A 139551-nucleotide genomic window follows, 5' to 3' on the forward strand; every position below is an offset into this window, starting at 1 on the left:
GTTAGCTCTGTAGCAGTACAGTGTGTATGTGCTAACAGGCTAACAGTTAGCTCTGTAGCAGTACAGTGTGTATGTGCTAACAGGCTAACAGTTAGCTCTGTAGCAGTACAGTGTGTATGTGCTAACAGGCTAACAGTTAGCTCTGTAGCAGTACAGTGTGTATGTGCTAACAGGCTAACAGTTAGCTCTGTAGCAGTACAGTGTGTATGTGCTAACAGGCTAACAGTTAGCTCTGTAGCAGTACAGTGTGTATGTGCTAACAGGCTAACAGTTAGCTCTGTAGCAGTACAGTGTGTATGTGCTAACAGGCTAACGGTTAGCTCTGTAGCAGTACAGTGTGTATGTGCTAACAGGCTAACAGTTAGCTCTGTAGCAGTACAGTGTGTATGTGCTAACAGGCTAACAGTTAGCTCTGTAGCAGTACAGTGTGTATGTGCTAACAGGCTAACAGTTAGCTCTGTAGCAGTACAGTGTGTATGTGCTAACAGGCTAACGGTTAGCTCTGTAACAGTACAGTGTGTATGTGCTAACAGGCTAACAGTTAGCTCTGTAGCAGTACAGTGTGTATGTGCTAACAGGCTAACAGTTAGCTCTGTAGCAGTACAGTGTGTATGTACTAACAGGCTAACAGTTAGCTCTGTAGCAGTACAGTGTGTATGTGCTAACAGGCTAACAGTTAGCTCTGTAGCAGTACAGTGTGTATGTGCTAACAGGCTAACAGTTAGCTCTGTAGCAGTACAGTGTGTATGTGCTAACAGGCTAACAGTTAGCTCTGTAGCAGTACAGTGTGTATGTGCTAACAGGCTAACAGTTTGCTCTGTATCAGTACAGTGTGTATGTGCTAACAGGCTAACAGTTTGCTCTGTAGCAGTACAGTGTGTATGTGCTAACAGGCTAACAGTTAGCTCTGTAGCAGGACAGTGTGTATGTGCTAACAGGCTAACAGTTTGCTCTGTAGCAGTACAGTGTGTATGTGCTAACAGGCTAACAGTTAGCTCTGTAGCAGTACAGTGTGTATGTGCTAACAGGCTAACAGTTAGCTCTGTAGCAATACAGTGTGTCTGTGCTAACAGGCTAACAGTTAGCTCTGTAGCAGTACAGTGTGTATGTGCTAACAGGGTAACGGTTAGCTCTGTAGCAGTACAGTGTGTATGTGCTAACAGGCTAACAGTTAGCTCTGTAGCAGTATAGTGTGTATGTGCTAACAGTTAGCTCTGTAGCAGTACAGTGTGTATGTGCTAACAGGCTAACAGTTAGCTCTGTAGCAGTACAGTGTCTATGTGCTAAGAGTTAGCTCTGTAGCAGTACAGTGTGTATGTGCTAACAGGCTAACAGTTAGCTCTGTAGCAGTACAGTGTGTATGGAGGTGTTCACTTGGTATGGCCCTTTAAATAGCTAAAAACTGGCTGTTACAGAACACCTGCAGCAGGGAGGACGAAAGGTTTAACAGCAGACATTCCAGATTCTCTCTCTCTCACACACACACACACACACACACACACACACACACACACTGCTGCCTTACTGTTAAACTCAAAGAATGTCTCTCTCTCCTCACACACCTGCCTCACATTCCACACATGCAGCCGGTTCAGACGGGGTTAGAGGGAGGTGGGGGGGTCTCAGGTCTGCAGGTCTTAGGTCTCAGGTCTCAGGTCTGCAGGTCTTAGGTCTCAGGTCTCAGGTCTGCAGGTCTCAGGTCTGCAGGTCTGCAGGTCTCAGGTCTCAGGTCTGCAGGTCTCAGGTCTGAGGTCTCAGGTCTGAGGTCTGAGCAGGAGGAGGATCATGGGGAGGACTCCCTCCTCTGAGCCTCTGAACACGTTACACAAGCAGCCAAAACAACAAGCCGTCACTCTGATTTACTGCTGCTGAGCTCAGACTTTATCATGATGTTTTCAACTTTCTGTGCTGAACTCAGAGTCAGAGACGGAGAGATGAACAGATGTTTAATAAACAGATGTTTAACTAAACTGAGGATGAGGTTCCAGGTTTATTTTCAGCGTTTGTGATCAGACGACCTGAGAACGAGTGAAGATCTGAACCAGGTCACAGAGGACCAGAGAGTCTGGGTCAGAGGAGGAATCAGACCAGTTTAATGCTCCGACACACAGAGTTAACCTCAGAGATAGAAGATGTTAGAAGGTTGTGACTGTGCTCAGAGTTACAGTCAGAGAAGAAGAAGAAGAAGAAGAAGAAGAAGAAGGGGAGTCAGCTGACGGTAACTGACAGGTAACTGAATATATTTTTAATGTTGAAGTCCCATGTATTACAGAAAATAAATACTCTGTGCAACTGTAAGTATTTATAAAATTAGCACAAAAAACTGCTAATTTTAATGAATTATTATTATTATTATATGTTAATTCAATATAAACATGTGAATCACAAGCTGAAGACAGCCAATAATTGGTGGGTAGGAATCATTTAATGAATATATTACATATAAATTGGAGAAGAAGAAGAAGAAGAAGAAGAAGGGGAGTCTTCTGACGGTAACTGACAGCCTGTAATCATCCTGATCACACCTTCCCTCAAGCCTTCCCTCCTCCATATCTCCTCCTCCTCCTCCTCCTCCTCCTCCTCCTCTGTTTAGTCAGCTGTCTGAGGATCAGCTGTCAGAGCGTCTTCCCTCAGCTGAACCTCCTCCACTCACACACATCTACACTTCATTAATAAACTAGACAACATCACATTATTATCTGCAGACAGAAAACAGTTAACAACCTAAAACTGAGCCGACCAACGAGAACATGAGTCAACGAAGCAGACAGAAAGCAGAAACACCAGCTGGCAGATTAACGTTTAATAAATCCAACACGTTGATAACCAAGTCGCCAAACTTACAAACCACAGATAACGTTAATGTTCTAATGTTTTAACCAAAAATAAGATGAATTTGCACATTTGGATGTCTCTGAAACCACGCTGCAAACAAGTCAACACTCTGGTTTGGTGAAGGTTTGGTACAATAACAGGCTGAGACTTAAATAAATGTTTATTCTACACAAAACCTCCAACAACAGGACAGAAAACCACAACGGGACAACCAACGGAGGACTCACCAGGAGGACGGTTCATGTCTCAGGTGGAAACTAAAGAATAAAATAAGGTTTCTGTCCTAAACCTAGCTCAGTGGTAGTGGACATGCACCTGATGCATGCTGGGAAACCTTCACTATGTTGCTGTTGTCACAATAGCCGTGGACTTAACTGCCGCAGGGGGCCACAAATTTTCATGGACATTATACACAGGACCACATATAGGAGAAATATGATGAAACTGCTATTTTAAATATGTTTACAGTGCAGTAACTTAACATATTTCATGCTCAAATGCATGTTTAACAGTATAAATAGGAATACAAAAGGTTTGAAGCAAATAAAAAATAACCACTTACTGTGATTTCTTTTTTTTTTTAGTATAAGAACAGCAGACCAACATTAATTACAAGAAGTAATTTTGTGCATTTTTACACTGCACTTTTAAGATTTCATGCTCAGATGCATGTAGTTGTACTGAGGGCCACTTCAAGTGAGGGTGAGGGCCGTATGTGGCCCCCGGGCCTCCAGTTGCCCATCCCTGGTCTAGCACGTTATGCTGGCGTCAATAAACCTTGAATATTACATCATGGTCCGAGAAATCATTGTTATATTTAGTAACACAACGGTGAAAGTCACGTGACTTTCAAGGTCCCAGCGGTCAGAACAAAAAACATGGCGGACAGTTCTCTCATTTTTAGTGAAAAAAATCAATATTTTGACTTAGTTTCTGCATAAAAATGGATTTTGATCACATTTCTAGTGAGAAATATATGTTTTATTTTCTAAATATTCACTCAGTGAATGTACATAATCACTTTGTATGTTGGAATAGCCACGGGATATGACTGTCATTAACTTACATTGTAGCCAAATCCGTGTAAGTTTCACGGAAATTTGAGTGATTCCGTGGCTATTCCACGGATTCCTGTGAGACCAGGTTGCAATATACATATACATTTATAGATCTCATAAGACTAAACAAACTTACCCTAATTAATTCTCTAATTCCCTAATTACTCAGTAGCTTTGATTATATATCAGGTGACACCGAGAGCTAATTTGCTAAGACATTTTCTTTCAATTTGCTATTTTCTTGAATGTTTTGTCCTGGCAGAGCATTCCAGATCACCATAGCTCTAAACATTACTGTACTTTTCATCTGATTTGTCTTTGCTTTGAGTAGACTAAATCGAATAATGCTAATTATTACCAACCCAGTTCAGTGCTCCGTTAACACCAGAGGAGAACAGATGAGTCTCATGTTTTTCAGTCCAGATTTATTTTATCACACTGCAAAAAAGCCAACTTGTATTTTTTGGCCTAAAACAGTGATTTAAGTTGGTAAAACTTGGAAATATACATTATTGACATTTAGGGCAATAATGTAAGTTAGCACAACAAAGGAAGCCAGTTGTCTGCTCAAAAACAAGTTGGTGAGTTGTTGTTACTTATATCTTTAAGTTGGGGTTCACAACAAGGGACAATAGTTCTGATAACTCTTATTTCTTTGTTGGGAAATGCGGGAAAGCGGTGAAATTCGGTCATTAGCGAAAGCTAGCGGCTAACTGATGCTAGCGGCTAACTGATGCTAGCGGCTAACTGAAGCTAGCGGCTAATTGATGCTAGCAGCGCTGCTTGTTACAGCTACAAGAGTAGCCATTAGCGTATCAATGCTAACTCAAAATTGTGGTCGCAACATTAGCTGACATTTCATAGCGGCGTTACAATCGTGCCAATTCAGCACATTGCAGAAGTTAGCAGAAGTAAGGATTAAAAGTTATTACAATGTAAAATTATAAGTTAGTACAACTTACAGTTGAGTTGACAAAAATCTGAATTCAGAGTTGAACAAATTCAAAAACAAAACTTTTAAATATTTAGTTTAATTGTCCAACTTAAAATATTATCGAAGTTTGTTGCCCTTGAAATTTTGAGTTCACCCAACTTTTCTTTTTTTGCAGTGTGTGCATTATTGTACTTTTCATCTGATTTGTCTTCGCTTTGAGTAGACTAAATCAAATAATGCTAATTATTACCAACCCAGTTCAGTGCTCCGTTAACACCAGAGGAGAACAGATGAGTCTCATGTTTTTGAGTCCAGATTTACTTGATCAGTTTCATATTTCAGCCAGAAGTTTTGACCAGAATCTGAACTCTTCTGTTCTTCAGGCTGATCCAGACAGGTGAGACACAGTTTACATCCTCCTGCCTGGTTCTTTATGTTATTAATATGATATCTGGAGCTATTTCCACCATCTGCAGAGCCTCAGAACCCCGTCAGCTGTCAGTGAGAGCAGCCAGCAAACGTCTATAATCTCACACAAACGTGATGATTTCAGTGTAAAAGTTAAAACATCCCAACAGAAACACATGATGATGTCACTGCCTGCACATGTTCCCAATAGTCGACTGTCAAACATGTTTATTATTAATAAGCTTCATGCTAACGACCTCATATTACTGAACAGCACTTTACACATAATCAATAACTCAGTGTGATGTTCTGGCTCAGATATTAACAGGAAAAAAAGCAGAAATATAACTTCAGCTGCAGCTCCAGACTCATTATTATTATTATGTGAGTTATCTGATTATTAGAGAGCATAACTTCTCACAGATTTAACTACTAACAGGCTGCTTAAAGTGATGACAAAACTGGAGTTTCTTCAAGCAGAATTTGCTCAAATTTCCCTGCAACAAACCTGTCAAATGGTCAAAAATAACTTTATTTATATATCATATGTAGACAAGTTGAGAAAGCTAGTTAAAAGTACAATCATAGGAGCTTTTACACAGTGGGACATTTATGTTTCTAGACCATTTTTAAAATTAGAATTTTCCTTTCTACAATGAAAAACTATTTTTTTATGTTACACGCAAAAATAATGTTTTATAGTTTTATTATTTGTTATTTTTTACGCTGTTTTTGTGTTTATAAATAGTAAAACAAATTGGTGCATTTCCATAGAAAACTGTCTTTTGTTTGTATTTTGGGTTCCTGGCAGCTTCATACTTTAATTAAAATAAAATGTAAAATCTGACTGATAGCTAGTTTGTGTGTAGAAAAAAGAGCCATGATGTGATGTAAGGACAGACTGGAAGATGATAAACAGAGACAGACATTAATGCAGAGGAAGTTGACAAATTTGAACCAAAATCTCCTGAACTTGAGAGGTTTAAACAACTAAAAAAATTAAAAAGTTGCATGCATGTTGTGAAATCCTGCACGAGAGTTTAACAGCATTCTGCACCTGATAGATCTACAGATTCAGATTCAGATCTGTGACTCAAACTGGACCGCCCAGACTGGATTTCACTGTTTCATCTAAAGCAGCACATTCACATCAATTAGTCCCGTGCAAAGTTTTAGTGCAGGCTAAATTCAGTCTGCGTTCATTTTTCAGGAAGTTTTCCATCAACACTGAACAGCCAGAACAATAAGAAAACACCTAAATATCTTCTTCTTCTTCTAACAAAATCAAAAAATGTTTCCTGGAAACGTTTCTCCTCCTCCAGCAGCAGAATCCTCCTCTGACTCCTCCTCTCCAAGACAAACAGAGCAGCTGATAAAAGCTGTAAAACACTGAATAAAGACGTTTTAAAGTTTAAATAACCTCTGTGATGTTTGTGCAGGAGCTGCTGCTGACGTTTACTCTGTCTGATAACTTCACATCCAGACGTCCAGGGACTCAAATACAGAGCCAAGATGTAAAAAGAGCAATGTGAAAATATATAAAAAGTCAGTTTATGAAGCTTATAGCAGATAATCACAACACGGACTGATGCCGAATGAAACACACAGTTAATGATTATTAATTACAGATTTCTCTGGTTTAAAAGTCGCAGGAAAGATTTAGGATCATATAAGTATTAAACTCAGCAAAATATAGAACATAGGTTGAGTTGTTCTTAGACATTGTAATACTATATATCTATATATAAACAGGTATATTGGAATATTATTTTGTTGTACTATGTTTCTGTTGTAGTTAGTCATTTCTTGAACCATAAAAAAAAAATCAATAAATTTCAGTTTTGAAAGCCTCAGTGTGGACAGACTGAGTTAGATTCACAGCTGTGCAAAATAATGAACAATAACAGGATTTCCATACAACCAGGTCCTTGTTCTAATACTCTATTAGATTATTAAACCATTAGAATGATGCAGATATGTGGATTTAAAGGAGCAGGTCAGAGTTTTGACTTATTTACTGCTGACCTACTCATCATGGAGGGAAACAGCCTGCATCCATTCACAGATTCACAGAGAAGAAGAGGGACGAGAGCTGATCCATCACAACACACACACACACACACACACACACACACACACACACACACACACACACACACACACACACACACACACACACACACGCACACACACACACAAAGTGGGCCTGCTGCTCAGTAATCAATAAATCCATAGTGAACAGGAAGCAGTTATTGTCTGACAGCTCCATCAGACAGCTGCTGCCAAACCTCTGACCCATTTACAGTTAACACATTTAACAACAACAATAGCAGCTCAGATCCTGCAGAGATCCAGCAGAGATCCAGCAGAGATCCAGCAGGGATCCCACTGACTTCCTGCTGCAGATATAGAGTGTGTGAGCAGCATATTGTCCCTCAGAGCCGTAGAGACGCAGTGATGGTGTGTTACCTCTCAGAGCAGCTCTACAGCTGGCAGCAGCTCTCTCCTCTCATCTCCTCATCATCTCATGGACCGGATCCTCCACGCTGATCCACCGGATCACTGCTCAGCTGTCCTCTGCTGAAGCATGCGGCTCCGCTTAGAGTCCGTTAGAGTCCAGCAGCATCGTGATGAGAGCTGGAGTCAGAGTCAGAGTCAGAGTCGGAGCAGAGATGCTGCTGCTGCTGCTGCTGCTGCTCCCGTTCCAGCTCATTGGTCGGCAGCAGAGAGGGATCCAATAGACGCTGACTGGATTTCACGCATCAGATGTCCCCCCCCCCCCCCCCCCCCCCCTCCCCCCAGCTGTGCGGTGTACCCAAACATCAAAAGCAGCTCCACGTGACGGCGGGGGAGGCCCTGCTCCGGTTTTTGGTGCACAATCATGTGAGACAGAGAGAGACAAGTCAGTCTGAGGAGGAGGAGACGCTGGAGAGGAGGACAGATGGATCTCCTCCTGACCCCCCAGGATCCAGCATCCAGGATCCAGGATCTAGGATCCAGGACCTGTTTCACACCAGGAGGAACTAATCATCATCCACAAATGATCACACTGGATAAAAATATTAATCTGTAAAGGGTTTGTCAGCATTTTTAAAAATGAAAATAATTACATTTGTGTGTTTTTTTCTTGAAAAAACAGTGACATCATGTAATAAATCTGTCATTTAAAGGGTTAAAATCCTCAAAATCTTTGAATGTTTGGTAGTTTTGAGCAGGGTGGAAGTTGTTTAAGAGGTTTATGCAGAAGAAAGTAGGAAAAAATATTAATCTGTAAAGTTTTTCTTTTTTGCATTTTTTATGAAAATAATTACATTTGTGTGTGTTTTTTCTTGAGAAAACAGTGACATCATGAAATTAAACTGTCATTTAAAGGGTTAAAATCCTCAAAATCTTTGAATGTTTGGTAGTTTTGAGCAGGGCGGAAGTTGTTTAAGAGGTTTATGCAGAAAAAAGTAGAAAAAAATATTAATCTGTAAAGTTTTTCTTTTTTGCACTTTTTTCTGCATTTTTTAAATTAAAATAACAACATTTGTGTGTGTTTTTCTCTTGAAAAAACAGTGACATCATGTAATTAAACTGTCATTTAAAGGGTTAAAATCCTCAAAATCTTTAAATGTTTGGTATAAAGTAATATAGTTTTTATTGCGGTTTTCTTTCAGAAGTGAACACTTTTGGCTTTAATGGCCTTGAAGGGTTGTAAATTTGAAATCTGACACTACACAAAAACTAAAAATGCATGTTATACAATTTTCAAAAATAAATCAAGTTATCATGCAGAATTCAGGAACTTCTGGTCCTCTGTAAGTTTATAACAGGCGTCTTTAGTGGTGATGGTTTTAGGGGATAAAAGTTTTGCAAAAATAAATTACATAAAATATCACTGAATTAAATAAATGAGAAATGCTAATATTTCTTTATTGCTGAACATTTCAGCCTTAAATTCTGGATCTGTGCACAAAAATATTGTTTTCTCAAGCAAAACAAAACTAATAAAACTTGTTTGCAAACATTAGAAAATATTAAAATTTTGGAAATGTGCACTTAAAGTTAAACAGAAGAATCAGAGAGATAATAAAATAATAAAATAGAATTAAACCAGTAAAGGTGACAGTTTACGGCTTCTTATCCTACTTTATAATAAAAATAATAATAATAATAACATTACACTGCTTCACAATTCCTAGAAAACCTGCAGAGACTGATTTAATTTCTCATTTTCTGCTTCTGCTCGCTCTGTTTTCTCCTGCCAATATTCATAATAATATAATATTATCTTTCTCTGTATGTTGCCACATGTTTATTCCACATGATTTATTCTATTTCCCTTCATTTTTCTATTTTTTTCCTTTTATATTTGAAGGTTTTATCTCATCACTGGTCAGCAGAAACCTGCCACCAGCTGCTGTTCTGTCCCCTGGTGGACAAAAGAAGAACTGCTCCACCCACTGTCACTGTGTGTGTGTGTGTGTGTGTGTGTGTGTGTGTGTGTGTGTGTGTGTGTGTGTGTGTGTGTGTGTCTGGTCCATGTGTTCTCCGTGTGTTTTCTCTGTCCTCTGATGATGTTGTTAGCTTAGCTTAGCATAATGACTGGAAGTCAATGGAAACAGCTAGCGTGTGCAAAGTTCACAAACACACATACACAACACTAATTAACACACACGTTTATATCTTTGTTTAATCTTTTCATAAACACAAACGTCTAAACAACAACTGGAGAGTTTGTGTGAGTTCATGTTGGAAAGATTTATTTGTTAAACTTAATAAAAACTGAATGCATCAAATTCAAACAAACAAAACTAAAGTTTATCAGTTTCAACATCACATTTAGTGTTTTTATACAGTTTTACACTGAAAATATGTCACAAATTATCTCATTCTGATTCATTCATGCTTTATTTATGTCAGAACTTCTTTGGAAGCAGGTTGTAAATAAACTTTAAATTAATCATGAATCAGATTTTCTGGACTGTCTGGTTGACTGACTGACTGGTTGGTTGACTGGTTGACTGACTGGTTGATGGCGTGTTCACATGTTGAGTGACATTTTACATCTTACTTTGGTCATTTTTGTTTCTTTTTTTAGTAATTTTGTGTCTTTTTTGGTCATTTTGTGTCTTTTTGGGGTAAGTTTGTAGCTTTTTTAGTCATTTTATGTCTTTCTTATTAATTTTGTGTCTTTTTTGGGTAATTTAATGTTTTTTTTAAGTCATTTTACGTCTTCTTTTTATGTCTCCTGGTGAAAGTCCTACTGACTAACTGGTTGACTGACTGGCTGGTTGACTGGCTGGCTGGTTGACTGACTGGCTGGTTGACTGGCTGGTTGACTGACTGGCTGGTTTACTGGCTGGTTGACTGACTGGCTGGTTGACTGGCTGGTTGACTGGCTGGTTGATGGCGTGTTCACATGTTGAGTGACATTTTACATCTTACTTTGGTCATTTTTGTTTCTTTTTTTAGTAATTTTGTGTCTTTTTTTCGTCGTTTTGTGTCTTTCTGGGTTAAGTTTGTAGCTTTTTTTAGTCATTTTATGTCTTTATTATTAATTTTTGGGTAATTTAATGTTTTTTTGAGTAATTTTACGTCTTCTTTTTATCTCTCCTGGTGAAAGTCCTACTGACTAACTGGTTGACTGACTGGTTTACTGGCTGGTTTACTGGTTGACTGACTGGTTGACTGACTGGTTGATGGCGTGTTCACATGTTGAGTGACATTTTACTTCTTACTTTGGTCATTTTTGTGTCTTTTTTTTTTTAATTTTGTGTCTTTTTTGGTCATTTTGTATCTTTTTTTGGTCATTTTGTGTCTTTTTGGGGTAATTTTGTTGCTTTTTATTAGTCATTTTATGTCTTTTTTAGTAATTTTGTGTCTTTTTGGTTATTTTGTGTCTTTTTTGGGTAATTTAATGTTTTTTTAAGTCATTTTACGTCTTCTTTTTATGTCTCCAGGGGAAAGTCCTACTGACTAACTGGTTGACTGACTGGTTGACTGACCGACTGGCTGACTGGTTGTGTGACTGGTTGACTGGCTGTTTTGAGGGCGTGTCCCCGTGTTGATGAGTGACGTTACCTTTATGAATCTCTTCTCTATAGAAACTCTTTCTCTCTCTTCAATTTCCTGCCGTGTTTGTTTGAATTTGTCATAATTGTGCCGACTGCAGTCTGAACCCGTCAGCTGACTGTTAATATGAACTGGTTCCTTCAAACGGAGCTGACGGACAGATCAAACCCCTCATCGGCCCCCGGGCCCGGACCCCCCGGACCCCCCGGGCCCCCCGGGCCCCTCGGCCCCCCAGGCCTGGCCCTGATATCCATCAGGACCTCCACCCTGCAGGTGGTCACACACGTGGCCCTAAACCTTCATTTCTAAATGTGTTGTTGAGTGACTCACCGCTGAATGATGAAGGCTGAACAGAGTCACAGATCCCTTCAAAATAAAATACCACTCAAAACCAGGATTTTCTAACTTTTGGCTCAAAGTATTTCCAAAAAAAATAATAAAATGACTTGAACTTCACCTCAGTTAGAGACCAGAAACAGCTGCTGGCTGCTTGTCTGCAGGTTCTGCAGGATCCCAGTGTTCAGGTGTTTAAACTGAGGGTTTAATGAGGGGATGGGGGACAGGTGAGACTCAATCAGGGACCAGAGGAGATCAGGATCTACAGACAGCAGAGTCACAGCGCCTCTGGTGGAGAAAAGGAGTACTACAGCACAGACCGAGGAGAGGAACCACAGGACCAAACACTTCCTGTTGGGCTCTAAAAGAGTTTAAAGAGGAAATAAATGATGTAAATGGTGAAGTGAAATAGTTGGAGGACGACGTGACTACAGGAAGTGACATCGTTCAGAGATGTTTGAATCACTTGCTGACCTTTGGTCAAACATGGACACCAACACTGATCTGATGGGTCAGTTCATTTTGTGTCTTTTTTGGTTATTTTTAATTCTTTTTTTTTTGTAATTTCATATATTTTTTGGGCAATTTTGTGTCTTTTGTGTTCATATTACATATTTTTTTTTATTTCTTTTTTTTACATTTTGTGTCTTTTGGTAATTTTGTATCTTTTTTGGCAATTTTGTGTCTTTTCTGGTCATTTTGTGTCTTTTTAAAAATCATTGCAGATGTTTGTTTGTTAATTTTGTGTCTTTTTGTGGTAATTTTACGTATTTCTTTGTAATTTTGTGTCTTTTTTGGACAATTTGTGTCTTCTTTTGGTTATTTTTCTGTCTTTTTTTTTGGTAAATGTATGACTTTTATGGTACTTTATGTCTTTTTGTAATTTTATGTCCTTTTTTTCAAAGGTGCGAACAGTCTGAAACTACACCTAAACATACAGAGACAGTCTGTCTGACTGAACTGTGTCTGAGCTTCATTAATAGATAGTTAAAGTTCTTGTTTGTTAGAAATGTTAAAGTTGTCGGTCTGCAGCAAATAATGAAGCTCCTGCAGACTCTATAAACTGGTTCCTGCAGGATCAACATGACCTGCAACAACCGTGACCCGAGACAGATTTCTAAAATAAAGCAGAGGCCTCAGAGTTGTGTTTTCCTCTGGTTCTCCTCCTGGTTCTCCTGGTTCCTGCTGTCTCTGAAGATGGAACATGTGTGTGCAGCCTTTCGGTCCTGATGAGGGGAACATAAAGAAGAAGAAGAGGCTCCTCGGGGGCCACGAGGCGTCGGAGAGGCTTCAGACCCTCGATGAGTCAAAGAAACAAGGAATTCCTCTGGCTGATGCTGCTGATAATCTCAGGTCCTCATGGTTTACCAGGACATTGTTTCAGATCTCTGCTCAGTCAGACTTTCTCTGTCATGTAAACTTGTTCTTTCTTCAGCGGATCAGAGAGGAAAGTGCAGCGTCAGCGTTTCTCTGCTGCTTGGCTGAACTCGAGGCTCCGTTTAGTTTATGGAGCCGTTTGTGTTCTGGATCATCGGAGCTTTCCTGAGATCAGCAGACCACGTGGACAGAATCTGGATCCAGATCAGGATCAGGAGAGTCCCTGTCCTCTCAGACTGGGACCAGTTCACACAGGGAGGACGTGTTACTGGCTCAATTCTTTCTTGGAAATTTCATGTCCTTTTTTGGTAATTTTGTGTCTTTTTTTTATTGGTCTTTCTACATCTTGTTTGAGTATTTTTTTGTGTCTTTTGTGATAATTTTGTGTCATTTTTAGTGATTTGTGTGTCTTTTTTGATAGTTTTACATCTTTTTTGGGTCATTTTATTGAATTTTTGGTAATTTTAAATCTTTTTTTTGGTCTCTTGGTATTTTTTGTCTTTTTTTGTCATTTTACATATTTTTTGTATTTTGTGTCTTTTTCGATCATGTTGTGTCTTTTTGGTCATTTTACATCTTTTTGGTGATTATTGTGTCTTTTTTTGGTAATTTTGTGTCTTCAGTTTGACTTTCTGAGTGCAGATACAGAAGTTTCATTAGAGTCTCAGTGTGTGTGTGTGTGTGTGTGTGATGGTGTGAGGCCATTACTGGTATACTTTGGTAATTTTACGTCCTTTTTTGGTTTTTGGTCTTTTGATTTTTTGTCTCTTTTTGTCCATTTTGTGTTTTTTTTGTCTTTTTACATTTTTTTGGTAACTTTTGTGGTAATTTTGTGTCTCTTTTGGTAATTTTACATCTTTTTTTGGTTATTTTATTTTATATTTGGTCATTTTTTAAATCTTTTTTGGTGCTTTTTGTGCCTTTTTAGATAATATTGTGTCTTTTTGGTCGTTTTACATCTTTTTTTGGTAATTTTTTTGTCTTCACATTTTGACTTTCTGAGTGCAGATACAGAAGTTTCATTAGAATCTCAGTGTGTGTGTGTGTGTGTGTGTGTGAGGCCATTACAGCCAGTATAAAAACAAAGCAGCAGCGCGGCGTCCCAGCCAGCTGTCTGTCTCTCTCTCAGCTCTGTTCCTCACTAATCAGGTATTAGTTTAAACGCCATTGTTAAACGGCGACAATACAAACATTTCCTGTCGGCGTGGAGCCGCCACTTACACTAAATGGATAATTGAGAAAAAAATAAACTGTGGGGTCCACTTGCTGCAGGCCAACTCCATCTCTGTGTGTGTGTGTGTGTGTGAGGGGGAGAGCTCGACCTTTGGTTTGCTCAGTGTGTGTGTGTGTGTGTGTGTGTGTGTGTGTGTGAGCCACTGCAGGAAAATTGAAGGCAGATTTTCCGACGGCAGGCGTTGGCTCCAAAATTGCTCGTTTTGGACGGAGAATTTGCTCTGGCACGAGATGTGACAATGATATTCATTTCAGAGCTCGCCCCCATTTATACACACACACACACACACACACACACACACACACACACACACACACACTGAGGCCCCAGCTGAACCAAAACTATTACAGAAAACTCAAACTGCCTTCAAAGGAGAAAAAGAAACATTCCTTGTAGCCTCAAGTTTAGCGCTGATCAAAAGGCACATAGGCCTCTCTCACACACACACACACACACACACACACACACACACAGAGACACACACACACACACACACACATTGAGCCCGTGTTGGGACGTCCCGGCCTGTAACATGTGCCGGGGTCGGCTGATTCGATCGGAGCTCAGCAGTGTCGTGTTTCTCTAAATAATCATGTGGGTCGGTCGGCATGGAGACATTAGAGAGAACCAGACACACACACACACACACACACACACACACACACACACACACACACATGGAGTCGGTAGTTTGTAGTTTCCTCCTCAGTCAGCAGACGAACATGGAGGAACATGAAGAGATGCAGACACACACACACAGGCAGCATCTCGTCACACAAACACAACAAACAGTGAAGAAGTTGAAGTAGTTACCATGACGACGTGACGACAGGAAGTGACATCGTTCAGTAAAAACCTGATGCAGGAAGTTAAGAGATGTTTGAATCACATGCTGACCTTTGGCCTCACACGGGGCACCAACACTGATCTGATGGGAGACAGTTTACCTTTTTATATATTTTTTTCAGGTAATTTTCTGTCTTTGTTTGGTCTTTTTACATCTTTTTTTGTAATTTTGTGTCTTTCTATGGTCATTTTACTTGTTTGTTTGGTAATTTTTGTGTCTTTTTGGCCATTTTGTGTGGGGTTTTTTTGTCGTTTTTTTTTTTATCTCATTTTGTGGGTCATTTGGTCATTGTGTGTCCTTTTTGATGATTTGTTTCTTTTTTTGTCATTTAACGTCTTTTTTGTGGTAATTTTGAATCTTTTTTTCGGTAATTTTTGTGTTTTTTGCAGATTTTTTTGTCTTTTTGTGTTTTTTTGTAATTTTGTGTCTTTTTTGTAATTTTGTACCTTTTTCCGTAATTTTGTGGCTTTTTTGGTAATTTTTGTCTTTTCAGGTCATTTTAAATCTTTTTTGTTTTTTGTGTTAATTTTATGTATTTTTTTGGAAATTTTCAATCTTTTTTTGGTCATTTTTGTGTTTTTTTGTGTCTCTTTTGGTATTTTCTTGTCTTTTTTGGTCATTTTACATCTTTTCTTTCTTTTTTTTGTCTTTTTTTTTAATTTTGTGTCTTTTTTGGGGTCATTTTGTGTCTTTTTTGGTCATTTTAAGTCTTCTTTTTATGTCTCCTGGTGAAAGTCATGGTTTGTTTTTGACCCGTCCACCCTGTCAGACAAACATGGGAGGAAAATAAAGAGATACAGACACACAGACAGGCAGCATCTCGTCACACAAACACAACAAACACAGTGAAGAAGTTTCTGTCCAGGTTTTATTTCCAGTCAGTCAGGTTTGAACATGAACACAAACCAAAAGATGATATCAGCAGCTGTAATCTGTGACAGTTTGAATTGGCGGTGAATATGGTTTTGGATTAGGACGTCGTGTTTTCACTTCAATTTGTCAGTTTTTCTGCAGGATCACAGAAAAACTGCCGCCCTGATTTTCCTGAGACTCAGTGGAACAGGAGCCGAGGGAGAAAACATTAAAGTCTGGAGCCGATCACGATCATTGATGGATACACAAGTTATTTTAGTTTACTCTGAGAGACAGAGCAGAGAAGTTTAGTGTTCATGTGAGTAACAGACTCTGATGGTTCAGAAAGCACCAACCGTCCAGAGAAATGATCTGTTTCTAACTGGAACCGAGTGCTTTTCAGCCGAAACGTCACCGTTCCCCAACAACAGCATCAACACATCATGAAACATCTTTATTTTGGAAGAAGCACATCTGTAATCTCTGGACTCCAGTGTGTGTTTTTGGATTATTTGGCCCTCTGACCCATATTTATTTATGTTATGGACCAATAGGATCTCTGAAAAACAAGAAGTCTCCACTTAGATCACTATAAATGTGTCGATTTTACTCCTTTTTAATAAAGGGAATAATGTTTTTAGGAAGAGCAGATCAGTTATGTATTTTTTTGTAATTTTAAATAATTTTTTTGTAATTTTGTGTCTTTTTTGTAATTTTGTGTCTTTTTTTGGACGATTTTGTGTCTTATTTTGGTAATTTCGTGTCTTTTTTGGTAATTTTGTTTCTTTTTTGGGCGATTTTGTGTCTCTTGGCATTGTTTTTGTTCATTTTATATCTTTTTGGAATTTTTTTTTTGGTAATTTTACATCTATTTTTGGTAATTTTGTGTCTTTTTTTTGGTAATTTTGTGTCTTTTTTTTGGTAAATTTGTATCTTTATTGGGTGATTTCGTGTCTCTTTTGGTATTTTTTTGTCTTTTTTTGGTCATTTTAAATCTTTTGGGTTTTTTTTGTGGTAATTTTATGTATTTTTTGGTCATTTAAAATCTAAAGTTGTTTTGTTGAGACTGTAGAGCAGCTTCCTGCCTGATACTTTCTCATTTTAAGGTGCATTTTTTTGACTACTCTTAAAGCTGATTTCTGATTAAAACAGGTGAAAATGTGTCTATTTTTGTCCTTTTTCAAAATAAAATAAGGTGTTTAGGAAGCATGTAGAGGCAGATATAACTTGTCAGGATTCGTTTGTTGTAAATCTGCTTATTTAAGGAACATTTGCTGAGTTTTCTGCGTCTCTGGTCCTGGTGGTCAGCAGCGTCTCTGACCTGTGTGGACCGGCGGCGTCCAGCAGAGGGAGTGAGACCGCTGAGAATCAGGACACATGGACACTTCACACCGTGTCCCCATGATCCACAGAGTCCCCGTTAGAGAGTCACAGCAACCAGAAGATCATGTTGGTTTTATTATTTCTTTATCTGAACTGTTTCCTGTTTGAACTTGTTTCCAGTCGGAGCTGCAGCTTCGTCTTCAGAGTCTTCAGACGGAGAGCTGTGGACAATGTTTCACACACTTATCAGCTGCTGACAGCTACACACACACACACACACACACACACACACACAGGCTGATAACGCTGTTTAACCCTCTCAACCCCAACCAGCCGAATCAGGGTTTCCTCTCTGTGTCCTCGTGTTTCTCTGCAATGTATAAAATCTCTATGAATCTATAATTCATAAACAGTTACATGGAATCAGTACAATTATGGCTAGAAGTGGGAACAACTCCAACACGTTTTTGTGCAGAAAAATACAGTAACAATGACAGAAATAAGAAAAAAAGAAGAAACACAAGGTGAATCCCTTTTCCAAGTGTCACAAAATGACCAAAAACTGACCTAAAATTACCAAAAGTGACACACAATGATCGAAAAAATACATTAAATCACAAAAAAGACACAAACTTATCAAAAAAGACACAAAATTACACAAAGTAACCCAAAAATACCCCCAAAATATATTAAATTACAAAAAAGACAAAAGACACATTTAGAACATATTCTCAGTTTCTCCCCTGTCCTCTCCTCTCTGTTCTGTGTAAACAGATTTTCAATTAATATTTGTCACGTGATCGACAAAGTTGCCAATAAACACACTAAATTACCAAAAGATACCAAAAAGACACAAAATTACCCCAAAAATAATTTGTAAAAAAAGAAAAAAAAGACATAAAACATTTTAAGCTTCGGTTTGGTCACTTTTTATAAAGTTTATAAAGTTTGTAGAAGAATGATCTGTTCAAAGACCGTTGAAAAGTTCAAACTCTGATGATAATATCTGCTTTTACAATTTCTTTCTACAATGAACGGAAGATTTTTTGCAATTTTTTAAGGAAAACATACGTGCAGTTCAGAGAGTTCAGAATTTAAAAGTGGTCCCAGAATTGAACCCTGAGGAACTCCAGAATATAACTGATAAAGAGCTTAAGTACCAATAATGACACATGGAGAATAAAGAGATTCTGACACAAATATCAACATTTTAAGCTTCGGTTTGGTCACTTTTTATAAAGTTTGTATAAGAATGTTTTTTATAAAGTTTGTATGAGAATGATATGTTCAAGGACATACGGAAAGTTCAAACTCTGACGATAATATCTGTTTTTACAATTTCTTTCCACAATAAACAGAGGATTTTTTGCGATTTTTTAAAGGAAAACATACGTGTGGTTCAGAGAGTTCAGAATTTAAAAGTGGTCCCAGAATTGAACCCTGAGGAACTCCAGAATATAACTGATAAAGAGCTAAAGTACCAATAATGACACATGGAGAATAAAGATATTCTAACACAAATATCAACATTTTAAGCTTCAATTTGGTCACTTTTTATAACGGAAACATTCATAACAGATGACCCGTTCACGGGCCGTAGGAAAGGTCAAACTCTGCAGAAAACGTATGTTTTTTTCTATGATAATTAGAGGACTTTTGAGGATTATTTATAGCAAAACATACTTTCTAAGTGGCCGGTGGTTCAGAGAGTTGAATCATTTACTGCATGATGTGAAGACAGTTTTAAAAGAAGCCTCAGGGCCCGTAGGAGGGATAATGTAATATTCCCCGTGGTCAGTAAACGTCTCGGGGCTCCTGAGGCGTCTTACATATTTCCCAGGTCACACGTGTTGGGCTGCGAGAGGCCGGACTTCCTGTCAGAGACGGAGAGAGTCCATGAGGGAATATGATTATAAATATAGTGACGAGTTCTCGGAGCTCCGACACGTCACTCACCATAATTGTTGTTTTGGTTGTTGCCCCGCCGGCCCTCCGCTCGGCCCCAAAACAGCTAAAATGCTAATTCATCCAGGACCAGAACCTCCAACAGCCATTTAAGGCGAGCCAGAAGCTTTTATCACACCATAATTAAGTTACTTCCAGGACAAGACAAGAACTATCTTTGTCACTGCGTTACATGCAGCATGGGAAAAAACACAGAACGAGACGTTTAGGTTCCTGCTCACATCCTGTAAAACTCCACATCCACACAGTTCATGAGCAGGGGACACAGTGGAAGAAGTATTCAGATCCTTTACTGCAGTAAAAGTACTAATACACACTGTGAAATGACTCCAATACAGTAAAAGTCCTGCATTCAAAACTTACTGAAGTAAAAGTACAAAAGTATCAGCATCAAAATGTACTTAAAGTATCAAAGTAAAGGGACTCGTTATGCAGAATGGATCCACTCATGACATTTAGAGAGTGAAGGTGTTAAATGTCGCAACTGAACTGAAGTGTTCAGCAGCACCACTGGAGCACAAATTAGTATCAGTTGAGGTATAAGTGAGCCAGAGAGTGCAGCCTCAACATGATAACAATAAGAATATATAGTAATAATAACTAGAAAATTTCCTCTGGGGAAATTCTGAAAGGGTCACGGGGGCTACTGCCGGTGTGTGTACACTATGATGAGATTCATCAGAGATTTATAACTATGCCCTTTAACCTCAAAGTAATCACATTAAAGATCAAAGGCAATCAACAGAATTAACCGAAACCTGTTAATGTCCCGGAACATTGACAGGTGGAATTTCTGGCCTCGAACAGAAAGCATTTTTGGCAAAACCATAATACCTATCATTGATCCGACTTCACTTTGAGCGTCCTGAGTTCTTCCTGAACGTCTACATGTGATTTTTTTTCAAGAAAAATAAAAAAAACAGCTTTGTTAGAGCGATCTAAAGAAAATGTTCCATCTTCTTTTTTGAGAAATCTTCCTGCGTTTTTAATATGGGAGTCAATGAGGCTGTTGGTGGTTTTGGTGGATCATCTGTGCGTCCTACGCCCAAACTATAACTCTGACAGCTTTACCAGAGGATTGTGAGGGAGAAGACTAATTTTCCTACGTTTCTATGTATAAATTATTTCTGTAGAGTGGAATTTGCGGCCTGGAGCGCAGTTTTCAAATTTATTTTTTGACAGTTTTTTCTCTCCCTCTACACTCTGGTGATGATGTCACACACTGTGACACGAACATTCCGTGCAATACACACCCATTATAATCCCAGAATTTCTCCAAAAATGATCATGGTCATTGAACAGGGATTGATAAAAAACTATATGACCTATCGAAACGTGGATTAATACACCGATACACAAGACTTGTGTCTACTGTTTAAAGTTTAAATGGAGTCTCTAGGTGAAATTATGCCGGAGAAGTAGACGTTTAAAAATCTCCAATTATTGTTCTTTTTCGCTCATTTTTTTGTCGGCCGTCCCATTCACTTCAATGCAAAATTTTGGGCAGTTTCTCGTATTCTGTAGAGAAAAGTAATAGCACACCGATCCCGATCAAACCGCACGTTTTGATATATAATTTGTCCTGCAACTCTTCAAGTTGTAGGACTAGTAGCGGGACAGCTATTGCTGTATGGGACCAGTGCTGGTGAGATTGCCCCGAGGCCCTAAAAATAGGGCTAACTGATGATGAAGGAGAGAGATGAGCTGGTTCCACAGACAGATACAGGGCCAGTAAGTTTGGAACATGGAGAGGAAGAAAGAAAGAAAGAAAGAAAGAAAGAAAGAAAGAAAGAAAGAAAGAAAGAAAGAAAGTTACTTGCTGGGCTGATATTATGAATTGTTATCTCTCTCCATTAGCTCTTTTATTCCTAACCTCCAGCCTGGTCTCTCTCCTGATGCTTTATAACGTCTGATACGATGCATAAAGAGTCATTCAGCCTGTCAATGAACTCAAAACCTTGAGATTAACTGACTTAATATAAAAACTAAAAGGATTATTCAGGTCTAACAATCTCTGGACTTTGACCAGTGTGAAACCAAGAGTAGCAGTAGTCTTTGAACCCATTTTTAACCTTATTTAGGTGGGTTTTTTGCCTAAAGTTAACCGTTTCCTGTGATATAGAACCTTATTTTGAAAAGCCACAATGTAAGTAACTAGTAAAAAGGTGACACAGCGTCTCTGACTCGTCCAAAAGTGACGCAAAAGGGCGTCTGGTGTATCTGTAACACACCCTGAAGGCCAGACAGAGTCACAGTCACACAGATTATTATATTCATGTAATGTTTCACTTCAACAGGGACAGAAATATCTGAGGGAAGAATTAAAAATAAGAGCTCGAGAGAAAAGTTCAGACCTTCTCTCACCTCCACAGACCTGAACTGTCAGCAGTGGTGGAAAGTAACTGAGTACATTTACTCAAGTACTGTACTTGAGTACAATATTGAGGTATTTTGAGGAGTTAATTTCTTATTTTAAGTGTTCAACATGCTTATTTCTAGATTTAATAAAAAACAGGAAAATGTAGTAAGAAAAACAAAAAGAAAATGAATCAGAAAAACAGAAAAAATAGTCAGAAAAACAGGAAAAAGTCAGAAAAAAGAAAAAAAATACTTTTGAAAAACAGAAAAATTGTCAGAAAAACAGAAAAATGAGTCAAAAAACAGAAAAAAGTCAGAAAAAAATGAGTCAGAAATAAAAAAAAAATACTCAGAAAAAATGAGTCAGAAATAAAAAAAAATACTCAGAAAAACAGAAAAAAAAACTTTATACTTCTACCTCCCTTCATGTTAGAGGTAAATATTGAACTTTTTACTCCGCTACATTTATCTGACAGCTTTAGTTACTTTTCAGGTCGAGATTTAACATAAATATATGTATGTATATATATATTTAGAATATATAAAACAATCTGGGAGAGTCCATTCTGCATAACGAGTACTTTTACTTTTGATACTTTAAGTACATTTTGATACTGATACTTTTGTACTTTTACTTCAGTAAGTTTTGAATGCAGGACTTTTACTGTAATTTCACAGTGTGTATTAGTACTTTTACTGCAGTAAAGGATCAGAATACTTTTGAATTGTGGAATAAAACCCCAAACATGTGTTTTTCTGAGCAGTTAGAGGACTTTACTTCCCACTATCAGTGGAGGAAAACGTCCAATCTGAACAGAATCAGACAGATTTGCGTCGCGACAGAAATACGTTGAGATAAATTGAGGTTTTTCTTCTTTGCTGACGAGTTCTGGGAGGATTTAATGACGTTTGAGGCCATTAAAGCTCAGCGAGCGTCTGTGTTTTCTGTCAGGAACAGTCAGAGAAGTAACCATCGTTGTTTTATGGGGAAAAAAGCTCGAAAGCTTTTTATTTTTTCCTTCCTGGAGAGAAGAAACGCTCCATCTGGTCATCAGCATTAACCTTGAGATGGCAGCTCGGGCTCATTATGTTTCCTTCAGAGAGAGTCGGAGCTGCATCTGTGTTTATGAAAAGTGTGTAATAATAGTGACTCAATCACACAAACAGTGCAACCTCTCAGTCAACTTGACTTTGCGTGGAAACTCCACATCTCGGGGAAATTCTTTTGGTTGTTCACCCAAAACCACACACTGTTAACAGCTGTGCAGTATTTCACTCAGCCGCCTCTCACATTTTCTCTCTCTCTCTTTTTCTCTTTTTCTTTCTTGTGCTGAGCTCTTTTCCAAAACCACTCATTAATAAAGTATTTGTGATCATGTGGCACTGACAGCAGGACAAAGATCACTGCAGAGAGAGAAAGAATTGTCTGAAAAACAGAAAAAAAGGCAGAAAAAAATAGTCAGAAAAACAGAAAAAAAAGTCAGAGATGCAGGAAAAAAATAGTAAAAAAGAAATAAAAGAAAAATTGTCAGAAAAACAGGGGAAAAAAGTCAGAAAGACAGGAAAAAAGTCATAAAAAAGTCAGCAAAAAAGGAAAAAAATAGTCATAAAAACAGGGGAAAAATGTAAAAAAAAAACTGAAAAATTTGTCATAAAAAAAGAAAAAAGTCATAGAAACAGGAAAAAAATAGTCAGAAAAAAAGGGGAAAAAATTGTCAAAAAACAGGAAAAATTGTCAGAAAAACTGGAAAAAAATGAGTCTGCAAAACAGAACAAAATTAGTCAGAAATAAATAAATAAAACTACTCAGAAAAACAGGAAAAAAAAATAGTCAGAAAAATAGAAAAAAGTCAGAAAAACAGAAAAAAATTGTCAGAAAAACAGGAAAAAAGTCAGAAAAACACAAAAAAAGTCAGAAAAACAGGAAAAAAAATTAGTCAGAAATAAAAAAAAAACTACTCAGAAAAACAGGAAAAAATCACTTCGAAAAACAGGAACAGAAACAGAGAGAAGAAGAAAGAAAACGAAGAGGAGGAGAAAAAAAGGTGGATGTTTTAAGGGAGAAGGGTTAAGAAACGCTCTCTTGCACACACACAAAACACACACTAACACACACTAACACACACACAAAACACACACTAACACACACTCGGTGCAGCAGCAGACTCCCCGCCCCTCCCTCTCTCTCACTGTCTCCTCTGTAATGAGCTCCAGATGTGTTGCTGAGGAGGGGGGGGGGGGTGAGGAAGAGGAGGAGGGGGAGGGGGGAGGAGGAGGGGGAGGAGGGGGCAGCTGCCTTGTATGTCAGGAGGCGAGGAGAGACGCTGTCCGAGGGGACGCTGTCAGCCTGATGGAGTGGCTGGCCGGGGGGGGGGAGGAGGAGGAGGAGGAGGAGGAGGGGGGGGGAGGGGGGTCACAGAGATCTCCACATCTGGAATGAGTTGAGGTCAGGCCGGGCGCTGCACGGCCGTGAAAGGTGAGCCGGGCGCCTGGCGGGGGGGGGGCTGTGACACTGGACATACCAGCAGCAGGAAAACAACCAACAGACTCAGAAAACACTCACATATATATATATATATATATATATATATATATATATATATATATGTTCTTTTCTTTTTTTATATATGTGTCAGGAAAAAAAAGCCTACAGTTACACGAGTGACACGAGCGGTTTATAAGAGTTTTTCTGAGTGAATATGTTAAATGTCTAGATATCAGAGCTTAACTCTATGGAGTCTTGGGCAATTTCCTCCATTTTTTTTTTATATCTGGAATGTCTTTTTGTGTCTTTGTAAGTCATTTTGTGTCTTTTTTTTTTTTTGTCATTTTGTGTCTTCTGTGGGGTTTTTGGGTTATTCTGTCTTCCCATTTTGTGTCTTTTTGCTGCAGACATTAGTCTTGACAATAAGTAATAATGAAGTTGGAGGACTGAAACACTGAAAAAAAACAGCATGAAATTTAAGTTACTGCTGCGAGACAATAACAACCTGAAATAATGTAAAGATAAAACGTTTTTTAAAGTTTTGTTTGGTGTCTGACAAAGAAATAAAACAAATCCCCCCTTGTTCTTTTCTTTTTTTATATATGTGGCAGGGGAAAAAAAGCCAGTCACAGGAGTGAAGCACCTCGTTCTGACCACCAACGAGCCCTGATGTGGCAGTTTATAACAGTTTATAACAGTTTATAACATACTTTTTATGTAAAGTAAAAACGAGTCTTCAAAAGTAAAATAATGTTGATGATGAAATGTTGATGATTAATGCCAGAAGTTTTTTGTACCGAATTGAGCAGAAAACTATAAGAATTTAGGATACGTTGCAGACAAAGTTTCATAATGTTTATAATGTTTGTTGTCATCAAAGCAAAGTTAAACTTTACACTTTTTGAAGGGAGTTTGGTGTCTGACTCAGTGTAAAACTTATCTTGGATATTTCTGACAACAAAGCAGTTTAAAAGAGTTCAAAAAATACTTTTTATGTAAAGTAAATATCACAGTAACAAGTGAATAACTGATGATTAATGTCAGAGATCAGCAGGAAGTTTTTAGAGTTTTAATAACTCTTTCTTCCCTTTTTAAAGACTTGTTATTGTGATTTTTAGACTCAGATCTGACTGTAAACTGGAGCTGAGTCCCACTAACAGTAAAGAAACTGGCTCGTTGTCGTTTGATGAACGTGCAGATTTTTTTGGGCTCAGAATGTTTTTGGCTGCTGATCTTTCATCTGATCCCAACGAGGAAAATCCCCCAAAGAGCTGGAAACTCTGGAGCTCTTCATCATCTCATCGTGACAGTGTGGGAGGTTTCTGCTGCTGCTGTAAGGACTAAAACTCTCTGTTTTTACCTGCAGACCAGCTTTTCTCTGCAGGTTTATCATGATTTTAAGGGATCGTTGAGCTTTAACCCTATAAAGCCAAGTGTATCATATTTGAAACATAAGTTTTTGAGACCTCTACAACATCAGTGTGATATTTTTTTCCTGAAAAACCTGATGAATACATGAATTGATGATTAAAAAAACTGAGCAACAAATTTCACAAAAATACCAGATGTAACAAAAAAGATTTGCTGGTTCCACTGGTGGATCTGTCATTGCTGCGTGAAAACTTCATATCAGCAGATGTATGTATGTTGTTTTATATGGAAAAAAATATTTTGTATGTTTGAGGAAAATGTTAAAAGGAAAGTCAAAGTTTTATTTGGTTAAAAATATTAGGTTTTATGTGATTATGTGAGTTCAAGAAAAGCAAATTGTGAGCAACAAATTGCACAAAAAGACCTGATGTATCAAATATGATCCAAATTAAATTCATATATGAAAATTGATATTGAATTTAAAAAAATGTTAGCCGGTTCAACAAACACTCCAGTTTTGAAAATTTAGAATTTTCTGGCAATTATTTCACGGTTCAGGCTTCATAGGGTTAATCCATAACAACATATGTAAAGTTTGTCATGGTCAGAAAAATTAAACTTTAAACTTTCTCAACACTCTTGTTGGATATTTCTGACAATAAGACAGTTTACAAAAGATTCTTTATGGTTATTTTGTGAGTTTATCACAAGTGGAACATAAAATCAGAATCTGTGAAGTTAAAATGACAATAACAAGTCTTCAGAAAGTTAAATCGTGAAGTTTAAACAGTGAATAAGTGGTGATGGATGAAAGAAAACAGCAGGAAGTTTATGCAGCAGCAGTGAAACAAAAACAGAACGTAAAGAAAAAAAGTTTCCTGAAATAAATGAAATTGACGTGTTCACTTTCATGCTGAATTTATGAGAAAACAATAAGAGTTTAAAATATGTTTGATAACATACGTAAAGTTTGTTAAGACTCTTGTTGGATATTTCTGACAACAAGGTAGTTTCTGAGTTTACAAAATATTATTTATGGTTATTTTGTGAGTTTATAAGGTAGAATCAGAATCTGTGAAGTAAAAATGACAATAACAAGTCTTCAGAAAGTTAAATCGTGAAGTTTAAACAGTGAATAAGTGGTGATGGATGAAAGAAAACAGCAGGAAGTTTATGCAGCAGCAGTGAAACAAAAACAGAACGTAAAGAAAAAAAGTTTCCTGAAATAAATGAAATTGACGTGTTCACTTTCATGCTGAATTTATGAGAAAACAATAAGAGTTTAAAATATGTTTGATAACATACGTAAAGTTTGTTAAGACTCTTGTTGGATATTTCTGACAACAAGGTAGTTTCTGAGTTTACAAAATATTATTTATGGTTATTTTGTGAGTTTATAAGGTAGAATCAGAATCTGTGAAGTAAAAATGACAATAACAAGTCTTCAGAAAGTTAAATAGTGAAGTTTGAGGATGAAACAGTGGATAAGTGGTGATGGATGAAAGAACAGCAGGAAGTTTATGCAGCAGCAGTGAAACAAAAAAAGAACGTAAAGAGAAAAGTTTCCTGAAATTAACTAAATTAACTTGTTCACATTTGTGCCGAATTTAACAGAAAACTATAAGAATTTATAATATGTTGCAGACAAAGTTTCATAATGTTTATAATGTTTGTTGTCGTCAAAGTAAAGTTAAACTTTAAAATTTTTGTAGGGAGTTTGGTGTAAAACTTATCTTGGATATTTCTGACAACAAGGCACTTTCTAAAAGTTTGTAAAATATGTTTTATGTAAAGTAAAAATGACAATAACAAGTCTTCAGAGAGTTAAATAGTGAAGTTTAAACAGTGAATAACTGATGATGGATGAAAGAAAACAGCAGGAAGTTTAAACTACTGCGGTGAGAAAATAACAAACTAAAATGAGGTAAAGAGATAAAAAGTTTCCTGAAATCAACTAAATTAACTTGTTCACATTTGTGCCGAATTTAACAGAAAACTATAAGAATTTAGAATATGTTGTAGACAAAGTTTCATAATGTTTATAATGTTTGTTATTGTCAAAGCAAAGTTAAAATTTACACTTTTTGAAGGGAGTTTGGTGTCTGACTGTTGGATATTTCAACAAGGCAGTTTGTAAAAGTTTATAAAATACTTTACTTTATACTTTATGTAAAGTAAAAATTAGTCTTGAGAATAAGTAATAGTGACGTTAGAGGACTGAAACACTGAAAAAAACAGCAGGAAGTTTAAGGTGGAGAGACAATAACAACCTGAAATTATGTAAAGATAAAATGTTTTTAGTTTTTTTTGTGTCGAACTTAATAGAAAACAATAAGAATTTAGAATAAGTTGCAGACAAAGTTTCATAAAGTAATTAATGTTTGTTATGGTCAAAGCAAAGTTGAACTATAAACTTTCTGAAGGGAGTTCAGTTTCTCTGACCCTCCTCTTTCTGACAACAAGGCAGTTTCTAAGAGTTTATAAAATATTTTTTTATGTAAAATAAAAATGACAAAACAAGTCTAAAATGTAAATACTTAAGAAAGAGGACAGCATGAAGTTTAAGTTACTGCGGCGAGACAATAAAGTGGAAAATGTGAAGATAAAATGTTTTAAAAAGTTGTTTTTGTGCTGAATTTAGCAGAAAACAACAATAAGAATTTAAAATAAGTTGCAGACAAAGTTTCATAATGTTTATAATGTTTGTTGTCGTCAAAGCAAAGTTAAACTTTAAACTTTTTAAAGGGAGTTTGGTGTCTGACAATAAAATATTTCTGACAACAAGCAAGTTTCTGAAACTTTCTAAAATACTTTTTATGTAAAGTAAAAATTAGTCCTAATATAAAAATAAGTAATAGTAAAGTTACAGTTTGTTGTTGTCAAAGCAAAACTTAAACTTTAAACTTTTCGTAGGGAGTTTGGTGTAAAACTTATTTTTGATATTTCTGACAAGGCTGTTTCTAAAATACTTTTTATGTCAAGTAAAAATCACAATGAAAAGTCTAAAATAAGGTAAATAACGAAGTAAGAGGACTAAAACAGAGAGCAGCAGGAAGTTTAAGTTACTGTGCTGAGACAATAACAAACAGAAATCATGTAAAGATAAAACGCTTTTTAAAGTTTTTTTGTGACAAATTTAGCAGAAAACAACAAGACTTTAGAATAAGTTGCAGGCAAAGTTTCATAATTCATAATTTATAATGTTTGTTAAGTGAAACTCTAAACCTTGTGAAGGAGTTGAGTTCCTCCGACCCTCTTTTATATATTTGTGAAACGTAAACAATAACTCTCTCAGAAACTGTTTCCAGAACTGATCCGTCAGCTGAGGTTTGGTCTCTTTACAGCCCGTCAGTCTCCATGACGACCGGCGAGGGCTCGTGTTTGTTGCCGGCCGGCGGAGGTTAAGAGAAGAAACACCTCGTATGACAGCCGCAGGGGCCAACGAGGCCCCGGGGCCCTCAGGATTAAGGAGAGGATTTCCCCCCTCATAAATATCCTGTTTTTAAGATGGAAGTTTCAGGTTTGCGGTAATCAGGAAGAAAAAGAAAAACACACAAAAGCAGAAACAGCTTGAGGTTCCTGAGAGGAGAATCTGTCCTCGCACTATAAATCTCCCTTTATGGGGCCACGAACCCAAAGGGCCCCAGATATCAGGACTCTATTTATTTATTCTACCTTCTGAAGCTGATTTCATCTGTCTGCAAAGAGGGAAAAAGTAGCGCTGGGTGATATGGCCCTAAAAGATAAAATCACAATATTTCAGGGTGTTTTTTCAATAACGATATTCTTGACAATATTACAAAACACTGAAAAAAGTATAGAAAATATTATTTTTTTTAGTAGGGCTGCAAGATTATGGCCAAAATGATTATCACGATTCTTTTGATCAATATTATAATCACGATAATTCATCCTGTATTCATCTAACTGTTAGCCTGTTAGTAATTCACAGACTCGTTTTTACTCTTCTTAACGAGCCGCCGGCCCTTGCGGCTCCTTAAGAAGAAGAACCGCTGCCCCCGCAGTTCGTTAAGAAGAGCCTCCGGCGCCCACGGCTCGTTAAGAAGAGCCTGCGGCCCCCGCAGTTCGTTAAGAAGAGCCTCCGGCGCCCGCGGCTCGTTAAGAAGAGCCTCCGGCCCACGCGGCTCGTTAAGAAGAGCCTCCGGACCCCGCAGCTCATTAAGAAGAGCCTCCGGCCCAACGCGGCTCGTTAAGAAGAGCCTCCGGCCCCCGCGGCTCATTAAGAAGAGTAAGAACGAGTCTCCAAAAGTCTCCAATAACACCAGAAAAAGTCGCTGCATTTTTCTCCAGTTGCTTTTTTGAAAAATAGTCTCTAAGGGGGTCTGAAAAGTCGCTAAATTTTGCAACAAAGTTGCTAAGTTGCCAACACTGCTTCACAGGCTTTTACAAATGTTGCGTGTTGTTGTGGCGTCCAGTACTACGTCACATCCTGCTTAGCGTTCTATCCAATCAGCAACCAGGCTGTTTTCAGGGGAGAAACACGGCCCCGCCCCCTGGTGGTTGGTGGACTACTGGTGTAGAAAGTGTTGATTAGATATACAGGAGAGACGCATTTTAAAATGGAAATATCGCCGACGATCAGGTTAATTTAATCGTCATCACGATTAAAATTTGATTCATTGTGCAGCCCTATTTTTTTTAGTCTGTATAAATAGATAAAAAATCAATCATAAATCTAAAATCTAGTATAAATTGCAAATCTCAACAGTTGCCAAATACATTTTTTTTTACTTTTGTCTCTTGACAAAACCCTTAATCCACTATGGCAACAAGTAGGAATGTTGCCAGTATCATGATATGCATTTTTATTTACCAGTATAATGGTGATCAATACGATATGGCACACCTCTAATAAAAACTGTCTTCCTCTGTGAATCTGTTCAATGGGACACTGTTCCACTGCATTGCTTGAAATGTATTTTTATTAATATACAAGTTTTTTTTAATTCTGTTACAAATAAAAGGATATCATAGGAAATTAAAGAAGATGGTTTTGGATTCAGAAATACATTAGCCTCTCCTTTATATTGGACTATTACATGAAAGTGTTTGCTCATCAGTGGTATAACATGACAGAAAAAACGTGGAAAAAAACAAAAAACAAAACGAAATTGCATAAATGTGAGAGGAAGAGGAAGTCCTTGTCGGTTTGTTGTTGATTTAAAAAAAAAAAGAAAAAGAGGGAAGGGAAGAAAAACAAAACAAAGGGTTGTTCCCAAAACTTTGGTGTCCTTTTTATCCATAAAAGGGGGACACAAAGGGGGTCCACGTAGTCCGGACTCGAGTCTCGCCCTCCACTTCAGTCACAATCACACAGTAAACTAGGCAGATATGCGGCTACAGCATCCAGTCCAGGCGTCTGTTTGTACCAACAAGAGTTCAGTGATGCTCACGAGAATAAAAACAACAAAATAAAAATGGCGGCTAAGGCTTTGGGGGGAATCCTGCCCTCGCTCCGAGTCCAGAGATCTGCAGAAAGGAGGCTCCAGGACCAGACGAAGGCTTCAGGATCCGGTTTATTTGTTAGATGACGGAGTCCGTCTGCAGGAGAGGCCCCTCCCCCTCCTCTGGCCCCTCCCCCTTCCCCCGGCCCCTCCCCCTCCTCTCAGTTGACCGTGGGCACCTGGTTCAGGCTGTACTCTTTGGCTTTGAGCCTCAGGTTGGCGATGCTGTTGGCCATGTTCATGCCCTGGGACGTGTTGGTGTTGGAGCAGGTGGGCGGGTAGGTTGCCATGGCGCTGGAGACAAGAGGAGGGGAAAAGGTTACATCACCTGCAGCTGACGGCGAGCTGAGGCTCAGCGTGAGCCGCAGCTGTGGAAATATGGAAAGGATAAAAAAAAACACAACAACACAGGTATCACTGATCAGGAGAAGAATTCACAGAAAATCTGACAGGAAGGAGTAAAAAAACAGAAGGTTTCTGCACATTTTAACCACCAGAACCAGTGTATTTATTACTATTTATTCATATTTATTAATATTTATTACTCTGAGTCTGCACATATGACACCTTCTGCACAGTGCATCCATATTTTATATGTTTATATTTTTCTTATTAGACTGCCTTATTTCATAATGTTGTATATAATGTCCATATTTGGAGCTGATACCCTTTAATATTTATTTATTATTATATATTTATTCTCCTTATATATACATTTATATTTATTCTCCCTATGTATATATATAAAATCATATTTATTCTCCTTATTTATATATATATTGTCCTTGTTGAAGTATATATATATATATATATTTATATTTATTCTCCTTATTTTTAGTCTTTTTGTTGACAACCAGAGAACCCTGTACAAAAATCCCGCTGTGTTTGGACTGAGGGCTGTTCACAAATGGCAAATAAAAACCTTGAACCTTGAAGAGTTCTTCTCACAGAATTAGAAGTGATGTAATTTTATATTTAAATATGCAGTCTTTTAGGCCAGGTCATAACTGGCAAATGAGTCGGAACAAAAGGTCTCTTTTATTTTGAAATCCACTCTGTAACCTTCACATTTATACACAGATTCCAAAAATGATGTAACACTGTGAAAAAAAGTCATAAAAACAGAATAAAAATTATTCAAAATCCTTTACAACCTACATTCAATTAAATAAAGTTATAATTTAAAAAAAACAGGGACAAAATATCTATTTTTTAGTTCAATTTTTTAATAAAATATGTATAAAAATAAAACCAGTTCTGAATTTGATGCATTCTGTTTTTATCTGAGTTTTACAGCACGTGCCAAATATTTTTTTAATCTTGGTTGTCAGTATCTTGGCCACGCTACATTTTACACGTTATTATTATTATTTGTTTAACCAACACAATGATCTGTCTGTATTCTGATAGAAGACAGGAAGTGGGCGTCTTTCATATCAAAAGTCAGTTTTTTCTAACCTAATATTAATCAGCAATGCTGTTTTTGTGTCTTGAAGGCATCAACATGATTTAATATCGCAATAAAATTAAATAAAAATAATATTTTAACATGCTCATACTGCACTAATTTCACAAAAATAATGGCTGACTTTTTCCAGAATAAGAAGTTAAAATAAAAATAAAAATATCTATTTCTGTCACATAATTTGTGATTTTCTGGCTTACTCATACAGGTTCATCACTACTGTATTTAATAAGCAGCAGATCATCCCCACATGTCTGTTCTTTGGATTAAAACAGTTTTATAAAAAATGTTTTGGCTTTAAACAGAAATATGATGTTTATGGAGGGAAATGTCAAAGTTTTTATTCTTTCTGTTTGTCTCTCTCTCCGTCTCTGTTTCAGTTAACTTCCTTTATTCATAGTTTCTTTAAAAGTTTATTAAGAGTTTTAATATTGAAGCCTGATGTTTAATTAATATAATAAAATAAACATCAGATAGACGAGGACAGACTCTCTAATAAAACAACACAATCATTTCTGATCCTCAAAAGAAGAACAGAAATCTTCTATCTGAAGTTTTCTGGACTTCTTTAACAGACGGACGGCAGAAAGTTTTATTTAGAAACATTTTTTTAGTCTTTTTAGGATCAGAACTATTCTCGTCTAATGTTTATCTATTTATTTTCCTTTCATCTCCTTTTCTTTCTTTCTTTCTTTCTTTCTTTCTTTCTTTCTTTCTTTCTCTGTATCCGTATTGAAGTGCTGTTTGTTGTTCACATTTCTCTTGCTGGCTCTTTTATAAAACTTGTTTTTCTGCTTGTGATTTATTGACTTGTTTGTTTTTTTCAACCCAAACATCATAAACATGTTGAGCTCCTGTCAGAGACTGAAACATGTTTTATTCTGGAGATCTTCTTCTCTCACGTCCTGCTGTTAGTTCTCACTGAAAAAGCTTTTAGACCTGGTCAGTTTGTCTTTATTTATGCTTTACAAACTTAATTATAAACTCTTAATCAGACACAAACATCCTGAAGTTATTTTCAGGAGCTCAGCTTGACTAAATAACTCTCTAATATTTGTTTTAGAAGGAAACTGCATTGTTGTCAACATGAAAATTGGAAAAATTAAGAACAAAATATCAGTGCACTGGTTTGTTTTTTCTCTTTTTAATGAAGATTTTAACTTAAAATAAATTTACAGTCAGCAGCTTTAAACCAACTAACATTTATCTGAGACATTTGTTTCCTTAAATGTATTATTTTCTGCTATTACTTCTTTTTATTTATTTATTTTACTTTATTTAAAACGGTTAGAGTTTGGAGAGAATGAGCTGTGAGTGCAGAGTGATTTATAAAGTCTGCTCCACATTAACACACATGATGATTCTTTATCTGAAGCAGATTTTAAACTAAAAACATGTTTCACTACACTGCAAAAACAAGATAAAAAAGACTAAATCTGAGGGAAAAGGTTCTAAAAACAAGTGAATTCATCTGTCCATGCAGCAAGATGATTTCACTTGACAAGATGTCTTAAATTAAGATTGTTAGAAATGAACTCTTAAAACAAGATAAATGATCTAACACTTCTAAACTAAAGTTGCTGGGGTTTTTTTTAAATCTTGGTAAGAAACAAATCATTTGCAGTGCAGACACAAACACATTCTTAAGTTATTTACAGGAGCTCAGTTTAACTAAATAACTCTAATATTTGTTTTAGAGTAAAAATTAAATTTTGGAAATATTAAGAACAAAATATCAGTGCACTGGTTTGTTTTTAGTCTTTTTTTGAAGATTTAACTTAAAATTAAATTACAGTCAGCAGCTTTAAACCAACTAATATTTATCTGAGACATTTGTTTCCTTAAATGTATTATTTTTATTTTTTTTATTTTTTATTTAAGAGAGAATGAGCTGTGAGTGCAGAGTGATTTATAAAGTCTGCTCCACATTAACACACATGATGATTTTTTATCTGAAGCATATTTCAAACTAAAAGCATGTTTCACTACACTGCAAAAACAAGGTGTTTAGTCTAAAAACAAGATAAAAAAGACTAAATCTGAGGGAAATGCAGCAAGATAATTTCACTTGACAAGATTTATTAAATTAAGATTGTTACAAATTAACTCTTAAAACAAGATAAATTATCCAACACTAAATCTAATGTTTTTTTTTTATCTTGGTAAGAAACAAACAATTTGCAGTGCAGACACAAACATGCTTAAGTTATTTTCAGGAGCTCAGTTTGACTAAATAACTCTCTAATATTTTAAAAAAATTAAGAACAAAATATCAGTGCACTGGTTTGGTTTTTTTTTTGCCTTTTTGTGAAGATTTTTACTTAAAATGAATTTACAGTCAGCAGCTTTAAACAAACCAATATTTATCTGAGACATTTTCCTTAAATGTATTATTTTCCTTTATTGTTTCAGGTAAAAAGAGCACATTAAATTCAGTTTGTTTGATATTTAATTACCAACATGACATGATGCTTCTTTACCTGATATTTCAAAATAAAAGCATGTTTCACTAAGCTAACTTCTGCCAGGAGAAAAGATGATTATATATTTGTATGTGTTGTATGCATTTGTATTCTTTTTCACTTTGTGTTTTTTGTAAAGCGTCTTTGTGTATTTTGAAAAGCGCTATATAAAACTGATGCATTATTATTATTATTATTATTATTATTATTATTATTACGACACTGAAAAAGGGTTAAAATGTGCAGAAACTCTGGTTTGATCCTTTAAAAACAACAACAACAAACATTCAGACAGTCAGATATTTTGTATATAAAGACAAACAGAAACAGGTGATGATTGTAGTTTAAGGAGGAGAGAATAAAAGGTGAGTGTAGTAAAGTGGAGCGTACTTGTTCTCTGAGGGCAGCATTTTCTGTGGCACTCTCACCGGCCCCCCCTCCGCCATGGGATACCAGCTTTAGGATCATATACAGTCAAGTGTTAGCACCACGTTAGCCTCCTCCACATAGCATTATTATGTCATATTCCCCTCGCCGCTCGCTCGCTCTGCGTCCGGCCAACAACAGCTCACAGAGCGACATTTTACTCCCAGTTTCATAAGAACGGAGGATTAGTGTGATCAGGACCAGAGTAACCAGAGTCACAAAAAATGTTGCCCAGTAGAGCTTCTGCCTCTGTTAGCGTCGTTATTATCTGGTGTGGTGTAGCAGAGCGGGGTCAGGGGTCACCGGGGGATTTATACGCTTTGTTTTCACATTATCACCTCGTCAGCAGGGCCTCAGGAGCCGGGCCCCGCCCCGCCCCGTTCATGCTGACAGGAGGGGCCACGGGGCCCACGGCTGGTTTCATTCAACACAATTAGTCTCAAGTTAGAGAGGAAAGTTATTACGGAGAGAAGAGAAACGGGAGGGAACACGAGAAGAGAGAATCCACAGCAGCACTCATCACCTGAACACAGTTTAATAGTTCAGCCCTACAGAGTCTAACTGCAGTAGATAAGTATAGTAGAGACATATATACTCTATATACGGCATGGGCCTCAAACTCATCATCTGTCTTTTTTTGGTAACTTTGTGTCTTTTTTTGTAATTTTGTGTTTTTTTCTAATAATTTTGTGTATTATTTTTTTTTTTATTTTGTGTATTTTTTGGTCATTTTGTGTCTTTTTTTTTAAATTTTGTTTCTTTTTTTTGTTATTTTGTGTCTTTTTTTTTTAGTAATTTTGTGTCTTTTTTGTAGTAATTTTGTGTCTTTTTTTGTAATTTTGTGTTTTTTTCTAATAATTTTGTCTTTTTTTGTAATTTTGTGTCCACTTTTTTTGTAATTTTGTGTCTTTTTTGTAATTTCGCGTCTTTTTTTTGTAATTTTGTGTCTTTTTATGGTCATTTTGTGTCTTTTTTTTGTAATTTTGTGTCTTTTTTTTGTAATTTTGTGTCTTTTTTTAGTCATTTTGTGTCTTTTTATGGTCATTTTGTGTCTTTCTTTATTAATTATGTGTCTTTTTTGGTCATTTTGTGTCTTTTTATGGTCATTTTGTGTCTTTTTTTAGTCATTTTGTGTCTTTTTTTGGTCATTTTGTGTCTTTTTTTAGTAATTATGTGTCTTTTTTTGGTCATTTTGTGTCTTTTTCTAATAATTTTGGGTATTTTTGGGTCATTTTGATACTGCCTCCAGCGGCCCCCAAGTAATTTGAGTTTGAGACCCCTGCTATACAGGATCGTCTCAACACATTAGAATATGATGTAAGTCCATCTCCAGTAGTTCAAGTCAACCAGGTCATTTTTAGTTATAACCATAACTACCAAAACCTATATAGAGGAGAAGATTTCTAAAAATTAAAAAATGACTGTAGCTCAGAGCTCATTAGACGATATTTCATAATCATAACCAGAACGTGTCCTTTAGTCTTTCTAACTCTCCTCAACATAAATTATATATTCCTCATTTTTTTGGGATTAATTCCAGTGCTTGCAATCATTTTTTAAACAGTTATCTCAAGATTACAAGTTATTATTTTGCTATCTTGTGATAACAAGTTAATAAATGTTGATTCTTGAGATAAAAATATAATTTATGATGAGAAAATGACCTTTATTTTCTCTCTAGATCACAGGTTAATTATGGAGACTTCTATAACGAGTGTTGATCTCTCTACAATGTTGCCATTGTACGTTTCCACAAACCAACATTTTTATTTTTGTCTCGTGACAAAGCGTTATTATATAAAAAGCGTTGTTGGAGGTTCAGGAGGTGGAGATGTTTATGGTTTGGTCAGTTAGTTATGTCTGGAATTATTGTTTTTTTATGACTAATCTTGTTCTTTTTTTAAAACCACAACCAAAGTGTTTAAGTGTTTAAAACAGCAACTGTGACAAGTTTGAGAAGCAGCTCAGAAATATTCATATTCAACATACTTGTGGTTCAAAAATGTTGAAATTTCTGTTGGAATCTGTGGTTTCCACAAACGTACAATGGCAACTTTTATTCTGCTCACTTGGTTGAAAAACAAGAAGATGAAAATTATATTAATGTTTCTAACTCTAACAGAAAGACACAATGTCTTTTCTGCCCATGTTAGATATTTAATTACACTGTAAAAAACTTTACTGTAATAAATAAGATAGAACTTTTTTTAATATTAATGGTAAAAAGACATTTTATTCCATTTTTTACCGTAAAATAAAACGTTTTTCCATCAAAAGAAAATATTTATCATTGTTACCAGTGTAGTCTGATGCTTTGATCAATAACGAATAATTGATCTCATATTTTCTGCTTAAATCAGTTGTTTCAGGTGTCAAGAAGACACTCCTGATCTCTGAAAAATATTATAAATAATCAAGGAAATTAACTTTTATTTCATCAAGATAACTGGTTGTGATCTTAACTCTACACTGTAAAAAATGTCTGTAGATTTTAGGGTGAAAAACTGCTAAACAATGACAGTAAAAGATGTAAAATGATAAATGAGTTAATTCAGTTTCAGTAACAATGAAACACTGTAAATGTAGATATCAGACAAAACTGTGTTTTTTTAAACATTTTTTTACTACATTACTCCACTGTAAAATATACTGTAATATATATACAAGCAACACTGTCATTTTTGCATTTATCTTATGCAAAAAATACTTTTTCTCACTGTTAAATGTACTAAACACCATATCTCTAACAAAAATATACTGTAATATTTAATGCTAAAGTCTTTCATTTATGCATTTTCATTTATAAAGTATTTTCTTGTCAATTATATGGCAAAAAAGTGTTTCTTTTGATGGAAAAACTTTTTATTTAGACAGTAAAAAATTTGAATAAAATGAAAATCTTAAATGTGAAATCAACAGTGCTAATATAATTTTACCGTAATATTGAAAAAAGTTGCACCGTATTTATTACGGTAAAGTTCTGACAACCACAGCTGCTGGTTTTTACCGTAAAAACAACAGTTTTGGGGTTAAGATCATAAAGCCTGAACCATGAAATAATTGCCAGAAAATTCAGATTTTTAAAAAAACTTGAGTGTTTATTGAACCTAAAGTCAATAATTTGCATAAATTAATTCTAATGTGAATCATATTTGATACATCAGATCTTTTTATGCAATTTGTTGCTCACAGTTTGTTTTTCTTGAACTAACAAAAACATATAAAACCTAATATTTTTTATGATATTAAGACTTTGACTTTCCTTTTAACATTGTCCTGAAGTTTTCCTGCAGCAGTGACGGATCCACCAGAGGAACCTGCAGATTATTGTTGCTACATCTGGGATTTTTTGTTCAATTTGTTGCTCAGTTTGTTTATCTTCAACACATGTAAACATCATCAGGTTTTTCAGGCAAAAAAAAAAAATCACACTGATGATGTCGAGGACTCAAAAACTTGTGTATTAAATATGATAAACTTGACTTTATAGGGTTAAATCAACATAATTGCAAGCACGGCTGCCTTTTTTTTGTAATTTTGTGTCTTTTTTTTTTAAATTTTGTGTCTTTTTTTGCATCATTTTGTGTCTTTTTTAAGTAATGTAGTGTTTTTTCAGTCATTTTGTGTCTTTTTTGTCATTTTGTGTCTTCTTTTAGTAATTTTGTGTCTTTTTTTGGTTATTATAGTAAAAAACCTTGTTTATTAAATATGATAAACTTGGCTTTATAGGGTTAAGATAACGGCATTAAATCAACATAATTGCAAGCACGGCTGCCTTTTTTTTGTAATTTTGTGTCTTTTTCTAATAATTTTGTGTATTTTTTTTGTCATTTTGTATATTTTTTTTGGTCATTTTGTGTATTTTTTGGTCATTTTGTGTCTTTTTTAAGTAATGTAGTGTTTTTTCAGTCATTTTGTGTCTTTTTTGTCATTTTGTGTCTTCTTTTAGTCTTTTTTTGGTTATTATAGTGAAAAAACTTGTGTATTAAATATGATACACTTGGCTTTATAGGGTTAAGATAACGGCATTAAAACAACATAATTGCAAGCACGCTTCTGTTCATCTCATACAGAAATTACAGTTATTCAACTATAACAAAATAAATGTAATATTGTAAAGGTTTATCCATCATTAATGCATTTTATATTTGGGAAAAAGCTGTTAAACAATCCTCCTCAGGACTGAAAACAGTCCCACACTATTTATTCTTGTTTGTTTGATGTAAGAAGCTGCAGAGAGCAGCTGCTGAAGGAAATTATTGATTATTACTGAGTGTGTTTGTGTTGTTAGAGACTTCAGACAGGAAGTGAGGCGTTCTGACAGCTGCAGGAACAAGATGAGGTTCAGAGAATCAGATTATAAAGATCAGAGTTCAGAGCAACTATGAGGAGAATGTTCAGGTGGAGGAGAGGAAATGAAACAATAACACACAGCCACAGGGTCAGGGTGTGTGTGTGTGTGTGTGTGTGTGTGTGTGTGTGTGTTATTGTGGTTTCAGTTTGTGTTTTTTCATCTGGAGACAAACAGCAGAGAAGGAGAGTCAGAAGAACTGAAGAACTTGTTCACTTTTCTATTTTCTCTCTCTCTTTTCTTTCTTTCTCTCTTACTTTCTTTCTCTTTTGTTTTCTTTGTCTTTCACTTTCTTTCTGTCTTACTTTCTTTCTCTCTCCTTTCTTTTTCTTTCTTTCTTTCTTTTTTCTGTCTTTCTCTTTCTGCCTCTCTCTTTCGTTCTCTTTGTCTTTCACTTTCTTTCTTTCTTTCTGTTTGTCTTTCTCTTTCGTTCCTTTTTTATCTTTCACTTTCTCTCTTTCTGTCTTACTTTCTTTCTCTCTCCTTTCTTTTTCTTTTCTGCCATCTTTCCCTCTTCTTTCTTTCCTTGTTTCCTTTCTCCCTTCATTCTGTGTCTACTTTCTTTTCCCATTTCTTTCCTGCTGTCATTTATTTTCTTCTTTTTTTTTAACCTTCTTCCCTTTCTTCCTTCTTCCACCAGAGTAAAAGCACAAAAATCCAAAATAGTTTCAAAATAAATTAATAAAAATAAATAAAAAAAGCACAAAAATCCAAAATAGTTTCAAAATAAATAAATAAAAATAAATTAAAAAAGCACAAAAATCCAAAAACTGGACTAAAGACGTTTTCAGACAACAGTCAAACTAAACTTCTTAACAATAACTGGACTTTTTATGTTGAAAAAAAATGTTCTACCTTAATAATTAAGGATTTTGTTAAATAATTTAAGCTCTTTAAAAACATCAAAATCTCTTTTTTTGCCCCCAACTTTTCTATTTTTCCTTTTTGACAGCAGGACTGTCCTCACTGAGTCTGTATGAGTTCTTCTTCTGTGGTGCAGATCAGCAGCGTTAGAGCAGACGTTAGTGCACAGGCAGAGCAGTGTGTGTGTGTGTGTGTGTGTGTGTGTGTTCCAGGTGTGTGTGTGGGGTGATAGGTGTGTGTGGGGTGATAGGTGTGTGTGGGGTGTACCTGTAGGGGGCGGCGCTGCCCCAGGACAGGTAGTCGTTGGGGCGTGGCGCTGGGCGCGGTACGATGGGCTGCTCCACCGCCGTCACGTCTCCTGAGTAAGACTTGAGCAGAGAGGCGTTCTTGCTGGCCAGCATGGCGCGCTCGTTTCTACGGAACTTAGCTCTCCGGTTCTGGAACCAAACCTGCAGACAGAGAGGAGAGAACCGGGGAACATCAGACTCACTGAGATCATTCTGGTTCAAGTGTTTATCTTCTGTGGAAGCTACAGTCATTACAAGCTCTTGAAAACAAACATATAAGTTGAACTTTGATATAAAATGATGCACAGGAGGTAGGGCTGGGCGATATGGACCGAAAGTCATACCCTGATATATTTAGGCTGAATATTGATATATATCCTGGTATATTTATATTTATTTTAGTGAGAGCAAATGTTCAGTCAAAGTCTAATCTGACATGTCACAAGTAGTTTTATTGAAACTGTTTATTTAAGTGAACATAAATACTGTATAACAACAGGAGATTTTCTTTTTTTTTTTTAATCAAAGCTCCATAAAGTGCACATTTAAATAAAAAAAATATCTTAAATAAAAAAAGCCTATGAAATAAAATAGGCCAATCTTTTTCTGAAATAAATATATTTATATGAGAGAAGAATAACGAACATTACAAAATAACTAAATATGACAAACCCTAGTAAGGGCAGCATTTATATATTTTTTTAACTATAGCGATATATGCGATATGGTGAAATTCCATATCACATTTAAAAATATATCGATATATCGCCCAGCCCTAACAGGAGATGTAGGATATTTCTATTTGTGTGGAGTTTTGCAGCCAGAATAAAATAACAGTTTCCATGTGATGAATCACTAACAAACATTTTACATCCAGAGTCAAAGCAGGATTTTGTAGTTAAGATTAAATACAAGAGAATCAGAAACAATGTGCCTAAATAAGGCTGCACAACATGAGGAAAATGAGTGTGATAACCTTGTTAATTATAACAATAACAATATAAGTTGCCATGAACAGACGTTAAAGGGGACATAATATGCTCATATTCATATTAATATCAATATCATATCATATTAACTTGTATTCCTGGTTTCTAATAGAACATGTTTACATGCTTTAATGTTCAAAAAACACATTAATATTCTCATACTGTCTGAATAAAGCTGTATTCATCCTTTATCTGGAGGTGCCTGTCTCTTTAAGAGACACCAGCTCCTTTCTGACATTCTCACTTTAGTTTTCACTCATCTTGTCACTTTCTCCTTCAGCAGAACTTCTCTAATGTTCCGTTCTCACATGTGAGCAGATCTGAACCAGTCAGATGTTATTTAATACATTGTCACTATGTTCACGGCCTTTTCCAATGTGTTTATCATTAAAGTTGATAAAAAAACATTACACTGTGCAGCATATCAGCGTAAAAAGCATTAACCCTATAAAGCCAAATGTATCATATTTGATTCACACGTTTTTGAGACCTCTACATCATCAGGTATTAATGATGACTAATTTGAAAATTTGTCAATTTTTGCATTTCATACATTATGCCCTAAATATAGCAACATAAAGTATTTTTCTTATTTAGGTAAACTAAGTAAAGGTTTAACTGACATAATTAGGTTTATTTAGAGTAAAATTGAGAAATCTCTCCAACAATTCAAAGAAATACATCATTTACTTTTTTTGGTGTGTATTTTTAGATGGCAATCTGCTGGTTCCACTGGTGGATCCATCATTGCTGCATGAAAAATTCATATCAGCAGATGTTTGATGTTGTATTATATGAAATACAATTTTTTGGTATGTTTAAGAAAAATGTTAAAATGAAAATCAAAGTTTGAATTGGTTAAAAATATTAGGTTTTATATGTGTTTGTTAGTTCAAGAAAAACAAACTGTGAGAAACAAATTGTACAAAAAGACCTGATGTATCAAATATGATACAAATTAGAATTCATACATGCAAAATCATATATATATATTTTTTTTTTTAATTTGTCAGCAGGTTCAATAAACACCAGTTTAAAAAAAAAACTGAATTTTCTGGCAATTGTTTCATGGTTCAGGCTTTATAGGGTTAACGTTATTAGATCCTTAACAAACCAAAGTGAAATGCACAAAGCAATCTTAATTCAAAGCTCCACCAACAAACTTTTGTGACATATTGTTGCATGGTGGTGTTATTAACTGTGGCGCTCCACTACGGTCACAGTTTAAACACATGGGACTCATGGTTACCAAAGAAAATACAAGAACTGCTGGGTACGCCTGCCACCATAATTACTATATCGACTTATCGTTCCATGTATAAAAGGACACAGTTTTTTTCTGGACTCAATATATTGTTGTTTACGTGACTTTTTGTGCTTTTTTGTGTTTAAAGTAAACATATTAAACATTTTATTAATGCTTTTCCACATTTCCACCCCCCGGCTCGTTAAGAAGAGTTAGAAGGAGTGGCTGGATTTGTCTCCAGTCGCTTTCTTAAAAAATAGTCGCTAAGGGGGTCTGAAAAGTTGCTAAATATAGCAACAAAGTTGCTAAGTTGGCAACACTGCTTCACCTGCTTTTACAAATGATGTTTGTTGTCCTGTAGAGCAGTAGTTCTCAACCTTGGGGTCGGGACCCCAATTGGGGTCGCGAGATGATTTCTGGGGGTCGCCAAATCATTTTGGAAGTCAGCTCTGTCTCCACTGTGTTAAAGTGTTCATGTGTTAATGTGTTTTAGTCTTTTTTTAGTCATTTTGTGTCTTTATTTGACATTTTGTGGTCAATTTGTGTCTTTTTTGGTAATTTTGTGTCTTTTTTTAGTCATTTTGTGGGGTTTTTTTGTTTATTTTGTTTATTTTTGGGGTCATTTTGTGTCTTTTTTTTTGGTCATTTTGTGTCTTTTTTGGTCAATTTGTGTCATTTTTGGTCATTTTGTTTCTTTTCTGGTCATTTTGTGGTCAATTTGTGTCTTTTTTTTGGTCATTTTGTTTCTTTTTTGGGTGATCTGAACTGTGCGTGTGAGATTGTGTTCAGTGAGCGGGGGTCATGGACAACATGCATGTTAAATTGGGGGTCGTGACTTAAAAAGGTTGAGAACTACTGCTGTAGAGTACTACGTCACATCCTGCTTAGCGTTCTATCCAATCAGCAACCAGGCTGTTTTCAGGTGAGAATAAAGACCCTGCTCTACTACAGGGACTAAAAAAAGTCCTGACAAAAGTCCTCTAGGACGGCTCATATTATAATTAGGGGCGTTTCGGCGAGTGAGACCGCCTCATTCTGGGTAATGGGCTGTAGTGGAAACAGCCCTACTGATATACAGTCTATGGCCGTGACAAAGCTGACAAAAAATGTAGTGTGAAGTACAAATCTCAACAGTTACCAAATACAAAAAAAAATACTCTTGAGTATGAGCAAATAATAAAAATAACCATGTAGGGGTTCCGGGGGCATATTTTAATGACATTTTGTAAAGGAGAATAAAGGTTCTTGTATGTTTTATTTAAGGCATCTTATTTTGACAGTCTTCTTGTAAATTCTGTGGTGGATTCTGATAACACACCATGCTCTTATTTTGAAAGCTGCATGTGTTTAGCTACAGGAAGTTAGTCGCTTTTTGTGATTAAAACAACTTTAAAAACTACATCAAGAAGTAGGAACGTTGCCAATATCGTGATATGCATTTTTTTTAACCATAAAAAAAATATACCGATATTATTGTGAAAGATATTACTTTCAACCACGTCTCATTGTCTTCATCAGCGGGTCAAACGTTCCCAGTCCAGAACATGAGACGTTCTGTGTCTCTCTGAACTTTGTGAAGTCAAATAAAGTCATACAAGTCTAAACTCTGCCTCTAAAAACAGACCAAACAAAGCACAAAGACGTTTTTTCTGCATGATTCACTCTTGTTTCGGATAAAAACGGTAATGAATTTATTCCCATATTTTAATGACATTTTGTAAAGGAGAATAAAGGTTCTTGTATGTTTTATTTAAGGCATCTTATTTTGACAGTCTTCTTGTAAATTCTGTGGTGGATTCTGTTAACACTAGGGTTGCAAAATTCCCAGAATTTTCAAAGACGGAAACTTTCCATGGGAATTTAAGGGAATTAATGGGAATTAACGGGAATTTATGGGAATAAACTGGGAATTTTCAAAATTGAAGGTTGGCTCTTCTTAGGGAACTTAACTATAGTTGAGGAGAGTATATTTTAGCATAATCTTGACTAAAACAAACAGATGCCATTCAAATACACTTGAATATCCATGCCATTCCTCAATCACATGCACAGAGCACACTGCTTACTGCATAAAAAAAAAATACCGATATTATTGTGAAAGATATCACTTTCAACCACGTCTCATTGTCTTCATCAGCGGGTCAAAGGTTCCCAGTCTTCAACATGAGACGTTCTGTGTCTCTCTGAACTTTGAGAAGTCAAATAAAGTCATAAAGTCTAAACTCTGCCTCTAAAAACAGACCAAACAAAGCACAAAGACGTTTTTTCTGCATGATTCACTCTTGTTTCGGATAAAAACGGTCATGAATTTATTCCCATAATCTTTGACACACACACTTCCTTCACCACCCCCCCCCACCACCTCCTCCACCCTGTACTGATGGGACTCGGGGGGTGCTAATGTTGTTCCTCGCTGTGAAATCAAATCCATTATTAGATGCTGTGGGCTGTGGGCTGACGCAGCGCTTCAGGAATGAGCCTCCAGTCTCTTTTATCAAAGCTCTCTGCTGCACATTATTCACAGATGTGCTGCGTCTCTAACATCCAACGTTTCCTCTCGCTGCTCACACAACACACCAGCAGCTCACATGTAGACTCACATTCATCTGCAGAAAATGCTCTGCACATTGTGTCATACATGTATAATTCATAGCGTCATTAAACAACGTGCCTGTATGAATTTAAAACAACGGCTGCACGAACTTTTCTTCAGCTGCTGAGAAGTCGAGAAAACTAACTTCTCGTTTCAAAGCTTCGAGTAAAAGCAAAAGAGTCGTTTTATTCTCAGAGTTTCAGCTGCAGTCGATATGTTACTATGGTAATAATCAATTAATCGATATTAATCTATCATGCAAAATGTTTTCAGCCTCTTAAATATGCTGTTTTTCTCTATTTTATATCATATTTTACTGGATATTGTTGGGCTGTTGGTGGACAAATCAAGACATTTAATACATGTTTTATATGCATTTTAAATAAAAATATATCTATATATTCTGACATTTTGTAGACAAAACAATGAATCGATAGATTTATGAAATATTCAGCAGATTAATCCATAATGGACATAATTATTGATCCTCTCTTCAGCTGTTACAATCCAGAAAATCTGATCAGATACATGCAGAAACACAAATTACTTCAAAGTTCTTGCAGGTATTTTTTGGACTTTTTTTTTTCAGGGCTAGAAAAATAAAACCTATACAACTTCTGCATGTTTTTGACAAAAATAAATACATTTCTATTTAGTTTCTGGGGCCATTTTTTTTTACTTTATTCATTCTTTAATTTCTTTCTTGACTAGAAAGTGTCGTGGAGACGATGCAGGTAGAGAGATGAACGTATATGAAAAAATAACTAGTTTATCTTGTTTATTTCTTTTTTGTTTATTATTATGATTTCTTAATCATGTTTATGTTACATGAGCAGCCAGTTAGTGAAGCAGCAACAACACACTCATCCATTTATTTTATTATTTATTTATTTATTTATATTTTTGTGGTTAAAGATGTAAATACATCTGTATCTCAGTCTCGTCATCAGGGGAACTAAAGAATTAATACAGAAACTAGTGCAGCATTAGTTATATTTTTTTGTTGTTTTGTTATTATAGAATGCACCACAATTAGTTACATCATCTTCAACAAATGCTTTCATATTTTTATTTGTTTATGTTAGGTGTTTTTAAAACATAATTTAGTTAAATGGGATGTAAGATACGTAACATAGTACAAAAAATAGTTTTTGTAATTTATTTTAATTTTTTTATAACATGTCCCGTGTAGTAAACATTAGGTCAATCCTTCCTACGATACGCACATTTACATTATATAATTACATTCACTTTTAGGAAATGTAATATTAACAAGTATTGTGCATGCTTTTAACGAGTTCTACATAATGTTTGCATGTTTGAGCACAAAATAAATAATCTTTGACCTCAATAGTTTTCAACAGAAGCTGTACGTCCTCTCAGCTCTGTGTGTCTCCCACAGACGACACAGGCTGAAATATTTATATTTTGAAAGGCTGACAATGAACATATACTTATACAAAACTTACATAAAACTTAATATAATATACAGGTTCATCTCAATAAATTAGAATATGATGTAATAGTCCATTTCCAGTAGTTCAACAGCTCCAACCAAGTATTGAGACATATAGATGACAAACTTTTCAGAGGAAAACACTTACATACATATGAAACAGACTTTTTAAAATTGGTCTTTTGGATTTTTTTTAATTTTTTTTGAGACACTGAATTTTAGGAGTTCATTAAATGTAAGCCATAATCATTATAATTAGAAGAAATTACATAAATTAAGACATGAAATGTATTTTTGAATTGAATTACTGACATAAATAATGATATTATATTCTATGATATATTATATATATCTTATTTATTGAGAAGCAACTCTAGTTAAGAGTTGTAGGATTTATTTTTTTTTTAAAAAGCATTGTTACGAAGAACAGAAACATAATTTTGTTCTAAATTTGACATTATCTCCGTCTTGAAACGTTTTAAAAAGACAGAAGAAGTGTCGTGCTGGTCACATGTTGGCATTTAGTGAAAATGTTTTGCATAATAAATTAATAGCAATTAATTGATTATTAACATAGAAACATATCGACTGCAGCTGAAACTCTGAGAAGAAAACAGTGATGGGATCAGATGGAGACGTGCTTCACAACGAGACTTTTGCTTGAAGCGAGAAGTTAATTTTCTCAACTTAAAAGCAGCTGAAGAAAAGTTCATGTAACTATTGTTTTAAATTCATACAGGCACTTGTTTAATCTTTCAGTGTTGTTGTGATGCTGTATTTGTATTTAATTGTTTATGATCACTGTGTTTAAATGTTGCAACTTGTCTCTTTTTATGCTGTTTTTCTTGGCCAGGTCTTTTTTTTTATCTCAACGAGACTTTCACCTGGTAAAAATAAAGGATTTATATCAAAATAACCATAGAAATCAGCATCAGAACCATTTCCTAAACCCCCTCTAGCTGCATTTAAATATTAAATCCATATTTCTGGTTGTGCTGCTGACACTGGGGAGAACGATCTCACTCATTTGGCCAATTACTGCGTCATATCAGCTCCCGTGCTGCTGCTGCTGCTGCTGCTGCAGCACTCATGTGTTGCACATTTGCCGTTTATCACTGATCTGTAAACCGCCGAGGAAATTAGACATCATTACATCCACTTTCCTGATCACATCCAGTCCCTTTGGGGGAGTTCACAAACTGCTCACAGACCCACTCACATCACGGAGAGAGGCGCAAAGAGCTTTAAAACATGCTGACAACTTCTTATCAGGTCCCTTTAAAGCCCCGGAACGAGAAATCTAAACAGGGTCACAGTGGCTGATAACTACAGGCCACTAAAGAGGATTATTATTATTATTATTATTATTATTATTAGAGGAAGAGATGAGGAGAAGCTCTCTGTTTACCCTTTGATTCACAACATATAAACACCTTCTAATGCACAACATGGATCAAAAGTGGCCCGCATTTTTTATTACAACAGATCATTATAACTATTTTTCCTTTCATAATAAAGGATACACTAAATTAACAGTTTAGGTGTAACCATTTTTGTCTTATTTTGAAGGTTTAACTTTAAAAGAGTTGTTAGAACCACCAGATTACATTAGAAAAATCACATATTTTAACATTTGAGACTTATTAGAGCCACCAAATAATCATTTACATTGGAAAAAAACACCAATTTCACAAAATAGGATAGTTAATATTTGTGTCTTTTTGTCAGGTTTTAAATTGTTGACAACATATAAACACCTTCTAATGCACAATGTGGGTCAAAAGTGGCCTGCATTCATTTTCCATGTTATTTCATGCTGGTTGTGAGTTTGAATATCTTTTTTTTATTATTATTATAACAGATCATTATAATCATTTTTCCTTTCATACTAAAGAGAATTTGAGTTTATGTGTAAGCATTTTTGTCTTATTTTGAAGGTTTAACTTTAAAAGAGTTGTTAGAACCACCAGATTACATTAGAAAAATCACATATTTTAACATTTGAGACTTATTAGAGCCACCAAATAATAATTTCCATTGGAGAAAACATCAATTTAACAAAATAGGATAGTTCATATTGTGTCTTTTTGTCAGGTTTTAAACTGGTGTAACATATAAACACCTTCTAATGCACAACATTAGAAGCATAGTGATAAAAAAGGGGGTTTTATTCAAAAAGTAAGAAATGAAAACAAAAAATTAGGATGTATGATGATCAAAAACAAGTTATTTGTGGAAAATCTGGAATACTGAATGATGGAATTAATTTATTGCAAAGATATAGAATATAAAACTGAGTGGGGTGACTTTAGAGCATGTTGTGCATCAAAGGGTTAAATCAAACGAGCTGTTCATGATCCTGTCCTGAGTCAGGAGGATTCATTAACAGGTCCCTCAGCGCTGCCAGAACCTCCAAACCAGGATCCTGGAGCACTAAGTCCTGCAGCTGACTTCTGTTTATTTCTGTTTCCTGACAGAGAAAGTGGTTTACAGTAAAATAACCGCAGGCCTCGTCCTCCTAATCTCCGCACTGGACGTCTTATTATACTTTAACTAGAGCTTCAACATGAATATTTAATCAGGCTTTTACTTTGTAGCGGAGGAGGATGTGTCACAATAAAAGTCCCTGAATGAAAGACTGAAGGAAAAACAGTAAGTAATTTAGTTTTTTTTCTGTCATTTTGTGTCTTTTTTTTTAAATAATCTTGTGTCTTTTTTGCTAATTCTGCGTATTTTTGGCCATTTTGTGTCTTTTTTGGCATTTTGTGGGTTTTTTTTGTAATTTTGTGCCTTTTTTGGTCATTTTGTGTCTTTATTTGTCATTTTGTGTCTTTTTTTAGTAATTTCGTGTTTTTTTGGTAATTTTTTTGTCTTTTTTTAGTCATTTTGTGTCTTTTTTTGGTCAATTTGTGTCTTTTTTGAAGTAATTTGTTTTTTTCAGTCATTTTGTGTCTTTTTAAAGTAACTTTGGTTTTTTCTGTCATTTTGTGTCTTTTTTTAGTAATGTGTCTTTTTTTGGTAATTTTGTGTCTTTTTTAAAGTAACTTAGGTTTTTTCTGTCATTTTGTGTCTGTTTTTAGTAATGTGTCTTTTTTTGGTAATTTTGTGTCTTTTTTTAGTAATTTTGTGTCTTTTTTTGGTCATTTTGTGTCTTTTTTGTCATTCTGTCTTTTTTTTGTCATTTTGTGTCTTTTTTTTTTATTTTTTATTTTTTTTTCTGTCATTTTGTGTCTTTTTTTAGTAATTTTGTATCTTTTTTTGCTCATTCTGCCTCCAGCGGCCCCCTGCAGCTAATTTGAGTTGGCCCTAAAGTCTCATTTGTAACATATTTGGTGTGATTACTCAAACTAACTACTCTAAATACTTGTGATGACTTTTGGACTACTTCAGCGTGGTGTTTGTGAGCTCATCGGGTGTTTTATTTCCAGGAAGGTTCCTGACGGCGTGCTGGCTGCGTCTGCTCAACCATTATCATGATCACATGGCAGGTGCAGCCAGCACGCACACACTGCTGCACATTGTTCCTCATTATGTTATTAAATCTGAGACTGAGGGAGGAGAGAGTGTGGGAGTTTTCTTTTCTATTCTGTTCTGCAAAAATCTGTTTATTGGAAGTGTGTGCTTCGCATGAATTCTAGAGAAAATAAAACAAGTAGAATGGCACTCTAGAGAGAAAGAGCAGGCTGTAAAACATAACGAGGAGCCGCCCTGTGATCTGGATCTGCTCTGATATTTAAAAGGTTCTTCCCTGAACCCTGCTGCACCCTCCTAAATAATATCATCAAAACTGGGACAGTTTTATAGGTTTTCTGTAATCCTGCTGACAAACACATACTGTAAAAAAGGTGTGTCTAAAAACAGGATAAAAACACTAATTTACCTTGACAAGATTTCTTAAATTAAGATTATTAAATCTAGAAATAAGCATGTTGAACACTTAAAATAAGAAATTAACTCTTAAAACCAGATAAATAAAGCTGCCAGCAGTGATGAACTGGCCCGAGCAGAGTGACCTGATGATTATTTGGTTCTTACCAAGATTAAAAAAAACTTTTTGTGTATTTCTTTGGTCATTTTGTGTCTTTTTTGTGATTTTTACGTCTTTTTGTGTCTCTTTTTGGTCTTTTTTGTGTGTCTTATTTTGGTCATTTTGTGTCTTTTTTTGTCATTTTGTGTCTTTTTGTGTCTCTTTTTGGTCTTTTTGTGTCTTTTTTGTGGATTTTTTGTGTCTTTTTTGTGGGTTTTTTGTGTCTTTTTTGTATTTTTGGTGATGTTACGTCTTTTTGTGTCTTATTTTGGTAATTTTGTCTTTTTTTGTCATTTTGTGTCTTTTTTGGTATTTTGTGTCTTTTTGGTAATTTTATGTCTTTTTTTTGTCATTTTGTGTCTTTTTTGTGTCTTTTTTTGTATTTTTTTTGTATTTTTATGTCTTTTGTTGTGTTTTTTTTTTGTCATTTTGTGTCTTTTTACATCTTCTTTTGGTCACAAAATCACCAAAAAAGACAAAAAATGTACAAAAGAGATAAATAAAGCTGCCAGCAGCGATGAACTGGCCCGAGCAGAGTGACCTGATGATTATTTGGTTCTTACCAAGATAAAAAAAACTTTTGATTTATTAGTGTTAGATCATTTATCTGGTTTTAAGAGTTAATTTCTTATTTTAAGTGTTCAACATGCGTATTTCTAGATTTAATAATCTTAATTTAAAAAATCTTGTCAAGGTAAATTATCTGTCCATGCAGCAAGATCATTTCCCTCAGATTTACTGTTTGATCTGGTTTTTAGACGTTTTTTAGTGTAGTTTTCCTGTAATCCTGCAGACAGACAGACAGACAGACAGATTGAGCCTGTAACAGGTGAATGGTGACCCTGAGCCTGTAACAGGTGAGTGGTGACCCTGAGCCTGTAACAGGTGGTGACCCTGAGCCTGTAACAGGTGAGTGGTGACCCTGAGCCTGTAACAGGTGGTGACCCTGAGCCTGTAACAGGTGAGTGGTGACCCTGAGCCTGTAACAGGTGAGTGGTGACCCTGAGCCTGTAACAGGTGAGTGGTGACCCTGAGCCTGTAACAGGTGAGTGGTGACCCTGAGCCTGTAACAGGTGGTGACCCTGAGCCTGTAACAGGTGGTGACCCTGAGCCTGTAACAGGTGGTGACCCTGAGCCTGTAACAGGTGAGTGGTGACCCTGAGCCTGTAACAGGTGGTGACCCTGAGCCTGTAACAGGTGGTGACCCTGAGCCTGTAACAGGTGAGTGGTGACCCTGAGCCTGTAACAGGTGAGTGGTGACCCTGAGCCTGTAACAGGTGAGTGGTGTCCCTGAGCCTGTAACAGGTGAGTGGTGACCCTGAGCCTGTAACAGGTGAGTGGTGACCCTGAGCCTGTAACAGGTGGTGACCCTGAGCCTGTAACAGGTGAGTGGTGACCCTGAGCCTGTAACAGGTGAGTGGTGACCCTGAGCCTGTAACAGGTGGTGACCCTGAGCCTGTAACAGGTGAATGGTGACCCTGAGCCTGTAACAGGTGAGTGGTGACCCTGAGCCTGTAACAGGTGAGTGGTGACCCTGAGCCTGTAACAGGTGGTGACCCTGAGCCTGTAACAGGTGAGTGGTGACCCTGAGCCTGTAACAGGTGGTGACCCTGAGCCTGTAACAGGTGAGTGGTGACCCTGAGCCTGTAACAGGTGAGTGGTGACCCTGAGCCTGTAACAGGTGGTGACCCTGAGCCTGTAACAGGTGAGTGGTGACCCTGAGCCTGTAACAGGTGAGTGGTGACCCTGAGCCTGTAACAGGTGGTGACCCTGAGCCTGTAACAGGTGAGTGGTGACCCTGAGCCTGTAACAGGTGAGTGGTGACCCTGAGCCTGTAACAGGTGGTGACCCGGTCCTACCTGGACTCTGGCCTCGGTGAGGTTGACGCGGCGGGCCAGGTCCTCCCTGACGAAGGCGTCGGGGTAGTGTGTCCTCTCAAACACTCTCTCCAGAGCCTGCAGCTGGCTGCTGTTGAAGGTGGTCCGGTTCCTGCGCTGCTTCCTCTTCTTCTTCTCCTCCGTGTTCATCTGTTCATCTACAGCGAGAAAGAAGAAGAAGATTTTTTTTTTTTTGAAACAGCACTTTATTTACAGTTGGCACTTATTAAAACAAACAGTTACTTATTCAAAAAATCTGTTTAAAAATTAAGCAAATTCCAGTTCTCTGTAGTCTGTCCCTTCCAGTCAGGTAGATTGACATTTTACCTTCTCCAATTAAAAAGTTTAGCCGTTGACACTTTTATTTTTCTGTCTTTTTTTGTCTAACTCCACAAATAAAACCAGGGATAGTAAAAATGACACCAAATAGGTTAAAAACATGATTTAAAACATTAAAAAGTCCTGTCAATCTCCTGCACGAAGAAGAAGAAGAAGAAGAAGAAGAAGAAGAAGAAGAATGAAACCTTTACTAGCTACAGAGGGTACTGTACAAAAAAAGAATAAAGTCCAGAGTGACTAGTTACACTTTAATAAGAAGTTGAACTATAATGTTTGCATGTTTGTGCAAAACATAAATAATCTTTGACATCAATCATTTCCGTCCTCTCAGCTCTGTGTTTACTGTGTTAGAAGCCCCATCTCCCACTAAGGACACTAAAATATTTATATTTTAAAAGGCTTACAATTAACATTTATTCATAAAAGCTTAATATAATACAGTGAAGAGGTGAAGGAATTTTAAAAAAGCATCGTTATGAAGAACAGAAACATACTTTGTATGTTAAAGCACATTTTACAGTCAACAACATGAAGTAAAATAAGTAATTTTATAGAAAGAAAGAACAAAAATTGAACTATATCGACATATGTGATATGTAGAGCTGCAACAATTATTAGATTAATCTTCATCTATTTTGATAATCGAGCAATTGGTTTGAGCAGTTTTTTTTAAAGACAATAAGTCCAACTTCTCTGATTTCAGCTTCTTCAATGTTAATATTTCTGGTTTCTTTGTTCCTTTATGATAATAAACTGAATATCTCTTTGGTTTGTGGACAAAACAAGAGATTTGAGGACGTCATCTTGTGGTTTGGAAACACTCATTGATATTTTTATACATTTTATTCACCAAACAACTAATTGATTAATTGTTTAAATAATCGACAGATTAATCCATAATGAAAATAATCGATAGTTGCAGCTCTAATTAGAAGCCCTGTCTCCCAAAGAGGACACGGGCTGAAATATTTATATTTTAAAAGGCTTACAATTAACATTTACTTATAAAATAAAATATAATATAGTTAAGCGGTGCAGGAATTTAAAAAAAGCATTGTTATGAAGAACAGAAACAAAATACTTTAATGCTGCTGCTGTTCAGCCTCAAACCTCAGTCACATTAGAGAATAATAACAGAGTTTTGATGCCACATTGACATTAATACAAGCACCAGAGGATCATAATGAACAACTTTAATGTTTGTGGTATAATGTTAATACGGTTCTAAATGTAAAAACATGCAGAACTGGAAAGGAACAACGTAGTCGCTCTTAAGAATGGAGAAATTCAGATATTTAGACAGTTTTGACCAAATACCACAGTATTAATATTACCATAATAATGTAGAAGTTACTTTTTACATAATAAGATTTTAGAATAATCCCCATTAACATGGATAGAATGGCTAATTGGATAAATGCAAATAACAGAAGAGTGAAAACACTCTGGCAAGTTAAGAAAATGTACATATTTTTACTGTAAAGCAGCCGTAAAAACAGAAAATAATCAATCATAACACTGCATTTACTGCAAAAAAGGTGTTTAGTCTAAAACCAGATCAAACAGTAAATCTGAGGGAAATGATCTTGCTGCATGGACAGATAATTTACGGATAATTTAAAGATGGTTAAATCTAGAAAAAAGCATGTTGAACATTTAAAATAATAAATTAACTCTTAAAACCCAACACAAGTTGTTTTTTTTATCTTGGTAAGAAACTAATAATCATTAGGTCTCTCTGCTCGGGCCAGTTCATCACTGCTGGCAGCTTTCATTTATCTCTTTTGTAAATTTTTTTGTCTTTTTTGGTCATTTTGTGACCAAAAGAAGATGTAAAAAGACACAAAATGACAAAAGAGACCAAAAAAAGGCACAAAAAGACAAAAAAGAGACACAAAAAGACATACAATGACCAAAAAAGAAGCAAAAGATGTAAAATCACCAAAAAGACATAAACAGATTTTAAAAAATCACCAAAAACAGACTAAAAAAAAAGACCAAAAAAGACACAAAATGCAAGCAAAAGAAGTAAAATAAGTGAAATAAGCATGTTGAACACTTAAAATAAGGAATTAACTCTTAAAACAAGATGAATTATCTAACACTTCTAAATCTAAAGTTGTTGTTTTTTTATCTTGGTAAGAAACAAATCATTGTCAGTGTGTTTGTCCTGATAAAACTTCTGTTTTTCCCAGAGACGCTGGTTGTGTCAGCAGCTTCAGGCTTCAGATGTGTTTTACAGGAACTTCACACGATAATTATCATCACGCTGCTGCTGCTCCACCTGACACACAGCTGCTGACAGGTGAGCTCAGGAGGAGAAACTCTAAACACAGAACAGCTGCAACTAAACACAGAACAAGACTATACAATCCTCTGAAATAGGAGAAAATATCAATCTGCATAAAAACACACAAAGTGTAGACTGTTGCTGAAGCCGAGCGGCTAAAACTCATGTTTGTTATTTCCACTATTTTGAAGCAGACCTTGCAAAGCTGCATCGCTCTGTTTCCACACTTCCTGTACGCCGCTTTAGCATAAAAAACAACACCAGTTAAAAGAAAATGTCCCTAAAAAGTCACAGAATGACTCAGACTGGTTTTGTTACTTAGAGGGGAGAATTCATATCATAAAATCAACCTTTTCTACGAGGAATATGCCCCAAAACCACTCAAAACTTCAAGAAAAGGTTTAAAAACCAGATCAAACAGTAAATCTGAGGGAAATGATCTTGCTGCATGGACAGATAATTTACCTTGACAAGATTTATTAAATTAAGATTATTAAATCTAGACATAAGCATGTTGAACACTTAAAATAATAAATTAACTCTTAAAACAAGATGATTTAAAGCGATGAACTGGCCCGAGCAGTGACCTGATGATTATTAGTTTCACAAAATACACAAATTAACCAAAAAAAGAGACAAAATGATAAAAAAAAGAGACAAAATTATCAAAATTCTACGTAAAATCGACCACTAAAAATACCGAAATTGACAAAAAAAAGACACAAATTGACAAAAAAAGACACAAAGTTACCAAGAGAAGACACATAATGACCATTAAAAAGACGCAAAATGAACAGAAATAACCAAAAAAGACACAATTGACCAAAAATAGATGTCAAAATTACCACTAAAAAGACACAATGATGAACAAGAACTCTTAAAACCAGATAAAGTAAAGCTGCCAGCAGTGATGAACTGGCCCCAGCAGAGTGTTTTAAGAGTTAATTTCTTATTTTAAGTGTTCGACATGCTTATTTCTAGATTCAATAATCTTAATTTAATAAATCCTGCAGTGTGCAAATGTATCCAGGAAGCTGCTTTCTGAAACAAGTTACTTTCTCAAAGAATATTTAACACTATTATACTATATTCATATGCATTGCACGTATAATATATATATATATAATATATCACATTATAATCTGAATCAGCGTCTGTAGAGAAGCAGCCACACACTTTACTGCTGTTCACTGTCGCTCTTCTATCTGAAACGGGAAACTTTCATTTGTGCAAATCGTTCTGCAGGACAAACTACGTGCTGACGTCTCCATTTATAAATAACCCTGAGCATCATTTTCTGCATTTTAAGAAAAATGTGCATATAATATAGACAGATACGTGTATATACACTACTGGTCAAAAGTTTTAGAACACCCCAATTTTTCCATCTTTTATTGAAATTCAAGCAGTTCAAGTCAAATGAACAGCTTGAAAGGGTCCAAAGGTAAGTGGTGAACTGCCAGAGGTAAATAAAAAAAGGTAAGCTTAACCAAAACTGGAAAATAATGTACATTTCAGAATTATACAAGTAGGCCTTTTTCAGGGAACAAGAAATGGGTTAACAACTTAACTCTATGGAGTCTTGGGCTATTTTGTCCATTTTTGAATTCTTTTCATGTCTTTGTAAGTCATTTTGTGTCTTTTTTTAGTCATTTTGTGTCTTTTTTTGGGTCACTTTGTGTCTTTTTTTGGTCATTTTGTGTCTTTTGGTGTCTTTTTTTGTCATTTTGTGTCTTTTTTTAGTCCTTTAGTTCAACATAAAATGTGATTTTGAATCTTTTTTTTATTTTCAAAACACTATCATGCTCAATAAAGAATTTTAAATGTGCATTAATTTCAGAGTACACTGAGACATTAAACTGCATCATTTTCAATTAAATTCTGGAAAAGTTGGTGTGTTCTAAAACTTTTGACCAGTAGTGTATATATATATATATATATACACACACACACATATATACACACTATTATCCGTAGTCTGTGGCCTAGAGGTTAGGAATCGGGCTTGTAACTGGAGAGTTGCCCGTTCGAATCCCTCTGAAGTGCCATTGAGCAAGTCAATGTGAATTTCCACATTGTGGGATTAATAAAGTAATTCATCTTAAATAACCTTAAATCTTATTCCAACCCATAAAGTTGGAATAATGTAGTTTTCACACACAATCTTCTGTTAATTGTGAAATAATTGTCTTTATGATATGTTTGGAAGAGATTAATTAATAAATATATAAACTTTAACTGTCAATAATTAATCACATTGTCACAATCATTTCATGGAAAGACGTAAAATAATATTTAATTTGAACTTTTTAGGCGACCGTGTATCTAAAAGACTGACATATTGGTCTTGTTCTAATAATGACAAATGTGGAAATAGTGAAAATGTAAAATAATGTCTTCTCTTGCTGAGCTCACCAAAATAAAACAACTCCGCAGTTACTGTCCTGTGCTGGTCCAGGACGTTGTCTTTCAGAAAAGATGATCTTTCTGGTTGTTGTGAGCAACATAAACTATATTTCTCTTTTCTCCGTTATGTTACACGGAGGCAGAAACTAAGCAGAACTATAAACACGCAGCGATAACTCCAACGTTATGGAAGAAACTGTGTTTTATTTTGTAATCTGAGTGAACAAAACTGCAGTAAAACACTAAAACAAGCCACGAGTTTCTGATTCCAGCGTGTAATTAACTAACAAACAGACACAAGCAGCCAAACAAACAAGATAAATATATATAATCCGTCCTGAGCTGCATGTTCACTGTGTGTGTGTGTGTGTGTGTGTGTGTGTGTGTCTGTGGCTCCACAACAACACCACAAAACAACACTTTCACTACGAAAAAACACTGTCATCATCCATGTTTTATACCTAATTACACACACACACACACACACACACACACACGTCCTGTACTTTATCTAACTTCCTTAAACTTTTATTCTAACATTTTGTGACACTTTGTATGAAGCCTGTCTATAATGCATTATAAACATATATACTTATACTTATTATAAAAACCTGTAATCACATTATACGGCACAATAACAGAGATTATAATGCATTGTAAACATATTATAATGTATAAAAACTATGGTAAGTTTAATATGTTATGGTCCTTTTTTTAAAAGCGATGCCTGCAGTTATAAAGTATTATAATATCTGACATTAAATGGTTTATAATGTGTTATGATTGCTGTTATAAAGGTTTATGAATGTAAAAGTGCTTACAACTATAATTATAGAGCGCAATAATCAGATAATAATGGATAATAAGTACGTCTGCATGCAGCGCATTTTATTATAACAGAGTTAGTGGAATGTTTTAATGTTTTAATGAGACTTTTTCTGCATTTCAGAGAGAAAACTCGTGTTTTTCACCGTTTATCTGAGAATCATTCTGCAGATTTAGGTTTCAGTGTCGGGCATCAGATAAAACAAACTTGTATCCACAAAAAATCAAGTGTAGAGCACGAAAAACAGAAAATAATACTGTTGTTAGTTGCCAACAATCCTTTAACTTTAAAATAACCGATTTATTATTATTACATTCTGAAGCATTTGTTTTATTAAATGAAGTTGAACTGTTAAAGGGAGTTATTTGTTACAAACTGGTGAAAATTCAAAGGTTTTCATGTCTGTTATGATCCTTTTCAGATCATTTTTATCTACATTTATATAAATGTTTTTCAGCGTTTACATAGACCAAAAACATGTTTTTTCCTACGATTGGAAATTGTAAGGAAATTATATATATTTATGTAAATATTTTATCAATATGTTGATTAAGATGAATTACTTTATTAATCCTAAACTGGGGAAATTCAACCTCTGTATTTAACTCTTTATCCTTTTTTTTTACACACCAGTGAACACACCGTGCAGCCTGTCAGTACCGACCGGGATTCGAACCGGCGACTCTCCAGTTACAGGCTGATTCCTAACCTCGAAAATAAAATAGAAACAGAGAAAGCAGCGCAGCATTATATTTCACAAGATGCTGAATATTCATGAGAGGAGAATAATTCTTCAGAGAATCGGCCGATTCCTGATTGTATGTTTTACTTCCGTATGTTTTTTAAAGCAGCATTTTTACTGATAAATTATCTTTCCACTGTGATTCTTTTACTTGTAAGAAAAGAAACTCTTTGTTTTGTTCAGAGTCGTTCCAGCCGACTGGAAACTGTAACTAAAAATATTTTCTGAGCTTTCAATTAAACCTCATGGTCTTCTTCAATAGATAGTCGACTCAGAAAATGTTAAATTTAAGAAAAAGTTTTTCTCTCCTTTCTTTTATTGCTGCCTTTTTTTATTTTTTATTTTTTATTTATTTATTTTTTGAAGTGAGCTACTTGAAGTCATTTTGGTTTGGATGGTGGTTTATTTATTTTCCTATCTGTTGCGATATCTTTGTGAATATAGAGAGCTCTTATATGTTGTTTATGTTTTTGTTTTGATAAAAATCTATTCAATCTATTAAAAAACACAGAAAACGTTTAAGATTATTTACACAACCTGTTGGAACGGTGTTTGATCTAAAAGATAAAAAACTGAGCGATACAAGTTTTACATTTTTACAGAACAGTTCTGTTCAATACGGTTTTTTTTTTATAGCTTTTCACAAATTTTAATGCTCTTAAAGTGTGTTAAAATAGAAGTTAGAGGAGATTAAATATGACAAACATCCTCGGCTCGACGCTGTGATTAAAGGATAAAATTCTGGACTATTTTACTATCAGAGTATTACTGCATGTACTTCTTCAAGTAAATTAAACAAAATTACCACAAAACAATATGTAAAATTACCAAAAGAGACACAAAATTACCACAAACGTTACCAAAAAAGTGTAAGAAAGACACAAAATGGCCACAGAAAGACACAAAATTACTAAAAAAAAGATGTAAAATAAAAAAAAGAGACACAAAATGACCACAAATGTTACGAAAAAATGTAAAAAGGCAGAAAAACAAACACAAAATGGCCAAAAAGACACAAAAATGACCACAGAAAGACACAAAATTACTAAAAAAAGGATGTAAAATGACCAAAAAAAGGATGAAAAATGATCAAAGTATACCAGTAATGGCTTCACACACACACACACACACTGAGCAGCAGATGCTGCAGCGTGTCGACACTCAGTCTGTTTGTTTTGTCGTCTAATGAGAGAAAGCTCCCCCCTGCAGGCTCGGCCAATCAGGACGCAGCTGACAGCAAAACAAATGTAAACTCTATCACAACAGAGCGACCCTTCAAAATAAAGCGCGTGACCCCAAATATTAGTTTGTGTTTAAACCGTTTGAAAGGATTTTTGCAGCTCCAACAATCAGTTATTCTGTATTCCACAAGAATAAAAAGCAAAACTCAAAGCAAAAAGCTGGGAGAAATGACATAAGTTTGCAAAAAAATAAAGAAAAAGTGTAATCTTTCTGTAATTGTGTCATTTGTTCACACATCATGATATTTCTCCATTAATTTCACATGAAAATGTTAAATTTTTACAGCAAAACTGTGTGTTTCCTACAGTTTATGACAATAAAAGTTAAAGTTTTATGCTATTCTTTGATTTTTGAGTTTTACTGTAATTTCCACTGTAAATATATATATAAAAACTGTAATTTAGACTAAATATTCCTGTTATTTTTAGGGTAATTGTGGTATTTTTCCATTAATTTGACATGCAATAAAGCGCGTGTGACCCCAAATAGCGACTTTGAGTACCTTTAAAAGCACTATCAAAATTGAATGTATTATTATTATTATTATTATTATTACATATTACTTTGTGTTTAAACCGTTTGAAAGGATTTTTGCAGCTCCAACAATCAGTTATTCTGTATTCCACCAGGATAAAAAGCAAAAATCAAAGCAAAAAACTGGGAGAAATGACATAAGTTTGAAAAACAAAGAGGTAAAATGTGTTTTTTGTTGCTGTAATGATCCTGTGACCTCTCACATGGATCCCAGGAGGCTTTTTTCAGATCCACATCCAGATTTATCCTCCTTCAAACAGCTGATCTCAATCTGAAAGATGCTAATTAACAGCAGACCGAAGGAGTTAAACCATCCAAACCAATTATAAAAAACACTTATTTTACTTCATGTTGTTGACTGTAAAATGTGATTTAACACGCAAAGTAAAAGTGCTGATTCTCATTTAATGAAGTCATGAATATTGTGAGAAGGTTTTTTTTTATCTTTTCGGCCTTTTTAACAGTTATTAAAATAAAACAACAGCAACTCGTCGCTCCGTTTAACTGAGAAGTGATTTTTATTTCATCTGGCTGGTTTTTTCGTGGCTCAAAAACGTTAAACGGCTTCACAGAAAAAAGCAAAATATCACCGTTAAGAACTATTAATAACACAATAACGTTAATTTATCGTAGTGTTTAAGAATCCGCAGTATATCTGATCATATATAGTGTAATGTAACAAACATTTACTCAGTAATAAGTACAATTTGAGATGCTTTTACTTTATTCAAGTGTTTTATTTTTGTATTAATTTAATCTCAAAGGGAATTATTGTATTTTTTTCTTGTCTGACAGCTTTAGTTACTTTGCAAATTTGGATTATTATCTACAATCTACAATGTCATTTAGCAGGATTATTAATGCAATAGACTGTAAAAAAAAAAAAATACCAGCAGCTGTGGTTACCAGAATATCACCGTGAAACTACAGTGAGTGGGTTTTATACTGTAAATTTACATGTAAATATCAGCAAAAACTGTAATTTAGACTGAATATCCGTGTTATTTTTAGGGTAATTGTGTCATTCATTCACACATCATGGTATTTCTCCATTAATTTGACATGAAAATTTTATATTTTTACAGGAAAACTGTGTGTTTTCTACAGTTTATAACAGTAAAAGTTAAAAGTTTTGTGCGATTCTTTGATTTACGGTAACTAAAAGTATCTACTATGGTGATATATAATTTTACACTCTATTTCTGAAGTAATTTGACAGTTTTACTGTAATTTCTACTGTAAATTTAAATGTAAATATCAAAGAAAACTGTAATTTAGACTAAATATTATTATTATATATAGTTATTTTTAGGGTAATTGTGTCATTTTGAGATTTCTCGATTAATTTGACATGAAAATGTTAAATTATTACAGCAAAACTGTGTGTTTCCTACAGTTTATGACAGTAAAAGTTCTGTCTGACTATATGGTGATATACAACTTTTAATTTTACGCCCTATTTCTGATGTAATTTGACAGTTTTACTGTAATTTCTACACACATTTTTTACAGCGTAGTGATAACTCCATATACTTGTTTATGTTATCTGAATTTAAATGACACATTATTACAAAATCACCTCAATTTATCTGATTAAATTCAGTTAGTTCAAGGTTTTTCTGGCAGCACAGAAATCCCTTTTTACTGTTGTTTCTTTAATCATTTGCTTTCTTTTCTCTTTGTTGTTGTTTGTTTGTGGAGAGGTTGTCATGGAGACGGGTGTCTTTTGTGCTTTTTTTGGTTTTGCTCCATTAAAAAGAAATAAAAATATTATTATTATTATTACCACTCCTACTACTACTACTACTACTACTACTTCTACTTCTTTTAAATATATATTTAAATTCAGTCAATTCAAAGTTTTTATGGCAGCAGAGAAAACCTTTTTTACTGTTGTTTTTTTAATTGTTTGCTTCCTTTTGTCTTTGTTTTTGTTTGTTTGTGGAGAGGTTGTCATGGAGACGGGTGTCTTTTGTGCTTTTTTTTTGTTTTGCTTCTTTAAAATAAAAATTTAAATCAAGAAATATCTTCAGAGTTAAAGATTAGAAACATAATAATTAGAAAATTAAACCAGATTTAGTGAAGCTGATTTTTCCTGTTAGTCCTGGTGACCCTGCAGGTTTTTATCTGCCCCCCCTCTGTGGGGGTCTGTGGGGGTCTGTGGGGGTCCGGACCCTCCGGGGTTAAAACCAGCAACACATTAAAACCATCAAAATAAAAAAGTATTTACATTTATTATGTTTTGCATGTAAAATCTAAACATGCAAAGTCAAACTCCAGCTGTTGGATAGATTAAAGTTTAAAAGGTTGCATTTTTTATTTATTTAATCTATTACAATTTATTCTTATGAACATATTACTATATATCATTTTCTTATTTAAAGAAAACTTTTTTTCAAGTTCAAAGGTTCATTTACTGTAAAATACAGGCAGCTGTGGTTCCCAGAACTTCACCGTAAGAAATACAGCGAATGGGTTTTTTATACTGTAAATTCAAATGTAAATATGAGCAAAAACTGTAATTTAGACTGAATATTCCTGATATTTTTATGGTAATTGTGTCATTTTGACATTGTGGTATTTCTCTATTAATTTGACATGAAAATGTTATATTTTTACAGCAAAACTGTGTGTTTCCTACAGTTTATGACAGTAAAAGTTAAAGTTTATGCTATTCTCTGATTTCCAGTAACTAAAAGTGTCTACTACGGTGATATACAATTTGTAATTTTACGCCCTATTTCTGATGTAATTTGACAGTTTAACTGAAATTTCTGCTGCAAATTTAAATGTAAATATCAACAAAAACGAAACAAAAAAGTAATTTAAACTGAATATTCCTGTTATTTTTTGGGTCATTGTGTCCGTTCTCCATTCATTTTAGATGAAAATATTATATTTTTACAGCAAAACTGTGTGTTTCCTACAGTTAATGACAGTAAAAGTTAAAGTTTTGTGCTATTCTTTGATTCACGGTAACTAAAAGTGTCTACTAATTTTTCATTTCAAGCCCTATTTCTGATCTAATTTGACAGTTTTACTGTAATTTCTACTGTACATTTAAATGTAAATATCAGCAAAAACTATAATCTAAACTGAATACTCCTGTTATTTTTAGGGTAATTGTGTCATCCATTCACACATCGTGGTGTGTATCATGGTATTTCTCCATTAATTTGACATGAAAATGTTATATTTTTACAGTAAAACTGTGTGTTTCCTACAGTTTATGACAGTAAAAGTTAAAGTTTTGTGCTATTCTTTGATTTACGGTAACAAAAAGTGTCCATTAATTTTTCATTTCAAGCCCTATTTCTGATCTAATTTGACAGTTTTACTGTAATTTCTACACACATTTTTTACAGCGTAGTGATAACTCCATATACTTGTTAGAGATAAATATCTTCCTGCAGTATTTAATATATTTGTGGTTTAACAGAAATCCTCTGCTGAGCCTTCCATCTTGTTTCCTCTGCAGGCTGCAAACATTTCGGGGTTGAATCAGGCTGCAGAGAGGAGAAGAAGAGGAGAAGAGGAGGAGGAGGAGGAGGAGGAGGAGGAAGAGGAGGACTGTAGGCAGTAAAGTGCGGCAGTAAACGCCGCTGCAGCCGCACATGGCTAACCAGAGACCGCGCATACTTTCCCCCCAAAAACAGCCGATTTACAGGCGCAAAGCCTCAAACCAGAATCATGACGCACTTCATTAGTCCGCCCGCTATAACGCGTTACAACCGGAGAGGAGCGACGACACCAAACTGTCTGACAGCAGCAACAAAAAACACTCAGAAATGATCCAAGGAGCCTGGAAATGTGACAGTAATATAAAGATATTTGGCTCAATTCACTGACTGCTTCTAATATAAACACATACATAAATAAAAATTGTCTACGGGGTTTTTTGTGGCTATTTTTCTATTAAATGTTGATTTTGTCGTGTTTTTTATGGTTTATTTGGGTGACATCATGGCAATTTGTTAAAAAAATAAATAAATAGGTTGTTATTTTATTTATTTGAATGTCAGAAGTACCAAATAAAAAAATGCTGAATATCATCATGATGAGTATTTGACATCAAAATTCATTATTAGAATGAATTCCAGCAGGAATCTTTGTGTAAAATAATATCTATATATAAATGAAGTTCACTTCTTCAAAATAAATTAAATATTTGACTCACATGGTTTAAATATTTCCCATATGGTTTCACATAATATTTCAGTTACATTTACTCTAAGAGTAATAATTTATTTCCTAACACTTTTAGTACCACTAACATTAATTTATGTGGTGATTGAGCCAATAAGTCAATTCATTCAAACGTTGAAAATATGACTTAAATTGACTCATTATTCAGGTTTTGTTGAACCGATTTGAGAGCTTTTATTAAATCATCTCAATATTTTTAAGCGCAAAAATGTTTATTATTATGACATCAAGTCAGTCAGGCTGTTAAATAACATTTAAAGAGTTTATCTTCTTATTTTAGAAGCAATGGAAGGAATAAACGGGTTAAAGATCAAAAGAGAAAAATATATTTTAAAAAATCCTGGATACATTTTTCCTGTATGAATGCAACATTTACTAGAGTTGTTTTAATCATTTTTGACTGACAGCGTCTGCAAAATATACTTCTTTTTTTTAATTAAGGAGGTTAAAACGAGATTATGTCGTTTCCTGCATGTTGGAATTAAGTTCCAAGTGGATAAAAATACAAAAATGTAAAATCCAAATCGGTGTTTGTGTGCACGGAGCTGCGCAGCGGAGCGGCGGGTTTAAATAATCTCTGAGCTTTAAATGAAACCTGCAGGGAGACACTTAAAGCAAATAAAAGTCTCCATTATCACCACCATCCTCATCATCATCATCTTCATCCTGCAGCTGTGAGTGTCAACACGTGTGATTAGCCTGATCTCATTAGCAGCGACCAGTGAAAGTCAATTAGTCCTGACAAAGTTTATTCACGAGCTTCTAATCTCAATAAATAATACATAAAAATAGGCTACGGGGGGTTTTTTGGTGGCTATTTTTCTATTAAATGTTGATTTTGTAGTGTTTTTATGGTTTATTTGGGTGATATCATGGCAATTTGTAAAAAGTACAATTTTAAAAAATCGTTTTTCGGAGTAATTTCAACTGTTGCATTCAGGTTCCTTTCAATAAATCGGTAAAAATCAAATGTGAATTACATACTTTTAGCTCCAACACATCACGTCATTATTTCTGTTTAAATCGTGCGTAAATCTGGTGAGAGCAAGAATCAAACTAGACAGGAGAGCTGACTGATTCATTGTCATAAAAATAATAAAAAATACAAAAAATAGGTTACGTTTAATATGGCAATGGCTATTTTTCTATTAAATGTTGATTTTGTGGTGTTTTTATGGTTTATTTGGGTGACATCATGGCAATTTGTAACAAATAAAAATAAATAAATAAACTTTTTTTATTTATTTGAATGTTAGAAGTAATTTCAACTGTTGCATTCAGGTTCCTTTCAATAAATCGGTAAAATCAAATGAGTTTCATTTTCAAATTTCATGATTTTAGCTCCAACACATCACGTCATTATTTCTGTTTAAATCCTGCGTAAATCTGGTGAGAGCGCTTCAATGGACGAGAAGTTAAATAAAATAAAAATAAAAAAGATAAAAAAATAAACGTTTCTTTCTGCTCATTAAACCAATATTTGTTTTCCAAACGTTGATTTTTAAAATCAATCTCTCAACACCATAAAGTCCGATGAGTTTCTGTCATTTGAGTCCTTAATTGTTGACGCGCGGTAATTATGACAAATGATTAGACTCTGATACTCTGAAAGTGTTTGACAGGCCGAAAATAACCGAGAATTAACGACGTGACCCGACCACTTCCTCCCGCGTATTCCTCACACCATTTTTAGCCTTTAAAAAAATAACAATAACACTCATTAAAGCCTATAACGTTTCTGTCAGATGGCCCTGAGAGGAGAGGAGGAGAGGAGGAGGAGGAGAGCAAGGAGAGTTTATTTACTCTCCACGGTGCGCTGTAGAGCGAGCGGCGACTTTATCCGAGTTTTAGTCAACTTTCATGCACATTTTTATACTAAAAAGTTTGAAATAACAGCTCCGAGTTCCAGGCTGGGGCGTCAGCGGGAGCTCCGCCGAGCAGTGGCCGGGTCAGAGCGCTCCAAACGCGGCCTCACTTTTACGCACGCCCGGGGGAAGGAGTGGTAGTTGGGAAAAAAAAAAAAGAAAATCGGATTTTTTTTAAAATAAATGAATACAAATATTTGTCTTTAAACTACCACACACGTGACCTGGTCATAATGTGGCTACTAAGTATTTTCAGACTAATTATAGGCTTTTGATTTTCACTATTTTTCCTCTCTTAAATAAAAAGATCAAAACGAGCTCGATCAGAAAATGTGGCCTCGTTTAGGTCATGAGACAGAGATTTATTACCCCCGAAGAAGTTTGACTCGCGAGGTTACTTCACTGACCATGTCCACCAACATCACCATACCTCACTGACATCAAAGTGTTAATGGTAAATTAATGGCCGTTTTGAGGGGGAGGCCGTCAGGGATGATGCATTGCCAAAACTCACTAAAGGATTCCTTCCATGCGCGCTGCTTTCTGCAGGGCTCCATTCATGCGCTCTGCAGGCGGACACACGCCAGAAACATAATGAAAACAAATGACTTTAGTTTTCAGCTGCTCATTAGAGATACATCTGGGTGAAATTTGCAGTATTTTCCACAGATCGAGCCTCGTGGTTTTCACTTCTACTCTCAAACACGCGGAATGAGGAGAGGGCTTTTAAGATTTTGGTGTGAGGATTTTTTAAATTTTTGTTTTAAAGTGGTTTTGATGTCTTGTGTTGGGTCCTTCAGTCTTCAGGGTTTCGTGTTCAGGTCTCACTTACTCTCCTGCTGGGTGGTGTCGCTCCCGCTGGTCAGCCCCGGGGACTCCAGCATACTCCTCCCGGCCTCCCCGACGCTCTCGTCCGCCTGGCTGCCCACCATTTCCCCGGCCTCCTCCAGATCCAACAGGTGGCTGACCGAGAAGTTCTTTTTGGCTTGCAGGTTGTCCAGGTTCGACGTGATCGGACTCTCCAGCCGGTTTGATATCGAGGCTTGCCTGTCCATTACATGTGCATAGCTAGAAGTCATGACGCAAGTGGGGGGGACAGCGGGGAAAAAAAACGGAATGAGGAGAAAAAGAAGAATCACAAGCGAGCCAAAATAAAAAAGTTAAAAAAAGATCCGTGCATGCAGCTTCCAGAGAGATATCAGAGACCCGGTGGTTCCGAGCAGATCGCGGGTCTGTTCACATCCAGATCCGCCTCACAGCCTCAAACAAACTTCAGCAAACTTTTCTCTCCTCGCTCTCCTGCTACTTTTCCCGATCAAACCCTCGCGCACAATCCATCCAGCGGCGCGCGTCACGACGGCGAACCAGAAAAGTGTGATTGTGTCCTGCAGCAGAGAGAGAAAAGTCTCTGTTTCACACAAGTCCTCTGAGGAGAAGAAGGAGAAGGAGAAGAAGGAGAAGTTGTCTTCCCACTCTGGTTGAGTCACATCTGAGCAGGAAGAGCTGCTGCCTGCTGCTGCTGCTGATGACGACCAGATGCGCAAAGCTCAGTGTGTGCGCAAAGCTCAGTGTGTGCGCAAAGCTCAGTGTGTGCGCAAAGCTCGCACAGCGGCAGCTAGGCGCGGGAGGCAGGACGTTACTGCCGCACCTCCAGGCTACTACAGCCTGTAGTCTCTCTCTCTCTCTCTCTTTCCCTCCCTCTCTCTCTCTCTCTCTCTGTTAAATGAAAGAGAGCCCCATAATTACGTGGCAATGCCTTTATGTTGTGTCTGACGTTTCACAGGTCCCACCACCAGCCCTCCACCCCCTCCACCCCCCCTCTGTGCAGAAACATCACCATCAGCACCATCAACACCCTGCTCCGGCCTGGTCCTGGCAGCTCTCAGCCTAATGACTGCTGGGAGTGGGAGTGGGAGTGGGAGTGTTATCGCGGCCTGTGTGTTGATAAAGTTGCAGTGATTGTCCTGTGGTCTGCCACCAGTTAAACCCAGCAGACCAGTGGACAGCCGGCCCCAGCCTCCATGGGGCCCGAAGCAAAATTCAATTTTGGGGCCCTCTATTTCTGCCAATAATATTGATTGTTGATCATTCACACACCTACTACAAACTCTGGCAGTGTTGTTTACATCAGCTATTCTCAACCTTGGGGTCGGGACCCCAACTAGGGTCGCGAGATGATTTCTGGGGGTCGCCAAATCATTTTGGAAGTCAGCTCTGTCTCCACTGTGTTAAAGAGTTCATGTGTTAATGTGTTTTAGTCTTTTTGGTCACTTGATGTCTTTTTTTTGGTCATTTTGTGTGTTTTTTGGTCATTTTGTGTCTTTTTTTGATCATTTTCTGGTCAATTTGTGTCTTTTTTGGTAATTTAGTTTCCTTTTTTGGTCATTTTGTGCCTTTTTTGGTCATTTTGTGTCTTTTTTTGGTCATTTTGAGTCTTTTTTGGTAATTTTACTGTTGTAATAAAAAAATAATAATTGGTTGTAGTTTATCAATAAATAAACTATAACCAAAACAAATAAAATAAACTTTCATGCTCTGTTATGAAAAATTGCACTGAGATAAACATTACTGTTGTATGATTACCTTGTTGTGATTAGTGATTTTGAATTTTTTAAAAGTTTTTTTTAAATGTAATTTCTTCTTGTTGTTTTATTTTGTTGTTGTCAGTAAATTGTATTTGATATGTATTATTTCTGTTGTACAGCACCTTGTGACTTGTTTTTATATGATTTATAGTTATCATAAGTTATTATTATTATTTTATTATTAAAATGACGTATAAACAGCTGGAATGGCTGCTTGGGAAATATAGGGTTTTTTTTGGTTAATTCGTGCTGCCTGTCAAACATTTACAGCTTTACTTTAAACACAAAAAAAGCACAAAAAGTCACACATGTAAACGACAATATATTGAGTCCAGAAAAAAACTATCGTGTCCATTTCTATATATCGAACAATAAGTCGATATAGTAATTATCGTGACAGGCTTATGTACAGCTGCTCATTATTCGCATATTTACGTTTGTTAGTGGTGCCCTCTAGTGGCCGCAGTAATTATGACGTGACGTTATGGAGTGTGAAAGCAAAGGGGGAAGCGAGGATTCAGAGAAAGTACTAAAAGGTCCAGTTAGGGCGAGTGGGAGGGTCAAAGGTCGGCGTTTGTGTCCCGCGTGAAAGTAAACAACAATGTAAAAAAATGTCTGTAGATTTTATGGTGAAAAACTACTAAACCATGACAGAAAAAGACGTAAAATGATAAATGGGTTAATTCAGTTTCAGCAACAATGAAACACTGTAAATGTATATATCAGACAGAAAAGTGTTTTTTTTTTAACAAAAATAAACTGTAATATATATTTAACAAGCCATCACTGTATATTTTGCATTTATTTTTTGTAAAAATAACTTTTCTCACTGTGAAATGTACCAAACACCATATCTCTAACAAAAATATACTGGAAATATTTAATGGTAAAATCTTTAATTTATGCAGCATTTATAAAGTATTTTCTTGTCAATTATATGGCAGAACAACGTTTCTTTTGACGGAAAAAACTTTTTATTTTTTTACGGTAAAATATGGAATAAAATGGCAATCTTAAACGTGATATCAACAATGCTAATATAACTAATATTAGAAAAAGTTGCACCATATTTATTACGGTAAAGTTCTGGCAACCACAGCTGCTGGTTTTTTACCATAAAAACAACAGTTTTTTTTTAAAAGTGAATGTTATTTAAAGTAATGTAGCAAAACTTCTGTGCATCTCATTTTAACGGCTCCAAACTTTCTGCTTCATCTCCAGCAGTTACATGCATTCATTTGATTTTACAAGTGTTTACATGTTGCCCAACCATGTACTGTTTGCCCTAACATTAGAGAAGTATTTTTATTGCCTAAACCAGAGAAACTGCAACCACTTCACAACATTATGACGTGTTTAAAGACTGTTATGATTATGGAAGAGGACGTGTTGATGTCAGATTTCAGTGTAGCAACAAACAACAAACACGGTTGATTTTTAACAAAATACTGTTCTCATCTTCTCAAACATGGAGATTCTGTTTTATAACAAATCAAACTGGATATCTTTGGGTTTTAGAATGACAAAATAAGACATTTAAAGACGTCACCTTGGACTTAGAGATGCTGGATTGGACTCTTTTTGTTTGTTTGTTTTACTACTTTCTACCATTTCATAGACCGAACCCGTTAATTGAGAAAATTACCAGCAGTTGAAGCCCAGAAGGGCTCAGGGGAAATTAGAGTATTCCAGCAGAAATAAATTCAGCGTTGTAATTTGGCTCAGAAGAAGTGGGCACCATGCTCAAGGCTCTGGTGTGGAGCCCTGTGCACTAAAACAGCTGGTAAGACATGAAAAGTGGCACAGAACAACAGCTGGAAGCACCTCTGGTACTGTTGCTCAATAGTTCTGGGAGACAATCATACTTGTCACCCATCCAGACACGCCCCTGGCTGCAGGGAACCAGGACAGACCAATCTACTGGTTAACCCATTGACGCCGGGAAAGCATTCCCGCATTTCTACCATTGAAACCTGGAGCGCTGTTGCGTCACTCTACCATTAAGGCCGGGACAGCGGATATGTCATTTTGTAGTATTTGTATTTTTTTCCACCTATTTTCGGTCTCTTGGCCAATGAAATGCATCAGAATCATGATCAGAATACATGCAGGAGTGTCGCAATGCATCATGGGACTTTTCCAGAACTTATAAATCATGGAGGAAGACGACTATAGCGGAGGCATATCTATATATATATCCATATGTATATATATCTATAGTGGAGGAGCTCAGCAGGAAGTGATGGAAGAGATCTGATGAAAACAGCGCCGATCATTTTATTGCTGATCCGACTTTGAACCCTCGGAACCAATCGACCGGCATTTATGGATGAGGAATATGTTTTTAGACGACATATTTTCACCAAAGAACAGACAGATTTGTGGCCATCTGGAGATAATAATAATATTATTAATAATATATTAATATTGATAATAATAGGCTAATTGATTGTGATGATGATATAAGAAATCATGACTGTTTATGTCTTATATTACTTTATGCGTCGTTGAGTACCCTGAAAAGTGCAATATATAAAATGTATTACTATTATTTATTATTATTATTATGATATATATTTTTTTTTTATTACAGTAGGCTAATGAGAACTATGTCTTGTTCTTCCAGTGGTCATATCATGTTTGCATCTTGCTAATGGGCATGTATTAGTATTATGCATAGGATTTTTATTCAGTCAAATGTAACATTTGCTGAGTTTGTTGATTTTTTAAAAAACTTTATTGAAGGTTTGGACAAATAAACTCAACTTCATATGAAAGCCACGGGTATAAGCTCTCAAATACTTTTTGAATTTCATTTTTATCTGCTACAGAGGCTGAAAAATCTATTATTTAGTAGGTGTTGAATTTCCAGAAAAACTTCAGGTTTTAGGGGGTCATTTGAAAATCGGCCAGAGGTTTTCCAGGCATTTTTTTTCCAGGCGCTTTAGGCCTTAATGGGTTAAAGTGCAAAGATAATGAATAAATGTAAGCAAGAAAGCAGCTCGGGGCCACCAGGGGCCCCAAACGTGCAAAGTTAAATTCTTTTTAGAGGTTTAACCCTTAATAGGACTCATTGAAATACTTGCAAATTCCAAATTTCAACCCTAGAGAATATTGGAGGATATTGCATACAGCCAGAATGTGGACAGAATTACGCCCATTTTCTCATGCAATTTAACAGTGTTTTAATATAATTTCTACAAACATTTTTTTACAGAGCAGTGGGATCTCACCATGCAGACAGTTTGTCTTTATGTGTCCAGAATCAGAGATTTCTGCCTCCTCCGCCCTGCACAGAGGACGAGAATACATCATTTAAAGATGACATTTACAGTTTATACCAACAAAGAATAAAAATGACCAGTTCTGGCTGTTACCATCAAACAAACATACAATATGTAATGGGGTTTTTTTTACTGAATATGTAATGATTTCCCCCTGTTTTATGGCTAATTTGTCTTGCTTTTCTGACTATTTTGTTCTGACAATTTTTTTTTTTTAATTTCTGACTATTTTTTTCTGTTTTTCTGACTCATTTTTTTTTCGTTTATTGGGATAGATATTCCTATTTAATGAGTATTTTCCCCCCGTTTTTCTGATTATTTTCTTCCTGTTTTTCTGATTTTTTCCCCTGTTTTTCTGACTAATTTGTATACCTTTTTTTCTGAATATTTTTTTGCTGTTTTTCTGACAATTTTTTTCTGTTTTTCTGACTAATTTTTTTTCCAGTTTTTCTGACTACTTTTTTCCTGTTTTTCTGACTAATTTTTCCTGTTTTTCTGACTAATTTTTGTGTTAACAACTGTGTTTGGTAACTATAGCTACTTTGCAGATTCAAATTCTTCTAAGAAATATGACACATGTATGCACTTATCTCCAATTTATAAAGTCCTTAAAATGAGCTGCACATTTACCAGCTGCACAGTGATGAACACATTAATTATTATAATCTAATACATATTTTTAAATAAGCCATTCTGCAAAATGAGTACTTTTACTTTTGTTAGTTTAAGTATAGTTTGTTGTTTTTATTTCAAAGATTTTGAATGTTCAGCAGCCAAGGAGACACATGCTTCTCTTTTAGGAGTTGGTAGAGATAAGATAAGAGAACATAAGATAAGTTAAGATAAGATAAGATATTACTTTATTTATCCTGCAAGAGGGAGAATATTGGACCTGTGTTTGATGGCTATAGACATAACTGAAAAATTGTACAGATTTACACTTTAATCAGCCAATTAAGTGCTCAAAGGTGTGTTGTTGTCAGGTAGATTACAGAAGCTCAGCCAATCAGAGCTGGAGGAGACAAGAGACCCGCCCACTGCATCAACTGATGAACTGAAGCCGTTATAAACTTACCGGAAGCTCGGTAGCTCCGCCGGTGGCGCTTAACGGCGAACATCTCGCCGTACCGGCAGTTAATCAATCAACACCGAGTAATTAACCCATTATTAGCTTCTATCCGGCTACAGTATAGCGGCACATAGCGGTAAAAAGGCACAAACATGACTTAAATCCGTTTAGTTTTGCCGCAGCGTCTCCGCCCGCCATTTCCACAGGTTTGAAATAACGTCGGTGGCTGCGTCACTTCCGCTCCACCGCAAATACGGCGACCGTTACTCAAAAATTCAAATGTTTTAACCGTTACTCAAATTTTTTTTTTTGTTCTCATGGTGAACTTCATTTTTCATATGAAAAAACATTTCCGTTAACTGAAATAAAAATAAAAACGAGAGTTTTTAAAAAAAAAACTATGAGTAACTGAAACTGTATTTTGTGGTTACAAAACTAACTCAAATTATAGTGAAAATGTCCTTTGTTTTTTTGTCTTTCTCAGCTTTTTTCATACGTAAACCTTTTTGGTTGATATGAAATCTATTTCATCTATTTGGTTTTATGACTTAATAAACTTATTGGGGCTGAGATGGATCAGACGAAGGAAATAAGGGCAACATTTATTATGAACTTATTGAATCTGGCACCCAACAAATACCCCATGACAAAAAAACTAAAACTAACGCTAAAACTAATAAAAACTAAACTAAAACTAAGGATTTTCCAAAAAATAAAAACTAATTAAAACTAGCAAACTCACTCTAAAAACTCATTAAAACTAACTGAATTTGAAAACAAAAATTGACAACGAAATTAAAACTAAAACTAATGAAAAATCCAAAACTATTATAACCTTGCTGTCAGGGCGAACAATTGATTTTTTGTTTTGTTTACTTTTTACTCTTTTATTTCATTTTTGACTCGAACTCTGTTCTTAAATTGAGTTTTTTATTGTCATTTTATGTTTTAGTATTATTTTATTGTTTCATTGTTATTTATTACTATATTTGTGTATGATTTTATTATATTTCAATAACTGTACAGCACTTAGGTCAACTGAGGTTGTTTTTAAATGTGCTCTATAAATAAACTTTGACTTGACTTGACTTAAAACTTTCCTCCAGCAGAGAAACAAGATTTAAAGTTCATGACGTCTTCTCAATATAAAGTCTATGGGCAGAGCATATAGATATCAGTTATTAATACAGGGGCTACACGTAAACCCAGAAGCCAGAAAACTTTTTTGCATATGCGCAAGATGAGTAATTTTCATTGGACTGAATAGGTGCCATCTTTGGGTCCGGTCCTATAATAGCGACATCCATGAGGCTCAACTTTTTGACTGTTATGAATACAACAACAAGTGCCTTCTGGTTTGATCTCAGCAGGTGAGAATATAGCGGTCATGGTCAGTCAGAGTGTGAAAATTAAAATTCTCCCAAATTGGAGACATTGAGTGAAATGAAAGTCTTCCAAACTTGAGACTTTGGGGGATTTTCACCCTTTCAGATCGTGTCCTGATGTTCACTACAAGTCTCACATCCATAAAATTATACTCGGACTCAGAACTGTAACAAAGTACGTCCATTTATTTAGCTTTTTTAACAATATTTTGATAACCATCTACCAACTACAAGTAGTCTTGTTGCCTATGAACCGAGCCAAACTGCGATCACTTCACAACATGAACGCTAATTTCGGAATCGCTCCAACTTAACTGCAAAAAAAAGCTAAAACTGTCAGGAACCAGGGATATCCATCATGCCAGAAATTGTTTGTGACTTAAACTGAATGTGCACAGTAATGAGTAACTTCTCTAGCCGTCAGATAAATGTGAGATAAACATGGTGGAGTATAAAGAGAATGAGTTTCTCTCTGAACTCGAGAGCAGAAAAAATAAGTGTTTCTAAACTTCCCAGCTAATTGGACTGAATCTTTGGGTCCAGCTACATCCATGAGGCTCAACTTTTTGAACGTTATGAATACAACAAAAGGTCTCTTCCCAAATTGGAGACACTGAGTGAAATGAAAGTCTTCCAAACTTGAAGACTTGAAAATCTTTCAAACTTGAAGACTTGAAACTTGAAAGTCTTCCAAACTTGAGACTTTGGAGGAGTTTCACCTTTTCAGAATTCTCACATCCATAAAACTATACTCTGATTCAGCACTGTACCAACGTAACTACCTCACGTCCATTTATTTTACTTTTTTAAGCATCTTTTGATAACCATCTACCAACTACAAGTAGTTTTGTTGCCTATAAACTGAACCAAACTGCGACCTCCTGAAAAAAACTCCAACTTAACTGCAAAAAAAGAAGCAAAAACTGTCAGGAACCAGGGATATCCATCATGCCAGAAATTGTTTGTGACATAAAGTGAATGTGCACAGTAATGAGTGACTTCTCCAGCCGTCAGATAAATGTGGTGGAGTATAAAGAGAACGAGTTTCTCTCTGAACTCGAGAGTAGAAAAAAAAGTGCTTCTAAACTTCCCGGCTCATTGGACTGAATCTTTCTTAATAGCTACATTCATGAGGCTCAACTCTTCTGGTTTGATCTGAGCAGGTGAGAATATGGCGGTCATGGTCAGTCAAAGTGTTGTGAAAATGAAAATTCCCCCAAATTGGAGACATTGAGTGAAATGAAAGTCTTCCAAACTTGAAGACTTGAAACTTGAAAGTCTTCCAAACTTGAGACTTTGGAGGAGTTTTACCTTTTCAGAAATCTCACGTCCGTAAAATCATACTCTGATTCAGCGCTGTACCAAGGTAACTACCTCATGTCCATTTATTTTACTTTTTTAACCATCTTTTGACAACCATCTACCAACTACAAGTAGTTTTGTTGCCTATAAACCGAACCAAACTGCGCCCTCCTGAAAAAAACTCCAACATAACTGCAAAAGAGAAGCAAAAACTGTCAGGAACCAGCGATATCCATCATGCCAGAAATTGTTTGTGACATAAAGTGAATGTGCACAGTAATGAGTAACTTCTCCAGCCGTCAGATAAATGTGGTGGAGTATAAAGAGAACGAGTTTCTCTCTGAACTCGAGAGCAGAAAAAAAAAAAGTGCTTCTAAACTTCCCGGCTCATTGGACTGAATCTTTCTTAATAATTACATTCATGAGGTTCAACTCTTCGGGTTTGATCTGAGCAGGTGAGAATATGGGGGTCATGGTCAGTCAAAGTGTTGTGAAAATGAAAATTCCCCCAAATTGGAGACACTGAGTGAAATGAAAGTCTTCCAAACTTGAAGACTTGAAACTTGAAAGTCTTCCAAACTTAAGACTTTGTAGGAGTTTTACCTTTTCAGAAGTCTCACGTCCGTAAAACTATACTCTGATTCAGCACTGTACCAACGTAACTACCTCATGTCCATTTATTTTACTTTTTTAATCATCTTCTGGCAACCATCTACCAACTACAAGTAGTTTTGTTGCCTATAAACCGAACCAAACTGCGACCTCCTGAAAAAACTTAACTGCAAAAAAGAAGCAAAAACTGTCAGGAACCAGGGATATCCATCATGCCAGAAATTGTTTGTGACATAAAGTGAATGTGCACAGTAATGAGTAACTTCTCCAGCCGTCAGATAAATGTGGTGGAGTATAAAGAGAACGAGTTTCTCTCTGAACTCGAGAGCAGAAAAAAAAGAAAAAGTGCTTCTAAACTTCCCGGCTCAGCGCTGGTACTGAACTGCAGGTCAGCCGGGTTAGAGAGGTGGAGGGGGTGAAGGGATGAAGGAATGGAAGGAGCTGGATGGTGGAGGTGGTGTGTGTGTGTGTGTGTGTGTGTGTAGGGGGGGTTCATGTGTTCAGATGGCAGGAGTCGACTCTGGGCTCCGAGCTGCCATAGACATCCCGTAGCTTCCAGCCCCCTGATCTGGGAAAAGAACACTTGATGCCATCAAAGGGACGCGGATTGAATCCAGATGTGGCTCTCTCGTTCTTTCCATGTATTTAATGAAGGCACAGGGATAGAGTAGACTTTTTCATCATTAGTTTTCCCCCCAGATTCTCTTTTCCTGCCTACAAGTCCATTCCGGTGCCAGCTAGGGCAGAAAAAAGAAAAAAGAGAAGAAAAAAACGGCCTCCCCATGTCTCAGACTCTCAGTCTTCTCCTCCAGGGCCCCTATTCTTTGTTCAGAGCTCGATGTGAAAGTGGCCTGTTTGCTCCGGCTGCTACAGTTTGTCTGTGGCGAATGGAAACGTCCAAACATCTCTGAAAGGAAAAATGCCATCCTGCAGAGCTGACGTTAGCAGGAAGAGAGTGTGAAAAGAAGCTTCACCGCCGAAAAACCTGCATCACGATGAAGAGTTTTTATGTTTGTGTTCATTTAGAAAGAAGTCTGCACGTACTTTAGAGGCGCTTTTTCTACTGGAAGTCCTCCTGTGATGATTTTATTTGACTAAATTAAATCAAAAAGCGGCTTCATAACAAAGAGCTGTTTATTTGCACATTACCACATACATATTTTACACACATCCACATGCAAACTACTGATTTTACTGATTTTCACACCTCATGCTTGTATTTACTTTACTTTATATATATACTTTTGGCAATAAAACACTTAACTTATTGGCATTTTGTGTCTCTTCCCTGTTTTTGTCATGTCCTAGAGCCAGGTTTATGAAACTACAAAAAAATATAGAACATCTAAAAACAAAAAACTTTAAATAAAGTGTCACACACAGAGATTACAACCAGATAATAAAACAACCACAAAGATTAATTATAGTACAAGAATCAATTACGGCCGGGAGGACAGTAAACGCAGCACGCATATAAAAAAAATATATAGTATTTCTGTTATTTTAGGAGCGCCTGAGTCACTGTGAACAACCACTGAAGATTTGAACTTAATTGCAGAGTACATTTTGTTTTTACAGCCTGAAATCACAGATTTGTCTCGGAGGAATTCCCTGAATCTGAAAAAGGAAACACGACGCAGTGGGGCGTCCTGATGCAGCACGCCACATAATCACAACATCCCTTCTTTCAATCTACCACTCCTGTCGTTGTTCTGAACTGAATAAAGAGCCCAAAAACTCTATTTCAACCTGGAATTACTCTGGAATAAACCCTCTGCATCTTTCAGTTAATTTTGTCTGTTAACCCTCCGGAGTCCATGCACCACGGAGCACGACTTCTTCATGATTTTATTTTTTTTTGCAGAGATTTTTCTAATTTTGCAGTGAGCATTCAGCATTTTTAATGCAATCACTGTTTTTTTGTGTGTTTTTTGTAATTTCTTTCTGTGTTTTTGTGTGTTTCTATGTGTTTTTGTGTGTGTTTTCATGTGTTTTTTTGGTGTTTTTTTGTGTTCAAAATGTTGATCCAGTAAGTCAAAATGAAAATAAAATAATCAGGTCATATAGGTGAGGTTGTACTGAAAACAATGATACCAACACATCATGATGAAGATTTTTAAGTGGTTTATATACAGACAGAATGAAAAGGAGTCAAACAGCACAAAATAGCCCCAAACTCCAAAGGGTTAAACTAAATATAACAACATTATATATGATCACTTTATGATAAGTTCTGTTTAGTTCTGTGTAAAAACCTGCAGCATTCTTCACAGCAGGGTGCAAGAAGTATTCAGATGCTTTACTTCACTAAACTGTAAAATAAAGTAAAGTTCTGAATATGAATATAAAGCTAAAGTAAACATTTCCCTGCAGACTGTGGCTGTTATACTGTTTTATGTTATTAACATGATTCAAAGGAAAAGCAGCAAATCTGCAGAAACAAAATGGTTTTGCATGAAAAATATGATTCTCAAAATAGTTCCTGAGTAATTTTAGACTCATAATTACAGCACATTTTATATATTCTGTGCATAAATCTTAATTAGTAAAGTAACTAAAGCTGTCAGATATAATAAGTGCAGTAAAAATGTACTCAGGTGCTTTACTTAAGTACAAATTTAAGGTACTTGGACTTCACTGGATCATCTTATGATGCTTTGTTTTACTATTTCTCCATAAAATTTCATTTTGTTTTCAGATCAAAATTTCACATATGAAAAAGAAAATCAGCTTATAAAATTTGAGTCGTGAAAGATTAAACAACCCAACAGAAAAACTATTCCAATAATTCATAAATATAACACTAATATGATACTTTCTGTGCTTTTGTTTTATGAATGCAGGATTTCAACCTATAACTGAGAACTTCTTAAATTGTGTTATTGCAACTTTAAAATAAGTAAAAAAATCTAAAATGCTTCTTCCACCACTGCTAACACCTCAAAACAGAGATTTTAAACATCATTATATTATACTGTACACACACACACACACACACACTTTACAAAAATAAGAATTAACTTAAATTCTCAGTGTGCACCCAGTGATAGTAACAATAATGTGAGGGATGAAATGAGCTCATTTTAGAGGACAAAAACAGGATTTGTCGTGTGTTTATGTGGAAAAATATCTCAGTTAAATCATTTTTGTGTTATTTGTGAGTTTGTGTGTGTGTGTGTGTGTGTGTGTGTGTGTGTGTGTCGTCTGTAACTCAAAGTATTTCTCTGTTTTTATCCCTGAACGTCTCAGTGGATCAGCAGCTTCTGGCTCACGTTTCACTTTGATGAAGTGTAAAACATAAATCATAAAGTTATTAAAGAGCACACGGCAGTGAAAACTAAACTGGATCACAGCGCCAGGAGAGTCCACATGAGCGCTGAGCAGGGAACGGCAGGGTCTGAACCGGATCGAGGACTCTGTAGGACCTGAACCCTCAGAGACCTGCTGCCCCTCTGAGAGACGTAAACCTGGATGAGGAGCTGAGATCTCACTGATGACATCATGTTTCTGTCTGTTACAGCGTTTTCATCATGAAGGTCTTCACCTGGAGACCTGCAGGACCTTCTGCTGCCTGGAGAACCTGGAGAACCTGGAGAACCTACTGACCTGGTGATGAGGTCTGGGATTACAGATTCTCTTGTTTTACCTTTGATCTCAGTCTGAAACAGACAAATACATTAATTATAATAATAATCTTCAATTATATTTATTATATTATATTAATACAATCTACATTGATAACCTCCTGGTCCCAGACCTCCTGGTCCTAGACCTCCTGGTCCCAGACCTCCTGCACCTAGACCTCCTGGTTCCTGACCTTCTGGTCCCAGACCTCCTGGTCCCAGACCTCCTGCACCCAAACCACCTGCACCAAGACCTCCTGGTCCCAGACCTCCTGCACCTAGACCTCCTGGTTCCTGACCTTCTGGTCCCAGACCTCCTTATCCCAGACCTCCTGGTCCCAGACCTCCTGCACCTAGACCTCCTGGTCCCTGCACCCAGATCTCCTGGTCCCAGACCTCCTGCACCCAAACAACCTGGTCCGAAACCTCCTGCACACCGACCTCCTACACCCTGACCTTCCGCACCAAAACCTCCTGGTCCCAGACCTCCTGCACCCAGACCTCCTGGTCCCATACCTCCTGGTTCCGGACCTCCTGGTCCCAGACCTCCTGGTCCCTGACCTCCTGGTCCCTGACCTCCTGGTTCCTGATCTCCTGGTTCCAGACCTCCTGGTCCCAGACCTCCTGGTCTCCTCTTATTTTCCTGCTGAACTCCAGCAGAAGGAGAAACCTTCAGCTGAGTAAACATGACCTTTAACTCCTTTTAATTTATTTACTTAATGTCCTCGTTTATTATTTTATGTCTTTAAATGTCTTTTGTGTGTTTTGATCGTGTGTTTCTGTTTCTCACTGCTGCAAAACTGATTAAAACTAAAGTTCTACTTGTCATTTAAACTAAGAATAAATCCACAGAGAGAATCTTACAGAACTGAATCACATTTCAGAAGCGTGAGGTGTAATTGACTCATTTTCCTGAAAGATAAAGTTACTCTACAGAAACATTTTAAAGCAGACCAGATGATAAAGAATGCATCGTTTTACACGTACAAATCTGTTTTTCCAAAACCTAAAACGTTGCAGAGAGATTTTAAACCTATAATAGAGCAGAGGAGTGAAATAAGACACTTTACTGCATAAAGAAGTCTTTGAATGCACATTATAAACAGTCATAAAACTACATAGAAGTGACTAAAAATGATGTATATTATTATTATAAACTGTTGGCTGACTGACAGAGTTTATAAAACTTTATGACACGTCACATATTCACATCTCAATTATCAGCCGTAGTCTCAGTTTGCTGTAACGCTCCCTGCAGTAGCAAAACTGTGAAGTAAAGTACAAAATGATGCATCTATAATAATAATAATAATGATAATAATACATCTTTATCATGACGTTTCATTATTTTTCATGCATTTTAAATAATATTTGCTGCCTCACAAGATTATTATGTAAGACACTAAAACGTTAATAAACCCTGCAGAGAATAAAACTTTCCAACTTGATGTTTTTGTCCAAAAGTGAAGGAAAAACTAAATGTATTGTGTCTTTTACATCAGAGAGGTTTTATAAAGTTCCTACAGCAGACACATTTTACTCTTAATTCTCTCTATTTTGACACTTCACTTATTAATATCATTATAAGTCTGATTTAAACTGTTTTATCACTGTTGATATGTTGCATCAGAAACATTATGAGAAGCTTTAAAAATGCATCTTAATTCACTATGAATGCCTCATAATACATTATAGATGTGGGCTTCATAAGTTCATAAGGATTTATGTTTTCTGCACTTTATTATTTATGAAAAAATACTTTGAACTTTTTTTATTTTTAGATTTTTAACCTTTGAAATGGATCAATTTGACCTGCAGCATGACAGGAGGGTTAGAATGCCTAAACAGCACTTTAAAAAGGGAAAATGCTGCTTAAATTACAATAAACTCAGCACCTAAACTAAAGCTTAATGCAGTACTTTTACTAGTAGTACTACTAGTTGTAGTAGTAGTATTATAATAGTATTTGTACACTGAATTAGGATCTCGCTATAACTTTTCCCAGCAGACCTGTCAGTCAAACGAGACGCAGTAAGTAGAGCTCCGTGTTACTGAGCTGGTTCTGGATCAGCTCGGTCCCCCTGCAGTCCCAGTCCTGGTCCCGGTCCCAGTCCCAGTCCTGGTCCCAGCTCCCAGTCTGAGGATGATGATGATGATGATGATGAAGGTGGTGGTGACGCTGTCCAGTGACCCCTGGTGCTGACTGCAGCAGCTCTGTCTGACCTCATTTCCCTGATTGGGAGAAAATGTGAAAATCTGCTTCGTGTTCACATCCTGCAGGAGCTGATTACACACACACACACACACACACACACACACACACACACACACACACACACACACACACACACACACACAGGGCTGATTAGAGATGTCAGAGCCTCAACATCAGCTGACAGGAAGTTCTCACATCCTTTACTTTTATTATTATTTACACATTATTTACACATTATTTACACCTCTCAGGCCTGTGCTCAATATTTATTATACACCATATAAGGTTATAAGTTTATATATATATATATACATATATATATATATATATATATATATATATATATATGTATATATATATATATATATATATACATATATATATATATATATATATATATACATATATATATATATATATATATATATACATATATATATATATATATATATATATATATATATATATATATATATATATATATATATATATATATATATATATATATATGCATGGTGACGGTGAGGTGTTTACAGACTGGACTATTTCTATTTTATTCTACTATAAACTTGTATTTCATCACATTTTATTTGAAGCCATTTTATTCCACGACACTGCAGCTGTTGCTGTTTTTGTAAAAAATTACAAAAAACACACACACAAAAAAATAAAAAAAACACCCATAATAACATGTAAAACACACAAAAAAACACAAAAACACAAAAAACATATTTTTTGTTACAACATATAACATATTTAACATAACATATTTTTTGTTACAAAAAACACATAAAAACACACAAAATAACCACAAAAACACACAAAAACATTATTTCATCTTAATTTTTTTTTACAAAAAACACAAAAATTACAAAAAACACACACAAAAATACAAAAAAACACAGATAATAACACACCAAAAACATTATTTTATTTTTACAAAAAACACACACAAAAACACACTTGAAAACACACACAAAAAGACACAAAAACGCATGAAAACACACAAAAAACACACACAGAAACACACAAAAGCTGCAGCTGTTGTTTTACACACTAAACATATTTTACAGTAATTAGCAGTTTATGAAGTAGCTGAAAAAATATGTAATATTATAACAGTGACAGAGTCAGTTCTGCATTATGAGTATTTTTTTACTTTTAGCTGATTTTCTAACATTAGTTTTAGTGTTTTTAGACTAAAACATGATCTCAGGTTAATGGAAACATCAGATATTTAAACACTGAATTATTTTATTGCTACAATAAGACGAATAAAAGCTACTAAATACAAAACAAATGTAGGTTTTAATACAAAGAAGGATTTTTTGGTATGTTTTGATATGTTCTGCTCATCTTTTTCTTGAATTTATGGTGTTTGTTGCTGCTGTTATGCTAAATATCTCTCCTTTATTAATTAATATGAATTATATTATCATACTTTAATATTTACATTTACTCAGTAATAAGTACAATTTGAGATGATTTTACTTTACTTGTTGTTTTGCCACTTAAAGAATATTTTAATGATTATACTGTTGTACTTCTACTGCAGTTTAATATAAATGCAGCATTTTGAGGCTTTTAGTGTTAATAAAGCTGATTCTGACACAAACTTTTAAATAACAAACAACTTTTTTTTTTTTTAAATAATAACGTTTTAGTACACTGTAAAAAATAATCATCTGTTTAATTTACAGTAAAATACCAGCAGCTGTGGTTACTAGAACTTCACTGTAAAAAATACAGTGAGTGTGTTTTCTACTGTCAATTTAAATGTAAATTTACATTTTTTAAATGTAAAAAAATCAGCAAAAACTGTAATTTAGACTGAATATTCCTGTTATGTTTTAGGATAATTGTGTCATTGATACAATATGGAATTTCTCCATTAATGTGACATGAAAATGTGAGTTTTCTACAGTTTAAAAGCTTTTTTAGGCCTAAAATTCCTTGATTTACAGTAATTAAAAGTGTTTATTATGGTGATATTCAACTTTTCATTTTACAACCTATTATATATTTATATTTCTGATGCAATATTACAGTTTCTAAACATTTTTTTTTACAGTGTGTAAAAATGTTAAATGATTTAATAGACAAATTACTGCTGCGAGTTAATGCATCAATAAAATCCTCAAGTTTACATGAAGTAAAAGAGACAAATAATGAAATTCTGCAGAAATAAAAGACTGGAGGTTTCCCCCAGAGCAGGAAAACCTCTTTTCTTTCTTTCTTTCTTTCTTTCTTTCTTTCTTTCTTTCTTTCTTTCTGTCTTTCTTTCTTTCTGTCTTTCTTTCTTTCTGTCTTTCTGTCTTTCTTTCTCTGTGATAGATCTGGTGCGGTTCTTTTCTGACAGAATAAAAGTGTTTATTATGGTGATATTCAATTTTTCATTTTACAATCTATTTCTGATGCAATTTGACAGAGTTTTATTGTAATTTCTACACTTTTTTTTTTTTACAGTGTATAAAAATGTTAAATGATTTAATAGACAAATTAGTTTAGACTAAAAAGTTTACATGAAGCAAAAGAGCCAAATAATGAAATTGTGCAGAATTAAAAGACTGGAGGTTTCCCCCCAGAGCAGGAAAACCTCTTTTCTTTCTTTCTCTCTCTTTCTTTCTTTCTTTCTGTCTTTCTCTGTGATAGATCTGGTGCGGTTCTGCTCTGACAGAATCAAAGTGTTGGGATGATCTCTGAGATGAACCTGGTCCTCCTGAAGCCGGTTTCAGTCCGGATCACTCTATGATTAGATGTCAGATTGACTCCAGCTGTCCGATAAAAGCGGCGCAGAGCAGAAATGGTGTTTCTGCTGCTGCTGCCAGTAATTGTGTTTAATTGTGAGTAAATGCTCTTGAATGAACTATCTCTTTATGTTTTACGACTCGTTGTGTTTCTGCTCTGACTCTAAACGCTCTGCGGTGCTCCGACATAAAACACAAAGCTGCTGCTGATTAAAACGACACGCAGAGTTTACAGAGAGAAATTAATTCAGCCGCTCGCGCTCATTATTACACTAACCCCAAAACACACACACACACACACACACACACACACACACATAAATCACCTCATTAGTGGCTTTAATTATTGTTTTCAGGTTGACGTGCGGCTCCTTTTATATTTTAAATTATGTGTGAATAATTATCCAAACAGGTCAAAAATCTGTTTAAAATTAGTTTTTTTTCCCATTATGGGCAACATGTAAACTCACTTTAGCATGAACTGATTTTATTTTATTCCGTTAAATAGCGGATGATCAAGACGCCAAATTCGATGAATGTTTCTTTACATTTTTCTTTTTAAACGCTGCTTGCAGGTTTATGCACGATTTATAAAAAAAAACAATCTGTAATTCCATACAGCAATATAACAATATGAGTACTTTGACTTTTTGTGCATGTCTGCTCTTAATTAGACTTTAAATACAATTTTGTTTGGCTTGTTATGGAGCAGATTTCATATTATTGTGTTTTTATTATTAGATACGGTTGGTTTCTATTCGTGCAAACTCATATTTTTAATGAAATATTATGAAGAAAAGCAACAAAACTTTTGATTTAAGAGTTTTTTCCTCCTCTGCATTCTCACATCAATATGTGTGTGTGAGTCTGAGTGTGTTTGTGTGCGTGCGTGTCTATGTGCGTGTGTGTGTGTGCATGTATGTATATACAGATGTGTATGTGGGGGAGGGAGGGGTGGGTTTTGTCATTTTTATTGTCTGTTTTAATTCTTATTTTTGTAAAGCACTTTGTGTTGCATTTATATGTATGAAAAGCGCTTATAAATAAAGTTCGATTTGACATAATTCACCCCACTGCTTCATCTTTAAATGGTATTAATATTAATAATAATATTATTATTATTGTTATTATTATTATTATTCATAATAATAATAATAATGATAACTCCTCAGGGGGTCCCTCTGAAAAATAATCTGGATGATGACAGAGAAAGACGAGAAGATGAAGATTAAAACATGTGAAATAACGTTTCCTGTATATGTGTGTGTGTGTGTGTGTGTGTGTGTGTGTGACTTCAGAGGGAGGTTTATAAAGTAAAGTGTGATTTATGGGGACCTGCGTCCCCCGACAGCTCGACAGAGACCCTGAAACCCGAGAAGTCCGACAGAGAAAAAACAAAACGGCAAAAATCAAGTTCAGCTCCAAAACCTGCAGCCATGTGGCTTCACCTCCTCCACCTCCTCCTCCTATTCCTCCACCTCCTCCTCCTCCTCCTCCTCCTCCTCCTCCTCTCCTCCTCCCTGAACCCTGAACCCGAAAATCCACACAGTCACAGTTGAAATGTTTCATGTAGAAACCCTGCAGGGAGACTTTTCATCATCATTAGAGGCCTAATTTGTTTGTTTTAGTAATTAAATCCCTGTCCGGATAAATTTAGCAGCTGGATAATTAACCAAAAACTAATTCTACTTTTAGTTTAAATCTCATATGTTGCAGCCGATTAATGTTCATTTTCCATACGAACCTCCTGCTGAGACAAAATGCTCTAAATCTGCAACATAAATAGAAAATTAAACTGTTTAATGCATCAACTCTTTTTCAGCAAAGGAAAAAAAAAACATCTTGACCAAGTGTAGTAACATGATTTTACTTTTTTTAACAGAGATTCTTCTAATTTTGCAGTGTGTATTTGTGTGTTTTCATGTGTTTTTTGTAATTCTTTTGTGTTTTTTTTGTATTTTTTGTGTGTTTTGTGTTTGTTTTTTTGTAATTTTGTGTGTGTTTTCATGTGTGTTTTTGTAATTCTTTTGTGTTTTTTGTATTTTGTGTGTTTTGTGTTTTGTTTTTTTGTAATGTTTTGTGTTTTCATGTGTTTTTTTGTGTGTTTTTGTCATTCTTTTGTGTTTTTTTTGTGTGTTTTGTGTTTGTTTTTTGTGTGTTTTTGTAATTTTTTGTGTGTTTTCATGTTTTTTTATGTGTTTTTGTAATTCTTTTGTGCGTTTTTTCTATTAACTGTCTGTGTTTTTGTGTCATGTTTTTTTTGTGCGTGTGTTTTTTTGTGTGTGTTTAAAATGTTGCTCCAGTTAGTCAAAATGTTTAAAAAAAAAAAAAAATCAGGTCATATAGGTGAGGTTGTGCTGAAAACAATGATACCAGCACATCATGGTAAAGGTTTTTAACTGGTTTATACAGTCAAAAACCCACAAAAAAAAACCCAAACTCCAAAGGATTAGAGACTAAAATGATCTGATGTGGATTTATTCCTGCAGATGCTTTGTTATTTTAGAACAGTCTCCAAATAAATGCAGTTGAGGCGAGCAAAGTAGCAAAAAAAAAAGACTTTACTTGAGTAAAGACACTTGAGTGAATGTATCAGGTTACATTGCACCAGTGGATTCTGTGTAAATGACATAATTCAGTTCTTTTCCCTCCTGAAAGTCTTTCTAACGTGCAGAGATGTGAGCGGAGTCACTTCAAACGCTGACCTGGTGGAGCCGCTCGGTGGTCACTCTCTCAGCTTCCACCTCCGACTAATTAAAAAAGCTGCTTTTACAGCCTCTGCTTCAGACGGCCAGATGTGACCGGAGCGCCGTAAAACCTCGCAGCGCTTTACAGAAACACTTACTGAGCTTTAAAAAACACTTGCAAAAGTGATGAGAGTCCCAAAGTGCTCGCCGTGTAAATTCCTCCCAGCAGCTCCGAGCTGCAGATAAACTAACAAACACCAACACAAATATACACAAATAATTAACACAAATATACACAAATAAGGCTCTCAAAGAGTTTATTTACTAAAATATCAGACTGCATGTTTCTAAATATCACCTTTTTAAATATACATGTGTGTGTGTGTGTGTGTCTCTCTGTCTGTGCGTGTGTGTGTGTGTGTGTGTGTGTCTGTCTGTCTGTCTGTCTATGTGTGTGTGTGTGTGTGTGTGACTTAAATAACTTTTGTTCAGAACCACATACAAATCTAGGGCTGGGCGATATATAGTTATAAAGCATATATATCGATAGGAATGAAAAAAATATAAATATATATCAATATATTTTTATATATATATTATATATTTGTAGTTTTTGTGTGTTATGTGTGTTTTCTTTTTAATTTTTTGTGTGTTTTCTTTTTAATTTTTTGTGTGTCAAAATGTTGATCCAGTTAGTCAAAATGAACAAAATAATAGTCAGGTCATATAGGTGAGGTTGTGCTGAAAACAATGATACCAACACGTCATGGTAAAGATTTTTAACTGGTTTATATAGGCAGAATTTTTTTATTCCTCCAAGAATCGCCACCTTACCGCAGTGGAGGGTTTTGTGTGCTCCAGTGATCCTGGGGGCTGTGTTGTCGGGAGCAGTAGCTCCTGGTAGGGTCTCCCAAGGCAAAGTGGTCCCAGGGGAGGGGCCAGACTAAGAGCCATTCAAAGATCTGTATGAAGCGGATTCAAGAACAGTGGTGTACCTCGCCCGGCACGGGTAAACCGAGGCCCCCTCCTGGAGCCAGACCCGGGAGGGGGCCACGCAGGCAAACGTGGACGAAGGCCCGAAAAAGCCACATGGATCCGCCGACCTGTGGCCCACCCCCCACAGAGTAGGACATTGGGGTCGGGTGCATTGTGGGCCGGGCAGCAGGTGAAGGCGGGTACCTGGGCGTGCTGACCCCTGACCCCCGGCTCCAGCGGCTCTGGGGACATGGAACGTCACCTCGCTGGCGGGGAAGGAGCCCGAGCTTGTGCGGGAGGTGGAGCGTTACCAGCTAGAAACAGTTGGGCTCACCTCCACACATAGCCTGGGCTCTGGAACCAAACTCCTGGAGAGAGGCTGGACTCTCTCCTTTTCTGGAGTTGCCCAGAGTGAGAGGAGCCGGACGGGTGTGGGGATAGACGAGAGGGACGTTGGGGACATGGAGTCCAAATGGGCCATGTTCAAAGCCTCAATTGTTGACGTGGCTGGTAGGAGCTGTGGCCTGAAGGCCGTCGGTGTCGTGGCGGCAACCCAAGAACCCGCTGGTGGACACCAGCGGTGATGGAGGCCGTCAAGCTGAAGAAGGAGGTCTTTGGGTCTTGGCTGACTGAGGGGTCTCTGGAAGCAGCGGGCAGTTACCGTTCGGCCAGAAGGGCTGCAGCTGCGGCAGTCGCTGAAGCAAAAACTCGTATGGGAGGAATTCGGGGAGGCCATGGAGGAGGACTTTCGGTCGGCCTCAAAGAGGTTCTGGGAAACCGTCGGGCGTCTCAGGAAGGGAAAGCAGGGCTTGGCCCAAGCTGTGTTCAGCGGGGGAGGAGACCTGCTGACCCGACCTGGGGGTGTCCTTAGACGGTGGAAAGAACACTTTGAGGAACTCCTTAATCCAGCCAACACGTCCTCTGTGGAGGAGGCAGAGTCTGAAGACTCAGGGGAAGACTCATCAATATCCCTGGCGGAGGTCGCCGAGGTAGTCAAAAAGCTACCCGGCGGCAAGGCGCCAGGGTTGGATGAGATTCGCCCTGAGATGCTGAAGGCTCTGGACACTGTTGGGCTGTCGTGGTTGACACGCCTCTTCAGTGTCGCATGGAGGTCTGGGACAGTGCCAGTGGAGTGGCAGACCGGGGTGGTGGTTCCCATTTTCAAAAAGGGACCGGAGAGTGTGTTCCAATTACCGTGGAATCACACTGCTCAGCCTCCCCGGGAAAGTCTACTCCAGGGTGCTGGAAAGGAGGCTCCGGCCGATTGTGGAACCTCAGATTCAGGAGGAACAATGCAGCTTCCGTCCTGGCCGTGGAACAACGGACCAGCTTTTTACCCTCCGAGACTCCTGGAGGGGTCATGGGAGTTTGCTCATCCAGTCTACATGTGTTTTGTGGACTTGGAGAAGGCTTATGACCATGTCCCTCGGGGAGTCTTGTGGGGGGTACTGCAGGAATATGGGGTACCGGGCTCGTTGCTACGAGCTATCCGGTCCCTATATAACCAAAGTGAGAGCTGTGTCCGCATACTCGGCACAACGTCAAACACGTTCCCAGTGGGTGTTGGCCTCCGCCAGGGTTGCCCCTTGTCTCCGATTCTGTTCATGGTTTTCATGGACAGGATCTCAAGGTGCAGCCGGGGGGAGGAAGGGATCCGGTTTGGTGACCTTAGAATTGCATCTATGACTTTTTGCAGATGATGTGGTTCTTTTGGCTTCATCAAGCCGAGACCTCCAGCACTCACTGGGGCGGTTTACAGCCGAGTGCGAATCGGTAGGGATCCTCCAGGAGGAGCTGGACGTTGTGGGTCGGGAGAGGGACGTCTGGAAAGCCCTGCTTAGCCTGCTGCCCCCGCGACCCGGCCCCGGATAAGCGGAAAATGGATATTTTTTAAATGTGAATTAGACCATATCACATATATCGATATAGTTCAAACTTTTTCTTTCTTTCTATATAAATGCTGACCTTACTAGGGTTTTGTCATATTTAGTTCTTTTGTAATGTTCATTATTCTTTTCTCATATAAATACATTTATTTCAGAAAAATATATCGATATTCAGCCTAAATATATCGGGATTTATATGGTACGGACTTTTGGTCCGTATCACCCAGCCCTAAGATAACTCATCAACCATCAAGACAAACACACACAAATAATGCTCTTTCAGAGTTTATTTTAGTAAAATATCAATGTAGCATGTATCTAAATATCACCTTTTTAAATATTTACCCCACTTAAATAACTTTTGTTCAGAACATACACTCAAGGCTTTGATCGGAGCCACATACACAACACGATTATTCATATATATCATATATTATTTTGGACACATTGTGCAGCAGAGAAAGCAGAAGCATGTGCTCATACATTAAGAGATCGTCTTACCCTGCAGGAGGCTCCAACACCAGCGTTAGCTTTGTGAAAGACGAGCTCAGCGCCAGCTAACATGCTCATCTACAACACATGAGACAGACAGGAGGAGGCTTTATGTTTGGAAGAGAAATACATTCATGCTTCTCTCCATCTGCATGAAACTGAAGACTCTCCAGGAAGTAAACAGGCCCATCTCTCACTGCTGCCACAATCAGAACCAGAACAGTCGTCTTCTGACTGTGACCTTTTCCTCTCACAGATAATTCACATGTGATGTAAAACCACATGTTTGGAAGAAGAAGAAGAAGAAGAAGAAGAAGAGCGTTTTTCTGGAAGCACATACATAAAGAAGCCAGCGGTGGAGGATAATGGCTGCAAGATACTTTGATTACTCTGCAGGTACACACACGTTTAAACGTCTCAATATCATTCTCAAGTTTCACCAAAACAAATACTTTCTCCCTCTAAAACCCTCCTACAGTGTTTTCCATTCAACAGAAGAAGCCCGAGCTCTCAGATGTCTAAATACAGAAGAAATCGGCCTAAATAAAAGTATAAAACATTCTCATTTTTGATTGAAATCAGGGACCATCTGATCAAAAAAAAAAATCAGTACATGATTAGAAATCTGAGCAAATATTTGCTGCGGAACTTGGAGTTGAGTACAAATGATGTTTGTATACTTGTTGCCATCTGAAGGACATGAAACAGGAATCTGCAACTCAACAAATAAAGACACGAGCTGTCCAATAACACAGATCTGTTTCTCCTCACTGACTAACTTGTGGCAGCTGCTTCACACTGAGAGAAACACGACAGAACTCCAGTCTGCACGTAGTTCAAGTGAAGTTAAGAACGTCGGCCCGGTGCAAGATTTGAAGCCAAAGAGTCAATATTTTAAAGGCATAATGTGCAACTTTTCTGCCTTAAAGTGTCTATAAACAACTAGACTTATGTTGTATCTGCTGTTGAGTTTTGTATTGACATTCTCCCAAATCTTTCCAACAATTTTCAAATAAATTTAGAGAATTTTTTATCAACTCAACAGCTTGTCATCGTCGACAGAAGTTGATATAAATTGTCTTTTTATTCAGTTTAAACCAGTGTTGTAGGACTCGAGACCGGTCCTGGTCTTGAGACCACTTTTTGAAGGTCTCGGTCTCGTCTCGGAATCAAGTGCATTTTACTCGGTCTTGTCTGGGTCTCAGACAAAGCGGACTCTGGATTTTATTTCAAGACTGGTCAAGACCACAACTGTGCATTTTTGGATTTACTTGTTATAATATCATTACTGTGATTTTGAGTCACGGTCTCGACCCCTCAAAGTCTTGGTCTTGTCTCAGTCTCAACCCCTTAAAGACTTGGTCTTGACCCCTCAAAGTCTTGGTCTTGTCTCCTCAAAGTCTTGGTCTCTACCCCTCAAAGTCTTGGTCTTGGTCTCTACCCCTCAAAGTCTTGGTCCTGTCTTGGTCTTGTCTCCTCAAAGTCTTGGTCTTGTCTCCTCAAAGTCTTGGTCTTGTCTTGGTCTCTACCCCTCAAAGTCTTGGTATTGTCTTGGTCTCGACCCCTCAAAGTCTTGGTCTTGTCTTGGTCTCTACCCCTCAAAGTCTTGGTCTTGTCTTGGTCTTGTCTCCTCAAAGTCTTGGTCTTGGTCTCTACCTCTGAAAGTCTTGGTCTTGGTCTCTACCCCTCAAAGTCTTGGTCTTGTCTCCTCAAAGTCTTGGTCATGTCTCGGTCTAGATCCTTCAAAGTCTTGGTCTTGTCTCGGTCTCGACCCCTCAAAGTCTTGGTCTTGACCCCTCCATGGTCTTGGTATTGACCTGGTCTCAGTTTAGGTGGTCTTGACTACAACAACTGGTTTAAAGCCTAATTTTTCCAAAACACCCTTTAGATCTCAGTAACTGGATGAAGGATTTGAGTCCTCAGACGTCTGGATGTGAAGTTAGCAAACGTCAGCAGCTCCTCCAGGACCTCCTCATCCACCAAACTGCACCAGAGAAACACGGATTTATAACACCAAACTGCTTTATTCAGTGTTTTTACTGCTTTTAAATCAGCAGCTCTGTGTGTTCTGGAGAGGAGGAGACCTCTGAGGATAATTCTGCTCTCAGTAAAAACCTCCAGAACCCCAAACCAAAATAAATGATGGACTCCTGACTCAGAGAAAGTGACTGTAATGACGCCACCAACCTCCGTTTACTGTTATTGTTTTGATTGAGAGACCTGCAGCTGCAAAATAATTACATATTGTGCATTTAATAACCAAAATAATCTTTCCCAACCGTTCTGCCCTAAAAAGTCTAACTGCAGTAACCACACGAAGGGTAAAACTGAGAAAAAACTGCTTTAAAGTTTCTTAACAGGGCAGCCAAACAGGTTATAGGAAGCTAAGTGATACAACACTTATTTCTACATGTATTGATGTCATTTTTATGCAAAAAAAAATCATGATTTATTTAACCTTTGACCCCAAAAATGTAGTTATTGCACTCTGGATTTGCATTTCTGTAAAAGATTCAAACAGAGTGCAGTAACTACAATGTTTATTCAAAGATTAGTGAATTTTAGACTTAATATAATAAAGTAATGTTATATTCTAGTCTAAATATAATTTAATCTCACTTTTTTACTTAATTACTATCTAGATAATAATTTCCCCTTCAAATAAATGTATAACTTCTCTTCATTATTCAACACAATGAAGAAATACAAGGCTGCACTTTATCAACGTATTATTTCTCTAGAATAAAGCAAACTTTGTCACAAGATGAAACAGACATAAAGGAGTTTTCATTTTTAGTTTTAACTCAGTTTCGACCAAAAAATACAGTTACTGCAGTTAGTCTTGGTAGAGCAGCGTTATATATACATACACACATATATATATATATATATATATATATATATATATATATATAATATTTAAGACATGGGATGCTCCACCGTTCACCTCTGACCTCTGGGCCGTACCACAACTTTCTGCCAGAAAACAGAATCTAAGCAGCACTTCAAGTTTCCTCCTGAACTCATCAGGTTAAACATTTAGAGTCAGTGTCAGTTTTAGGAGTTTATGGGACGTGTCTCTGGTGTAGTATAATGAGGCCGAGACGTTTCAGCAGCGAGCATCACTTCAGTTTTAGTGTTTTTTATACGGATTCCTGCAGAGCCACGTGTGATCCTGTCCAGATATTACAGGTTACATCGCAAAAAATTTGAATATCATGGAAAAGTTCAATATTTTTTGTCAATCATTTCAGAAAGTGAAACTCAGACATTATATAGATTCATTACGCATAGAGTGAAATATTTCAAGACTGTTTTTCTTGTAATGTTGATGATTCTGGCTTAGAGAGAATGAAAACACAAAACTCAGTGTCTAAGAAAATTATAATATTGTGAAGTTTGATTTTTTTTCTCTCCTCATGAGTTTTTTCTCTTAAATTTGTGATTTTTTTTCTCACATAATTTTTGATTTTTTTCTCAAGTATTTGTGATGTTTTTTCCTTGTAAATTTGTCTTTTTCTCATGCATTTTTTATTTTTAATCATAATTTTGTATTTTTCTCTCTTAAATTTCATCATTTTTTTTCCTTGTAAATTTGACTTTTTATCTCATATTTTGGACTTTATCTCATAATTTTGACTTTTTATCTCATAATTTTGACTTTTTAATCTCTTAATTTTGACTTTTTATCTCATAATTTTGACTTTTTAATCTCTTAATTTTGACCTTTTATCTCATAATTGTGACTTTTTATCTTGTAATTTTGACTTTTTATCTCATAATTATGACTTTTTATCTCATAATTTTGACTTTTTATCTCATAATTATGACTTTTTATCTCATAATTATGACTTTTTATCTCATCATTATGACTTTTTATCTCATAATTATGACTTCTTGCCACGCCGTATAAATGCACTAACTCATGCAAAAGGAGCCCAACCAAGTATTGATGTATAGAAATGAACAGACTTTTCAGAAGCATGACATTTGAGTTTAAAACACTGAGTTTAGTGTTTTCATTCTCTCTGAGCCAGAATCATCAAAATTACAAGAAAAACAGGCTTGAAATATTTCACTCTGTGTGTAATGAATCTATATAATGTCTGAGTTTCACTTTCTGAAATAATTGACAAAAAATATTTTCACGATATTCTAATTTTTTGAGACGTACCTGTATAGATATGACGAGTGTTTCTCCTGTCGGAGCATCAGGACGCCACGATTTCACTCTGGACACAGTTTTGTAGTGTTTTACAGGCTGGTTCCTGCTCCTGCTGCTCCTCCTGCTGCTCCTCCTGCTGCTCCTCCTCTGAGGCTCTGCTCTCTTTGGTTGCCGGCAGCGTTTCCTCCTGATTCTCCACTGAACCGTTCTCCTGTTTGCCATCTCTCTGCTCCTCCACACAGCTCCCTTTCTTCCTCTTCTCCTCCTCTTTCTCTTTCTCCTCCTGCTCCCTCTGTTTCTCCAGCTCCTCCTCGGTGGCCTGCAGCTGCAGCTGCTGCATCAGCTCCTCCAGCTTGTGGGCTTTGCGCAGCTCGTTCTGCTGGATGATGGCACAGAGGTGCTCCGTCAGCTGCTCCTTCACCTCCGTCTTCTTGTGCAGGTCCAGTTTGGCCGTCACGTACTCCGTCTCCGCCTTCTCGTAGCGTTTCCTGGCAACAAAAGTTACAGGAAAAACTGGATCAAAGTCCAAAATATGAGATAAAAAGTAAAAAAGAGAAGAAAAAAATGATGAAATTTAAGAGAAAAATACAAAATTATGATTAATAAATAAAAAATTTATGAGAAATAGACAAATTTACCAGGAAAAAAAAATCACAAATATATGAGAAAAAAATAAAAAATTATGTGAGAAAAAAACCTACAAATTTAAGAGAAAAATATACACATTTATAATAAAAAAAGTCTGTTCATTTCTATACATCGATACTTGGATGGGCTCCTTTTGCATGAGTTAGTGCATTTATACGGCGTGGCAAAAAGTCATAATTATGAGATAAAAAGTCAAAATGATGAGATAAAAAGTCATAATTATGAGATAAAAAGTTAAAATTATGAGATCAAAAATCACAATTATGACATAAAAAGTCAAAATTATGAGAAAGTCAAAAATATGAGATAAAAAGTCAAAATTTAGAGATTAAAAAGTCAAAATTATGAAATAAAAAGTCAAAATTATGAGATAAAGTCCAAAATATGAGATAAAAAGTAAATAAGAGAAGACAAATTTACAAGGAAAAAAATGATGAAATTTAAGAGAACAATACAAAATTATGATTAAAAAATAAAAAATGTATGAGAAATAGACAAATTTACAAGGAAAAAAAAAATCACTAATATATGAGAAAAAAATAAAAAAAATGATGTGAGAAAAAACCCCACAAATTTAAGAGAAAAATATACACATTTATAATAAAAAAAAAATCTAAAAAATCATGAGAAAAATACAAATTCAGAGAAAACAAAAATAAAACTTCACAATATTCTAATTTTCTGGGACACTGAGTTTTGTGTTTTCATTCTCTCTAAGCCAGAATCATCAACATTACGTCTTCACTCTCTGTGTAATGATTCTATATAATGTATGAGTTTCACTTTCTGAAATGATTGACAAAAAATATTGAACTTTTCCATGATATTCTAATTTTTTTGAGATGTAACCTGTAATATCTGGACAGGATCACACGTGGCTCTGCAGGAATCCGTATAAAACACTAATGCATTTATACGGCGTGGCAAAAAGTCATAATTATGAGATAAAAAGTAAAAATTATGAGATAAAAAGTCATAATTATGAGATAAAAAGTCAAAATAATGAGATAAAGTCAAAAATATGAGATAAAAAGTAAAAATTACAAGATAAAAAGTCACAATTACAAGATAAAAAGTCACAATTATGACATATAAAGTCAAAATTATGAGAAAGTCCAAAATATGAGATAAAAAGTCAAAATTTAGAGATTAAAAAGTCAAAATTATGAGATAAAGTCCAAAATATGAGATAAAAAGTAAAAAGTCAAGACAAATGTACAAGGAAAAAATGATGAAATTTAAGAGAGAAAAATACACATTTATAATTTTTTTAAAAATTTAAAAAATTCATGAGCAAAATACAAATTCAGAGAAAACAAAAATAAAACTTCACAATATTATAATTTTCTTAAACACTGAGTTTTGTGTTTTCATTCTCTCTAAGCCAGAATCAACATTACAAGAAAAACAGTCTTGAAATATTTCACTCTATGTGTAATGAATCTATATAATGTCTGAGTTTCACTTTCTGAAATGATTGACAAAAAATATTGAACTTTTCCATGATATTCAAATTTTTTGAGATGTAACCTGTAATATCTGGACAGGATCACACGTGGCTCTGCAGGAATCCGTATAAAACACTAAAACTGAAGTGATGCTCGCTGCTGAAACGTCTCGGCCTCATTATACTACATCAGAGACACGTCCCATAAACTCCTATTTATAATGAATTTAAATGCATATAAACTTCAGGCTAATACAAACATAAAAATAATAATACATTTGATTTTTATAGCGCTTTTAAAAGGTACTGAAAAGTCACTTAACATAACAGAATTGAGACACACACAAAATAAAATAATAATAAAATAATATTATCTTTTTGTTAATAATAAGTCATTAACTATCACAGTGTTGATGCCAAAATATATATTTTTGTTATTTCAGTTCTATAAACATAATTTTCGGTGGTGTAAAACATGAATTTAGGTGTATGAGTTCATTTCTGTGCAGCAAATAGTTTCCGACCGCAGTGAATAAGTTGTTTTTTACAGCGAAACACCAAAAAAATAGAAAACAGACTGAAGCAGATTATGTTGTTAGGTAAAAACATGTGTTTTTTTGGAAATAATTACATCTTTCTTCTTTCAAAACATTTTGATTTCTGGACTTTTGACCGTTTGGGAGTTATTGGAAATGTTTGAATCAGACGAGTCAGAAACAATCAGCAGCTGAGCTCAGAGACAGAGATCAGAATCAGATCAGAACAATCTGCAGGTTTAAATGTTCACGTCAACATTATGAATCAGGATTTAACACAAACTGGGAACTTTTATCAGTTTAAACAACTAACGGAAGAAAATGATCAACTAATTAATCTAGAATGTAGAAATTGCCCGAGTTGGGTTTTGGAGACACACACACACACACACACACACACACACACACAAAGAGAGAGAGACACACACACACACAGACACACACACACACACACACAAAGAGAGAGAGACACACACACACACACACACACACACAAAGAGAGAGAGAGAGAGAGACACACACACACACAGAGAGAGAGAGAGAGACACACACACACACACACACACACACACACACACACACACACACACACACACGGGCTCATAAACACACACACACACAAAGAGAGAGACACACACACACGGGCTCACACACACACGGACACACACACACGTGCACAGGGACGGACACACACACACACGGACACACACACAGGCTCACACACACACACACACACACACACACGGGCTCACACACACACACACAAAGAGACAGACAGACAGACACACACACACACGGGCTCACACACACACAAAGAGAGAGACACACACACACACACACACACACACGGGCTCACACACACACATAAGGACACACACACACGGGCTCACACGGACACACACACAAAGAGACAGACAGACACACACACACACACACACAGGCTCACACACACACACACACACACACACACACACACACACACACAAAGTGACAGACACACACACACGGACACACACGGACACACACACACACACACACACACACACACACACACACGGACACACAGTGAACTTCTATCACTGTATATTAATCAGCTAATTGAATAAAATGATCACTCCATTATTGATAATGTATAATTATTGATAATGTATAATTATTGATAATGTATAAATCTGAGTTGGTTTTAAACGTTGAACTTGTTTGTTCAGAGTGAAAGTGAGAGAGAGTTGGCAGAGAATGATCCAATCAGCTTTCATCTGGTTTAGAGTTCTAACATTGATTGTTTGGCTTCCTTCATGAAATGTGAAACTGTTTCCATCATGGTGTCTGTGTGGAACTCAGCTCAGAGAACCTTGATCTAATCTGGAGAACACAACATCTCAGCTCACTAAACACAGGATGTCAAACACGTTCCACCCCAGGGGTTCATGTTCAACCAACAGCTGATTAGAGCAACACAACCACAACACAAACACAACACAAACACAACACAAACACAACACAACCACAACACAAACACAACACAACCAGGAGAGAACCACAACAGAACCAGAGAACCAGAAGAGAACCAGAGGAACAGTGTGTGAAGGTCAGATCATCTCTCCTTATCCACACAGAGAGAGACACACACACACACACACACACACAGAGACACAAAGACACACACACACACACACACAGAAAGAGAGAGAGAGACACACACGCACACACGCACACACACACACACACACACACACACACAGGGACACACACACACACAAGGTCAAACACTGCAGCAATGTTGGTTGACAAAAATCCACAATCTATTATAAAACCGTTGACAGTGGTTGAAGGTTAAATCATGAAACTGATTAAAATGTAGAAAAAGAGAAACTGGTATCACAAGTTAAATTCAGCTGTTTTCATTTACTGGAAATCTTCTTTCTTTATTGTCTGAATGTTGAATCAGAGTTAAAGTTTACTGTGTACAGTATACTGAATCCTGTGAAGCAGCTGCAGGGGGCAGCACTCAGAGCTGGACAGGAATCACCTGCTCACCTATAACACTCATATAACACTTAGAAAGATTTATTAACATCACAGTGACTGAGAGTCTGGATTCTGTCAGATCAGTTCAGTATTTGAGTCAGACAGCTGAGAGGTCTTTAACTGTTCTGGTGGGACTGATGAGTCACAAATGACTCAACTCATCGTCCACATGTTGAAGAGTCTTTAAGCCAAAAACTCAGATTTCAACATCCAGAAATTACTGCGATAAACGATATTATTGTCATTTTAGGACCAGTTTCTGCTGTTGATATACTGATAATAGAACATGATTATAAAACAGCCTTTCACAGAGCAAAGAGCTTTTAATTCTTAACAATATTCTTTTTTTAACTTAAAAATGTACACATTTTTCTTTCTTCGGACACCCTAGGTGGTTTTTTAAATTTTTATTATTTGCTAATACTCAAGAGTAATTTTTCTGTATTTGGCAACTGTTGAGATTTGCACTTTACACTACATTTTAGATTTATGATTGATTTATATTTTGTATTTTATATACGGACTGAAAAAAGTCATATTTTCTATATATTTTTCAGTATTTTGTAACATCGTCAAGAATATTGTTATTGCAAAAACACCCTGAAATATCGTGATGATCTTTTAGCCCTACTCTGAATAAAGGTGATGAGATAAACCCTCTCTAAGGGTGCTTTCACACCTTATCTTTTTAGTGCGCACTAAACAGTCCATTCGAACCAAAAGCCCTTAGTTCGGTTCGTTTTCGTCGGTGTGAAAGCATCAATCGCACTCGAGTGCGCACTAAATCAAGCGGACCTCCAACAAGAGGTGGTCTCGGTCCGCTTGATTCCGCACCAAATGCCAACCTCTGGTGCGGTCCCTCTGGTGAGAACGCAAACCTGGACCAACTCAGGGCTAAACGAACTATTCGAAATGCACCAATGCTTAATTTGCGTGCTGCCTGTATATTCCCCTACATTCATTCATGTCATGACCTACCAACACATGGCTAATTTGAATATTCAAATTTGCCATGTGTTGCGCAGCTGCTGAAAGAATGTTGGGGAAACACTGGTATGAAATTAATTTAATCTGTAATATACATGTTTCATTCGATCCAACCCCATACATTTCAAAATACTTCTCAGAGTACGCATACTGATAACAATATCATCCACATCAGCAGGACAGCATTGGTGAAAATAGCGCGTCTCCTCTGCATGAAATGACGTGATATGTGCCGTCGCCGGATCCATTATTTCCGATGATTGTTCTCCAGCTGCAGCCGCGACTCATTCCTGAACTGGATATTTTGCCAGAAATGGGTAATGTTGATGATATAAAAAGCAAGGGTCATCGCACGAAACAGTGTGTGAACGTGTCGCTCCATTGTGAAAGTTGAAATTGCCGTTATTTCCACCGGAAGATGACGAAACATCATTCAGACCAATGTGGTTCGTTTGCATGTGTGAACGTGGACCACACGCAGTCTGTATGCTACAATGTAACAATTTTACTGCCTGGTGCGGACCAAATAATCGAACTAGCGGTGTGAAAGCACCCTAAGGCCTGGTGTGTGTGTGTGTGTGTGTACCTGGCGGTGGAGTAGTCCCAGCTGGCCTGTTCGATCCTGCTCCTCAGGATGCCGATATCGTTGGACACCATGTCGTCCAAAGCCTGCAGCTCCTTCTGGATCCTCTTCAGCTTCACCGCCTCGGCCTGGGTCTGCTTGGACCTGAGGACCAGAACAAACACGTTATTATTATTATTATTATTAGTTTATTTAAAAGGGGACAGTGCAATTTGATAAAACACATGATTATACATGGTTAAAAAAGCCAGAGTTAGCCAGAAGAGTCAGAAGTCCAGGTCAAGGTTATAATAGTTTTGGATTTTTCATTAGTTTTAGTTTTAATTTCGTTGTGAATTTTTGTTTTCAAATTCAGTTAGTTTTAAGAGTGAGTTTGCTAGTTTTAGTTTAGTTTTTAGTTTTTGAAAATGCTTAGTTTTAGTTTAGTTTTTATTAGTTTTAGTGTTAGTTTTTATTAGTTTTAGTGTTAGTTTTTATTAGTTTTAGTTTAGTTTTTATTAGTTTTAGTGTTAGTTTTAGTTTTTTTGTAATGGGCTATGTGTTGGGTGCGAGATTCAAAGAGGTCATAATAAATGTTTCCTTTGTTTCCTTTGGTTTATCATCTCAGCCCCAATAAGGTTATTAACTGTTTTGTATTTTGGTTCTAGTGTAAACATCCCAGTCTCAGTAAACATATTCACCATGTGTTGCATGTTCAAATAGAAACACTGAATTATGAATGAAAAAAGTTGACAAAAACGAAAACTAAGGACATTTTCACTATAATTTTAGTTAGTTTTAGTTAGTTTTGTAACCACACAATACAGTTTCAGTTAGTTATCGTTTTTTAAAAACTCTAGTTTTTATTTTTATTTCAGTTAACGAAAATGTTTTTTCAATTCTAGTTTTGGTTATTTCGTTAGTCTTCGTTAACTATAATAACCTTGGTGCAGGTTTCATTTCATCCTTTTACTCTAACGGTGACGTTTAGCTCTGTGCAGCAGCTCACTCACTTCTCAGCGATGGTTTTGGTGAGCAGAGCTTTCTTGCGTTTGTTCCTCTCCTCGATGACTTTCTGCTCCTGCTGCAGCAGCTCCAGACGCGTCTTCTCCCTCCTGAGACCAAACACACACAGTTTAACACACAGAAGACTTTTTATACTTAAAAAGACCAGAAGAAAACTAACACACACCAGGAAAGGACAAGAGACGTTGAAACAAACACAGTTTAATGGCAGTCTGATTTAAAGTTAATGAGATGAAAGACAAAATGTAACATGGACCATGAATTGTGGAGGTTATATCTGTGGTGCATCACATAAATATCTCAGAATTAACTGTACAGAAAACATCAAGCATCAGTAGAAACTATTTCAGGGTTATCCAGTCTTTCCAGCGGTGGTTTGCATCTGCAAAATGATATTTTAGTAATCTAACAGGTGTCTGCAGTCTGTCTGAGAGATAAAATGTTAGTCTCAGGTAAACATTAGTGCAGACTGGACAGACAATGGTGGCAGGTGGCAGCGTTTAGGGTAACCTCTGCCACCAGTATGAATGTGTGTGTGAGTGGGTGAATGAGTCAGTCTGTAGTGTAAAGAGCTCTGAGTGACAAAGTGACTAGAAAAGAGCTATACAAGTACGGGGTCCATTTATCATTTATCACTGTATTCTCATGTTTATATTCCATGTGTCATTTGTCTTGTTTTATCTTTTTTTAATGTTTTATGCCAGGGATGGGCAACTGGAGGCCCGGGGGCCACATACGGCCCTCACCCTCACTTGAAGTGGCCCTCAGTACAACTACATGCATTTGAGCATGAAATCTTAAAAGTGCAGCGTAAAAATGCACAAAATTACTTCTTGCAATTAATGTTGGTCTGCTGTTCTTGCACTGAAAAAAAAAGAAATCACAGTAAGTGGTTATTTTTTATTTGCTTCAAACCTTTTGTATTCCTATTTATACTGTTAAACATGCATTTGAGCATGAAATATGTTAAGTTACTGCACTGTAAACATATTTAAAATTGTAGTTTCATCATATCTGGTTAAGTGCACGGTCCTATATGTGGCCCTGTGGTAGTGGACATGAAAAACTGTGGCCCCCTGCAGCATTTAACCCATTGAAGCCTGGAAAGCGTTTACGTCGTTTTGTAGTATTTTGTATAAGCTCTCAAATAGTTTTTGAATTTCATTTCTATCTGCTACAGAGGCTGAAAAATCTATTATTTAGTAGAAGAGTTCACACTTTTTTTTCCAGAATTTTTCCAGAATTTCCAGAAAATTAGAGGCTTATTTTAAAATCGCCCAGCGGTTTTTCAGGCCTCAGTGGGTTAAGTTGCCCATCGCTGTCTTATGCACTGATTGGGTCGAGGACCCATCTTTTGATTGTACACTGTGCAATAACAATAAAGACTATTTTATTGTAATATATTCTAATACCTACTTCTACTTGAGGCAAGTGTTTGAATACCTCTTCCAACAACGGTTTAAATCAAAGAGTCTGGAACAGGATATAAATATAAAACATACTAACAGTTCCACCTCTTGTTTCTCCAGCTCTTTGACTGCAGGGCTCTCCTGCTCCGGAGCCGGCTTCATGTCTCTGGGTCTCTGAGGGCCCTCCAGCCCGACAGCAGGGGCCCTGGCTGGAGCTGTGGCCCCCCGGGGCTCAACCCGGGTCTCTGGTTGTTCCTCCGGCGGAGGTTTGTTGAGTTTCTGCTCCGGCGGGAGGCAGAGAGCAGGAGAAGCCGTCTCTGAGTGTTTCTGAGCGGTCAGCTGCAGAGCTCTCTCCCTCTGGAGCTGCTGACGGCTACGAGTCACTGCAGGAGGCTTCCTGCCACGGCCAGACCCCTCTGAAACACACACACTCTATATTAATAAGGTCTGAAACACACACACTCTATATTAATAAGGTCTGAAACACACACATTAAATAACTCTAAACATACACACACACACACACACAGACAAAGAGACACACACACAGTGACACAGACACACACACACACAGACACATGGATGGTTGACGTGACGCTCATTTTTTGTGTTCCCAGTGACAAATATTACTAAAATTTGATAATATTTCATTAAAATTAATGTTTTAATATGCAGTTCATTCTTCTACATCTAATCCATCTGCAAACAATGAGTATCGTTCTTCAACTATGCAAATATTCTGTTTTGAACATGACATTTGTCCACCGGTGCAACTGTACTAGGTAGCATTACTTATCTTAAAACAACTGTAATTTAATGAAATATTAATCTAAATACATTAAAATACTTGAATGCATGTCATACGAGTGTTTACTTAATGAATCTAGAGGATATAAGTGTTAAGGTCCCTATGTAGAGTTATTATGACACATTACATTTTGTCCTCCTGGAGCAACGCCATTGTGTCGATATAAAACAGGCATTAATGTGACCACCCCATTACTGAGAGGGGTCCTTCCAGAATCAGGAAGGACAGAAGAATCTCTGGACACAAGATCACTTCTGTCTCAAATATTTTCATAATATTAATATTTCCGTGCAGTGTTGGAACTGGTCGTCTTAAGGTGGTCCTTTGGTACAACGCAGTTTAAGTATTGATCTGAATATTTTTTATCAATTTACATTGATCATTGAAAATAATGTAAATTGATAAAAATATTCATAACTAATATGCCTTGGGCTTATCTACCTTATCTGTCCAACATTCTCTCAATTAAATAATGACATTCTTTATTTTGTTGACACATTTTAGGACTACCACACCAAAAAGTTAATATTATGCTAAATATATGAAGAATTAGAAATGGACACATTCACTTTTGAATTATTCACATATAAGGGAATATAATTGTATGTCATTTGACATATATTTTTGAATTATTCTGTTTTTCACTTTTCACGTCAACCACCCACACACAGACACACACAGAGACACACACAGACACAAACACACACACACACACACACAGAAAGATACAGACTCTCACACACACAGACACACACACACACACACACACACACAGAGAGACAGAGAGAGACAGAGAGAGAGAGAGAGAGAGAGAGAGAGAGAGAGAGAGACAGTTTGATTAAAAACGACCGTTATTAGCCGTTGGAGCTGGAGATGCTAGCTCCTGAAGCTAACGTTAGCGGTCAGGACTGTTACCTTTCTGCTGCATCTTCCGCAGCTCGTCATCAGAGAACCCGGCCCAGCCGCTCATCTTCTCCTCACACCGGAGACAGCACAGCGAGGAGCATCTATACGGGGAATATGGCGCTTAAAGAGTGAAGATATTCATTGTAAAAACGTCCAAATAGACAGAAGAAAACTCTATGATGCTCTGGACGAGACCGCCATCGCTGTTTACTGATGCCACGTCAAGGACCCCAAAAAGACCCGCGAATGGCAGCCGCGGATACCGCCTGAGTAATAAAACACAAACACGAGGGTGAAACTTAACTAAAATAATACTAATATCTATTTGTTTATCACTATGGATGGCTTTTACAGATTATAAATCATTTTAAGATTTTTTTTGTCAATCTCTGCCAATAATTAAAGACTTTTGAGTAAATTTTACAGAAGGCATATTTATGGTCAGCTACATACCAGTTCCTTAAGTCTCTCTTTAAAGTTGATTTGGTTTTTCTGTGTGAAGTCAAATATTTAAATCCTTTTTTATTTTAGTAAAATAAATGTATCCGTCTAGACTAGATTTTTTACTCCTTGGACAGATTTTTGAGTGTCAAATTTGTACTTACATACATTACTTGAGTTAATATAATTAGATCATTTAAATAATTTATTTCATCATATTTGTTGATTCCAGAAAAAATCCCAATCGTTCAGGTGTTGGTTTACCTTTTTCGCCCAGTTTCAGAATAATTTCTCCAGCTTTGCCTTGTGCAGCTGTTTTCTTGCAGAGACCGGCCTGTGTGTCAGAGAGGTCAAAGGTTAATTAAAGGACTGCTTCTTGTGAATGCAGCATGTAATGTAAGTGGTTGTGATTTAACAGCCTGTTGTCAGAGTGTGGTGTATTTAATTAGCTCTCCATTTAGTTATTATCATACAGATTAAAATTTTTAAAGTTCATTGTTAAATCCCAAATTTCAAACAGCAATGTTGCAAAATCAGAACATAAAAACAGCTTCTTTTTTTCACTCTTAACATTTAGTAAGCTGTGCCTCTCTGTCCAAACTTTTCTTAGAAGCTTCTTATAATTTTCCATTACAGTTTTCAACATACGCTGCAGCTCTGTCACATTGACTTCTGGTGTGTCAGTGCAGGAATGATGAATTTCCGGTATACTGGGAAATTCAGAGAGCATTCCTGGCAGTGATCGAATTAATCAGCATTATGTGAACTAATTTGGAAAAGGTCTGGCTGTAATAGATAATAATTTTATGTAGATGAGTCGATCTGCAGCTTTAAACAAGAGCTTGTGTTGCTTCAGGTACAGCAGAGAGGATTATATCTGACAGAAAAAGAACAGAAGGTTTGAGGACTAGATTCATGAGTTTGAACGCTAATAAGAAGCCAAAACTTTTAAAAAAATCACAGTTAGGGTAACCATGTGTTATTATCACCATGACAAATGTCCCCTAAACTTAACAACGTACTTATTCTAACCTACATTTAGTCATTTAGCAGACACTTATAGCACACAATAGCAGAGGACCCAGTACTGAGCCCTGGGGGACCCCTGTGGTGAGGCGATGCGAAGTTGACAACTGTCCAAGCCAGGATACACTGAATGAACGTCCAGTCAGGTAGGATTCAAAATAAGAAAGAGCCAAGCCAGAGATGCCCATTTTAGAGAGAGAAAAGAGGAGGATTCAATGGTTAACTGGTTCAAAAACTGTGCCTAAAACACAAGCTTTCCCTAAACTTAACCAAGTCGTTTTTGTGCCTAAATCTCACCACAAACCAGAGGTGGAAGAAGTATTCAGATCCTTTACTGCAGTAAAAGTGCTAATACACACTGTGAAATTACTCCACTACAAGTAAAAGTCCTGCATTCAAAACTTACTGAAGTAAAAGCACAAAAGTATCAGCATCAAAATGTACTTAAAGTATCAAAAGTAAAAGTACTCGATATGCAGAATGGATCCACTCAGATTGTTAATATATATTTTAAATATATTATTGGATTATTATTATTATTGATGTATTTATGTAAGCAGCATTTCATTTTATCAATATAGGGCTCATTTTAATTACTTAATAGACTGTTATGAGGTTTAATTAAAATGAAAAAAAAACTAAGTTAAATCACTTTAAATTTATTTTTTATGTCAAATCACGGCCTGAAAAGTAACTAAAGCTGTCAGCTAAATGTAGTGGAGTAAAAAGTTTAACATTTACCCCAAAATGTAGTGGAGTAGAAGTATAAAGTTACATAAAATAGAAAAACTAGTACAAGTGACTGAAATTTATACTTGAGTAAATGTATTTAGTTACATTCCACCACTGATTGTAACCACAACAAATGTCTCTTAACCTTAACAAAGTACTTATTCTAACCTGAACCACAACCTTTCCCTAAACTTAACCAAGTCGTTTTTGTGCCTAAAACTCACCACAGACAAATGATGTCATCCTGCTAACACAGGGGTCGGCAACCTGAGGCTCTGGAGCCACATGTGGCTCTTCAGGCCATTTTCAGTGGCTCCCTATAGCTGTGACAAATAAATTTTACCAAATGAAACCGTTATTTCTTTACATTTTAATATTCATTTAGCATTGGTGTAGGCCTTCAGTTGTAGATGTGGACCTTATATATGACATTCAAAAATGTTTTAAGATTTCAGTCAACTAAAATGCTCCGGGAAGTCTATGGCCCGGCACCTTAAACTATAAATATTCAACCTCAAGTGTAGTTTTTAGTTGCTGCATTCTGATAAAATCATATTAAGAAATGCTCATTATGACCTATTAGTGAAGCTGGGAGGCTAGTTTAGACTTAGTCGGCTGTTTCATCTTCATTGTAAGGCTGAAAATAAGACCTGTTTGTGGCTCCATTACTATTTTTTTTCTCTTTTTTTGGCCAACAGTGGCTCTTTTGTTAGTAAATGTTGCTAACGGGACCGTCAGATAGTTTTTCTGCGTGTTTCTGCTGCACTGACCCAGCGGTTACAGGAGAGTTTCAGTCTCAGAACAGGTTGAAACATTCCTCACTTGTCAGGGTCACATTTTAAAATGATGTCTGGCTTTTAATCAGACTGTTCTCAGAGAGCCGTAAACCTTCTTATTCCTGTCATGTCGAGTGCTTTTCTCGTGAATATCTCCTATTAACTCATACAAATTGACAGCAGGCGTATCATGTCTGGTGCTGGAGGTGGAGTCTGTGGACAGAAAGAGCTGAGTCCTTCTGATTGCTTTTTTATTGCTTCCTTCTCCACTGTCCTGCTGCAGCACACTGGCTTCATTCAGCTCCAGCATCACCTTCATGTCTGCATGTCTGCCTCCTTATTCCTCTCAGTAATTGGTGCAGCTACAGACATAAAGCGTGTCTTTTTAACCTCGACGGCAGCGCTGAGGAGTCGGAGCCACGCAGAAACAATGACCTCTGCTTGGCAACTCATAAAAACTGGCCCTCCACATCTTTTTTGCATCTGGGGGCCAATTATGTGCAAGTTAAAAGGCGAAACACCTCAGGAGGGCATAAATCGCCGGCAGAGTGGAGACAGGGCGAGGCATGGAGGCCAGATGGCAGAGACGCGACCCGGCCGGCTCCACGCCGCTCTGCAGCGGCGAGGATGGGACGGACGGACGGGGGGCGGGACCCCCTGATTAGAGAGCCGGAGGGGACCACATGGCTCATTACTGAGCTGACCTGCAGAGGCACATCAGGGTGAGAGGTGGAGGAGGAGGAGGAGGAGGAGGAGGAGGAGGAGGAGGAGGAGGAGGTTCCCGTGATGACTCGTCGGGTCACAAGTTCAACATGTCAGATCTGTCGTCCACGTGTGGCGAGGCGCGGCGAGACACCAGAGAAAGTCCTTCCTGTCTGTCACACGGCAACAAATCTGAAGTCAATTTATTCATGCATATCAAATAAATATGTATAGTGCATGAGTCATTATGTAAAAGCTTCAACTTGACTGCCAACTTGTGCAATTTAGCCTCATTGCTGTCAGTTTCTGACTCATTCTCATTCTGCCACTTAAAAAACATGTTTTCCATGTTGGTATTAACCTCAATCATGTAAAAAAATATAAGACCTCCTTGTTTCCCTGTCTGTCACACGGCAACAAATCTGAAGTCAATGTATACAATGAAATTAAACAAAATATGTATAGTGCATGAGTCATTATGTAAAAGCTTCAACTTGACTGCCAACTTGTGCAATTTAACCTAAGACTCCTTCTCATTCTGCCACTTAAAAAACTTGTCTGCTACAACTAAAGGTTCATTTGTTTCGACAAATATAATGATAACAACAAAAATATCTGATAAGAGTTTAATTTAAGATCTGATATCTAGACATTTAACATGGTTTTATTGGTAATGATTTTGGTTATTATAATACCCAAAATATAATGATAATTTCACGTTATAACGATTGATAGCATGCTAACGTTAGTGGCCAATCATAGCATGCTAACATTAGCCATTGATCGATAGTGTGCTAGCGTTAGAGCAATGCTAGAAAAATGAATTCAGAAATCTTCAAAATCGAGGATGCACACCTTCGTGCCATGAGCAAGACACACACACACACACGCTTTTTGCTTTTATAGATAGATTTGTTTAACTGCAATGTGATTGATACAGGCTAGCGGGCTAACGATAGCGGGCTAACGATAGCGGGCTAACGATAGCAGGCTAACGCTATATATCATGTCATAACATTGAAGTTATAATTATGTTGAAATAACGTGATAATACTAAGCTTGTCTAGACGTGTGCATCACTTTTAAGTGTCCTCTGGAAACACTTCTGTTGTGTTGTGGTCTTTGCTTGTGTTTTGTGTATTTGCATATGTTTTCTTAAGCTGCAGCTATGTGAACTCTCAGGGCCACCGAAGATACTTTTATACTTTTACTTCAGTGAGTTTTGAATGCAGGACTTTTACTGTAGTGGAGCCATTTGACTGCAGTAAATGACGTGAATTCTTCTTCCACCACAGTTGAAACCAAACTGTTGAATTGTGTATCTGAGCTCAGCTGTCAGCTGCTGATGAAGCGTGCAGCTCTTCACCTCTCACCCTCCTCCTCTCCGTCACACACACTCCTCAATCAAACAGGAAGTGAAACATAAACAGCCGATGGGAGGAGACGTGTATCGGAGGTAGATTGTGGATGATTAGGGGTCAGGGCGCCTCCTCCTCGCCGCCGTGGCTCCGACCGAAGCTGCTGCAGGAACTTTCTAATTGCTGCTGTTAGGAATGTGCCTGCTGACCCTCGGCCCGGTCAGCTGCTGCTCTCCATTGGTTTTAATTTCCATCCCTGACCTCTCGTCCCGCCATCTGCAGCCAGTTTGCAGCACTAAACATCATCCTGACATCACGCTCGCTGCGTCCCTTCATCTCCCCTCGCCTCCTCAGCCTCCTCCTCCTCCTCCATCTCTTCTCTCTGGAACAGAAAGTATTCCTCTGACCTGTTTTATCTCTGACCTCTCTCTGTGGGACCTTTCTTCAGGGTTTATATGATTGGTTTAAGCTCTTGACCCTTCATTTTCAAACTGTTAGAGGATTTAATGGATACAGAAATGTAGTTAAAGTCAGATTTACTCTGGCCCTAATGATGCAGGGATATAAGATGGAAAATATCTGTGATTTTAGATGATTCACCCATTATAATACAATAAAATAACATACAATTAACATAACATAAATGAACATAAAATTCAGTCATGGAAAAAATTATAAGACTGCCCTTTTTCTCCAATTTCTTGTTCATTTTAATGCCTGGTACAACTAAAGGTTCATTTGTTTGGACAAATATAACAATGACAACAAAAATAGCAGATAAGAGTTTAATTTTAAGAGCTGATATCTAGACATTTAACATGGTTTTATTCATAATAACCAAAATCATTATGAATAAAACTATGGAGTCTCCAAAAGTCTCCAATAACACCAGAAAAAGTTGCTAGATTTGTCGCTAGACGCTTTTTTGAAAAAGAGTCTTTAGAGGGTCTGAATAGTCTAAATATAGAGACAAAGTCGCTAAGTTGGCAGCATTGCTTGCCGCGTCAGTCTGTTGTCACATTAACTCTGTTGGTTAGCCGCTACTAAAGTACAGAACAGAGGCTGAGGGGAACTAACTAGTGGGCGGAGCCAAAACACTCAGCCGCTTTCCAAAAAATACTAAAAAAAAACTCAGAAAGTACTCAGTCGGAACATGCTTATAATGTGCAGAGGATTCACAGGAACTGCAGGACAGGAGTGATATATTTCTGGAAAGTGTACATTTTAAAATCACAGATAAACCTTCAAAATAAAACTCCAGATTTCATCAGTTAATTCTGCTGAATCTGAAGCTGTTGAATCTTCATCAGGTGAGCTCCTCGGCATCATTAGCATCTCCTCCAGACTTCTCTTCAGCTGCTGTTGTGCCAGCTTCATGCCAAGTCCTCCTGATGTTCTTGGAGAGTCCCTGGTCCATCAGAGCCCAGCAGACTGAGAGGAGTCTCACCTGTGAGGGGGAGAACCCACCAGACAATGTCCCCCTGTCTCACCTGGCTGGCAGCTCTGCTCCTCCTGGCAGCTCTGGGTCCTTCTCTACGCTCCGCTGAGCTCTCTGGACGCCGTTCAGGCTTTTCAAGAGGCCCTTCAACAAGTGTGACGTCCAGACGTCCAGGCTGGTCCCGGGGAGGACGGGGAGAGTCAGGAGCCGAGTCCTGCTGTCAGTTTGAGTTGAGATGGAAAGTAGAAGCAGCGAGATAAGACAGACCTGGAGACACGGAGACTCGGAGAGAGGAGGACACGAGGGGGGGCGGCCCGAGGCTGCAGACCCTCAAACATCTCAAACACACTGCAGCCTCCACTCTCTCTGGGCTCCTCACGCCTCAAGTATTTAAAGGAAATATGTTGGGTTTCTCCCTGAGAGTTAATGAGTTGAATCTCTGTGGATCCTTTCATAGAGACTGATCCAGTCTATTCAGCAGGACATCAGGAGATCAACGTCAACTTGGTCTGTACAATAAGAGTCAGGCGTGAGGTTCAGATTTTCTTCTGAAAAATTGAGGCCAACATGTTGTTCACGAAGTTCTCCAACATAAACAGCAGAAGAGGTTATGTGTCTGTACCCAAAATTACGGCACATAGGCACGTATCACAGCTCACGGTACAACGACACGTTCTAAAAAAAGCACACAGGTACGGTCTGAGGTTGTAAAAAAAGCTGCAGTTTCTGTGGATTTATATTGTAAAACCACTGAGCTAGGTTTATGGCAAAAAACTTCTGGTAAGACATTATAAAAGACAGTTTAAACAGTTAAAATAAATGTATGGAAATGCAAGAAATAAGGTAGTTACATGGGTCACGTGACTGCCGCAAGTTACATAAAAAACGTAAGTAATGTTCACGTAACAACGTAACCTAAGTCAAACCTCTAACCAATTGCGGGACTCGGACAGTGAAATACGGAGACATAGCTTGTTTTTCGCTGCCTGTACACACGACCTATATGGATGGATGGATGGATGGTTGTTTGGTTGGTTGGTTGGTTGGATGGTTGGTTGGTTGGTTGGTTGGTTGGTTGGTTGGTTGGGTGGGTGGGTGGATGGACGGACGGACGGAATGGATGGGTGGGTGGGTCAGTGGTTGGATGGTTGGTTGGTTGGATGGATGGTTGGTTGGGTGGATGGATGGATGGATGGATGGGTGGGTGGGTGGTTGGTTGGTTGGTTGGTTGGTTGGATGGATGGTTGGTTGGGTGGATGGATGGATGGATGGATGGATGGATGGGTGGGTGGGTGGTTGGTTGGTTGGTTGGTTGGATGGATGGTTGGTTGGGTGGATGGATGGATGGATGGATGGATGGATGGATGGATGGGTGGGTGGGTGGTTGGTTGGTTGGTTGGTTGGATGGATGGTTGGTTGGTTGGTTGGTTGGTTGGTTGGGTGGGTGGGTGGTTGGATGGGTGGATGGATGGATGGGTGGGTGGGTGGTTGGTTGGTTGGATGGTTGGTTGGTTGGTTGGTTGGGTGGGTGGTTGGATGGTTGGATGGATGGACGGACGGAAGTATGGATGGATGGATAGATAAAACCACAAGTGCAAGTCAAACAAACTAGATATGTGGATCAGGTGTTGGTTTTTATCTTTTGGAGCCATGCTAGCTGTTTCCCCCTGGTTCCAGTCTTTATGCTATGCTAAGCTAAGCATGTCCTGACTCCAGGTTTTAACTTCTACATCCAGATATGTTGGTTTTTATATATAAGCCCTGAAAATAACTATACTGACCTGTAACTATGTGTGTCTGACAAAATAGTTTATTTCTTTACTTTTACCATATCAAATGAAATACGAAAGTATTTTTAGACACTTTAAAACCTGTTTGGAGGACTGATGCTCTCAGAAGGAAAACCAATCTTGGTAACCTGGAATTATTTCTTCCTATAACTTCCTTGAGCTGCTTTTAATTCTCACGGAGCCGTTGAAGACATGAGGTGAGTGCTGTGCAGTAATTAAGCGAGTGTGACCTGTGATTAACGGGGCTGACAGGAGCTGGACTCACCAGCCGACGGAGGCAGGTTATTGGCCGGCGGAGGGGAGAGTTCTGACTCCGGGCTGACCCCGGCTGAACCTGACCAAACACACTCGGAGACGCTGGGACTTTTTTTAAACAGGCAATCACACGTGATGACAACTGATTCATTAGGCCCCGAGCTCTGCCCAGAAATCCCCATAAAAAGAGCTCGATCGAAGTCTCGTAGAAGCTCGTTAGGAGGAAAATGTGGTCTGGAATAAAGACGCAGCTGTCTCCAGCGTGGCCTCCAACAATTTGGCCGCCGAATCAGATTCTTAATCAAATTATTTTTAGCCATGGCACATTTAATCCGCTGTTGTTTTATTCATTAGCCGTTCCACGAATTTATTGTGGCTCTGGCGGCCTCGCTGTCTCTCATCTCAGCCATTTCCCAGAGTGTAACACACACACACACACACACACACACGCACACACACACACACACACACATGAACACACACATCTGGTCCCAATCAGCAGAGGGAGCGGCAGAGAATGCCTATTAGAGCCTCTGGCAGAGGTACGCTGTGAACAGTGGTGCCCTCTCCCCTGGAGTCTGTGCAAGTCTGAGCTGTATACAAGCCCCGCCCCTTATTACCTGCTTTGCTGTCATTAACGGGGGAAAAACGTGGGCCAGAGTCGAGGTTTTGGGCTTTTTTTCTGGCAGCGATGGAGGTCGGAGCCCCGCTGAGAGCAGAAACTGAGATTTATGAGCTCCAGCTCCGTTAATCACATTAAAGCCAAGTATGTGTCGTGTTTGTGGATATGCAAAGCAATAATGAGTCATTGTTCCAAACAGAAGAAAGCTGTGATAATTACGCTAATTTACGACCTTCCCCCTTGTCAGCCCTTTCATGTTCTGCATAAACAATTACATAAAGCTGATTAGATTATTCTAAAAAATTCAGATTTTATGAGGATCTCTGCATGGCAGATATGGAGACGAGAGGTCAAACGTTTTTAAGAGACAATAGAAAGAGTTCGTGTAAACAAGCGTCCATTAAAAGTGTCAGCCAGTCGCTGAACCTTCAGACATCTGCAGCAGCTTAGAGCTCCTCCAGTGAATCAGCACAAACGGCATGGAGAGAAAGTTGTGATGGTGATGAACTCTCGACCCGAAACCAACAACAACAACAACAACAACAACAACAACAACTGGACTCAATGTTCTCCAACAGTCACAATATTCACAAGTGTCTTTTTGTTCTAAAATGTCACAAAAAGTTCTTTCTTTAAAAATATTCTGTACTCACTTTCCCAATATGTCAAAAAAGTTGGACTTACTTTCATAAAGTGTCTTTCATTTCCAAAAATGTCTGAACTTTGTGCTCAAATGTTCAAAAATGTCGTCAGTGAGTCACCACTTTTTGTCAAACTGTCATTTCTTTTCTAACTGTCCTCACAATATGTTCCCTCTTCAGATTTACTGGCTTTGTCTTCATTTTTCGGAAATACCCCAACCTTCTAATGTGTCCACTTTTACCGAAATTGCCCTTATTTGCATATATACATATATATATATATATATATATATATATATATTCTATATATAGTTGTAAAATGACCAAAAAAGACACTAAAAGTGACACAAATACCTAAGAAAAACATGTATAATGACCAAAAAAGACACAAAATTATCAAAAAGACACAAAAATGACCAAAAAAGATTTAAAATTACCAAAAAATTACCAAAAATAACCAAAAAATGATGAAAGGACCAAAACAGACAAGACACAAAATGACTAAATAAGACATCAAATGACCAAAGAAAGACAAAAATTATCAAAAAAGACACAAAATGACACACACACACACACACATATCTTTATCTTTTTTTAACTTCCCTTCGCAACACTTCTGCAAAACTGTCCTTACTTTCCAAATGATCGTCATCATATATTTCCTCTAACAAATGTCAGCACTTAATAATAACGCCTTATTCTATTCCAAAAAATATCCTGATGTCATTATTTTCCCTAACCGCCATCATCACTTTGTCCTCACATTCCTGAAATGTCCACACTTTACAAAAACGTCTCTAAGATATGTGTCCAGTGGACTGAAGCCAAGTGGTTGCTATGGAAACAAAATGCAGATAAAAGTCAGACAGAAGAAAACATTTAAGCACTTTATTCTCTTTCATTCCTTCTTTCAAAAACTATGAAAAAAAAAACTTTTTCCAGTAAAAAACTTAATGATTTAGACATTTTTCTGCCACACTTCTCTACTTTTAAATGTGTTTTTAACTCTATGGAGTCTTAAAGGGCTATTTTGTCCATTTTTTAATCCTTCTCATGTCTTTTTCGTGTCTTTGTAAGTAATTTTGTGTCTTTTTTGGTCATTGTGTCTTTTTGTGTCTTGTTTGTGTCTTTTTTTTTGTCATTTTGTGTCTTTTTTGGTCAATTTATGTCTTTTTTTTGTCATTTTGTGTCTTTATGTGTCTTTTTTGGTCATTTTGTGTCTTTTTTTTGTTATTTTGTGTCTTTTTTTTGTCATTTTGTGTCTTTTTTGTCATTTTGTGTGATTTTATTTTGTCATTTTGTATCTTTTATAGTCATTTTGTGTCTGTTTTTAGTTATTTTTTGTCTTTTTTTTTAGTCATTTTGTGTCTTTTTTTAGTCATTTTGTGTCCTTTTTTGGTCATTTTGTGTCTTTTTTAGTCCTTTAGTCCAACATAAAATGTGATTTTTAATTTATTTTTTTTACACTATCATGCTCAATAAAGAATTTTAAATGTTGCAAATGTGAACAAAGGTGTCAAATATAACATATAGGAGGGTGAAATGGTAAATGGAGTGACTCCAGAGGGTTAATTGTATTTGAGTATTTTTGTTTGTTTGCTGCTTGCAGCGTCTATAAAGTTTTCAACAGCTGCTACTTGAAGAGCAAAAATAAAACCCAGAGAAGGGAAAAGGGTATCTGAGGAGATGTTAGGGTGCAACACACACACACACACACACACACACACACACACACACACTGATCAAGACATCCTCCCACAAACACTGCTGATGTTAATCAGATCCAGGGCCGGGTCGCGGAGCTCTCCCTCACTAACCGCCTCCATACTTTGTGGCTGTGACTCTAAACATCCTGACGCTTTCTGCTCGGGGTGACACATTCCTGAGCTGCATCATCGGGCCGCAGCGGGCCAGCTGATACTGGGAGACTGGGAGCACGGTGGTCTGATAGCATGGGAACCAGTCACACACACACACACACATACAGGACCAGCCACTTGGTTTACATGTACAGTAAAACACACACATTTAAAGAGCTGAGAGCACATTTTAAAGTCAGTGTGTGATGATTGTGGGCAGGTTTGTTATTCATGGTTTTAACTGGAAGTGAGCTTCACAAACTGATTTTCTGCAGAATTCGTCAAACAGAATCAAAGTGAAACAAGAGTTTGTGGTTCAGTTTGTTTTTTTCAAATGTCACACGTCTCCAGGTTTTCTGCTTGTTGGACGTTGTTGGAAGTTTTTTAGAATTGAAGGTTGTTGCTGTTTGGTTTTACTATTACAATTTCACGTTAGAACGTTAGCGGCTGATAACAGCATGCTAACGTTAGCGGTTGATCAAAGCATGCTAACGTTAGCCGTTGATCAAAGTATGCTAATGTTAGCGGCTGATAACAGCATGCTAACGTTAGCGGCTGATCAAAGCATGCTAACGTTAGCGGTTGATCAAAGTATGCTAACGTTAGCGGCTGAACAAAGCATGCTAACATTAGCGGCTGATCAAAGCATGCTAACGTTAGCGGTTGATCAAAGTATGCTAACGTTAGCGGCTGATAACAGCATGCTAACGTTAGCGACTGATAACAGCATACTAACGTTAGCGGCTGACCAAAGCATGCTAACATTAGCGGTTGATCAAAGTATGCTAATGTTAGCGGCTGATCAAAGCATGCTAACATTAGCGGTTGATCAAAGCATGCCAACGTTAGCGGTTGATCAAAGCATGCTAACGTTAGCGGTTGATCAAAGTATGCTAACGTTAGCGGCTGATCAAAGCATGCTAACGTTAGCGGTTGATCAAAGTATGCTAACGTTAGCGGCTGATCAAAGCATGCTAACGTTAGCCGGCGATCGATAGCGTGCTAGCGTTAGCAGGCTAGCAAGAGCAAGACCAATTGGGTGCCGTTGAGAGAGACCAACTAAAACATGTATCATTCATTTATTTGATTTGTTTAACTGCAGTGTGATTGATACGGGCTAGCAGGCTAACACTATATATCACGTTAGAACATGAAAATATCATTATCATGAAAATATCATTATCATGAAATAACGTGATAATATCAAGCGTGTCCAGACGTGTGCATCACTTTTAAGTGTCCTCTGGAAACACTTCTGTTGTGTTGTGGTCTTTGTTTTCTAAATGCTGCTCTAACAGCTGTTCTCTGTTGTCAGATTGATTTGTTTGCTTGTGTTTTGTGTATTTGCATGTGTTTTCTTAACTTGCAGCTCTGTGAACTCTCAGGGCCACCGTGTTGACCTGACCGTCCTTAAAAGCTTAAAAAAACCCAGATAGAATTTGTTTATTTGTGCTTTTATACATCAGAAACATTGAGTTGGACAGGTTTTTATAATATCTCTATGTGTATTTATAGCCTGTTTGTGTGTGTTTTGCATTTATCAGAAATAATTTAAAGTGATTAATGTCGAGCTGTGGCTCCAGTTTTGCAGAAATATCAAGCATGGATTATTGATGCAGCTCCACCTGCAGAAAAAACAACTTTAAACCAACAAAAAGTGAACTGCTCCTTGTCAGTTCTGCCTGTTAGCTGAACTTTAAGAGCATCAAAGTGGATCCAGACATTTACAGATGTGAAGCATCAGCACAGGCTCAAATATCCAAATGTCAGTTTAATGAAAAATCTTTGTTTCTGCAAGTTACGCTAAAACATTTTGACAGTGTGTAATTTAATGTGGATCAATCAGAAAAGTTGTGCAGCATAAAGTTTGTAAGAGCTTCAGCTTTCTGACACATCGATGAAGTTGGCAAACGAGCAGAGAACTCGTCTGTTTTCACCGTCTGGAGTCAGAAAGCTCCGAGCCACTTCTTCATGACGCCACGACGAAGAAACGTTCAGCAGCATGTTTCCTGCTGGCGGCTGAACTCTACAGTTTTGGCTTTTACACAAGTTTCCATGTCACATTTAGTGCGTTAACCCTTTTTGAGCAAAGGTAAAAACACCTCGACCAAGTGTAGTAACATGATTTTACTTTTTTTGCAGAGATTTTTCTAATTTTGCAGTGAGCATTCAGCATTTTTAATGCAAACGTCTGTGTTTACTGTTTTTGTGTGTGTGTGTGTGTGTGTGTGTGTAATTTCTTTGTGTTTCTATGTGTTTTTTGTGTGTGTTTCTATGTGTTTTTGTGTGATTTTTTTGTCTGTTTTCATGTGTTTTTGTGCAAGTTTTCATGTGTTTTTTGTGTGTTTCTATGTGTTTTTTGTGTGTGTTTTTGTGTAAGTTTTCATGTGTTTTTTGTGTGTGTTTCTATGTGTTTTTTTTGTCTGTTTTCATGTGTTTTTGTGTGTTTTTATGTGTTTTTGTGCAAGTTTTTATGTGTTTTTTGTGTGTGTTTTCATGTGTTTTTGTGTGTTTCTATGTGTTTTTTGTGTGTTTTTTGTCTGTTTTCATGTGTTTTTTGTGTTTTTATGTGTTTTGTGCAAGTTTTCATGTGTTTTTTGTGTTTTTATGTGTTTTTGTGCAAGTTTTCATGTGTTTTTTTGTGTGTTTCTATGTGTTTTTTGTGTGTGTTTTTGTGCAAGTTTTCATGTGTTTTTTGTGTGTGTTTCTATGTGTTTTTTGTGTGTTTTTTTGTCTGTTTTCATGTGTTTTTGTGTGTTTTTATGTCTTTTTGTGCAAGTTTTTATGTGTTTTTTGTTTTTTTTGTGTTTTTGTGTGTTTCTATGTGTTTTTTGTGTGTGTTTTTTGTCTGTTTTCATGTGTTTTTTGTGTTTTTATGTGTTTTTGTGCAAGTTTTCATGTGTTTTTTTGTGTTTTTTGTAAAAAAAAAATGTTTTTTGTGTTTTTGTGTGTTTTTTGTAATTTTGTGTGTTCTTTTAATTATTTTGCGCTTTTTATGTGTTTTTGTCTTTTTAGTATTTTTGTTTTTGTTTTTTGTGTGTTTTTTGTGTTTTTTGTGTGTTCAAAATGTTGATCCAGTAAGTCAAAAAGAAAACAATAATAATCATATTAGTCATATAGGTGAGATTGTGCTGAAAACAATGATACCAACACGTCATGGTGAAGATGTTTAATACAGGCAGAATGAAACAAAATAGCTCCAAACTCCAAAGGGTTAATAAACTGCTGACGGGATTAAATCCAGTTTGTTTTCCACAGGTGGTGTCAGAGTGACATGATGCTTTATTTATGTCAGACTGAATAAAGAAGGCAGAAAATGGCAACAAAAAAAAAATGTGACAAAGAGTTGTGTTAGTGAAAGAGAAAAAATATTGGCATGAAAACAGCAAATATTGGCTGCTGAGACACACAGTGAACATTGATCTGAGGGACTCTGATCTGTGTGAACAGATTTAAACGTCTCTCCTTCTTCAGGCAGACAGACAGGCAGACAGACAGACAGACAGACAGACAGACAGACAGACAGACAGACAGATGAGTCATTTGATTGTTTGTCTAATTTGAGTTACAGCCTCATAAATGTTTGTTCTGTCGCCACCACAGAACTTTCTCCAAACGCCCAGATACATTTATTCATCAAATAAAAGATAAAACGTTTGAATCTGACGCCAAAATCTTTCATCAGGAGCTTTAATCAGTTCTCACAGAGCTGCCTGTCTGTCTGTCTGTCTGTCACTCTAACTGTCTGTCTGTCTGTCTGTCTGTCTGTCTCTACCTGTCTGTCTGTCTGTCTGTCTGTCTGCCTGTCCCTCTAACTGTCTGTCTGTCTGTCTGCCTGTCTGTCCCTCTAACTGTCTGTCTGTCTGCCTGTCTGCCTGCCTGTCTGTCTGTCTGTCTGTCTGTCTGCCTGTCTGTCTGTCTGTCTGTCTGTCTGTCTGTCCGTCTGTCCGTCTGTCCGTCTGTCTGCTTGTCTGTCTGTCTGTCTGTCTGCTTGTCTGTCTGTCTGTCTGTCTGTCTGTCTGCTTGTCTGTCTGCCTGCCTGCCTGTCTGTCTGCCTGCCTGCCTGTCTGTCTGCCTGCCTGCCTGTCTGTCTGCCTGCCTGCCTGTCTGTCTGTCTGTCTGTCTGTCTGTCTGTCTGTCTGCTTGTCTGTCTGTCTGTCTGTCTATCTGTCTGTCTAACTGTCTGTCTGCCTGTCTGCCTGTCTGCCTGCCTGTCTGTCTGTCTGTCTGTCTGTCCCTCTAACTGTCTGTTTGCCTGTCTGTCTGTCTGTCTCTCTAACTGTCTGTCTATCTGTCTCTCTCTCTGCCTGTCTGTCTGCCGTAAACTGCCCACCCTTAACGTAAACACAGTGGTTTCCATAGTGATGCTGCCTGCTGTCTATCTCATCATCATCATCAGAACCTCAAACGTTACACAACAGCCCTGACTTATTATTTATATCAATAAAATAAATCAGTCTGCTGGATCATAAACGTCTCAATCCGGTTCAGGTTTTATCTGGTCCCCCTTTCTGCTGCTGTGACTTGATCTGACTCCTGATCCGACTCCTAATCCGACTCCTGATCTGACTCCTGATCTGACTCCTGATCCGACTCCTGATCTGACTCCTGATCTGACTCCTGATCCGACTCCTGATCCGACTCCTGATCTGACTCCTGATCCGACTCCTGATCTGACTCCTGGTCCGACTCCTGATCCGACTCCTGATCCGACTCCTGATCCGACTCCTGATCTGACTCCTGATCCGACTCCTGATCTGACTCCTGATCCGACTCCTGGTCCGACTCCTGATCCGACTCCTGATCCGACTCCTGATCCGACTCCTGATCTGACTCCTGATCCGACTCCTGATCTGACTCCTGGTCCGACTCCTGATCCGACTCCTGATCCGACTCCTGATCTGACTCCTGATCCGACTCCAGATCCAAATCCTGGTCCGGTCCGTCTCCTGGCTCCACTTATCGTCCCTGTCCTCACTGATACAGAGACAGTCAGAGACTTTTCTTTTATGTGCCACAGTAACTTTCTGCTCTTTCTGCATGTTCTCATTGTTTCCTCGGAGCCTCCTCCAGCATCTGGTCCAAACATGGAGCTTTGTTCTGCTCCTCGGACCCCCTCTGGGGTCTTACTGAGCTCTTTATTCAGCCAATCACACAACACGCAGTATTACTGTCTGCTGTGTTTGTGGTTGAAGCTCGTCCATACTACTGCTGCTGCAGCCTGAACTCTCCCATCTCACTGTAAATAACACGTCACACTGGGGAAGAGCGCGAGTTCATCTGCATCTGACTGATGTCTGTTATGGTGGAAGTATGACGTATATATGTGGCTGCACACATGCATCCAGGGAAACAATACTTATTTGTCTCTATCGCAGCATCAAAGAGTTTCTTACAGTCCTGTGTTCAAACCTATGAAGCCTATAAAGTGTCTCATATTTGATACACAAGTTTTGAGACCTCGACGTCATCAGTGAGATATTTTTTTATTGAAAAACCTGATTTATACATGAGTTGAAGATAAAGAAAAGGGTCAAGACAAGACCAAGACTTTGAGGGCTCGAGACCAAGACTTTGAGGGGTTGAGACTGAGACAAGACCAAGACTTTGAGGGGTCTAGACCAAGACTTTGAGGGGTCTAGACCAAGACTTTGAGGGGTTGAGACCAAGACTTTGAGGGGTTGAGACTGAGACAAGACCAAGACTTTGAGGGGTTGAGACTGAGACAAGACCAAGACTTTGAGGGGTTGAGACCAAGACTTTGAGGGGTTGAGACTGAGACAAGACCAAGACTTTGAGGGGTCTAGACCAAGACTTTGAGGGGTTGAGACCAAGACTTTGAGGGGTTGAGACTGAGACAAGACCAAGACTTTGAGGGGTCTAGACCAAGACTTTGAGGGGTTGAGACCAAGACTTTGAGGGGTTGAGACTGAGACAAGACCAAGACTTTGAGGGGTCTAGACCAAGACTTTGAGGGGTTGAGACCGAGACAAGACCAAGACTTTGAGGGGTCAAGAACGAGACAAGACCAAGACTTTGAGGGGTCTAGACCAAGACTTTGAGGGGTTGAGACCGAGACAAGACCAAGACTTTGAGGGGTCAAGACCGAGACAAGACCAAGACTTTGAGGGGTCTAGACCAAGACTTTGAGGGGTTGAGACCGAGACAAGACCAAGACTTTGAGGGGTCTAGACCAAGACTTTGAGGGGTCAAGACCGAGACAAGACCAAGACTTTGAGGGGTTGAGACCAAGACTTTGAGGGGTTGAGACTGAGACAAGACCAAGACTTTGAGGGGTCAAGACCGAGACAAGACCAAGACTTTGAGGGGTCTACACCAAGACTTTGAGGGGTTGAGACCGAGACAAGACCAAGACTTTGAGGGGTTGAGACCAAGACTTTGAGGGGTTGAGACTGAGACAAGACCAAGACTTTGAGGGGTCTAGACCAAGACTTTGAGGGGTCTAGACCAAGACTTTGAGGGGTTGAGACCGAGACAAGACCAAGACTTTGAGGGGTCAAGACCGAGACAAGACCAAGACTTTGAGGGGTTGAGACCGAGACAAGACCAAGACTTTGAGGGGTCAAGACCGAGACAAGACCAAGACTTTGAGGGGTCTAGACCAAGACTTTGAGGGGTTGAGACCGAGACAAGACCAAGACTTTGAGGGGTCTAGACCAAGACTTTGAGGGGTTGAGACCGAGACAAGACCAAGACTTTGAGGGGTCAAGACCGAGACAAGACCAAGACTTTGAGGGGTCTAGACCGAGACAAGACCAAGACTTTGAGGGGTCTAGACCGAGACTTTGAGGGGTCAAGACCGAGACAAGACCAAGACTTTGAGGGGTCTAGACCAAGACTTTGAGGGGTCAAGACCGAGACAAGACCAAGACTTTGAGGGGTCTAGACCGAGACTTTGAGGGGTCGAGACCGAGACAAGACCAAGACTTTGAGGGGTCTAGACCGAGACTTTGAGGGGTCGAGACCGAGACAAGACCAAGACCAGTCCCAGCCGTCTCCGTTATCGTTTCTTTGCAGAATTTACAAGTTACTGTGTTTTTTTGTAGTTGTGCACAAAAACTCTTTGTGGTTCAGGAAACCAGGTTTTATTCCAGACGAGTTGGCTGACATCTTCTCACGATTCGATTCCGAGATGAGACCGAGACCTTCAAAAAGTGGTCTCGAGACCAAGACCGTTACTCTGACAACACTGTCGTAGTCTAACTGATTCGTCGAGCATCAGGTATTTCTGTTTTTATCCTCTCTGCATGTTAAAATGTGAGGCAGCTTTTAATGGTAAATAACAAACGTTTCCAGCATGAATTCTCTGAACTAATGAGCTCGTCTCTGCACACACACACACACACACACACACACACACACACACACACACACACACACACACACACACTGAGGTCCCCTGCTGAGGTGGATTGAGTTGAACTTTAGTTTCTCCTCAGTGTGACGTCATGCTGCAGTGCTCTCATTTCTACTAAAGCACCTTTATTTAACGTGCAGGCTTTAACTCTGCTGCTTACCTGGCCTCATTAAGGACACAATCACTGCTGTAAAATCATGTTTATGAGACGCCGCCATGCAGCGTTTCAAGTCTTCAGGTTCATGCACATAGAGAGAAACTGGACTCTGGTTTCATCATCTCATCACTACCTGGAGCTTCAATTCACCTCCACAGGTTTCATGTTGAGTGGCTGTTTATTCTGGAAAAGACTGAAATGTTTTAAAGAACGGAGCACTGACTGTTGGTACGAGACGTGAGCTTTCACCTCTGGTGTTGACGTCATTTAAAACCACTTCAACACACAAAGTTCTGCCCTGTTTCTGTCGATGGCAGCTTCAAAAAAAATATGTTCCTACATTCATCTACATGAACTAATTTTCTCTGCCAGGACTAAATCTTTCTGCAGCTAAATCTCTCAGCTTTAGATTTGTGTTGCACCTTTCTGACTGTCTGGTTCCAGTGATTCATACTTTTAAAAATAACGTGATATAATGAATAATGTGCAATAAAACGGACATGTGCAATTCAATTGATCCCATACAGCAATAGCTGGGCATTGAAGTGAATGGGACGGCAGGAAAAAAATGAGTGAAAAAGAACAATAATTGGAGATTTTTAAATGTCAACTCCTCCGGCATAATTTCACCTAGAGACTCCATTTAAACTTTAAACAGCAGACACAAGTCTTGTGTATCGGTGTATTAATCCACGTTTCGATAGGTCATATAGTTTTTTATCAATCCCTGTTCAATGACCATGATCATTTTTGGAGAAATTCTGAGATTATAATGGGTGTGTATTGCACGGAATGTTCGTGTCACAGTGTGTGACATCATCACCAGAGTGTAGAGGGAGAGAAAAAACTGTCAAAAAATAAATTTGAAAACTGCGCTCCAGGCCGCAAATTCCACTCTACAGAAATAATTTATACATAGAAACGTAGGAAAATTAGTCTTCTCCCTCACAATCCTCTGGTAAAGCTGTCAGAGTTATAGTTTGGGCGTAGGACGCACAGATGACCCACCAACACCACCAACAGCCTCATTGGCTCCCATATTAAAAACGCAGGAAGATTTCTGAAAAAAGGGAGATGTAACAGTTTTTTTGGATCGCTCTAACAAAGCTATTTTTTCATTTTTCTGAAAAAAAACAACATATGTAGACGTTCAGGAAGAACTCAGGACGCTCAAAGTGAAGTCAGATCAATGATAGGTATTATGGTTTTGTATCATCACTGACTGCTGCCTCCTCCAGGCCTGTAGGGGGCGCAACTTATGAACATCTGCTCCAATTACAGAGCAAAGACATTTCCCTGCAGTCAGATCAAAACAAGCTTCACCTCGTCTGCTGCAGGACACATTTTGCTCTCTGCAGCATGTTTGCGAGTTTCCTGCAGGCTCACATTTGTGTTTATTCATGTTCTTTGTGCAAGATGCACCAGCGTAAACAACACCAGCATCAATGTTGCTTCCTGTCATCAACTGGGTCTAAAATATTGCCTCCTCCTGCTCTGAAGCTGCTGTGGAAGTTCTTAGATACTTCTTAAAACCAAACAGCGTCACGTCTGGATTAATCATCTGATCCAGAGGTGTTTCATCACGTTCTGCAGGAAGTGTGTCTGGATGACTGCTGCTACAGCTCTAATGCATCAGTCTGAAGTCATAACAACGTGACTCAGCTGTGATTTAATGTCAATAAACAGATCTAAAGGATGCAGAAATAACTGCAACATGATGCTGATGTGGTAAAAGTCTGAATGGATGCTTTGTCAGGAAAAAAGAAAATAACTTTTAAAATGTTTGTTTTCTGAATGGAGTTTTCGTTTAGAGCATGGGTCTCAGACTCGCGGCCCGTGGCCCTCGTGACGATATTTTGTGGCCCCCACCTTGATATGAAAGTTTAATGTGAGTTTTATATGAATGGCACTTTACCGTGTTTTGTGTGGAAGGTCCCTTTAATTACTTTTTAAGGTAATTTTGTGTCTTTTTTTGGTAATTTTGTGTCTTTTTTTGGTAATTTTGTGTCTTTTTGGGTCATTTTGTGTCCTTTTTAAAAATTGTGTGTCTTTTTTTGTAATTTTGTGTATTTTTTGGGTAATTTTGTGTCTTTTTTGGGTAATTTTGTGTCTTTTTGGCAACTCTGTGTCTTGTTTTGGTAATTTTATGTCTTTTTTTAGATAATTTTGTGTATTTTTTAGTAATTTTGTGTATTTTTTTGTGTCATTTTGTGTCATTTTTTGGTAATTCTGTGTCTTTTTTGGTAATTTTGCGTCTTTTGAAATAGTTGTGTGTTTTTTTTTGGTAATTCTGTGTCTTTTTTTGGTCTTTTGTGTCTTTTTTGGTCATTCTGTGTCTTTTTAAAATAATTTTGTGTCTTTTTTATAATTTTGTGTTTTTTAAAAAAAATTCTGTGTCTTTTTTGTTCATTTTGTGTCTTTTTTGTAATTTTGTGGGGTTTTTTTAAATTCTGTGTCTTTTTTGTTCATTTTGTGTCTTTTTTGTAATTTTGTGTCTTTTTTGTAATTTTGTGTCTTTTTAAGTAATTTAGGTTTTTTTCTGTCTTTTTTGTGTCTTTTTTTGGTCATGTTGATATTGCCTCCAGCGGCCCCCAGGTAATTAGAGTTTGAGACCCCTGGTTTAGATCCCTCCATGCAGCAGATCCTCTCCGCCTGGCAGAGATCTGCTCTCTCCTCAGAGCTCTCTTCTAGTTTACATACTGTTACACATTTTTTCTTCTCTTTTACACCCTTGAACATGACTCTCTCTCTCTCTCTCTCTCTCTCTCTCTGTTCTCTCATCCCACCGGTCCCCCGGAGCCCCGTTAACTAGCATGTGTTAGTAATTACATCCCTGCAGCCTCCAGTGACATGGAGGTGCCCTGGCACACAATCACTGGCAGCCTTCATGTTGGTGCCCCTCCACCTCCCAGCAGCCCACCACGCCAACCCCTCTGCCCAAAATAGTTTAATGAGGAGCTTTTAATGCCTTTATTATGGCAGAAACTGGCACCGTGCACTGAGGCCGCCCCGACCCGGCCCGCTAACTAACCGCCAGAGGTAATAGTGTGAGAGCGCCGTGCCCTCAGGATCGGGGAACATTTAAAGGCTGTGTTGCCGTTTTGTTTTTAATATGCGAAGCTTTAACCGCACGCACCTACACACACACACATGCAGCTGCAGGATCAGGCATCCTCGGGGGCCGTGATTTACTACCAGGGACTATTTTATTAATTTAATTACACATTTACAGTCATTCTTCTCAGAGGGAAAAGAGGGAGAAAAGTGCTGCCTGTGTGTTTTTTTGCGGAGGCAGACAATCTTGTTTTATTTTATGGCCGAGAGAGAAAGATGTTGTTTTATTTTACGAGTGGCCTCGAGGTTTCCTTAATGTGTTAGAAACACAAAGGGTGTGTCCCGTAAAGAAAGAAAGAAAAAAAGAGCTCTAAATGCTCTTTTTGTTTGTTTGCTTTCTTTAAATTTCCATCGAGGGAAACAATCACTCACAGTAAAACTAATCAGGATGTTGTTTTTCTGAATTCAGCCGTTAGAGAGACAATGCTGGGTCTTCATAGTGAGTCTCTCTGTTCCACTGTGACATTATTTGTTAGAGCGGGAGATGAGGACGGGTCATTAGTCTGAGTCAGACGCTTCCCACATGACAGCGAGGAGGAATGATTGGTTGCTGGTTCGGCTCGCTGCAGACTCAGAGATGAAATTTGTTGGTTTCATCTCCGAAGGGGAAAAAATGTGTCAGAAGATTGTTGCTGCAGCAGGATGTTGAGCTGCATGACGAACCGTGAAACAATGCAGCTGATCACCAGTTTACAGTCAACGCAGCCATGACGACGCTGCAAAAAACCTTAAAACGTCTGGCAGAAAATGTTACAATTTCCCTTAAAAATGAGAGACAACTTCTTTAAAAATAACTTTTCATTTTATTATGACGGTAAGTGTTTTTTTTACTGTTTTTTTATTTTTGTTTACATTTTTTTACTTTAAATGTAAAATTTAATGTATATATATATATGTATATACATACTACATACATACGTATATACATACATACATACATACATGTGTATATATATATAAGTATATAAGTACATACATACATACATACATACGTATACATACATACATATATACATATATGTGTATATATATACGTATATAAATACATACATACATACATACATACATACATATATACATACATATATACATATATGTGTATATATATACGTATATAAATACATACATACATACATACATATATACATACATACATACATACATATATACATATATCCATACATATATATATACACATACATACATACATAAATACATACATATATACATATATCCATACATATATATATATATACATACATACATACATATATATACATACATACATACATACATACATATATACATACATACATACATACATACATACATATACATAAATACATACATACTACACATACATGCATACATATGTATACATGCATATATACATACATATATACATACTTACATATATACATACATATATACATACATACATACATACATACATACATATATATACACATGCATATATACATACATATATATATAAATATATACATACTTACATATATACATACATATATACATACATACGTATATACATACATACATACATATATATACACATATATACATACACACACACATACATACGTATATACATACATACATATATATACACATATATACATACACACACACACACACACATACATGCATACATATATAATTGTCTCTTCTCACTGAATCAACGCAGAGTTTAAAACATTTTTATGAGTCCGACCTCGAGCCCAGAAGTCTCTGAGTCCAGAAGACGTGAGAAAACAACAACATTTACTGTTTTAGAGTCAGAACCTGGTGATAAAGTGGAAACATGTTGCTTGGATGCGTCGCGGCGTCGCGGCTCGACTCTGTCGACTCTGTCGACTCGTTTGACGAAAACAAGTGACTTGAGCCTCGCAGAAACACTGTGAACTCCCTCCGAGCTTCCACTCGCTGCTTGTTTCTCTGTAATTGCCGTTCGGAACCAATCAAGTCACATTAACACGTGATGACGCTCCAACAGGCTTTGACAGTTGAACATTGTTGAAGCAGTTCAGACACAGACGTGTCAGTGAACTCGTGGTGAACGCTGCGAGTCCTGCAGGCGTTCTGACTCCACACTCTAAAAATCTCACGTTGGTTTTACACAAAAAAAAATGGCAACTGTGGTTATCAGAATATTTCCATCAAAATTACAGTACATATGTCAACATCTTTACAGAACAACTTGTACATTTTACATCCTAAAACTGTAGTCATTTAAAAAGAAAAGATACATTTTAACCCTCTGGAGTTCATCTATTTATTGAAAAACCATGTTTTATTTACAGTAATAACTTTATTTAAATATGATTTGTAGACAAGCTGAGAAAGCCAGTTAAAGTTCAATCATAGTGTGCCATTTATGTTTCTAGACCATTTTTAAATTGTGAATTTTCTTTCTACAGTGAAAATTATTACTATTTTTACAGTGGCGGTTCTACACAGGGGCCTACAGGGGAAATATAAATATAAATATACTGAAAAATAATCAATTCATAACGATGAACGACGGAACAATTCTTACCTATTTTTTGTACACAAAAGAAACCCAGAATGTGTACATTGGATAATAGTTTAATTGTGCAATAAAAGCTTGTGAATATATAAAAAAGATCATTCTCACTGTACTGCACTTTCAAAATAAAAAAAACTCATTGCGCACAAAAATGAGAAATGTCATTGTGGTACAAAAGTAATTGATACAATGTATTTGTGTCTTCCAAATACTTTAGTTAGATTTTTAAATTAGCTAAAATAAAGGGTTTGAATGGTTAAATATCATCAAATTTGAACCAAAATCTCCTGGACTTCAGAGGATTAAAGTTGTAGATTATAGCGTCCTTTACTGCTAATTTAACAGGATGATGCTGCTTTTATACTCATTATTTATGCAAAATTTACATGCAGATTCTGCTTATTGTGCATTGAATACCAGTAAATTAACATTCAGTTATTATTTATCGTACACTGAATACCAGTAAAATGTACAAGTTGTTCTGTAAAGTTGTTTACATTTGTACTGTATTTTTTGCAGAATTATTCTGGTAACCACAGCTGACTTTTTTTTGTCTGTAAAAGCAACAGAATTGAACAATTGAATAATACTGTAATAATAATAATAATAATAATAATAATAACAATAATAATAAACAGTAAAAAATGACTGATAACTTCTTTAAAAATACAGATAATATACAGTAAATATCTGTATTTGTATTATTATTTAGCTGTCGAATAACAAAAGTTTTTTTTTATTTTATTATGAGGGTAAGTGTTTTTTACTGTTCTTTTAAATATTTTTTTTACTTTAAATTTAAAGATTTACGGAAAGTGTGTAAAAAATATGATGTGTATTTCTTTTTAGTATTTTTTTTTTTACATAGAATTCACTGTATTTTAACATTAAAGACCATTTTAACAGACCAAACTGTATTTTTTACAGTTTAGGAACTCTCAGAAGGAGTCTCGGGGTCAAGTCCCAGGGCCAATCATCTCATCGCCTCTCTCCACGGGGGGGGCGGGTCAGAAAACGGCGTGATTAGCATGCAGCGATGTGTCGTTAGCATGTGGCCGTCAGCTCTCCGGAGGTTCGTCTGCGGTGGAAAACATCAGTCAGCCGCCAGCGTCTGACAGAGCTCATTACTCACGTTACCGTCTGACGATGGCAAGCCGCCCCGGCTCCCAACCAACACATCCAGCATCGCCTCTTATTTGGGCCCTTCAAGTGCCGGGGCAGAACACACACAGACGGGGCGAAACACAGCCAGCGTGGCCACCAGGAATGTGTTTTTGCCTTATTTCTGTTGACGTGTAAGAGCAGCGAGGCGGGAGCATCTGTCTTCGTTTTCCCTGAAACTCAATATATGCAGAACAAGCTTAATGCTGTCATTACACCAGTGTCTCAGGCTGCCAATCAGAGACAAGAACACCGTGGTGGTAATAGATACGGCTGACTGTCACAATCACTGGGTGTGTGTGTGTGTGTGTGTGTGTGTGTGTATGATATATATGAAAGTGTACGAAGTGGTTTGTCACAGAAGAGCAGAAGGGTTTCCTTGTGTCTCTAAGGCTGTGTAACCCTTGATCGGGCAAAGAACTATATTTATTAACTTCAGGTAATATTTCGAGAAAAAAGTTGCAAATTTACTAGATTAAAGTAACAAATTTACAAGAAAAAAAGTCGCAGATTTAAGAGATTTAAAGTGGCAAATCTGTGAGAAAAAAAGTTGCAGATTTACAAGAAAAAAGTGGGAAAAAGCTACTTTTTTCTCCCAGATTCACCACTTTAAATCTCATAAATCTGAACATTTTTTTCTCGTAGATTTGCCACTTTAATTTCGTCAACTTTTTTCTCAAAATATTATTTTTGGATGGTTTTTTTTTACACATGTAAACACACATTTTTTTTACACATTTACACTCTGGCTGTATGTAATATCTTCCAATATTCTCTAGGGTTGAAATTTGGAATTTGCAAGTATTTCAATGAGTGTCCTATTAAGGGTTAAACAATCTGAAAGTGTGTATATAGTTACCCCACAAATCATTATAAACCTGACAAGTCCCCAGGAAGCGGTTCCTAGTCAGGTGAGGCGCTGTACTTTGTCTGATTGACAGTTTGAAGTGATAAATGTGTTTCTGACTGCTCCAGTATGTTACCTGCTTTTTTTCAGGGCTGTAGAACCTTCAGAAAGGGCGGTTCCCACGTTGCATGTTCTAGTCTTGTGTCCCGACGATGTGCTATAGACAAGGTTGTGCGTATGTGTGTGTGTGTGTGTGTGTGTGTGTGTGTGTGTGTGTGTGTGTGAGTCTTTAGGGGCCAAATGGCCGAAGGGCCACCTCCTAATGTTCACATATTCAGGGTTACATTTAAGGAAAGGTTAATCTCTGCCCTCTTTGGTCACGTGGTCACTTGCTCCGCCCAGGGGGAGGGGCTTAGGGCTAGGGGTTGACTTTGGCCAATCACAGGACTGTCCTGAAAGCTTCTTCAGAGAGCTTAGATCTATGACAACAACATCTGTTACCTAAACGACAGAACAGGTCGTCTGTCAGCACAGAACGGCCCATGTGATTGTTTCAGTGGTAAAAGAAGCGCACATGTCATTCTCCATCATGGTAACATTAAAAAAAGCTTCAGTTTGGTTGAATTTAGGTTAGAAACCCACTGATTTAGGGTTAGGGTCACACAACAGTTCCTGGTTGGGCTGTAAAAGACAGTTTTAAGAGGAATTAAATGATGTAAATGCTGGAGGTGAAGTAGTTACGTTTCTGTCCTAAACCTAGCTCAATGGTTTGGTACCTAAAGCCACAGAAACTGAAGCCTTTTTTTTTAAAGCGGTGAACCGTACATGTCTGTAGAATGGCGTGTGACGCTCATAGGAGTCTATGGGTGGAGCTGACAGACGCTCTGTTCTGTCGTTCAGGTTGGAGATGGTTGGTTGGTTGGTTGGTTGGTTGGTTGGATGGATGGATGGATGGATGGATGGTTGGTTGGTTGGTTGGTTGGTTGGTTGGTTGGTTGGATGGATGGATGGATGGATGGATGGATGGATGGATGGATGGATGGTTGGTTGGTTGGTTGGTTGGTTGGTTGGTTGGATGGATGGATGGATGGATGGATGGATGGATGGTTGGTTGGTTGGTTGGTTGGTTTGTTGTTGGATGGATGGATGGATGGATGGATGGATGGATGGATGGTTGGTTGGTTGGTTGGTTGGTTGGTTGGTAGGTTGGTTGAATGGTTGGTTGGTTGGTTGGTTGGATGGATGGATGGATGGATGGATGGATGGATGGATGGATGATGGATGGATGGATGGATGGATGGATGGATGGATGGATGGATGGCTGGCTGGCTGGCTGGCTGGTTGGTTGGTTGGTTGGTTGGTTGGTTGGTTGTTGGATGGATGGACCAATCAGACGATCAAACTGAAATCAGTAAAACAACGTCATTTGGTCCAATCATAGGGGCATGGGCCACCAAGAGGAGCACTTGAAGAAACATCTGGACACTTGAGCCGGTCATAGGGTCATATGGGCCAATCAGTGAGGCTCTTAAAGGTCCAATCAGGTATAATGGGACACTTTTTCACACATTTCAGTGGCTAAAAAGCGTCTTGTTTTACCTGATTGGACCCTTCGAAGAGCCTCAAAAAAATGAGCTGATCCTGTTTGGGCAACAATAAAGACTTCAGTCTCTATAAGGCAAACTATTAACACACAAACACACACACACACACACACACACAAGTTCCTTCATGACTGACTGAATGAACTAAACTCCTCCACCTGCTAACAGTCAGTGTGTTACAGTGCTCATGTTCTGAGTTATAGTGAACAGAAACTATTTCCCACCGCCCCCCCCCCCCCCTCCCTCCGCCGCCGCCGCAGCGCTTTTGTACAACAAGTTGACTAACCTCTGGCCCGCAGAAGGCAGATTATTACAAGAATTCATCTTAATGAAAACAGACACACACACATTAAGCCGTCACAGGAAGAACGAGTCGCGGCGGAGATTACAGCATCCTCCGTGAGTCAAACGTGTGAGTCGCTTTATGAGGACGAGCGAAAACAAAAACACATGGAGCCACTTTGATTTCATAAACGGAGGATCTGTTGGCTTAACAGTGTCCAGGGTCACCACACGCACATGCACAACACACACACACACACACACACACACACACACACACACACTCTCCCTTTCTGAAGCCATAATCAGATCTGAATCCCATTTGTGTCATAAAATATTTATGGTTGCAGACATTTCATATCCAGTATGAGAAAACTTTTTGTGTGTTTATGTGTGTGTGTGTGTGTGTGTGTGTGTTGCGTGGGTTTCCAAATTAGATTGTAATTGAAAACAAATCCACATAGTAGTTTTTTCTTGGAGCAGTAATGAGGTTAAATCAGTGTTTGTCTCGTGTGAGTCGCCGCCGCTGCTCGCTGTCATGGGAGAATAGAGCCAGCATCACACCTCATCCATCCAACCGCTGGACACCAGCCACACACACACACACACACACACACACACACACACACAGATATCTACACTCTCACCCACTGGGCTGCCTCTCGCCTTTTGGGGCCCTGTGCAAAAACCTGTCTAGTAGAGCCTCACTTACATGCAAAAAAAAACCCAAAACATTAAAAAAATGATGCTAAATTATAACTTTCATAGACACTATTCACTGTAAAAATATATCTGTAGATTTTATGGTGAAAAACTGCTAAACCACGACAGTAAAAGATGTAAAATGATAAACGGGTTAATTTAGTTTCAGTAACAATGAAACACTGTAAATGTAAATATCAGGCAAAACAGGATTTTTTACAGTTTTGTTTATTGAAAAATACATTACTCCACTGTGAAATACACTGTAATATGTATTTATTGTAATATATATACAAGTCATCACTGTAATTTTTGCATTTATCTTTTGTAAAAAATACTTTTTCTAACAGTTAAATGTACTAAACACCATATCTCTAACAGAAATATACTGTAATATTTAATGGTAAAATCTTTAATTTATGCAGCATTTATAAAGTATTTCTTGCCAATTATATATGGCAGAACAGCATTTCTTTTGATGGAAAAACTTTTTATTTATACAGTAAAAAATTGAATAAAATGGCATCTTAAACGTGAAATCAACAGTGCTAATATCATTTTACCGTAATATTAGAAAAAGTTGCACCGTATTTATTACGGTAAAGTTCTGGCAACCACAGCTGCTGGTTTTCACCGTAAAAACAACAGTTTTTTTTTTTTTTTTTACAGTGTTTATATAGTAACTGATTTTATTGTGCCACCAGTTTGTTAAATGTGGCCCCAAATTTGTTGTAGTGCCTTGAAATTTAAAAACACGTGTTAAGCACAATTCAAATGTATTAGTTATAATCATAAAAGCTATAATAATAGAAACATAAGAGCTCATAAAAATGCTTTCTAGAGCTCTTAAATACTCAGTTCGGTCACAGCCAGCCCACATTTGTTATTTTTTTTACAGTCCAGTTGTTTTATTGCACCCGTAAAACTTTTCCCTGTTGACTCTTAATTCAAATATTTGCTATGCCTCCAACTTTTCTTACATTGGGTCCAAAATTATAATCATAGCTCTGTTTGAATTTGTTATTTGATATATTTTTGTTCTAAAACAGCTTGTCCCAAATCCCCAAATCTGGTAGAAACCACCTCAGATTTATCAACTTATATTATAATATTTATTTGCTGCTTCTGGATGCTCATACCTGCACGTTTATATTCTAATCACTAACTTTTTTTTACACTTTAAGATACATTTTTTGTCATATGTAGGACAACTCTGATTCCAAAACAAAAAAGTCAGGATGTTGTCTTACAGTCAGTGGAAAATTGTAAAAGATGTAGTTTTGGTTGTGTTTTAGCCACATGCTAAATAAAAAACTTGGTTGGTTGGTTGGTTGGAAGGATGGATGGATGGATGGATGGATCAATTGATGAGTGGTTGGTTGGTTGGTTGGTTGGATGGATGGATGATGGATGGATGGATGGATGGATGGATGGATGGATGGATGGATCAATCGATGAGTGGTTGGTTGGTTGGTTGGTTGGTTGGTTGGTTGGATGGATGGATGGATGGATGGATGGATGGATGGATGGATGGATGGATGGATGGTTGGTTGGTTGGTTGGTTGGTTGGTTGGTTGGTTGGATGGATGGATGGATGGATGGATGGATCAATCGATGAGTGGTTGGTTGGTTGGTTGGTTGGATGGATGGATGGATGGATGGATACTTTATTGATCCCAAGGGTAATTCAAGACCTAGTCAAGATCTTCAAACTTGTCATGTGGTTGATCCAGGACCAATCAGAGGAGCACTTCAAGAAACATCGGGAAACTTGAGCCGGTCATAGGGTCATGTGGGCCAATAGAAGGTCCAATCAGGTATAACGGGAGACTTTTTCACACATTCCAGTCCAAAAACACTTCAGTACAAACAAATAAGAGAAGAGAATCGGAAGTCACAGTGTAGAAGTAGCAGCAAAGTTATATAGAAGTTAAAAAGTTGTAATGAAAGACAGTCAGTGCGTACAGTGACACAGATCTGGTTGAAAATCTGCAAACTTTGCCACCTCCCAGGTGAACTGGAAGTGTGTTTGTTAATGTTTGCATGCAGTCAACAGTGTGTATTGTGTGTTGGCTGGAATAAAAGCCCAGCAGTGATAATACAGCAGTGGCGGGAGTCTGTTCTCTCAGATGTTAAACCCCGGTGCGGTACGTCAGCATGAGAAACCTACAATGTCTGGCAACCTCTTAAAGCTCGGCAATGCCCCCTTATTCCAGCAGAACAAAAGCTGTGAGCTGTCAGAAAAGCACCCATCTGGAGCCAGAGAGAGGCTCCATTGTTCTCCCTCCCTCCACCTCGCTGCTCCACGACCCCATCTTCCTGTTGTGCTGGCTTGGCGGCGAGAAGGGGATTTTTATTTTGGTTTCTCTCTGCTGGAGGTCAAAGTTCCCTGGGATGTGGAATCAGAGGAGACGTTGCCATGTTTCCCTCCTCCTCCTCCTCGCTGGTTTCTCAACCCTTCCCAGCATCCCTCTGGGAGCCCGGCAGCAACATTTCATCTTCCATGAGAAATGGCAGCGAGCAGCGCGGCGAGGGCGGCCTGCAGAGGTCTGAGCCAGGCACGCTATCCCACGTATGATGCGTCTGCAGGCATGCAACGAGCACATGTGCTGCTGCAGATGATTGCACACACACACACACACTGAGCCAGGCATTTAGAAGTTGCTCAACACTCACAGTTTGTTTGCTGGGTGATAATTGTGTTGTTCTAGCCAGAAAGTTCTTACTGTAATATCATTTGGGCGAGCACTTAGCATTCTTATTTACAACCGATCCATAGATTCCAGAAATCCTTTGTACACTGCAAAAAGGTGTTTAGTCTAAAAACCAGATAAAAACATTAAATCTGAGGGAAATGATCTTACTGCACGGACAGATAATTTACCTTGACGAGAGTTCTTCGGGTTTGGGTAATAATTAACCCTCTATGGTACGGTGTTGCCTTCATTTTTGGCCTGTCAGATTTCTACAATGCATGTTTTTGAGTGATGCAACACTTTAAAAAAGAGAGAAGAGTATAGGGAACCAATAGCAATGCTTTAATTAGTCACATGACCTCCAGGAGGCCATATTGAAACCCTTTTTTGCGAACTTTTCCAAAGGACACAGCTTCACCATTTTGTGACAGAAAAAAATCACTCAAAACGTCAAAACATCATTTCGTGGCCCTTTTCCATCTGGAAAAAATATATTCCTACTGATAGGAGAGTAAACCTTAATTTGTGATAGTTTCATACACTTAGACTGTTGAAGACATTTATTTCAATAGGTCGTTGGTTCAGTGGTTCAATGTTTCCTACAGGCAACATTCCGGTTGGGATGGATGGATGGATGGATGGA

The 139551-nt window shown here is 37.2% G+C and overlaps 2 protein-coding genes across 4 annotated transcripts; both read right to left on the reverse strand.

Moving 5' to 3' along the window:
* Positions 1-31017: 31017 nt before the first annotated feature.
* On the reverse strand, positions 31018-74542 carry prrx1b (paired related homeobox 1b). Of its 3 annotated transcripts, none has more exons than XM_059342130.1 (5): positions 74343-74542; positions 52931-53106; positions 40741-40922; positions 35223-35288; positions 31018-31199 (listed from the first exon to the last, which is right to left on the reverse strand). In XM_059342130.1, the coding sequence occupies exons 1-5, from the start codon at positions 74383-74385 to the stop codon at positions 31067-31069; spliced, it is 600 nt and encodes a 199-aa protein (XP_059198113.1). In that variant the 5' UTR covers positions 74386-74542; the 3' UTR covers positions 31018-31066. The 3 variants fall into 3 exon arrangements, with proteins under 3 accessions (XP_059198113.1, XP_059198114.1, XP_059198115.1); XM_059342131.1 differs by lacking the exon at positions 74343-74542 and adding an exon at positions 68231-68538; XM_059342132.1 differs by lacking the exons at positions 35223-35288; positions 74343-74542 and adding an exon at positions 68231-68538.
* Positions 74543-96168: 21626 nt separating this feature from the next.
* On the reverse strand, positions 96169-106987 carry gorab (golgin, rab6-interacting). The gene is made up of 5 exons (XM_059340314.1): positions 106792-106987; positions 105166-105484; positions 103647-103748; positions 102658-102798; positions 96169-96913 (listed from the first exon to the last, which is right to left on the reverse strand). Exons 1-5 carry the CDS (start codon positions 106844-106846, stop codon positions 96472-96474), a joined length of 1059 nt encoding a protein of 352 aa, XP_059196297.1. The 5' UTR covers positions 106847-106987; the 3' UTR covers positions 96169-96471.
* Positions 106988-139551: the final 32564 nt, after the last annotated feature.

This window comes from Centropristis striata, chromosome 9 (genome assembly GCF_030273125.1).
Source record: "Centropristis striata isolate RG_2023a ecotype Rhode Island chromosome 9, C.striata_1.0, whole genome shotgun sequence".
NCBI lineage: Eukaryota > Metazoa > Chordata > Actinopteri > Perciformes > Serranidae > Centropristis > Centropristis striata.

Excerpts from the sequence above, each read along its gene's own strand:
- gorab (XM_059340314.1), bottom strand. The coding sequence starts at position 106,846 with ATGAGCGGCTGGGCCGGGTTCTCTGATGACGAGCTGCGGAAGATGCAG. Across the intron at positions 105,485-106,791 it reads GCGGAAGATGCAGCAGAAAG|AGGGGTCTGGCCGTGGCAGG; the intron begins GTAACAGTCCTG and ends TGTGTGTTTCAG. Across the intron at positions 102,799-103,646 it reads ACCAAAACCATCGCTGAGAA|GTCCAAGCAGACCCAGGCCG; the intron begins GTGAGTGAGCTG and ends TCTGGTCCTCAG.
- prrx1b (XM_059342131.1), bottom strand. The coding sequence starts at position 68,477 with ATGACTTCTAGCTATGCACATGTAATGGACAGGCAAGCCTCGATATCA. Across the intron at positions 53,107-68,230 it reads CGACACCACCCAGCAGGAGA|ATGAACAGATGAACACGGAG; the intron begins GTAAGTGAGACC and ends TTCTCGCTGTAG. Across the intron at positions 31,200-35,222 it reads ATGCTGCCCTCAGAGAACAA|CGCCATGGCAACCTACCCGC; the intron begins GTACGCTCCACT and ends TCTTGTCTCCAG.